This window comes from Jaculus jaculus, chromosome 8 (assembly GCF_020740685.1).
Source record: "Jaculus jaculus isolate mJacJac1 chromosome 8, mJacJac1.mat.Y.cur, whole genome shotgun sequence".
Lineage (NCBI taxonomy): Eukaryota > Metazoa > Chordata > Mammalia > Rodentia > Dipodidae > Jaculus > Jaculus jaculus.
In genome coordinates, this window is record NC_059109.1 from 46,293,001 (window position 1) to 46,437,179 (window position 144,179).

The 144,179-nt window shown below is 41.7% G+C and overlaps 2 protein-coding genes and 1 pseudogene across 4 annotated transcripts; 1 reads left to right on the top strand and 2 right to left on the bottom strand.

Annotated features, from left to right (window-relative positions):
• Window positions 1-632: 632 nt before the first annotated feature.
• On the bottom strand, window positions 633-72,042 carry Qser1 (glutamine and serine rich 1). 3 transcript variants are annotated; one of them, XM_045155988.1, is made up of 13 exons: window positions 72,030-72,042; window positions 54,071-54,183; window positions 53,134-53,295; window positions 47,557-51,225; window positions 33,158-33,480; window positions 31,502-31,618; window positions 30,495-30,628; window positions 28,594-28,811; window positions 17,891-18,028; window positions 14,242-14,339; window positions 6,825-6,977; window positions 3,805-3,900; window positions 633-2,163 (listed from the first exon to the last, which is right to left on the bottom strand). In XM_045155988.1, exons 3-13 carry the CDS (start codon window positions 53,282-53,284, stop codon window positions 2,023-2,025), a joined length of 5,238 nt encoding a protein of 1,745 aa, XP_045011923.1. In that variant the 5' UTR covers window positions 53,285-53,295; window positions 54,071-54,183; window positions 72,030-72,042; the 3' UTR covers window positions 633-2,022. The 3 variants fall into 3 exon arrangements, with proteins under 3 accessions (XP_045011923.1, XP_004660891.2, XP_045011922.1); XM_004660834.2 differs by lacking the exons at window positions 53,134-53,295; window positions 72,030-72,042 and having other exon boundaries at window positions 54,071-54,179; XM_045155987.1 differs by lacking the exons at window positions 6,825-6,977; window positions 53,134-53,295; window positions 54,071-54,183; window positions 72,030-72,042.
• Window positions 33,883-37,625, top strand: LOC105944179 (annotated as a pseudogene).
• A 28,896-nt stretch (window positions 72,043-100,938) lies between the features above and the next one.
• Window positions 100,939-132,601, bottom strand: Prrg4 (proline rich and Gla domain 4). Its single transcript, XM_045157236.1, has 6 exons — window positions 132,525-132,601; window positions 132,116-132,225; window positions 125,717-125,880; window positions 122,204-122,252; window positions 119,591-119,723; window positions 100,939-102,681 (listed from the first exon to the last, which is right to left on the bottom strand). The coding sequence occupies exons 2-6, from the start codon at window positions 132,213-132,215 to the stop codon at window positions 102,450-102,452; spliced, it is 678 nt and encodes a 225-aa protein (XP_045013171.1). The 5' UTR covers window positions 132,216-132,225; window positions 132,525-132,601; the 3' UTR covers window positions 100,939-102,449.
• Window positions 132,602-144,179: the final 11,578 nt, after the last annotated feature.

Sequence of the window (144,179 nt, forward strand, 5' to 3'; positions counted from 1 at the left end):
AACCTTTTGTTTTCCATGGTACTTATTAATGAAAATTTGGCTGAAAGTCCAAACATGTACTTCAATAATTACCTAAATGCAAGATGGCTTTTAAGCCACCCAAGGAATCGGGAAAATGAGCTAGAAAAAAAAGTAAAAAAAAAAAAAAGATGTATATGCATACTTGACTCTGCACTTTCAAAATGTAAGACACCAAGTTCACTCAAGAGTCAAGACTACCAGAAAGAAAAACACTCTGCTTCTGACTCCCTTTAACTGGGAAAATTAATTACATGACTCTCCACTGCTGATGTTCTTCGCATCTCCCACTTGAGTTAGGAAAAATAAACTGATAAGTTAACTTCTGTCTAGAATGAGAATACTTTCAGAAATAAAACAACTGATCCTGGAGAGAAACTTCCATTATTGAGTACTTTTGAGTCTAATGGCAGGTACAAATATTAAGGATTATTGCTTTGATAAGACAGCCATCAGAAATAAATATGTAATTTAACTCAAATACTCATTTTCCCCCAATGTTACAATATTTTATTCTCAAATCAAGTGACATGTTAACTTCAATTCTTTGCCAGTTGGCTGATGTTTTAAGTATGAGCATGGCCTGTTAACCCAAAATCAAGACAGTAGGCATGTCCACATAAGCAAGTCTTATTTGGGTACTGAATATTAACACTGCTTTCTTGATAGGACTTAAGGCACTAAATGGTGGTAAAATAAACAGAGTATGATAATTAACAACTTCTATCACATTCTAAGAAAGGAGTTTAGAATGATACTAGCAAATCTTTCTCACAGACACATAAGGCATCCTGTTGGCAAACACAAATGGAACATAAGGGTCATGTTGAACCTAATACATTCACTGTCTCAGCTGAGCTACTTGAAACGCGAGCTACCAAACTCAGGAAAGCTACAATACTGTGCATAATGGTTGAGAAGGCACCATAAGGAGAACTCCACTTCCAGTTCTAAGAGTTAGGGAGGCTGTGCATAACACTGCATATCGCCTGATCATCAGTAGTTAACAGATTTTTTTTTCTCTGACAAATCAGTGTGATCAAGTGCTAGCTTAGTTAAAAAATTATTTTATGAAACAGAAAATGCAGTGCTCCACACAGCTCCATGTATAAAGCTAAATTAATTCTAGCACCAAATGCATATTCCGAATAACACTGGAGCAAACCTGTATGAACAAAAATGGGTACCTCAAGACAGAATTCAAAATAGGAATCTGACATATGACTACATGGGATTTACTGAAAATAATGAAGTGTAATACATACACAGAGAACATACTTAAAACTACAACATCTTCTTCGTGAAAAATACAACTATTAGTAAAATAAAATGTACAATTGAAAATTTTTCAAAGGAAAGAGCACAGTATAAATGAAGATACTTTTCTTTAAAATAGGGAAAATAGTATGTCACTGTTTCTTCATCACAATATAATTTGACACAAAAAGCAGTAATAGAATTGCACCAACTCCACATCCAGTTTCCTGAACATGTTAAAAAGAGTCCATAAAGCAGAATGCAATTTATGAATTTTATGCTTTAAGTTGATGATATTCTCATACAAGATGTCACATCATACCGGGTCTGTTTACATAATGTACAATATGTTCAGTTCTGTGGCCAGATATGAATGCTTTCTGCCACCTCTCTTTCAAAATCTGACATTTAGCCAGTCAGGGGGAAAAGTCAAGTTATTTAAGTGTTATTTCTCTAACAATAAAAATTATATTTAGTGCATGCTTTATCATGTCAAAAAAACCCCACCCATTTCTGAAAATAAAACTCAGTTACCCCACAGTTTACAAAATAGAAAAATCGTTCATTAGGATGATAAGGACTATCATCCTTGGTAGCACCACTGTCCTTAGCAAAGGTCCTGGCGAAAGTCCCACACTGGAAGTGGGCATGCCTACTAGAGACCACGGCTTCACATCTGGTGGTCTGTGACCACCACACTGCACTATCTCCCCAGTGCTACAGAAAGGTGGGATTTTTATGGAGATGTTAGGAACATTTCTGCTGTACATGACTTAGAAGTTCTCCAAATTTTTCAAATAGGTCCTCCACCCATTTCACATTTTTCATACAGAGTTGAACAATTTCTTCCTGTCCTAAGTCTTCATTTTTTTTTTGCACAGATGAAATCTAAAACAAAGAAAATTGTCACATTAGTTTATAAGTATCATTTCATACTTACAAGGTCTTACTCTTCTTGTATCTTGAATGCCAGAAGGATTTATTAATTCTTTTACATGTACTTGTCTTTTTCCCTTGCCTTATTCCCACCCATAGTAATTGATTATTTCAGATAAATTCAGATAAGTCTACTTCAATCACCACTGGCTCCACAGGGGCAGAATGAAAGAGCAGGAAAACTGCTTTAATGTTTAACAGTCCTTTGAAAAGCTAAGTGACAATTATTGATGCCGATTATGTATCTCAGAGCACCGTAAAACTAGTCAACTTTCTTTGTTTTTATTTGAGTGACAAACAGAGAGAGAAAGAAGCAGAGAGAGAGAGAGAGAGAGAGAGAGAGAGAGAGGGAATTAATATGGGAACACCAGGGCCTCTAGCCACTGCAAATGAACTCCAGATGCATGTGCCACCTTATGTATCTGGCTTATGTGGGTCCTGGAGAATTTAGCCTTGAACTGAGGTCCTTAGGCTTCATAAGCAAGCTCTTAACCACTAAGCCATCTCTCCAGCCCAAGCCAACCTACTTTGTATCACCACCTTTGTTCTCTCTTTGCTACAGAGGTTAGATTTATGAGCACCTTTCCAGTCCAGACTACTGTCTCATGCATCAGGCATAGCTCAGAACTAACTTAACCTCTTTTTTTGTTGTTGTTCTAGGTAGGGTCTCATTCTAGTCCAGGCTGACCTGAAACTCACTCTGTACTCTCAAGATAGCCTTGAACTCACTGCCATCCTTCTACCTCAGCCTGCCAAGTGCTGGGATTAAAGGTGTAAAGGTGTGCTTGACCTAGCCCAATTTAACCTCTCGTAATTACAAAACTGATAGTATTACTCAAGAAGGGTAGATTAGTGTCTGAGAAAATTAATCCTAGTATCCTATCCACGAGGTGATACTGCAGTCATATAAAATCTGTAATTTGTAATTCTAACTTTCTTTTTTATTTATTGTTAAAGAGGGAGAGAGAGAGAGAATGGGCACACCAGGGCATCCAACCACTGTACACAAACTCCAGACGCATGTGCCCCCTTGTGCACCTGGCTTACATGGGTCCTGGAGAATCGAACAGGGATCCTTTGGCTTTGCAGGCAAACACCTTAACTGCTAAGCCATCTCTCCTGCCCTTTAATTCTAACTTTCATTTTTTTAGCCCAAGATTCAAAAAGCACATTTCAATTAAGTGGGATAAGGCCATTTCGAGTGATAAGGATGATAGCAAGTTATGACTAGAAAGAATTAAAGTGGTATTATTCTACATTTGGCCATTTATTATAGCAATGTGAAACAAACAGTAGCTTAAAAATATTATGAGTTCTATCTACCTTAAGAATAAGGCTCTCATGAACCTGAGCACAAAATGAAACATACCAGAGGAACTGAAATTTAGCTACTACTTACAAAAGAACATTAAGTACACACACCAATGTGGTTTCACTCTAGCCCAGGCTGACCTGGAATTCACTCTGTAGTTTCAGAGTGGCCTTGAACTTATGGTGACCCACCTACCTCTGCCTCCCAAGTGCTGGGATTAAAGGCGTGCACCACCATGCCCAACTACATTTCTTTGTTTTAAATAAATGAAAAGAAATTACCTCATCCTTACATATCAGATAAACATGATATTTATAGTGATGGAGTGAATGATACAAAGAATACAACTGTATTTTCTCTGGATCAACAGCAAACTCCTGTAAAAAACAAAACAAAACAAACAGAATACCTTACAGACATTTTTCATCAAATATCAGAGCTAAGAATATGCTTGGGCAAATACTAGGTTCAAATTCTTGGGGTGATCTTGATAATGTCTTACATGGCAAGGCATGAGATTAAGTTAACATGCATAGAAGATTACTCAGGTAGAATTAATAGTAACTTAATAATGAATTAATAAATGCTCAGTCTCCATCCTGAATGAGAATATGCTATTTGAAATACTTTAATATTATAAAAAATTTAAATGAAAAACATGTAAGATGACAGTAAAAGTTTTCTTTCATTCCTTCTTTCCCCAACCCCCACCAAGGTTGGGTCTCACTCTAGCCAAGGCTGACCTGGAATTCACTCTGTAGTCTCAGGGTGGCCTTAAACTCATGGTAATTCTCCTACCTCTGCCTCCCAAATGCTGGGATTAAAGGTGTGGGCCACCATGCCTGGCCTTAAATATTTTTATTTATTTATTTGTAAACAGAGAGAGACAGAGATAGAATGGGCGAGCAAGGGCCTTTAGGCACTGCAAAAAAAACCCAGATGCATGTGCCCCTTTGTGCATCTGGGTACTAGGGAGTCAAACTGAGGTCATTAGATTTTTCAGGCAAGCGCTTTAACTAACCATTGAGCTATCTCTCCAGCCCACTATACTAATTTCTTTTTTTTTTTTAATATTTTTTATTTACTTATTTATTTAACAGAGAAAGAGGGAGAGAGAGAGAGAATGGGTGCACTAGGGTCTCCAGACACTACAAACAAACTCCAGACACATCCACCACCTTGTGCATCTGGCTAATGTGGGTCCTGGAGAATCGAACCTTGGTCCTTTGGCTTTGCAGGCAAACACCTTAACCACTAAGCCATCCCTCCAGCCTCAATATACTAATTTCTAATGAGAAAAAAATCAACTATACATATACAACTTCTTTTCCACTTCCAATTTCAAAAATTATTCGTGTGTGTGTGTACAGATATACTGGGGCCTTTTGCTAGTCACTTATTAACACCAGACACCTAGACTACTTTTTGTGTCCAGCTTATTTTTGGTTTGGGAATTGAACCCAGGCCAGTGGGCTTTGTAACTAAGTGCCTCTAACCACTAAGCAATCTTCCTGATTTTTTTTTTTTTTTTTTTTTGGTTTTTCAAGGTGGGGTCTTGCTCTAGCCCAGGCTGACCTGGAATCCACTATGTGGTCTCAGAGTGGCCTTGAACTCAGGCCATCCTCCTATCTCTGCCTCCTAAATGCTGGGATTAAAGGTGTGCACCATCATGCCTGGCTTGATTTTTTTTTATTAATCAAATACAACTTAGTTACCTCTCCATTTATTGCATATAGCTGTTTGTTAATATCGAAGTAAATTATGAAAACATGGCTTTCTCCTTCCAAGAAATCTTATTTTTATTTATTTATTACAGAGAGAGAGAGAGAGAGAGAGAGAGGGAGGGAGGGGGGAGGGAGAGAGGGAAGGAGGGGGGAGGGAGAATGGGGCCTCAAGCCACTGCAAACAAACTCTAGACGCATGCACCACATTGTGTATCTGGCTTATGTGTGTACTGGGGAATCAAAACTGGTCCTTAGGCTTTGTAGGCAAGTGGCTCAACTGCTAATCCATTTCTCCAGCACTCTTTTTTTTTCCCCCCCTTTTAAAGGTAATGAAACCAGGGCTTTACACATACCAATCACTCAACCAACTATGCTACATTTTCAGCCAGAGAGCATGTACGGAAGTGAAGCTTAACCTGGAAAGCCCAGGAGGACTCTGTTAAAGAGAGTGCTTTTGATACTCCATGTTTAGACTCTTTCCTTTGAGTATTTTCTTTTCTTTCTTTCTTTCTTTCTTTCTTTCTTTTTTTTTTTTTTTTTTTTTGATTTTTTGAGGTAGGGTCTCACTTTAGCACAGGCTGCCCTGGAATTCACTATGTAGTCTCAGGTGGCCTCGAATTCACGGCGATCTTCCTACCTCTGCCTCCTGAGTGCTGCGATTAAGGCGGGTGCTACCATAAGTACAACTAGTCTAGTTCTAGAGGTAGTAAACACTAGTCAGAAGGACATGCTTGAGCCAGGTGTGGTGGCCACCCTGAGATTACATAGTGAGTTCCAGGTCAGCCTGGGCTAGAGTGAGACCCTACCTCAAGAAAACACAAAAACAAAAACAAACAAAAAATACATTTTTTCCCACATGGAACTGTAACACTGCCAACTGTTTTCTGAAAAGGTTATAACAATTCATACTATGTTTAAAGATGAACAAATACCATTTTAACTATTTTTGCAGATATGAAATCAATGTTGAATCTTATGGAATGTGTTCATGCTCACTTATGCCTGCGTATCTAATGAAAAACTATGAAGAATGCCAATTAGCTTGAGTTAGCCATTCAACAATATATTCGTATTTCAAAACATGCTGTGTACACAAATATACATGTAATTTTACTTGTTAATTTAGAAAACTAAAACTATATAACGCATGTATATATGTATGTATATATGCATATGTATGGGCATGGTGGTACCATGGTACATGTCTTTAATGCCAACACTCAGGTGGCACAGGTAGAAAGATCACCATGAGTTCAAGGCTTGCCTGGGACTACAGAGAGGGTTCCAGGTCAGCCTGGGCTAGAATGAAACCCTACCTTGGGGGGGAAAAAAAAACCTACACACAAGCATATAAACATTAGCATGGGATGATTCCTTCCTTGTCTATTTAAAAAGTCTGTGAGCAGACACAGTGTTGTGAACAGGAAAACACACCACTACCGTGCTCCTCAGGTCACAAGGGCTTATTCCACCCACCAAAGACATCCCACTAAAACATCTGCTGGTTTCAGACCTTTAACTAGGAAGTGTACTGACAACTGGAAAAGGTAGACTGTCATGAAGCAACATGTACTTACTTGTGTAGATTTAGCGGTTGTTTTAGAAGTCCTTAGAGTTTTCTTATTATAAGCTTTGCCATTCATTTTGATTTTAGAAATAGCAGATCCTCCACTTTTTGCTTTAGAGTCTCGAGTAATAATTGTTAGTTCAGGAAAACTTTCCAAAGCATTCTTTAAAATAATGAAGCATAACTGACATCAGAAGAAAACTAACCTAAACTTCCAGCTTCAAAAATTCATATATACACATGCACACACAGATGTGAACAGATGTAGTATATTCAGGCATACACATACAAATGGGGGCATAGATACTGTCACAATTCTTTGCACATTCTCTCATAAAATTAATTTCTGAATGTCTAATGTGAGCCACCATATGGCCTCATTGTTTTAGGCAATAGCACCTATTATTCCTAGTAATGCCTCTATGGCTTCAAGACAGGGAAGAACGCCATGCGTTTCCGCAGCACTCTACCACTTAACTACAGTTAGTACATTAAGTCGTCTTGTGTGAATGAGCACTCTGTAGAAAGAAGCACCATATTTCTCTGGCTTCTTTTCACTGTAAATAGCATTTGTGAGAGAAGATCCTACAGAAGAGCATATTAAATAAGTGACCTTTGCCCATAAAGGGAAATGGAGTAACCCCTGTAATTTGGTGGCCACATGGCAGAACAGCTCCTAGTCCATTCTTTTTTTTTTTTTTTTTAATTTTTTATTTGTTTGAGAGCGACAGACACAGAGAGAAAGACAGATAGAGGGAGAGAGAGAGAATGGGCGCGCCAGGGCTTCCAGCCTCTGCAAACGAACTCCAGACGCGTGCGCCCCCTTGTGCATCTGGCTAGCGTGGGACCTGGGGAACCGAGCCTCGAACCGGGGTCCTTAGGCTTCACAGGGAAGCGCTTAACCGCTAAGCCATCTCTCCAGCCCTCTTTTTTTATTTTTTTAAAACAATCCGGGGATGGTGGCACACGCCTTTAATCCCAGCGCTTGGGAGGCAGAGGTAGGAGGATTGCTGTGAGTGCAAGGCCACCCTGGGACCACATAGTGACTTCCAGACCCTACCTCAAAAAACCAAAAAAAAAAAATAAATAATAAAATTTATTTATATACTTAGAGAGAGACAGATAGAGAAGTGAGAATGGACACACCAGGGCCTCCAGCCACTGCAAACAAACTCCAGATGCATGTGCCACTTTGAGCAGCTGACTTACATGGGTACTGGGGACTCGAACTTGAATCCTCAGGCTTTGCAGGCAAGCACCTTAACCACTAAGCCATGTCTTCAGTCCCCTAGTCCATTTTTACTTGAGAAAGAGTGAGAGTGTGAGAGAGAGACAGAGAGAGAGAGAGAGGGAGGGAGGGAGAGAATGGGCACATCAGGGCCTCTAGCCTCTGCAAACAAACTCCAGATGTATGCATTAACTTGTACATCTGGCTTATGTGGGTCCTGGGGAATTGAACCTGGGTCCTTAGGCTTCACAGGCAAGCACCTTAACTGTTAAGCTATCTCTCCCGCCCCCCCCTCCTGCTGTCCATTTCTTAGAAGCCACTGGCATGTTTATGTCCTTACCTACTTGACAAGTCATCTGGTCCTGAAAGGCAACAGACAATATCTAAAAAATATTTGTGGCTAGATTTAACTATTTTGATAGTAATTACATACTATTAGATTTTGTTACTCTGACAGTAGAAGAGTTAAAGTGCTGCTGTTACATTTACAGAGGACATATACCAGCTGCTGTTTTGAATCTTAGGGCATTTACCTGCAAACCCAGCTTTTAAGCACTGGTAACTGTGGCCCTGAAAACAGTTCAGTTTTAAAACATAACTTAAATTTTTCATAGGTGTAAATATATCAGGGAACTGTCATAAGAAACAAACAATAAAACTGTGGGCACATCTACCAGAGTGACCTACTATCAGTTTCTGGCTTCATTCCTACCTCAGACTATTTATGCTTTTATCATATACTCTGGTGACCCTTTGGGATAGAGAGACCACTCAGCAGTTAAAAGTGCTTACTTGCAAAGACCACTTGCCTGGGTTCAATTTCAAAGTACCTACATAAAGCCTGATAAAATATGCCCCTTTGATTATGAGGCTGACAAGCTGCCTACTGTGCTAGGACAACAATATGCCCCTTTTGAATAATTCTAGATTCTAATTCTATTCTAATTGTATATTACAGCAAACTGAATTTAAAGGCTAAAAATCGAATCCATAGGCACTAGCCAATAAAGGAGAAATTGTAAATTTTTCAGTGCACACAAGATGCTAAATGTCTGAAGTACACAGACTACTTTAGACAGCTTCACGAACTTCAGAATGCACCAGGCTGGCCTCAAACTCACAGCCATTTTCCTATCCCAGTCTCCTGAGTACAGGGATTACAAATATAAATAACCATGCTTAGCTAGGACTCACTTTTAAAACCACGGAGATTGCCATGGCACATGGTGCTAATTCTGACTCTAGGCCCCTTCCCTCTCCCCTCCCCTGCAGTATAGGGGAGTGAACTTAGAGCCTCAACACATGTTAGGGAAGTGGTGTGCCACTAAACCTTATCCTTGGACTTTAAAAAATTGTTTTTTAAGCTGGGTGTTGTATCACACGCCTTTAATCCCAGCACTCAGGAGGCAGAAGTAGGAGGATCACTGTGAGTTTAAGGCCATTCTGAGACTACATAGTGAATTCCAGGTCAGCCTGGACTACAGTGAGACCCTGCATCAAAAAACCAAAAAATTGGGCTGGAGAGATGGCTTAGCAGTTAAGTGCTTGCCTGTGAAGCCTAAGGACCCCGGTTTGAGGCTCGATTCTCCAGGTCCCACGTTAGCCAGATGCACAAGGGGGCGCACGAGTCTGGAGTTCGTTTGCAGAGGCTGGAAGCCCTGGCGCGCCCATTCTCTCTCTCTCCCTCTATCTTTCTTTCACTCTGTGTCTGTCACTCTCAAATAAATAAATAAAAAATGGACAAAAAATATTAAAAAAAAACAAAAAATTATTAAAAAAAATTTTTTTTTAAATTTTTTTAGGTAGGGTCTGACTCTAGCCCAAGCTAACCTGAAATTCACTACATAGTCAGGGTGGCCTTAAACTCTCGGTGATCCTCCCAAGAGCTGGGATTAAAGGCGTGTGCTACTATACCCAGCATGTTAATTTTTTTTTTTTACATATATGTATTTTTTTATTTGAGAAAGGTAGAGGGAGAGGGAGAATATAGACATACTGGGGCCTCTAGCCATCACAAATGAACTACAGATGCATATGTCATCTTGTGCATCAGGCTTTACATGGCCACTGGGGAACTGAACATGGGTCATTAGGCTTTGCAGGGAAGCACCGTAACTGTTGAGCCATCTCTCCAGCCCCCAAAATTGTTTTTTATTTATGTGTGTGCATGCATGTATGTATGTATGAGCATGTCAGGGCCTCTTGCAGCTGCAAACATCAGATACGCAACTTTTTGTGCCTGGATTATGTGAGTGGCTTGGGAACTAAACCCAGGCCAACAGACCTTTAGCTGCTAAAGCATCTTCCTAGCACCCCTCTCTGCCATACACATACTTTTTTGGAGGCAATACCTTCCTCTGAAGCACAGGCTGGCCAGGAACTCACTGTGTAGCCTAGGCTGGTCTGGAACTCATGGTGATCCTCCTGCCTCATACCTGTGAGTGCTGGGATTACAGATATGAGCCACTATGTTCAGCTAATGTTAATTACTGTTAAGAAAGAGAACATCTTTCTTAATGTACTATACATATTTCATTCCAAATCATTGTAATTTTTTTTCAATGTACCTTACTCACTATAATATTTTTTAGTTTTTAGACAGAGTGAGAGTGAGAGCACGAGAGAGAGAATTGGTGCACCAGGACCTCAGCCATTGCAATCAAACTTCAGACATTTGTGCCACCTAGTGGGTATGTGAAACCTTGCGTTTGCCTCACCTTTGTAAAGCTTATATGGGATCTGAAGAGTTGAACATGGGTCCTTAGGCTTCGCAGGCAAGAGCCTTAACTGCTAAGCCATCTTTCCAGCCCCCTCACTATAATTTTTAATACTGCAATTTGGATCTAAAATACAAATTTCTATATGAAATATTTTCTTTAGAAATTAATGATCATGTTTTCTTCTGTGAAAAACTTTCAGATTATAAACCAGTGCACAAAATATTAAGTATGTCAACCAGTGTTTTCTTTTATTTTATTTGTTTATTTGAGAGAAAGAGAAAGAGCTAGAGAGAGAGAGAATGGGTGTGCCAGGGCCTCTAGCCACTACAACAAGCTCCAAACACATGCACCACAGTTTGCATCTGGCTTACGTGGGTACTGGGGCATCAAATCTGGGTCCTTTGGCTTTGCAGGCAAGTGCCTTAACCACTATGCCATCTCTCTAGCCCTCAACCAGTGGTTTTAATTCAAGTTATTAGTTAATTGGTTTGATACTTCTCAAATGATTGGGCTGGGCATGGTGGTACACAACTTCAGTCTCAGCACTCGGGAAGGAGAGGTAGGAGGACTGATGTGAGTTCAATGCCAGCCCAAGACCACATAGTGAATTTCAGGTCAGCCTGGGTTAGAGCGAGACCTTACCTTGAAAAACAAAAAACAAAAATAAAAATAAAATAAAGTGCTTCTAGAATGATTGAGCAAACTGGCTTTTGTTATTGTTGTTGGAACTGAGGATCAAACCGAGGACTCTGTACCTACTGGGCAAGTGTCCTACCAAGCTATATTTCAGCCAAGAGTAATCTTTTAAAAAAAAAAAATTTATTTTTTAAAATTTTATTTACTTTATTTATTTGGTTTTTCGAGATAGGGTCTCACTCTGGATCAGGCTGACCTGGAATTCACTATGTAGTCTCAGGGTAACCTCGAACTCTCAGTGATCCTCCTACCTCTGCCTCCCGAGTGCTGGGATTAAAGGTGTGCGCCACCACACCTGGCTAAATATTTTATTTTTATTTATTTATTTGACAGAGAAAAAGAGAGAGAGTGAGAAAGAATGGGTACGCCAGAGTTTCCAGCCACTGCAAATAAACTCGACACTTGTGCCCCCTTGTGCATCTGGCTAATGTGGGTCCTGGGGAATTGAACCAGGGTCCTTTGGCTTTGCAGGCAAATGCCTTAACCACTAAGCCATCCTTCCAGCCCATCTTTTTTTTGGTTTTTCAGGGTAGGGTATTACTGTAGCTCAGGTTGACCTGGAATTCACTATGTAGTCTCAGGTGGCCTTGAACTCATGTTGATCCTACCTCTGCTACCCAAGTGCTGGGATTAAAGGCGTGCACCATTATGCCTGGATTTTTTTTTTTTGAGACAAATTATTGCTAAATAGCCTATGCTGTCCTCAAATTCACTAAGTATGCTAGGCTGGTATGCTAGAGATATGAATTCTCTCACTCTTGCTTCACCCTCCTGAGTGCTGGAACTACAGATATATGTCACCACACCTAGCTGTAATTTTTAATATTTAGTAAATGCTCAGAAAATATGTATCTAGGAAAATTTCCTTCTCTTCAGACAATATGGTATTTCTCAAGAGTATTTCATTTCAAGGCACCAGTTAAACAGGAAACACTGGGCTTCTTACCAGCTTCTACAAACGTGTGACAGTGAAGAAGTCATGACCTCTAGATCAGTGTCACTGAACTCTGAGATGAATCTCAAAGCCTCAATTCTCACATAGTTAAAATAAAAGTCCAGAACTAGAGAGATGGCTCAGCAGTTAAAAAGCACTTACTTGCTTGCAAAGCCAGATGTACTGGGTGGCACATGTGTTTGGAGTTTTTTGCAGTGCCAGGAGGCCCTGGCATACAAATTCATATTCATTCATATCTTCTCTCTCATCCAGTCACCATCTTTTTGAGGTTACAATATAGGGATGTGAAATTATTATACAAATGCCCAGTACCACCATCAATTAAAAAAGGAAAAAGTTTGTCCAAGGTAATTTAATCAAGTGGTTCCAGATGTCATGTGCTTTCAGTAAGAAAATTTTGATTGTTTTTTTTGTCTTTTTGAAATAAGGTCTCATTCTAGACTGGCCTTGAATTCACAGTGATCTTTCGACCTCTGCCTCCAGGGTGCTGAGATTAAATGTGTACACTACATCATCTGGCCTTGGAATTCTGTTTGACTAAGTAGCACTCATGATACAAGTTTTGATTTTAGACTATTTTTGGTTCTGGATTTCTGGTAATATCAAAGCACACTTGTGTTGCTGAATATATTAGCATTAATAGTTAGCTATATATATCATGTAAAAACATATTTCTCCTTGGAAATTGCATTAAATGTCAAAATCTTAAGAGCTGCTAAGAGGAGACTATTGTTATTTATTTGCTCATGTGTGTTTATGCCAAAGCCTCTTGACAATGCAGATGAACACACACCAGGTTTTATGTAGGTGTCTGGGGAATTGAACCCAGATTGGAAGCTTTGCCAGCAAGCACCTTTAGTCACCAAGTTATCTCCCTGCCGCCCCAGACTCTAGGTTTTTTTTTTTGAGGTAGGGTCTCACTCTAGCCCAGGTTGACCTGGAATTCACTATGTAGTCTCAGGGTGGCCTCCAACTCACAGCAATTCTTCTACTTCTGCCTCCCGAGTATTGGAATGAAAGGCATGCCCCACCATGCTCAGCTGGGTTTATTTTTGAGTCTCAAGGTAGCCCAGACTGGCTTTAGAGTTGCCATGTAGCCAAATATGATCTTGAAGTACTGACTCTCTTGCCTCTCCCTCCCACGCTATAATATCAAACCTAATTTTCTTTTATATAATTTATTTGTTTGAGACAGAAAGAGAAAGAATGGGCACACCTGGGACTCTAGCCACTGCAAATAAACTCCAGATGTATGCGCCACTTTGTGCATTTGTGGAATCAATCTGGGTTCGTAGGTAAGTGCTTTAACTGTTAAGTCATCTCTGTAGCCCAGGCTGACCTGGAATTCACTATGTAGTCTCAGGCTGGCCTTGAATTCATAGCAAGTGATCCTCTTACTTCTGCCTTCCTAGTGCTGGGATTAAAGGTATGCAATACCATGCCTGGCCTAATTTTCAACTGTAGACAAAATGAGTAAGTTGGACACAGACATGAAGGAACCAAGATTTAAATGTAGTAGTTTAAAAGAATTCTTTCAGGAATTTTTTGTTAGTAGGATTGTTAGATAAATATAAATGCCTGAAAAATTAGTTGAAATAAAGGCAAATGGTTGACATACACATATGCACGTGCCTGCACACACACACACACACACACACACAAATCAACAAGCCAAACAAACTCATAAAGGATAAACAACCAATCTAGTTACATGGAAAGATCTGTAAAACTTAGAATGACTTTCATAACTTAAATTTCCCATCATATCCAGGACCATGATTATTATTATTATTATTAGTCTTGCTAATAAATCATCTAAAGGAAATACCTTGAATGACTGATCCAACTGAAGGTTCAAAAGGAGTCTTTTCCGGTTATCATTTAGCATTCCATCTATTTTTTTCATATGAGGTAAAAGAAGCTCATCTGAAATAATAAAATTTAACAGGAAAAACTATCAACATATATACTTGTTAGAACTCCAACTCTTATCAAAACATGCATACTAAAAAACATTAAATTCAATGTAAAATGCTGCTTTAATAATAGACATTCAGCTTTCAGAACAAACAATAACGTCGAGTCAGTGAGAAAGCAACAGCTTAGCGTAACAAGCTTATAACAAGACATGCTTAGTAGGTCTTCCACTTCAACTGAGCTAGAACAAATGCATGGGACAGCAATGTGACCAACTTCTCTAGACCTCATTTATCATTTAACAATAGAACTAAAATATTGTGTTTCGAATCAGATGTCCTTATAGATTCATGTGTTTTCAATCTTTGGTTCCCTGATGGTGGCACTTTTGGGAAGCAGAATCTTGCTGGAGGAAGTGTGCTGTTGCGGGTGGGCTAGGGCTGTTATAGCCAGCTCCCTCTTACGAGAGTGCTGCTCATTCTCTTGCTGCCATTGTCCACCTGGTGTTGGAAAGGAGGTGATGTCCAGCCTCTGCTGTACCATGTGTCCCCTGCCATGATGAAGCTTCCCCTCAAGACTATAAACCAAAATAAACTTTCTTCCTGGGCTGGAGGGATGGCTTAGCAGTTAAGGCACTTGCCTGTAAAGCCAAAGGACCCAGGTTCAATTCCCCAGGACCCACGTAAGCCATATGCACAAGGTGACACATGCATCTGGAGTTTGCAGTGGCTGGAGTCCCTGGTATGCCCATTCTCTCTCTCTCTCTGCTTGCAAATGAATAAATAAGTAAAAATATTAAAACAAACAACAACAAAAATCCCACAAACTAATATAACATTATAAAGTATAAAAACCACTAAGAGTATGACTAAGACATTCTTATTTGGCAGCAAGAAGACTGAACCCATGCCTTGCATATACTTGTTAAGTGCACAATATGATCTATCTTCAGAATCTAGGTTATAAACTTCACAAGGGAGTAAAATTGATACACACACACACACACACACACACACACTTGGAATAGAAAGATAAACACAGTAACCTGGGAAAGAACAACTCCTTAAATAATGAAAATATCTTGGTGAAGAATATATTTTAAGGTATTGCAACATACCTGACAGTTTAATTACCTAGTAGAGATTGAATCTATCTAAATATTGTATTTATATTTTACAAAACAACTTTAGACATTTGCAAACTGTTTTTAAGTATAAGCATTTAAATTTTACCTTTCTTTTATTCATTTTTTTTGGTGGGGGGAGGGCTGAGATAGGATCTCACTCTAGCCCAGGCTGGCCTCAGGCATACTGCAACCCTACCTCAGCTGGGACTAAAAGTGTGCATCACCACACCCAGCTTCATTTTTCTCTTTTACATAAGAGTAACAACCAAGGCTAGAGAGATGGTGGTTAAGGCGCTTGTTTGTGAAGCATAAAGACCCATGTTCGACTCTTAAGATCCCAGGTGTAAGTGAACTAGAACTAGCCTTGAACTCACAGCGAACCTCCTACCTTGGCCTCCCCAGTGCTGGGGATTAAAGGCATGTGCCACCACACCCAGCAAAATCTAAATACATTTTATTTGTTTTTTTTTTTTAATTTTTTTATGTTTATTTATTTATTTGAAAGTGACAGACAGAGAAAGAGGCAGAGACACAGAGAGAGACAGAACAGGCATGCCAGGGTCTCTAGCCACTGCAAACGAACTCCAGACGCATGTGCCCCCTTGTGCATCTGGCTAACATGGGTACTGGGGAATCGAGCCTCAAACCAGGGTCCTTAGGCTTCACAGGCAAGCGTTTAACTGCTAAGCCATCTCTCCAGCCCTTGTTTTGTTTTGTTTTCAAGGCAGTGTCTCACACTAGCCCAGGCTGACCTAGAACATACACTGTAGTCTCAGGTTAGCCTTGAACTCACAGTAATCTTTCTACCTCTCTGCCTCCTGAGTGTTGAGATTAAAGGTGTGCACCACCACTCCTGGTACTTTGAATCCTTTTATTTATTTATTTATTTTTTTGCTTTCCGAGGTAGGGTCTCACTCTAGTCCAGGCTGACCTGGAATTCACTATATTATCTCAAGGTGGCCTTGAACTCAGTGATCCTCCTACCTCTTCCTCCTGAGTGCTGGGATCAAAGGCGTGCACCACCAAGCCCACCCGGCACTTGTTTTTTAAATTAGCTTTAATTATTAATATTCAAGGAGGGAGGGAAAGGGGAGAAAGAGAGAAAGAGAAAGAGAGAACAGACACACCATGTATTAGCCATTCTGTGCATCTGGCTTCATACGGGTACTGGGGAACTAAACCCAGGCTGACATGCTTTGCAAGCAAACAAATTTGAGCCATCTTCGCAGCCCCAATCTGAATCTTTATACCAGTAATATCTGATTCATCTTTCCAATTACTAGAAAAATTATTGACATATAGCCTTTCCATATAACACCGATATTTACTAAAATACCAAAGAGAATGGCAGCCTGTAGAAAAAAAGGAACAAATGATTATGTAATTTTCCTTACTTCAAGTAGGATACATTAAAAACACATCCAATATAAAAGTTGTTTTATATGTTTCTATTTTTAAAAATTTATATTTATAGGCTGGGTGGATGCTTAGCAGTTAAGGTGCTTAGCCTGCAAAATCTAAGGACCCAGGTTTGATTCTCCAGTACCCACATAAAGACAGATGCAAAGTGGCACATACATCTGGAGTTCGTTTGTAGTGACTAGAGGTCCTGGTGCACCCATTCTCTCTTTTTCTCTTTGCAAATATATAAAAATATACAGTTTCTTTTTTTGAGGTAGGGTCTTGATCTAGTCTTAGGGTGGCCTTGAACTCATAGTGATCCTCCTACCTCTGCCTCCTGAGTGCTGGGATTAAAGGCATGCGCCACCATGCCTGGCTAAATATAGTTTTTTAAAAACACTTTCATTTGAGCTGGAGAGATGGCTTAGCAGGCGCATGCCTATGAAGCATAAAGACCCAGGTTCGATTCTTCAAGTCTCACATAAGCCAGATGCACATGATGGCACATGCATCTGGTGTTCATTTGCAGTGGCTAGAGGCCCTGGCATGCTTATTCTCTCTCTCTCTCTCTCTCTCTCTCTCTCTCTCTCTCTCCCCCTTCCCCCCCCCCCGTGTCTGTCTCTAATAAATAAATAAATAAAAACTTTTTATTTGCAAGGAAAGAGAGAGAGCATGAATGAATAAGTGGGTTGCCAGGGCCTCGTACCACTACAAACAACCAGATGCATGTACCACATTGTGCACCCAGCTTTATGTGGGTACTGGGAACTCAAACCCAGATACACAGGCTTTGCAGCAGTGCCTTGAACCACTGAACAATCTTCCCAGCCCTAAAGTTGTTTTAGCATTCAGATAATGCATGAAACATTGAAAATTTTCTAGAATTAAGATATTATGAATTTAACTTATAATTTATTATTTCTGACATGTATGCCACAAACTAGTAACATATTAATATAAGAACACGTAAGAGAAAAGGTTTTAAGAAGTAGAGAAAGCACCAAACCAAGACTGTCTCCTTAGCAGACCATACCGTTGCTTTTCTCCAAAGCTTGCATCGTGTCAGGGTCCAAAGCAATGCTAACGAGCAGTTCCATGTAACTCTTAAAGGTCTCCTTCATTGCTCTTGTGTTCAGAAAACGAGCGACAAAGGGAGCTGGAGGATCAAATTCTGTGAGGAAAAAAATCGGATACTATTTTTAAATTCAACATTTTTCTTTGTAATGGAAGTCTATAAACAGGTCAAAGATTGGAGACTGAATTTTAATTTCTTTCCATTCAAAGCACCCAGATGAACCTGGGCAAACCTGGTGGCACACACCTATATAACCAGCACTTGAGAGGCGGGGCAGGGGGAGCAGGAATTCAAGATGTTGTTCTCAACAACACAGCTAGTTCAAGACCACCCTGGGCTACATGAAACTGCCTTAAGAATAAAAAAATAACAACAAAACCCAAAAAAGAGAAAGAGAGACAATAGGCATGCCAGGGCCTCTAGCCACTGAAAACAAACTCCAGTCACAAGTGCATATGGATTATGTGGATACTGGGAAATCAAACCTGGGTCCTTAGGCTTCACAGAAAAGTGTCTAAACCACTAAACCATCTCTTCAGTCCTTTTTCTTTTTTGTTTTTTGTTTTGTTTTCAAGGTAGGGTTTCACTCTAGTTCAGGTTGACCTGGAATTCACTAGTCTCAGGATGGCCTTGAACTCATGGTGATCCTACCTCTGTCTCCCAAGTGCTGGGATTAAAGGCATGCACCACCACTTTTCTGAGACAAGATCTCATACTGTATCCAAGGCTGGCCTTGAATTCGTAGCAATCCCCTGCCTTAGCTTCCCAATGGTTACAGACAGGTGTGTGCCACCACAAATGGCACTAGAGAACTTTCAAAACAGAAGTAAAAGCAGATTGCTAGACTTTTTCAAAAACAGAACCATTGTTGGTGGTAGGCTTAAGAATGGTTTTAGGGCTGGAGACATGGCTTAGCTGTAATATGTGCCTGTCTGCAAAGCCAAAGGACACAAATTCAATTCCTGAGGACCCACATAAGCCAGATACACAAGGTGGCGCATGTGTATGGAGTTCATTTACAGTGCCTTCTGCCCATTCTCTCTCTCTGTCACTTCCTCTCTCTCTCTATCCCTGCCTTCCTCCCCCTTGCTCTCAAATAAATAAATAATAACACATTTTTTTAAAGTGGTTTTGAAGGGCTGGGGAGATGGCTCAGTGGATAAAACACTTCTTGTGCAAGTGTGAGTTGAGGTTGAATCCCCAGATGCCAAATAAAAAGCTGAAAGCTGTGGTAGCCTTCTGTAATCCCAGTGTGGGGAGATGGGAAACAGAGAATTTCCTGGAAGGTTGAGGACCAGCTAGCCTGGCCAGTGGAGTGGGATGGTGGTTTGATTCAGGTGTCATCCATAAACATGTGCTCTGAATGCTAGGTCCCTAGCTGGTGGCAATTTGGGAATTAAAGTCTCCTGGAGGCAGTGTATTGTTGGGGGTGGGTTTAGGAGTGTTATATCCAGCTTCCCCTTGCCAGTGTTTGGTACACTTTCCTGCTGCTATTGACTATCTGATGTTGGCCAGGGGGTGATGTCCACTCTCTGCTCATGACATGTATTCTTTACCCTGCCATCATAGAGTTTTCTCTTGAATTTGTAAGCCAAAATAAACCCTTTACTTTTTGCAAGCTGCTCATGGTTGGGTTTTTTATGCCAGTAATGTGAAGCTAACTGAAACAAGTAGCAACAAGAGACCCTGTCTCAAAAGAAGAGGAAGGTAAGGACTGACACCCAAAGGCTGTCCTTTACCTCTACATGAGGGTGAGGCATGCATATGTCTTCCCACACACTCAATGCTGTTGAAGCCTAGACATGTCCCTTAGAAAGCTTCACAGGTGACCCTGAGTAGAGCACCACTGCAGACATTCAGGCTGTGCAGTCTTACACCTCAGACACCTGCTCCCAGCTCAGGATATTATAGTCTGGATGGCTTCTCTATGTCTAGTTAGTAAAGCACCTACAAGTTAATATATGCATGTTCCTTTTCGCTTAAGAGTTCCAGACTAGAGAGATGCCTTAGTGGTTACGGCACTTGCCTGCAAAGCCAATGGACCCAGGTTCACTTCCCCAGGACCCACATAGACCAGATGCACAAGGTGTTGCATGCATGTGGAGTTCATTTGCAGTAGCAAGAGGCCCTGGTGTGCCCATTTTTTCTGTCTCTCAAATAAGTAAATAAAAATAAAATCTTTAAAAAAAGATTACCTCAGAATTTTACTTATTACATATTTAAACTTTAAAAATTTAAATCTAGTACATCCATACAGGAAATTTTACTTAAATCCAATGGCAAGAAATGCAAGATGAGGAAAAAAAAAAAGAAGAAGAAGGGGCTGGGTGTGGTGGCACACGCCTTTAATCACAGCACTTGGGAGGCAGAGGTAGAAGGATCACTGAGAGTTCGAGGTCATCCTTAGACTACATAGTGAATTCAGGGTCAGCCTGGACTAGAGTGAAACCCTACTTCAAACAAAACAAAACAACAACAACAACAAAAAATTTCAAGATGAGGGCTGGAGAGATGGCTTAGTGGTTAAAGCTCTTGACAGCAAAGCCAAAGAACATAGGTTTGATTCCTTAGTACCCATAAATAGCCAGATGCACAAGGTGGCACATGCATATGGAGTCCATTTACAGTGGCCAGAGGCCTTGGTGTGCCCATTTTCTCTCTCCCTCTACCTCTCTGTCTCTCTCTCCCTCTTTTTCTGTCAAATAAATAAAAATATCTTAGCCAGGCATGGTGGCAAATGCTTTTAATTCCAGCACTGTGGAGGCAGAGGTAGGAGGATCACAGTGAGTTTGAGGCCACCCTGAGACTACATAGTTAATTCCAGGTCAGCCTGGACCAGAGTGAGACCCTACCTTGAAAAACCAAAATGTGTGTGTGTGTGTGTGTGTGTGTGTGTATTTTAAATAAATGCAAGATTAAAAAGATTGCTTCAATGTGGGCTTGCAGCCACTCTCCAGTACCCGGTTCACAGGCCACTTTCATTTTTCTCTGATGTCTCTTATGTTCATGATACTATCATCACAATACCCATTGACGAACATCTACAAAAGTAATACTGGGTAAAACTACTGGCTCCAAACTATGCTTAGTACTTATGTACTTATCATGTCAATGCCATGAATTTACAAGGGGAAAAAACCAAAAACTACTTTTACTTAAAAATAGTCCTTCAGAAACCTGTAACTATTATTAATTTCATTAAATCTCTACTTAAGTAAATGTAGAACTGGGGGAGTTTCTTTTTTATTATTATTATGTTTTTTTCCATGTAGCATCTTACTCTAGCCCAGGCTGATGATGAATTCACTATGTACTCTCAGGGTGGTCTCGAACTCACAGCAATCCTCCTTCCTTTGCATCCTGAGTGCTGGGATTAAAGGCGTGCACCACCACAACCAGTTCTAAATAAATACACTTTAAACATTTTGTGTGGCAAAATAAAAGGTTAACAGAAAACCTCTAATAACATTTGTTTATTCAAAGAATGTCTGATACTTAACTTACTGTGCCTATTCAAATTTAGATAAACATAGGTAAAAATTAAGCAAATATTTCATTAAAAACTAATGAAAAAAAAAAAACTAATGAAATGAACCTGTCAATTCAAAAAACAACCAACAAGGGTCTGAGGACATAGCTCAGAGACTTACACATGTTAAGCAAGTACTGTACTCACTGAGCAACATCCCCAGCCCATTCATTGAAAAAAAAAAAAAAAAAAGATTTAGGGGCTGGAGGGATGGTTTAGCAGTTTAGATGTTTGCCTGCAAAGTCAAAGGACCCAGGTTCAATTCCCCAGGACCCACATTAGCCAGATGCACAAGGGGGCACACGCATCTCAAGTTCATTTGCTGTGGCTGGAGTACTTAGTGCGACCATTCTCTCTCTCTCTCCCTTTTTCTCTGTCAAATCAATAAACAAACAAATAAATAAACGCAAGATTTAGGGCTGGTGAGATGGCTTAGCAGTTAAGGCACTTGCTAGCAAAGCCTATGGATCCAGGTTCGACTCCTTAGTATTCATGTAAAGCCAGATGCACAAGGTGGTGCATACATCTGGACTTCGCCCTGACACAACCATGCTCTTTCTCTCTCTAATAAATAAATACATTAAAAAAGAGAGAGAGAGAGAAACAGACAGACAGACATACTTACTGTGTGTGTATGAGTATGTGGGTCATGGTGGGCATGTGGAAGTCAGAGGACAGCTTTGAGGTGTCTGTACCACTGTCTTTAAGACAGACCCTTGCTGCTGCAAACAAACTGCCAGACTGCAAACTACCATCAAATTAGCTCGACCAGGAGCTTCAGATTCTCCTGGCTCTGCCTCCTATCGCTGTAGGGCATTGGGATCAGATGCTTGTGCTTCTTTGCATCTGGTTTTATAAAGGCGCTGGGATATTGAACTCAGGTTGGTTTTGTAAGCAAGTGCCTATAACCACTGAGCCATCTCTCCAGCTCCCCCATTGGTTCCTTTTTATAAAATAATTTTATTTACTTATGAAAGAGAGAGAGAGGGGCAAAAAGAGAGAATAGTGCATCAGGGACTCTACCCACTAGTAAATGAACTCCAGAGGCATGGGCCATCTTGTGCATCTGGCTTTATTTATTTATTTTATTTATTTATTTACTGTGGAATCAAGCCCAGGTCCTTAGGCTTTGCAGGCAAGCACCTTATTCTCTGAGCCCTATAAAATAATTTTTTAAAAAATATTTTCACTAATTTATTTGAGACAGAGAGAGAGAGAGAAAGGGAGTATGGGTGCATCAGAGCCTCCAGTCACTGCAAACAAACTCCAGACACATGCACCATGTGCATCTGGCTTTACATAGCTATTTGGGAATCAAATACAAGCTGTCAGACCTTGCAAGCAAGCACCTTTAACCATTGAGCCATCTCTCTTGCCCATCACTGGTCCGTTTCTTTTGAAATATTTATTAACAACAAAAAGATTTTTTTAAAAAAGGGGAGAAAAAAATGAAAAAAGAAAACAAACAAGTAAAATATTTATTATTTAAGGGAGCATGAGACGGGCTGGAGAGATGGCTTAGTGGTTAAGGCACTTGCTTGCAAGGCCAAAGGACTCAGGTTCAATTCCTCAGGACCCATGTAAGCCAGATGTACAAGGTGACACATGAATCTGGAGTCCCCAGTGCACCCATTCTCTCTTGCAATCTGCCTCTCTCTCTCTAATAAATATAAATAAATATTTAAAAAATAGAGCATGAGACAAAGAAAGAGGCAGAGAGAGAGAGAGAGAGAGAGAGAGAGAGAGAGAGAGAGAGAGAGAGAGAGAGAGAGAGAGAGAGGGCATGCCAGGGCCTCTAGCCACTGCAAATAGACTCCAGATGCATGTGCCACCTTATGCATCTGGCTTTACATGGGCACTGGAAAACTGAACTCAAGTCCTTAGGCTTTGCAGACAAGTGCCTTAATGGCTGAGCCATCTTTCTAGTCTCACTGGTTAATCTTTTTTCTCTTTGAGAGTGAGAGCGAGAGAGAAATAGAGAGACTTGGCACACCAGGGCCTCAGTCACTGAAATCGAACTCCACACATTTTAAAAAATGATTTATTTTTGTTTATTTTTATTTATTTATTTGAGAGTGACAGACAGAGAGAGAAAGAGGCAGAGAGAGAGAGAGGAGAGAGCGGGCGCGCCAGGGCTTCGAGCCACTGCAAACAAACTCCAGATGTGTGCACCTCCTTGTGCATCTGGCTAACGTGGGTCCTGGGGAATTGAGCCTTGAACCAGGGTCCTTAGGCTTCACAGGCCAGCGCTTAACCACTAAGCAATCTCTGCAGCCCAGAACTCCACACTTTTTTTTTGTTCTTTTTTTTTTTTATTATTTTATTTATTTATTTGAGAGCAACAGACACAGAGAGAAAGACAGATAGAGGGAGAGAGAGAGAATGGGCGTGCCAGGGCTTCCAGCCACTGCATACGAACTCCAGACGCGTGCGCCCCCTTGTGCATCTGGCTAACGTGGGACCTGGGGAACCGAGCCTCGAACCGAGAACTCCACACTTTTGTGCCACCTGGTGCACATGTGAAACCTTGTGCTTGAGTCACCTTTGTGCATCTGGCTTCCATAGGATCCGGAGAGAAACTGAACATGCATCCTTAGGCTTCACAGGCAAGCGCCTTAACTGTTAAGCCATCTCTCCAGCCCTACTGATTCATTTTTTAAAGTACTTTAAAAATTTGGTTTAATTGCTACTAAATAAATATCAGTGGAATTAGCCTACATAACGTGGATCCCCAACAGATTTGAAGATTATATAGATATCCCAAAACAAGTTTAAAAAAACCTCCAGGTCAGGCATGGTGGCGCATGCCTTTAATCCCAGCAGTCAGGAGGCAGAGGTAGGAGGATTATTGTGAGTGCAAGGCCACCCTGAGCCAGAGTGAGACCCTACCTTGAAAAAGCCAAAAAAAAAAAACCAAATCACACACACACACAAAAAAAAACCAGGAGATAAATGATATAAATCTATATTAGTATGTTTGATTTCTTTTTTGTTGGGATTAAAAGGTGTGCACCACCACACCCAGCAGTATGTTTGACTTCTATCAAGACATTAAAATGTGCTTGCGTAACTACTAGTGGCACCTAATGGTCAGTCATGTTACCAGTACAAGAAAATTTTACTTGATTATAAATTCAAAACCCAAGTTAAGAACTGGAAAGATGGCTTAGGGGTTAAGGCAGGTGCCTGCCAAGCATAAGGACCCAGGTTTGATTCCCCAGGACCCACATAAGCCAGATGCATAAGGTGGCACATGCATCTAGAGTTCGTCTGCAATGGCCAGAGGCCCTGGCATGCCCTCTTTCTACCTCTCTTTCTCAGATAAGTAAAATATTTTTTTTTAAAAATTGGGGGTTGGACAGATAGCTTAGCAGATAAGACACTTGCCTACAAAGCCTAATGACCCAGGCCCATTCTGTCTCTTTCTATCTCTATTTGTGAATAAAAAAATTAATATTTTAAAAATACATTTAAGGGCTTAGCAGTTAAGGTGCTTGCTTGCCTACAAAGCCTAATGACCTGGGTTCAGTTCCCCACAGTCCATGTAAAGCCAGATGCACAGAGGTGCATGCATCTAGAGTTCATTTGCAGTGGCCCGTTCTCTGTCTCTCTCCTATCTCTCTCTTTGCTTACAAATGAATAACTTAAAAAATACACTTAAAGCTGTTATTGGCACACACCTTTAATCCCAACACTTGGGAGGCTCAGGTAGGAGGATCATCATGAGTTCTAAGCCACCCTGAGACTCCATAGTGAATTCCAGGTCAGCCGAGGCAAAGTAAGGCCCTACCTCAAAAATCCAAAAAATAAAATAAAATAAAAATACACCTAAACTTCCATTCTGAAGAAGGCCCTGGTACTTGCAAAGTCCCATTCTCTGTATCAAATAAATAATTTTTTTAAAAAAGATTATATCCTGAATTTCTCCAATCTGTCCCTCCTCTATTCCTATTGCCATTGCTTGAGATACAGTTTATGCCTGACGTTGTATCTTATAATTAAAATTTTGTGGGCTAGAGAGATGGGTTAGAGGTTAAAGGGACTTGCTTATAAAGCCTGATGTCCTGAGTTTGATTCCTCAGCATTCACGTAAAGCCACATGCACAAGTGGCATATATGTCTGGAGTTTCTTTGCAGTTTCAAGAGACCTTGGTGGAGCCAGGGAGGCAGAGGTAGAAGGATTGCCATGAGTTTGAGGCCATCTTGAGACTACATAGTGAATGAATGCCAGATCAGCCTGAGCTAGAGTGAGACCCTAGCTCCAAAAACAAAAACAAAACAAAAGAGACCTTGGAGTGCCCATACTCTCTCTCTCTCTCTCACATAAATAAATAAAAATATTAATTTTTTTCTCATGTTGCTCCCTATTTATTTGCATGTATATGAATGTGTATGTATATGGGTATACCATAGTTTGTTGCTACTGCAACTAAATGCCTGTCTGGCTTTATGAGTGGCTGGGGAATTGAACCTGGGCCAGTAGACTTTGCAAATAAACACACCTTTAACTTCTGAGTAATTGCCCCAAGCCCTTGCTCCCCTATTTAAATCCCTCAAGAGTCCCCTTTGTTTATAAGATTCCAGGCTTTTTTGCTGATAATCAGATATGGTCTGCAGGATATGGTCAACCTCTGCCTGCTGCTGAACTGTTTGAAATTTCTTCCATATACCACTTACCAGTTCTTTTTAAAAACATTTATTTATTTATTTACTTATAAAAGACAGAGAGAAAGAGAATGGGCAGACCAGGGCCTCTAGCCACTGCAAAAGAACTCAACACATAGACCATTTTGTGCATCTGGCTTAAGTGCTTACTGGGGAATCAAACCTGGGTCCTTAGGCTTTGCAGGCAAGCTTAACCACTAATCCATCTCTCTAGCCCCCAAGTTTGATGGCTAATGTAATGTGTAGTATACATCCTAATATTTTGCAATTATCAGTTTTATTTCCAATATGGTAAATCTTAACAGAGATACCTTACATAGTTACTCTTTAGGATCCATAACATTTTTTCTTTTTTTAAATTGTTATTTATTTGAGAGAGATACAGAAATAGGCAGGTAGAGAAAGAGAGAGAGAGAGAATGGGTACGCCAGGGCCTCCAGCCATTGCAAATGAACTCCAGAAGCATGCATCCCCTTATGCATCTGGCTTACATGGGTACTGGAAAATTAAACCTGGGTCCTTAGGCTTTGCAGGCAACTGCCTTACCCACTAAGCCATCCCTTCAACCCGCCATGTTTTTTTTGGGAGGGAACAGTGTCTCATGTAGCTCCGGCTGACCTTAAACTCCTGACTGATCTTCTTGCCTCCCTTATACTAGGATTACTGATTACTAACAATTTTTGAGAGTGGAAAAAAAGGGGTTCTGTGATCAGAAAGCATGACAACTGCTGATCTATTTCAATCTCATTTTACCAAAAAGAAAATGAAAACACAAAAGAAGGTGTGTAGCTTAACGAGGGACAGAATTTCTAGTTCAATGATGGGCACAACTGGCTAGTGGCAAATGCAGAGTAGTGTGTATCATTCATATATATATATGTATATGTATGTATATATATAGTATAGATATACATATATGCATATTAATATATTAATAGAATATGTTAATGATGTATATATCATATATGTAATTATATTGTATTAATTTCATACTTTGAGTTGCTACTTTCAAGGTTTATTTCCTTTTAAAAAAAAAAAATATATATATATATATATATTTATTTATTTATTTGAAAGTGACAGACAGAGAAAGAGGCAGAGACAGACAGAGAGAATGGGCATGCCAGGGCCTCCAGCCACTGCGAACGAACTCCAGACGCGTGTGCCCCCTTGTGCATCTGGCTAACATGGGTCCAGGGGAACTGAGCCTCGAACCAGGATCCTTTGGCTTCACAGGCAAGCACTTAACAGCTAAACCATCTCTCCAGCCCTAAAAAATATTTTTATTTATTTTCTTAATTTTTTTTTCTTGATTTATTTTTTAATTTATTTATTATTTCTGGTTTTTCAAGGCAGGATCTTACTCTAGTTCAGGTTGACCTGGAATTCACTATGTAGTCTCAGGATGGCCTCAAACTCACGACGATCCTCCTACCTCTGCCTTAAAGGCATGCACCACCACACCCAACAATATATATTTATTTTTATTAGAGACAGAGAGGACAGAGAGAGAGTAAGAATGGGTATTCCAGGGCCTCTAGCCACTACAAACGAACTCCAGATGCATGTGCCACTATGTGCATCTGGCTTATGTGGGACCTGGAGAATGGAACCTGGGTCCTTAGGCTTCACAGGCAAGTGCCTTAACTGCTAAGCCATCTCTCCAGCACTATTATTTATTTTCAGAGGGATAGAGGAGAGAGAGGGAGAGAATGCAAACACCAGGGCTTCTACTGCTACATACAAACTCTAGATGCATGGGCTACTTTGTGTATCTGGTTTACATGGGTACTATGGAATCAAACTTTGTTCATTAGCCTTTGCAGGTAAGTGCCTTAACCACTGAGCCATGTCTCCAAACCTTCTTTTCTTTTTTTTTCCTAGCATAAACACAGACTCATAAATTTATGACAAGATGACCTGACTTTATCCCTATCTTATTTATATAAGAAAGACTACATTAAAAGAAGGGATGTGAACCAAGCCTGGTGATGCATGCCTTTAATCCCAACACTCAGGAGGCTGAGGTAGGAGGATCACTAAGAGTTCAAGGCCAGCCTGAGATTATATAGCAAATTCCTCTAGGTTAGAGCAAGACCCATCTCAAAAACAAAAAAAAAAAAAAAAAGGAAGGCTGCATTACTAAGGCTAGATGATCAAGAGTTCAATGTCATTCTTAGAGTGTTTGAAGCCCACTGGGCTACAGGAGATCCTGTCTCCATTAAAAAAAAAAAAAAAAAAAAAAAAAAAAAAAGGCTTGGAAGGCTAGAACTCAAAGTACGTCCTGCCTGTTCCAAGTCACATGTGTGGGCTGACAGCATGCTTCAGTTGATGGGCTATTTTCACAAAAGCATAAGGAGCTTAGAAGGTAGATATCATCAATCCTGACAGACAAATCCCTGCTGACCTCCATCCGGCACAGTAGCCAAAGGTATCTCATTCGGTGTTCATTTCGTGGCACACTCACCCTCATTATCACTACTGCTACAATGGACCTCAGGAGAGGATTCTGACTGTGATGATGAAAACTCTTCTTTCCACTTCTTCCGTTTCTTTGGTGGCGGCTCAGCCTTCACTTTGAGCTGCTTAACTTTGGGTTTTGTAGAAGGGGCTTTTGTAGGTGTAGCTTTTGATGCTGGAGGATCAGCAATTTTACTGCTACTACTTGGCTTTGCCTGAACAGTTCTGCAATATTAGAACAAACTTATTAGCATAATTCAATATTGTAAGACTAAATTATTTAAGAAAAAAGTCGTAATTACAGAAGAAATGATTACCCCTCTAAAATAAAGCCCATGTTCCATAGCATGTCAACAGTAATGCCCATAAAACTTTCTTTAATTTTTTTAAAACTACTTAATTTGTGCTTTCCATTTCCCCCATTTAATGTGTGTGTGTATATGTGTGTGTGTGTGTGTGTGTGTGTGTGTGTGTGTGTGTGTGTGCATGCATTCCACACACATACGTGCCAGGGTCTCTTGCCACTGCAAACTCACCACCAAACCATCAGAGGCTTGCATCACTTTTTGTGGCAAGCTTTATTTGGATGACTGGGGAATTGAACTTCACAAGGCTAACAGGCTTTGCAAACCAATGCCTGAATTGCTGAACCATCCATCTCTCTAACCTCAAAGTTTTCTTAAAATACATTATCTTGACATTTAATATTCAGTTAATAAGTGACTATTTATTCAACCTCCACTTATGGATTCATTTCCCAGAGACTATGAGGCTGAATGTCAAATTTCACTCTGACCATCAGTAACTCACAGGCTGTGTTGGTACTAAGCTTTAATGTAGAAATCCAAAATGCATCTGTCTGAAAGCCCTGAAGATTTATTGTGTGATGAGGTAGAAATCTGTGGATAAATTCCCTCATCTGGGTGAGTAGTTTCCAAAAGGTAGCAATCCTAACTGAATGAGGCCTGCCCGGCAGTAGATTAAGATCTGCAGGATTGCACCCACATTCCCATATACATCACAGGGTCAGGAAAGTTATTTTCCAGATCCACGCAGCAAACACCTCAGGCAATTTGTTTGTGACAATAATTCTACTGTGTACTTGCCTAAGACTGTACAGTCTCATAGTTATCACTGTAAACTTGACATTCCCTTATTATGTTGACTTTATGGATAGAAAAGATGACTCCAGAAAGGTTCTTTATGTCAAAGAGCAGGCTCAAACAATTTCACTATACTAGAGTGACATCAAAGTGTCTGGTGTCTGCAACTCTAAGAGGCCCTGGCATACACAGAAATAGATGAATTAACCCCCCCTTTTTTTTTTAAAAAAAAAGGACCCCCAAGCCAGGCATGGTAGCATATGCTTTTAATCCCAGTACTTGGGAGGCAGAGATAGGAGCACTGCTGTGAATTCAAGGTCATCCTGAGACTGTAGACTGAATTCCAGGTCAACCTGAGCTGAAGCAAGACACTACTTGGAAATGTCCAAAATACAAAAGAAAGAGAGAGAGAGAGAGAAAGAGAGAGAGAGAGAGAGAGAGAGAGAGAGAGAGAGAGAGAGAGAGAGAGAGAGAAATCAAGAAAAGAAGAAAGAAAGAAAGAAAGAAAGAAAGAAAGAAAGAAAGAAAGAAAGAAAGAAAGAAAGAAAAAGAAGAGGGAGGGAGGGAGGAAAGAAGGAAGGAAGGAAGGAAGAAAGAAAGAAAGGAAGGACCCAAGCAAAAAAGGTTACCTACCCCAACAGAGAGCCAGGAGCTTTAACATGCCCATCACATTCTCTGAAAATGGATCACTTATTGCAATGGCACTGACTTTCTAGTCTCTTCAACTGATGTAACCCTTTGTACAATGACAACACCCAAAATAAGCCTATAAGTACATAAACACAGTACATGTGAAAGTAAATACCTGATGGCGTGTGGAGGCTTACTCCTTGGCTTTTTGGAACAGACTCTGACATACTCTTTTTTGTTTGCAGTTTCAATGAACTTCACATATATCCTTTTGTATTTAGCCTTCGTATTTCCAAAATACCCAAGGTACTAAGGAGAGAAGCACCCTGCGTTACATAATTATGGAACATATACACAAACACTACTCTGTTGGGTTCATCATCACCCACGCTTTGTACTCCCCAAGTGCTGCTCTACTGATGCTAGTCGCACTCACTCTGAAGAAAAGTGATTCTCGCTCAAGCACACACATTGGGGAGGGACACTTGGGATTAAACCAGGGCCCTGGACATGCTAAGCTAACTACAGGCACTGCCATGGAGGAATAAACCTCTAGTTCCATAGGCTTATTCTTTCTGTTTGTAATTTTCTGTTCATTTACTTATGTATGTATGCATGTATGTCTGTATGTGCATGTATACACAGGCACACTAGGGTCTCGTGCCATGCAAACAAACATCCATGTGACTTTATGTGGGTAGCTGGGGAATTGAACCCAGGCTGGCAAGCTTTGCAAGAAAGCGCCTTTACTGGCTGAGCCACCTCTCCAGCCCCCAGTACATTCTTGACTGTAAGCTAGTCCACACTGGTTACAGATATAACCTCATTTGGCAGATGCTTCCTCAAATCCATTGATCAACTATAATTATAAGAGAATAATGCCTCTGGTCTTCTGGTAACTCAGAATATTTTACTGAAGTATAATCAATAAGAGCCTCTAAGTACATCTGAAATCTTCCCTAACACACACACACACACACACACACACACACACACACACACACACACACAACATAAATGTCAAACAACACTATAGTTATTTCATTTTAAAACACATGAGCAGAGTATCAAATACTATGTAGTTAAAATTTATGCTGTTCTCTACTAGAAATTCATTCTGTATTTTTCTGGAGTATCACTGTCAAACTGTACAAAGACAATGTAATCATGCATTCTACTTACACTATTTGTAGCTGCAAATTCTCTTTGCCCATCTCGGATTTCAGGAATAAATTTCTGTAACAAAGCTTTCTGTACTTTCCAAATGGCTGGGGGTTCTTTTCCTATTTTTATGGCCTCCTATAATAAGCAGAATTGATTATACTTATGCTAGAAAAGTACTCTGTTGTTGAGCTAAACCTACTCCAAGAAATAATCCTATTCTATCATGGCTAAATTCTTCTAGAAATAATTAGCTCACTAACTGCCCTTTTAAAAGTGAAAACGATTAGATGTTCCTAAAGGTTTCACCATAAATCACTTATGCAATCTTATAAGAACCAAAACAACTATACTCAAATTTAAATGGCAGTTCGCTGTGAGTGGTAGGATTATAGATGACTCATTGTTCCTTAGAAGAACACTCTTCTCCACCCTAATATAAAAAATAAAAAAATAAAATCAGGTAAAAGTAACAATTTCCCCCCTCCTGAGATAGGGTCTTGCTCTAGCCCAGGCTGACCTGGAATTCACTATGTAGTTTCAGGGTGATCCTCCTATCTTTTCCTACCAAATGCTGGATTAAAAGTGTGTGTATCACCACACTCAGCACAAGTGAACAATTTTAAGTGAAGCTAGTTGGGTGTAGGGGCTCAGCATTTAGAAGGCTGAGTCAAGAGAACTGCAGATAGTTCAAGGACAATCTGGGCTTATGTAGCAAGATCCTGTGTCAAAACACAAAAAAGAATGGCTATTTTTTATGAAATTATAATTCTACACCTGGAACTAAAATTTAAAATGTATGAAACTAAGTTTAATTACACTTTTAATAGACTTTTAATTTTCATTATGCTTTTAAATTATACAAATATGAAAAAAATTATATAAATATGTCCACTTGGGAATAATGATAATAATGTGTTCACTTGGGAAGCTTAAAAAAACTAACATTTCAAAATGCTGTAATTTGGGCTGGGGTCCATACTTGTCTCGCATACACTAAGCCCCGAGTTCAATCCTCAGCACTGTCAAAAACTGGGCAAAGGAGTGCACACCTGTAATCCCAGAACTCAGGGGGCAGAGTAAGGAGGATGAGAAGCTCAAGGTCACGGTCAGCTTGTGAGGTCAAGGTCAGCCTGAACTACAAGACATCCTGTCTCAAACAAAATGAAGCCAAAACCCTGCTATAATTGAAAGTGTTAAACACAACTGAGTAGTCAAAAGTATCTAGTCAGATAAAGTTTAAATTATTTTCCATGATTTCCTTTGTTCAAATATCTGACACATTGTGTGATGGCACCTGCCATTATGGGAGGCTAAATCAAGAGGATCATGACTTGTCAGTCTGAGCTACATAGTGAGTCCTATGCAGCCTGTGTGTTTTTCTATTTTTTTGAGGTAGTGCCTTGCTCTAGTCCAGGCTGACCTGGAATTTACAATGTCTCAGGGTGACCCTGAACTCATGGCACCTCCTACCTCTTCCTCCTCCCTCTTCCTCCTGGGTGTTGGGATTAAAGCCATGTGCCATCACACCCCGCCTGAAACTATATTTTTTAAAAAAGTAAAATCCAAATTGAAAAATCTGACATCTAATCTCATAAACACCTAGGATCATTTATAATTATAAAAGTATGACTTCCTGCAATGCTCCACCTTTGCACCTGTGAACATTCACCTCACCTTTAGCGTCTCTATGTCTTCTATCTTTACCACAAATTCATCACGCTCTCTGTATTGGCCTTCTCCTCCACTTTCTATATTTTCCTCATCTGTAAAACCTTCTATGGCGACAGTATCCTGTCTTTTTGCAAGCTGGTCTGAAGGAGGTCCATCACGTTCGATGGGTGTGGAAGGCTCTGTGGAGTTTGTATTTTCCAGGATGTTCACTGCAGATGTAGAGTGAAGAGATTCTGGGCTAACTGCACCCACAGTGGAGGAGGAAGCAGCAGCACCAGTGGTATTGGAAGATGAGACAGGAATTGCCACCGGTGCGGGTTCTGAAACTAAATCATGCAAATATAAATCAGTAATAAACATATTTAAGTATTTATATGTTTTGAGTAAAACTTATTTTTGCAAGCAACTGATTGAAATAACAGCACAGGAAGAAATTAAAGAATAGTTGTGCAGCTGGGCGTGGTGGCACACGCCTTTAATCCCAGCACTCGGGAGGCAGAGGTAGGAGGATCGCCGAGAGTTCGAGGCTACCCTGAGACTAGAGAGAATTCCAGGTCAGCCTGAGCTAGAGTGAGACCCTATCTCGAAAAACCAAAAAAAAAAAAGAAAAAGAAAAAGAAAAAGAATAGTTCTGCAAATTAAACCTGGATTAAGAATGCAGTGGTAACCTGCATCAAGGGACCTATCCTTTCTACAAATTCAACATTAAATATAATAATTTTAAAAGAATGGGGGCATATAAAAGTGACAGAAGTAAGGGTCAGATAACCAATGCTGTGAAGAATTGTAAAAGGCCAGCCGGATGTGGGAAAAAGCAAGCAAGTTGCAAATACTTTGAAATAGCACTATAAACTATTGAAATTAAAAGAATTATAAAGCAATAGTATGAAAAACTATATGCCAACAAGTTAAACAACAGACAAAATGAACCAATTCTGAAAAGGAGCAACTACTAAAAAGGAAGAAATAGGAAATCTGCAGACCCCATTATAAGGAAGGCTGGGAGATGCAAAATGTGGCACATGCATCTGGAGTCCATTTGCAGCCACGTGAAGCCCTGGTGTGGACCTATTCTCTCTGTTTTTCTTCTCACTCTGCTTACAAGTAAATAATTTTTTAAAAAATGATATTAAAAATGGGGCTGGAGAGATGGCTTAGTCGTTCAGGCACTGGCCTGCAAAGCCAAAAGACCAAGGTTCGATTCTCTAGGACCCATATAAGCCAGATGCACAAAGAGGTACATGCATTTGGAGTTCATTTGCAATGGCTAGAAGCCCTGGCATGCCCATTTTTTCTCTCTACCTGCCTATTTCTTTCCTTTTTTTTTTTTTTAAATACTTTTTCCGAGGTAGGGTTTTATTCTAGTCCAGGCTGACCTGGAATTCACTATGTAGTCTTGGGGTGGCCTCAAATTCATGGCGATCCTCCCGAGTGACTGCACCACCATACCAGGCTCTACCTGCCTATTTCTCTCTCTCTCTCTCTCTCTCTCTCTCAAACAAATAAACTAAATAAATAAAATATTTTTAAAATATATTAAAAATAGGGCTGGAGGGATGGCTTAGCAGTTAAGGCATTTGCCTGCAAAGCCAAAGGACCCAGGTTCAATTCTCCAGGACCCACGTTAACTGGATGCAAAGGGGTACATGCGTCTGGAGTTTGTTTGCAGTGGCTGGAGGACCTGGGATGCCCATTGTCTCTCTCTCTCTCCCTCTTTCTCTGTCAAAAAAATAAATAAAAATTTTTTAAAGATATTAAAAATGACCTATAAGCATACAAAAGTTCATTCAACAGTTATGAGAAAAATTCAAATCAAAATAAGACATATAGGCGGGGAATATAGCTCAGTTTTTAGCTATGTAGGCCTAACATTTGACTCCCAGCATCACATAACTGAGGGTGGGATATACATCTGTAATCCAAACACTTAGGAGTTGGAAACAGGAGGATCAGAAGTGTGAATTCAAGGACAGGTTAAATGAGAGTCTTCAAAAAAAAAAAAAAAAAAAAAAAAGAAGGACTGATATACACACAAACTAGGATGGCTTTAATAATATAGGGACAAACAACTGGCAAAAAAAAAATGTAGAATAACTATAACCCTTGTACACTGTTGATGGGAATATAAAATTGGATCAACACTTTATTAAAGAACTTTGACTATTTCTCCATTAAACACAGAGGTATGACTTTTGGATAGAGGCTGGGGTACAGGGCTGGCTTAGTGCTACAGTGCTTCCTAACAATAGTCATGTCCTAGATTCAATCTCCAATAACTACCAAGAGCTAGGAAGAGGGCTCAGTGGTGAAAGTCACTTGCCTGCAAAGCCTAATAACCCAGGCTTGAATCCCAGTACCAGGTAAAGTCAGATGCACAGAGTGGTGCATGTGCCTGGAGTTCCTTTGCAAGGGCATGCTCATGCTCTCTTTTTCTCTCTGCCTGCAAATAATTTTTTTGTTTTTGTTTTTGTTTCTTGGGGTAGGGTCTCACTCTAGTCCAGGCTGACCTGGAATTCACTATGTAGTCTCAGGGTGGCCTTGAACTCACAGCAATCATCCTCTCTCTGCCTCCTGAGTGCTGGGATTAAAGACATGCACCACCATGCCCAGCTCTCTTTTTCTTTGAAAAGAAAAAAAATTCAAAGGCATGAACCACCACACCTAGCCAATTTTGTTTTTTCTTTCTTTATCTGAGAGAGAGAGAGAGAGAGACCCTACCTTGAACCTCCTCCAAAAGAGCAAAATTAGTAAAGGAATATTTTCCTTAAACAGAAGTTGTTTAATGAAAAAGAAAAGGTTTGGGGCTGGAGAGATTGCTCAGTGGTTAAAGACACTTGCTTGCAAAGCCTATTGACTCAGGTTTTAATCCCCAGTACCCAACAAAAAGCCAGATAAATAAGGTGGCATATATGTTGGGAGTTGTTCTGCAGTGACAGGAGGCCCTGGCTCATATTCACTTTCTCTCTGTATTGCTTTTTCTCTGTCTCAAATAAATAAATAAAAATTTGTTTTTATTGTTTGTTTGTTTGTTTTTTTGAGATAGGGTCTTGCTCAGCCTTGCTCCAGACTGACCTGGAATTCACTATGTAATCTTAGGCTGGCTGGAGATCACAGTGGTGCTCCTACCTGGGCCTCCCAAGTACTGGGATTAAAGGTGTGCACCACCACATCCATCAGCTAGAGATTTAAAAAAAATAAAATAAAATTTATGGGCAGCAGCATTTGAATGGCTCTGAGTGGGGTCCTGCCGGGACTGGAGGGATGCTCTAGGCTGCAGGGCACGGCTGGTCAGTGCTGTGGTTGGGCTGAGGAGCTGGTACCATGAGGTGCTGGTATTTAAGAGATTATTGCATCTAAAACCAACAACATTAAAAAATGGAACTCCTGTAATAACACTGAGGATCATTCCATTGATCTTCCTAGAAAGAGGATCACTAATAAGAACATGAAGGCGGTTAAGAAATCTCCAAAACAGTTGGCTGCTTACATAAGTAAAGCAGTTGGACAAGTCATGAAAAAGCCCAGATAAAGAACACAAAGTGATCTGTGCAGAAAGAAAGGTTATCACCTACTTCTAAGTCCCTGTTACAGAAACAAAGTCGCCTAAAAGTAGGGACTGTGGGCTGGAGAGGTGGCTTAGCGGTTAAGCGCTTGCCTGTGAAGCCTAAGGACCCCGGTTCGAGGCTCGGTTCCCCAGGTCCCACGTTAGCCAGATGCACAAGGGGGCGCACGCGTCTGGAGTTCGTTTGCAGAGGCTGGAAGCCCTGGCGCGCCCATTCTCTCTCTCTCCCTCTATCTGTCTTTCTCTCTGTGTGTGTCTGTCTCTCTCAAATAAATAAAAAATTTAAAAAAAAAAAAGTAGGGACTGTGACATGGCAAAAAGAAAATGAATGGGCGTGTGCAGGTCACCTGTCTGAAAAATTACTCCATTTTTGACATTTTTGGTCAACTGCAGTGATTCTGGTTCTTCACAAACAGAATGCCCATCATCAAAATACAGTGGCTTTTTTTCTGAGGTTTCTCAGGATCATGAAAACAATGGCCCAAGTTTCATTCAGCGGGAGTTTGAGATGAAATATAGCTTTAGCTTTCTGGAGAAGTAAGTGAACTTGTTGCCTGTTTGGTGAGGATGAAAAGATCTTGGGGTTGTGATAGATTGCCTTCCTGTTTAAACTAATAGTTTACAGGAAGAAAAGCAATATGTCTCACTTGGCTGCTGTGTAGCCTTGTAGCCTCTAGTAAAGTCATTACTAAAAAGCAAATTTGCAGAATATGTAATAGTTGGTTTAAACTGGCTTCAAGCAATAATAAAAAGGTGGTGGTCAGAACTATTGTCCAAAACAGAAATGATAAATGATGGAAGCAACAACTAAGTAGGTTATGGGGACAGGAAAACCATCTTACTTTGGTTCCAGAAGACACTGGTAATTTAGCCAAGGATGTACATGCTTATTTATTACAGTTGCATTGAGAAATTTCATCTAATACAGAGCTTTTGGTTATTGAAAGCATAACCAGATTAAATGATTTCCAAAAGTAGGTGTCTTCTGAGCACTCTCGACTATGGAAGAAATCAAATCTTTTTTTTCTTTTAAAAGCCACATGATGAAACTACTAATGAAACCCTAACAATCTACCTCACATTGAAGTGGAAAGATAGCCAAAAAGGGCAGCTTCGGCGTCACCCAGCTGACCGCGCACAGGAGGCCATTCGCTGTTGCTGCACCAGTTTCTATGGCTGTGTGCAGCATGGAGTGAGAACTGCTGCGGCTTCATGCGGTCCTGCGTGAGACTACAATCTATACTATGTGAGAAGATAAGACAGGACTTACTACTAGGAACTACAAAAACCAATCATTAATCTTATTGTATTTCATATTTTTTAAAAAAGTACTTCAATGTCTGCAGCTTCTTCTGTTGAAAAGACATTGAACGTTTAAAGCATCATAGCAAATAATCAGTATGAAATTATTTTAGTCCATACTGATACTGTATATACAAAATGCCTTAATTATTAATAAGCCAACATATTACTGTACCAGAATCTCTTTAAAAAGATAAGACGACCCAATGCTCCCGGCACAATAAAATCATGGAATTAAATCAAGGGTTTAACATTCATAAAGGATATTGTTATTGAAATATATCCCACACCATTTTTTAAACTTTTTTAGTGGTCCTTTTTTTGGTCACAATCTTCATATTATATTTATATGTTTGTTTTATCCTTATATAAAGATAAAAGGGGCTGGAGAGATAGCTTAGCAGTTAAGGCATGTGTCTGTAAAGCCTTAAGACACAGGTTCAATTCTCCAGTACCCACATAAGCCAGATGCACATGTGTCTGTAAAACCTTAGGACACAGGTTCAATTCCCCAGTACCCACATAAGCTAGATGCACATGGTGGCACATTCATCTGGAATTTGTTTGCAGGGGCTGAAGGCCCTGGTGTGCCCATTTTCTCTTATAAATAAAATAAAATATTTTTTAAAAAAAGATAAAAGGTTATATATTCGTATGAATGTTTAACTAGAAATATCCATGGATTTGGCTAATTTATATTCATTTTATTATATATTTTTTTCTAATATTTTTTATTTCTGTAACGTTTAAGCTTCTTTCATTTGAGTAAATGTACTAATTAGTTCTTTTGTTTTTTAAAATTGATTTTATATAAATTCCAAATGCTTTTTCACTACATGGGTTTTTAAAGGTTACCTACAATGTTTTAGAATTGTTTACAGTATGCTGATGTATTTTAAGTTCTGACACATTAAATCACTACCTCCTCTACTGATTAGTATAAAATTCCAGCAAACTGTATGTATTTTTTGTTTTGTTTTTAATACCACTTGCAATGTCAGTGAAATCAGTTTGAGAATGCTTTAACAGTTCTAGATTGTCCCTGTCTTGAACATGATTGGGGTTGAATACCACTGTTGGTTCATCCATCCTCTTTTTTGAATAACCTTAGTAGACATCTGAGCAAAGATAATCAAATTACTTTCATACCACAGTGAACACTAACATTTACCTAGTTAGTGACTAATGAGAAAAATCTTTCCTGTTTTAAAATATTGGAAAATGTTTACAATGTTCTCCTTCACTGAGCTCTATTTTTGTATAGCTGTGTACTCATGTGAACATCATTAGTTCTAACTGCTTATAAATCTTGAGAATAAATCCAGATTAGTACACTTCTGTGATTTGAGAAGTGAGTATTTAAGAAGTCACCAAGATGTGATGATTTGAATCCTAAACCTGTGATATATTTGTGAAACCTTAAGGTTATAAAAATTATCAATACAAACTTTTAGCCATACAAAAAGCAGAATACAAATCTACCTAAAGTATATAATTCAACTTTAATAACATTTTGACATACTTTTTTTTAGCTGTTACTTTCACATTTACTAGGGCAATTAAATGCCAGACTCATCATTTGCCTCCAAAATATTCATGACACATGTATATTTTCTTACATAAATTCATGTAATTCACTACATTTAACAAAAAAATTAATAGATAAAATTTACAAGTATTTTGTACTCAGGGATTATTTATACACAGAACACTTACCAAACCACCAACAGAATTTTCATAAAGTTCTAAATGTAGACATATTCTTTGATTGAAATAAGGTTATAAATTAATTTTTGTTCTTTCTTTTTTTTTTTGAGGTAGAGTCTTACTCTAGTCCATGCTGACCTGGAATTCACTATGTAGTCTCAGGTTGACCTCGAACTCACAGTGATCCTCCTACTTCTGCCTCCTGAGTGCTAGGATTAAAGGCATATGCTACCATGCCCAGCTAATTTTCTTTATTTATTTGAGAGAGAAAGAAAGAGGTAGAGAGAGAGAATGAATGGGAGCACCAGGGCCTCTAGCCACTGCAAACCAACTCCAGACACATGTGCCACCTTGTACATCTGGCTTAGGTGAGTACTAGGGAATCAAACCTGGGTCCTTAGGCTTCAGAGGCAAGTGCCTTAACCAGTAAACCACCTCTCTAGCCCCAAGGTTATAAGTTAAAATTTCAAAATAATAAACTATTATTTGCTAGCTAAAGAACCCCTAGCTATTCTTCACACTCTTAGGTTTAAAAGGAAATTAAAACTAAAATGTCAAACCAGTTTGAATGCACAGATCTAAAAATTGGTGATGGGCCTGTGGAGATGGCTAAGTGGATTAAAGTTATTTTTTGTAAAGCCAGCTAGCCTGGATTCAATTTCCCAGTCACTCACATAAAGTCAGACAGGCACTCATTTGCAGCAGCAAGATACCCTGATATGCCCCTACACACACACACACACACACACACACACCTCTGAAATTAGTGGGATGTGGTCAGAATATGCTATAAAGGAAATGAAGAGAGGCAAGAGGACCTGATTTGTTTGTTTGTTTTTGAGGTAGGGTCTTACTCTAGTGCTGACCTGGAATTCACTATGTAATCTCAAACTCAGAGCAATCTTCCTACCTCTGCCTCCCAAGTGCTGGGATTAAAGATGTGTGTCACCATACCCAACAGGACCTGATTTTTATCCCTAGCAACCACATAAAAAGCTGAGCATGACCACTTATGTAGGTAACTCCACACTGGTGGGGGCAGGCTCATTTTAAATGAAAAGCAACTACCCCAGGTTCAGTGAGAGGCTCTGTATCAAGGAAACAAGGCAATGAAGGGTGACAGAGGAGGCACCAATATCTTCTTCTGGCCTCTGTACACATGTGCAAGGGACATTCATATCTGTACACACTGCAGACACATCACACAAACACAGAATACAACACTGGAGTACAGAGAAAATACAATAAAGTTCTAAGGTCAAGAACTCAGAAGGATAATACTAAACCAAAGGAAGATAAGGTAAAGAATTAAGACAAAAATATAAATTAAGAAAAAGTAGGTTAGGGCTAGAAAGATGGCTTAGACGTTAAGGAGCTTGTGGGCAAAGCCAAAGACCAAAGTTCAATTACTCAGTACCCATGTTAAGCCAGATGCACAAGGTGGCGCATGCATCTAGAGAATGTTTGTCCTGGCATGCCCATTCTTTCTCTCTCAAATAAAATCTTTTTAAAAAGTTTATTTATTTATTTATTAGCAGTTAAGGCACTTGCCTGTGAAGCCTGACACAGGTTTGATTCTCTAGAACCCAAATAAAGCCAGATGCACAAAGTGGCACATGCATCTGGAGTTTATTTGCAGTAGCAAGATCCCTGTGTACCCATTCTCTCTCTGTCTCTCAAATAAAATATTTTTTAAAAAATGGCCAAAATGCTAAGAATGCTTGCCCTGACACTTTGATTTTTTTTTTCTCAATAAAACTACTTTGCCTTATTTAAAAAAAATAAAATAAAATAAAAAGAACAAAATTTCAGTGACAGCCCTGGGAATGTAACTCATTTTGGTAGAGCACTTGCTTAACAAGCATGAAGGTTTGGAATCAACCAACAGCACTGCATAAACTCAGTACAGTGGCACACACAAATCTGTCATGCCAACACTTGGGAAGTGATGGAAGGAGAATCAGAAATTCAAGGTCATCTTAGGTTACACAGAGAGTTAGACTTCAACATAGCAAATTTGAGCCCAGCTTGGGCTACACGAGACCTTGTCACCCCGCCAAAAAAATTCAATGACATTCTTTTTTTTTTTTTTAATTTATTTGAGAGCGACAGACACAGAGAGAAAGACAGATAGAGGAAGAGAGAGAATGGGCGCGCCAGGGCTTCCAGCCTCTGCAAACGAACTCCAGATGCGTGTGCCCCCTTGTGCATCTGGCTAACGTGGGACCTGGGGAACCGAGCCTTGAACTGGGGTCCTTAGGCTTCACAGGCAAGCGCTTAACCGCTAAGCCATCTCTCCAGCCCTCAATGACATTCTTTATAGAATTTCTTAATCTTGGAATTCACAGAAAAAGCATAAAAGACCCTAACAGAATGGGCGTGCCAGGGCCTCCAGCGACTGCAAATGAACTCCAGACCTTGTGCCCCCTTGTGCATCTGACTAATGTGGGTCCAGGGGAAAACACCTTAATCACCAAACTATCCCTCCAGCCCTTCCTCTATTAATTTAAAGAGTCAAGAGAAATGTATGTACAAAGACTTCCATATAGTTTCAAGCCAGTACAAAAATAATAAACTTGGGCTGGAGGGATGGCTTAGCAGTTAAGCGCTTGCCTGTGAAGCCTAAGGACCCCAGTTCGAGGCTTGGTTCCCCAGGTCCCACGTTAGCCAGATGCACAAGGGGGCGCACGCGTCTGGAGTTCGTTTGCAGAGGCTGGAAGCCCTGGCGTGCCCATTCTCTCCCTCTTCCTCTATCTGTCTTTCTCTGTGTGTCTGTCGCTCTCAAATAAACAAATAAATAAAAATTAAACAAAAAAGATGAACAGTCATGCTACACATAACCACAACTAATAGTAAAATGCTAATATTCAGATAAAATTAGCATATAAGAAAATATACCAGAACTAGAGAGATAGGTCAGCAGTTAAGGAACATGCCTGTAAAACGTAACAACCGGGCTGGAGAGATGGCTTAGCGGTTAAGAGCTTGTCTGTGAAGCCTAAGAACCCCGGTTCGAGGCTCGGTTCCCCAGGTCCCACATTAGCCAGATGCACAAGGGGGCGCATGCATCTGGAGTTCGTTTGGAGAGGCTGGAAGCCCTGGCGCACCCATTCTCTCTCTCTCCCTCTATCTGCCTTTCTCTCTGTGTCTGTCGCTCTCAAATAAATAAATAAATAATTTAAAAAAAAAAAACATAACAACCCAGGTTCAGTTCCCTAGATTCCACATAAAGCTAGCTGCATGAAGTGGCACATGTATCTGGAGCACAACTGCAGTGGCTGGAGGCCCTGGAATGCCCATTCTGTCTCTTGTCTATCACTCTCTGCTTGAATATATATAGTTGTTGTTTATTTGTTTTTTGAGGTAGGGTCTCACACTAGCCCAGGCTGACCGGAATTCACTCTGTAGTCTCAGGGTGGCCTTGAACTCATTCACAGCAATTATCCTACTGCTGCCTCCCAAGTGCTATGATTAAAGGTGTGTGCCACCACACCTGGTCAATAAAAATATTTTTAAAAAAGAAAATATAAAAGCCAGGCATAGTGGTGCATGCATTTAATCTCAGCACTCGGGAGGCAGAGGTAGGAGGAAAGCCATGATTTCAAGGTCACCTTGACACTACATAGTGAATTCCAGGTCAGCGTAAGCTAGAGTGAGACCCTACCTTAAAAAGAGAGAGAGAGAGAGAGAGAGAGAGAGAGAGAGAGAGAGAGAGAGGGAGAGAAAATATACTAAAATATACTAAGGTTATACAACAGGGCCTCCAATGCAATGCATCATATTCAAAAATTATCTAGGCGGGGCTGGAGAGATGGCATAGCAGTTAAGGCGCTTGCCTGCGAACCCAGGTTTGACCTTCCAGATCCCAAGTAAGCCAGATGCACAAAGGAGAGGCAAGCACAAGGTCACACATGCCCATCATGTGGCTCAAGTGTCTGGAGCTCAATTTCAGTGACTGAGGCCCAATTCTCTATCTATCTCCCACCCTCTAAAATAAAAAGAAGCCTGGCAGCTTTAAAAAAAAAAATTATCTAGGCAGGGTGTAGTGGTGTACACTTTTAATCCTAGTACTTGGGAGGCAGAGGTAAGAAGATTGCCATGAGTTGGAAGCCACAGTGAGACTACACAGTGAATTATAGGTCAGCCTGGGCTAGAGTGAAACCCTACCTAGAAAAGACAACAAAAAAGACTATCAAAATGTTTCAGACCAGGGAAGTCTAGATAGCATGCTATGTAAATTATGTTGCCTATGGTAAAAAGCCAGTAAAAATTGAAGGCAAAGAGAAAATGGCAAAAATAAATACACAGCTTTCAGTAGTAACTCTTAATATCAATGGCCTCAATGCCCCAACAAAATGACGTAGGTTTGCAGACTGGGTTAAAAAGTTAAAATCCTTCAATTTCTTGCCTCCAAGAAACTCACCTTTCTACAAAGGATGTACACTATCTTAGGGTGAATGGTTGGAAAATGGTGTTTCAAGCAAATCGACAGAAAACAAGCAGGGGTCACTAAACTAAATATCTGTCATGGTAGACTTCAGACCATTAGTTAGGAAAGATAAGGAAGGCCACTTTATTTTTTTTTATATTTTTTTGTTCATTTTTTATTTATTTATTTGAGAGTGACAGACACAGGGAGAAAGACAGATAGAGGGAGAGAGAGAGAATGGGCGCGCCAGGGCTTCCAGCCACTGCAAACGAACTCCAGACGCGTGCGCCCCCTTGTGCATCTGGCTAACTTGGGACCTGGGGAACCGAGCCTCGAACCGGGGTCCTTAGGCTTCACAGGCAAGCGCTTAACTGCTAAGCCATCTCTCCAGCCCAGGAAGGCCACTTTATATTGATTAAAGGAACACTCCAAGAGGAGGACATTACAATACTAAGCATATATGCACCTGATATAGGGGCTCCCAATTTCATTAAACAAACACTATTAGAACTAAGGTCACAGATAACACCAAACAGTTGTAGTGGATGACTTCAACACCACACTTATCAATTGACAGGTCATCTGAGCAAAATAAACAGAGATGCATCTGGATTAAATGAGGTCATAGAACAAATAGACCTGACAGATAATATATAGGACATTTCATCCAAATGCTACAGAATACACATTCTTTTCAGCAGCACATGGAACGTTCTCTAAAATGGACCATATATTATGACACAAAGCAAATCTTAACAAATACAGGAAAATTGAAATAATTCCTTTCACTCTATCTGATCACAATGGGATCAAACTACAAATCAATAGCAAGAAAAGCAAAATCATGGAAACTAAACAATACACTACTAAATGATGAATGGGTCAGTGAAAAAAATCAAGAAGGAAATCAAAAAATTCATAGAGTCAAATGATAATGAGAATACAACATACCAAAACCTTTGGGACACAATGAAGGCAGTCCTAAGAGAGAAATTTATAGCTTTAAGAGCCTATATTAAGAAATTAGAAAGTTCACAAGTAAACATCTTAATGCTTCACCTTAAAGACTTGGAAAAAGAAAAACAAGGCAAACCAAAAATCAGTAGATGGGAAGAAATAATAAAGATTAGGGAATAAATTAATGAAATAAAAAACAAAACAAACAAAAAGATCCAAACAATCAATGAAACAAAGAGTTGGTTCTTTGAAAAGATAAACAAGATTGATAAACCCTTAGCAAATCTGATTAAAAGAAAGAGAGAAGAGACACAAATTAATAAAATTAGAGATGAAAAAGGCAACATCATAAAAGATACCAGAGAAACTCAAAAAGTCATAGGGATATACTATAAAAACATATACTGCACTAAACATGAAAATCTGAAATAGATGACTGCCTTGATTTATATGACCTACCTAAATTAAATCAAGATAAGATTAAATACGTAAATAGACCTATAACAAGTATGGAGATGCAAGTAGTTATCAAAACTCTCCCATCTAAAAAAAGTCCAGGCCCAGATGGCGAATTATCAGACCTTCAGTGAAGAACTAACACAATTGCTTCTCAAAGTTTTCCATAAAATAGAAAAAGAAGGAATCCTACCAAACTCCTTCTACGAAACCAGCATCACCCTGATACCAAAACTATGCAAAGATAGAACAAAAAGAGAAAATTACACACCAATCTCCCTACCATACATAGATGCAAAAATTCTCAAAAAGATATTGGCAAACAGAATACAGGAATATATCAAAAAGATCATTCACCCTGCCCAGGTAGGCTTTATCCCAAAGATGGAGGGATGGTTCAACATATGCAAATTGATAAATGTAATATAGTACATAACTGGATTAAAGGACAAACATCACATGATCATCTCATTAGACACAGAAAAAGCATTTAACAAAATCCAACATCCCTTCATGATAAAAGTCCTACAGAGACTGGGAATAGAAGGAACATATCTCAATATAATAAAGGCTATTTATGACAAGCCTACAGCCAACATGTCACTAAATGGGGAAAAACTGGAAGCTTTTCCACTAAAATCAGGAACAAGACAAGGGTGTCCACTGTCCCCACTTTTATTTAATATAGTGCTAGAATTCCTAGCCATAGCAATAAGGCAAGAGACAAACATACAGGGATAAAAATTGGAAAGGAAGAGATCAAGTTAACATTGTTTGTAGATATGATTCTATAGATAAAGGAGCCTAAAGACTCTACCAGCAAACTGTTAGAGCTGATAAATAGGTTTCTCCTATTTTTCCTCTAGCAGTTTCAGAGTTTCAGGTCTGATATTAAGGTCTTTGATCCATCTGGACTTAATTCTTGTGCATGGAGAGAGGTAAGGATCTATTTTCATCCCTCTACAGATACATATCCAGTCTATTATGGGGAAAACCTACAATAGGGGTGGTCATGAGCCCTAAGAGTGTAATGTCTGCTGCTGTCTGGCTAAATGCATATACTATGTTCACCAAACTGCCCAGTAAGCACTTCTCTTGATGTTCATACCCATATATTAATGCTACTCCACTTTTGGTTACAGAACCTTCTCTTTTCAAATGACAGTGACCTTGGGATGACTCAGAAGGTACCACAGTGCTGAGAATAAGTGAGAGAGGAGTGCTCATCTCTGAAGTATCTCTATCACACCTTCCAAGGCTCAGATGTCCATTGCAGAAGAGGTGGCAGAAGAATTTAAGAGCCAAAGGAAAGGTAGGACTCTTACAATGAGCTCCTTCTGACACAAAATAGTCTATTGATATCCATGACCTCACAGTGCCTGACACTACACAAGACCATCATAATAGGAGGAAAAGATGTTGACATCAAAATAAAAGAGAGACTGATTGAGAGGGGAAGGGGAAATGATGTAGAGTAGAGTTGCAAAGGGGAAAGTCAGGGGGAAGTAGGGAATTACCATGGGTTATTGTCTATAATTATGGAAGTTGTCAATAAAAATAATAAATTTTTAACCTCCCCCCAAAAAGGAAGATAGCCAGGTATGGTGGTGCATGCCTTTAATCCCAGCACTCGGGAGGCTGAGGTAAGAGGATCACTGTGAGTTCAAGGCCACCCTGAGTCTACATAGTGAATTCCAGGTCAGCCTGGGCTAGAGTGAAACCCTATCTAAAAAAAAATATAAAAGGAAAGCTCCACCTAAAATCCTACATGCAAGGGAAATGGGGAAAAGCAACCCCTATTACTTCCTGACCTTTGGGCTAAGATCAAGTGTAGCATCTGTTGTTACAAGTTCAAAAGTAAATTTCTAAGATATCTCCTTATCTATTTTGTCCAAAAAAACCCTCATCTTCAGACCTATATTAAACTGCTTAAAATGTGGCCTGTAGATAGAAAACAGTAGTCTTACTTGTGAGTGTTTAGTACTTTACCTGCTGCTTTTGTTTTATCTGATGCAGCATCCAGTGCTGTGACAGGAGCAGAAGTGCCTTTATACATGTCATGCCTGCACACTCCAGGATCTTCCTCATCAGAAGAAAATGCAGATAAATGTTCTGAATTTTTAAGTTCATTATCAACTTTTTCTGATGAACTGATAACTCCAGTTTCAGACAGCAATGGTGTAGGTGCTGTGGACGAAGTCTTTGCAAGTGGTGGGGGACAAGAAGTACGGGCAATCTGGGTGCCTGGTCGCCTCGTCCTGTTAGGCACTCGAACAGCAAGAGTAGAAAACTGTTGCTTGGGCCCAGATTTCAGAAAATCTAAAAAAGAAGCAATAAATCCTGTCTTAACTTCTGGCTGTTTTTCCTCGACTTCTTTGATCTTCTGCCTCATCTTTTCCTGGTGTTGATAGCCTTCATGGCAGCTTTCTGGAGGAGGAGTATATGGTACATATATGTCTGTTCCCCTTGGAGGCTGGCGTTTGCTTTGGGTAGGCCGTTTCAGCTGTTTCTGATTAGGCTCTTCCTCTTTCAGTTGCCCTTTTCCTTTAGCATTTTTCTTTGGAAGGTTAAAATGTATTAAATCTTGACTCTCTTCTTCAGCCATGACACTGGTGGCATCTCCAGGCTGGGCCATGGCCAGCAGGGCAAGTGTGCTCCTTGTGTGGTTCACTGCCATACTACTGTCATCACCCATTAAGGCAAACTCATTCTCTGATGTAGCGCTCTCTCCACTTATGCTCCTACTACTAGAAACAAACTCTTGGCTTCTGTTATTAGTTAATGTATTATCAATAGGAACTTCACTGTCTTCTTCAGATTCCTGACTGATGGCAGACTGTTTCCTGAAGGGGCCAGAACTTTGCTCCTGGACTTCATGATTTGGTCCACTTGCTGCTGAAGTTACTTTAGTTGGCTGTATGTTTTGACTAGGTGTCTCTATATGCTGCTGAGTCATTTGTGACTGAAGGGTAGGAACTGGTGAAAGGTTTACAGAAACCTGATTTCCATTTAAAGAAATATTTATATTCTGTGGCTTTTCTACTGTTGCTGTTATAGCATTAAAATCTGAATTCACATGTCTGGCATCTAATGACTGTTGAAAATGAGATTTAGAATCACTACCTTCTACAGCCTGCATGGCTTCGTTTGAAGCTGACTTAGAAAAATCAGAGGGTGTAACCCCACAAGCTGCTGCAGTAGCTGCTAAGATGTCATCTACATTTGATAAAATATTTCTTTCATCACTGAGAAGCATTGCTTCTGGAAAACACATTGATCCAAGAGAAACAAACTGACTCTTTGAATCAGCTTCACCGAAAGGGCTCTTTGTTGCCAGGTGCTGCTGTGCTGGCTTTGAAGACTCAGGAAGGTCTATTTTCATAATATCAGAACTCGGAGGATGGAGCTGCTGCTGCTGCTGCTGCTGAGAATGGTCACTGTTGTTCTGAATATGACTATCCATCTGAAGGAACGGATGCACTATTTGTTGAGGACTCTGAACACGCTGTACTTGTAAGGAGGCCTTTCCTTGTCCTAAGCCTGCCTGCAGCATTGACTGCTGCAAAATGTGCAAATCGCAGGCAGGGTCTAGAAGAATCTGTGTACTAGGTAGAGATGCCTGACGGCCATGCCCTAAAGCATGATTTGGAATTTGTATGAGAGAGGAGACATTCATTATTTGCTCATGCTGTTCCTGAACCTTATGTGTTAGAGAGTGTTGCTGGTTTAGGTCTTTAGTATTCAACCTTACTTGTGGAGTTTGCATTAAATTAGTTGCCTTCTTAAGATCAGGGGTTACAGCATTATTGGGCTGGCCAATTTGTTGGTTAAGTTGTGTCACTGAACCAACTATGTTTTCTTTTTTTGACCCTTGTAAAGCAACTCCAACAACCTGATCTTCAAGATGGGAATTATTTCTGATTACACTCTGAGAATATCTGTCCTCTGCCTTTGATGCCTTATAAATTGATTCTTGAGTATTCATTTCCCCATCAGATACCCTTTGGCTTGATGATTCAAGAGAAGCCTGTGGTTGTAGTGCCTGTAATTCCTGCATTGGAAAATCACCTTCTTGCTTTGAAGATGTGTACACATTTGAGTCATGCTTTCTTTCAGCATAAGGCTTTGAATCAGGGGAAGGTATATTACTCTGTAATGTTTGACAGTGAGTAGAGGATGCAAACGATGGTGACTGCACAGTAGGCAAAAACTTTTGGGATTGGGGAGGTGATGACCCTTGAGTCTGAGTATTTTGGGAAGAATGCATAGCAACATAATTTTGGTTTGGGCTAGAATCTGCTAAGTTCTGAGCCCGAGAGGCAGAAGAATAAGAAAGAGAAGGGGCTGTTAAGGTCAGAGACTGTCCAGATGCGTAGCTTTCTGAAGGGCTAACAACTGGCAAAACTTGTGACTGAGATGAGTAACTGACTTGTGTTTGGCTAACCGGTGCTAAACCCTGAGAATGACCAGATGAGTAACTTTGAGACTGACTAACTGATGATAGGTCTCTTGTTTGAGCAGGGTAATTCTCATTTGTAAGTGAAGACAATACTTCATGCTGGTTGGATGGATAACTAAGTGTTTGATTTTCAGAAGTTACAGGCTGAGATGACCCAGAAAAAGTCAATGTTTTATATAATGATGGCAATTTCTCAACCCTGCTGGACCTATAAACCTGTGAATGAACAATAGATGGAACATTATGTGGCTGTACTAACCCATAATTTTGGGACTGACTAACTGATAAAAGGCTTGGTAACTGTGCTGTGGAATAAATTTGTGCTTGACCTGATATTACGGAACTCTGGTTATGTAAAGGTTTAGAATAGCTTAGTGTTTGCACGGGAGGAATTATGCTTTGAGGTTTCAAGATGGTAGTTGATGTTAGTGGTTGCTTTGTAGAACAGCCGTCTACTTTTACAGTAGAAGGAGGATACCCTGATGATGGAATTCCAGATGAGTATGTCTGAGAAAGCTCCACTGAGACCTGAGGGGTCTTCTGTTGTAATCCTCCATTGCTCACCTGAGTAGAATCTCCAATTGTACTACAGGATAAAGATGACTGCTTGGATGTTTCCTGAAAATTACCTAAACTTGCATTTGACAGATAACTATGTAAGGAATGCTGTGAACCAGTCAATTGCGCCTGAATAGACTGGGTACCTGAAGGCCGCTGGTGGTGTTTAATAACACTACATTCTCGAAGAAGAGCTCTCTCAATGGAAGCAGTAGAACTAGTAAAAAGAGTTGAACCGTAGGCTTGAGGAGTCTGCTGTGCTCCCCCAAGTGCTGAAGGCAACAAACTAAATTGAGGTTGTAAGAGATGGGGTGCTGACTCTTGAGCTGAGCGATATGTTGAAGACTGAGGTGGTATGCTGTTACTTACTGCAGAACTGCCCAGGCGCTCAAATGCCAAAGCAGTTGGAACAGTTCCCTGGGAAGTCTTAATTTGTAGCAAAGGGTCGTGATGATTTAAAATTCCATTTGCTGTAGTGTTAAAAGTTGAATCCTGAAGCACCAAAGGCGAGGTGGTAGCAAAATTCCTATTGCTAAAGGTGGCAGGATGTTGATAAGCAGAGAGGGCAGGTGGTGGAAGTGTTCCAGTAGTTGGCAAAGGTCCAGTAACAAACAGTTCAGTTGCTCCTGAGGAATGCATGCCTATGAAAAGAGGTACAAAGATCTTTATGCAAATATACCAAAAGTATTTAAATAAATGTTTTCAAAGTAGTGATATGTGATTCTAAACCCATTAAAACGTCTATAGGCAGAAAAGCTTCAAAAAATTGGTCTTATATATAAATTTTTTAAAAAATATTTTTGAGGTATGGTTTCACTCTAGCCCAGGCTGACCTGGAATTCACTATGTAGTCTCAGGTTGTCTTTGAACTCATGGCAATCCTCCTACCTCTGCCTCTAGAGTGCTGGGATTAAAGGTGTGCACTACCACACCCAGCTAAATTTTTAATATTGCATTTCAAATTAGCTTACTTTTCTAAGGAAAAATCAAAGTTATGAAAGTATTAATAATTTATAATCACAGCAAGTGTACATATAATTAGACAAGGTCATATGAGAATTAAGAAATCAATAACAATGTACATAATCTCCAGCCATTAACCAAAATATTTAATGTAAAATATCAAAGCAAAATGAGAAACCAGTACTAAATTGCCTATATCAAACATGATAAATAAACCTAAAAATAACAACCAACACTGATTGCAAAGCTCTTTTCAACTAAAATACATTTGTTAAAAAAAAAAAATCAAGTTGGGTATGGTAGCACACACCTTTAATTCCAGCACTCAGGGGGCAGAGGTAGGAGGATAATAACTGTGAGTTCAAAGCCAGTCTGGGATTATAGAGTGAGATCTAGGTCAGTCTAGGCTAGTGTGAAAACTTACCTCAAAAAAAAAAAAAAAAAGACCTAAATAAATAAATAAAATTAAAACTTCAAGTACTGACTTCATATGAACTTTCCAATAACAAAAAATGGTTGAACAGAAATTAATATGGCAATATCAAGGAGAGACAACTGATATTTCAGGTTAGCATTCAAGGCATATATAGCGAAAGTAAAAATGTATATAACTTTGTGATCCAAAAGTTACATACCTACAAAGTATTCCATAGAAATAAGCAGAAACCAAAATATTTGTACAAAAGGTTCATTATTATTTATAAAGATAACAAATAACAAAAATGACCATCAACACTGCAGCAATCAAGTAATTATGCCCTGCCTACAGTTAGCAAGCGGCCTGAAGTTCTGTGACAGGCAAACTGCTAACACCTCTCTAAAAGAGTGGGATTCACCATTATAAACACTTTAAAATTTTTTTAAACATTTTTTTTTAAGGTGAGGTTTCACTCTAGTCCAGGCTGACCCGGAATCCACTATGTAGTCTCAGGGTGGCCTCAAACTAATGGCGATCCTCCTACCTCTGCCTCCCAAGTGCTGGGATTAAAGGTGTGTGCCACCACACATGACAAAAACATTTTTCATTTGTATGTGTATGTGTTTATATGGGCATGCCAAGGCATCTTACCACTGCAAATGAATCCATATTGGCAGGCTTTGACAGCAAGCACTTTTAACTGCGGAGCCATTTCTCCATGTCTAAATTTTTTCTAATTAGGATATTTTTAAAGTTTTTAAAATTTATGTTGCAAGTAGAGAAAGAGTGAGACACACACAGAATGGGTACACCCTGGTCTCTAGCCACTGCAAATGGACTCTAGATGCATGCACCACCTTGTCTATCTGACTTCATGTGGGTACTGGGGGAATCGAACCTGGGCATAAAGACTTTGCAAGCAGTGCTTTTAACTGTTGAGCCATTTCCCCAGCCCTCCTCTAATCAGTGGGTTATTTTTTGGGGGGGGGGGTGGATGGTCTCAAGGTAGTGTTTCACTCTAGACCAGGCTGATCTAGAATTCACTATGGGGTCTCAGAATGGTCTCAAACTCATGGTGACCCTCCTCCCAAGTGCTGGGATTGAAGGTGTATGCCACCATGCCCAACTTCTTTAATCAGTGCTAAAATTTCTGGGAACACAGAATCACCTGTCTGCCAGGATGGAGCCCTGAACTGTGCTGCAAGAATAGTTCCTGAAGAGGCAGTCTGAGCAGCTCGGGACTCCACAGAGGACAGGAAGTTCACCACGGAAGTGTCTTTAGTGTTGGTGCTAGCACTGATCACACCATTGTCAAACATTCCCGAAACACCTACAGTGGAAGAGAACATATGTCTCAAAGTAAAAATAGTCATATAAAATTTAATTTCTGATCCTGTTAAGAAAAGAAATTTCTGAAAATTAGGCCAAAAGTTCAATAACCCTCAACTGCTTCATTTTGAAATAGCAGATAAATACTAAGTTCACCAATTATATTTAAATCTCCAAAGAAACAAACAAGATGATTTCAAGTAATTAATTACATAGATACTCCGTTAGTAAAAAACAAAGCTTTTAAAATATTATTTATTTGCCTGCATGCATTGTGTGTATGAGTGCACCAGGGCCTCTTGCTGCTACAAACAAATGGTAGGTGCTTGTGCCACTTTTTGTCTGACTTTACATGGGTGGTTTGGGAACTGAACCTGGGCTAGCAGGCTTTGTAAGCAATCACTTCCAACCACTGAGCCATCTTCCCAGTCCCCAAAACCAAAGTTTTTAATATCATTTTCAGTGGTATAGACATGTTCTACATATTACATTTACAAAAAATGTAAAAGTATACTTTTATGGGGTAGAGGGATGGCTCAGAGGTTAAAGGTGCTTGTTTGCAAAGCCTGATGGTCTGGGTTTGATTCCCCAGTACCAACATAAAGCCAGATGCTCAAAACAGCACATGCATCTGGAATTTACACTGGCAGGAGACCCTGGCATGCCCAAATTCACTGTCTGCCTCTTTCTCCATGTCTCAAATAATATATATATTTTTTCATGCTGCTAATTCAATGTACCAAGAATCACAGTATACTTAAGAAAGCAACCATTACCAGTTGGTTGAGCAGTGGTAGCATATGCAGGAAGCTGATGAGAGGCTACAAACGCCTGTCTCTGAAGGATGTCTGGTTCAGACTGTGAAGGATGTTCTTCTTCATAGCCTAAACTAGAGGATCCAAAATAAAATAAAATCAGTAACCAAAACCACACAGCTGAAACTACACAATCAAAAAATCTAGAGGAGCTGAGCATAGTGGTACACATCTATAATCCCAGCTCTTGGGAAGCAGAGGTAGGAGGATTGCCATGAGTTCAAGGCCACCCTGAGACTACACAGTGAATTCCATGTCAGCCTGAGTTAGAGTGAGATCCTATCTCAGAAAACCAAAACAAACACCTAGAATGATTAGTAAGGCCCTGAGTTTGTTCCCCGCACACACACAAAAGAAAGTTTACTGAAGTATGATTTGCATATAGTAGAGTACACCCATTTTAAGAACCAGCTCACTGAGTTTCAATAAACTAATATACTAGTCTGAAAAAAAGTCAGTGTACATTAACCACTATATACATAATGTCATCAAAACAAAAGATGTTTTTAAATTTTTTTAAAATATTGATTGAATGATTTATATGAGGAGGGCAGGAGGGGAGAGAATGAATGAGAGAATGGGTGTGCCAGGGCTTCTAGCCACTGTAAATAAACTCCAGAAGCATGTGCCACCTTGTACATCTGGATTTACATGCATGTTAACTGCTGAGACATCTCTTCAGCCCCCAAAAGGTGATTTAATTTGCACATACTCATTGTACCAAATGATATTTGCACTACCACATTTACAAACACGTTTATCATGTACTTTGATCATAGCCTCCCATCTTTGTCCTCCTTACCATCCCCTAGTAGTCACCTTCCTCTTTGAAAACAGTCTCACACTTGATTTCATGTCTTCTGCTGTTCTGCAGTTATATTTCTTAATCTGGTGTGTGTTCATTATACAGTGGGTTTTGCAATATTTTCATACATATAAACCACATACTTAAACCATGTTCTCTTTATCAATTCATCCACTGATAAATATTTAGACTGAGTCCATCATTTGACTAGTGTGGCTACTGCCAAGCTTAACATGGATGTAAAATCTTTCACTGTCTGCTGACACTGGTTCCTTTGGTTATATGCCCAGGGAGTTATATAGGTGGATCATATATGTAGCCTTATGAAGAGTAATATGATGATTTTTATGAAGAATCATGATGCTGATTTCCATAGTATCTGGACAATTTACATTATCATTCACAGTAACTAAGAATCCCTTATCCTCCTCAACAGCATCTTTTGTTTTCATGAGAACAGCTAAGAAAGCCAATCTGCCTGAGGTAGGAAGTAATTCTCAGTGGAGTTTTGTTTGTGAGTTTTTCTTTCTTTCAAGGCAGGGTTTTTACTGTAGTCTAGGCTGATAACTCACTCTGTAGCTCCAGGCTGGTCTTAAACTCCTACCTCAGCCTCCCCAGTGCTGAGATTCAAAGTGTGCTACCATGCACAGCTCAATGTAGTTTTGTTTTGTTTTTCAGGTAGGGCCTCACTCTGGCCCAGACTAACCTGGAGTTCACTATGTCTTCTCAAGGTGGCCTTGAACTCAAGGTGATTCTCCTACCTCTGCCTCCCATGCGCCACCATGCCAGCTATAGTTTTGATTTGCATTTCCCTGGTGCCTAAGGAGATTGAATTTTTTTTATTATTATTTTTGGTCATTTGTATTTTTCTGAACTGTCCAGTTCACAGGCCATTTATTTGTTGGGTTACTTTTTAATAAGTGATATTAATTTTTTTGGCTTTTTACATATTCTGGATACTTATCCACTACCAGATAAATAGCTTAGCAAAGCTTTCTCCCTTTCTTCAGATGTCACTATCATAATTGTTTTCTTTGCTTTGCAGAAGCACGTTACTTACTTGTATACACTCTCACTGGTCAAACCTTCCTATTATTTCCAGAGATACAGAGATCTATTCAGAAAGTCTTTACCCAAGCCTATACCTTAAAAAGTGTTTTCCCCTAGTGATTTCAAAGTTTCTGATCTTACATTAATGCTTTTGTTTTTTTCTTTGAGACAGAGAGGGGGAAGAGATAGAGAATGGGCATGCCAGGGTCTCTCTATCTGCTGCAAACATACTCCAGACATGTGCACTACCTTGTGCATCTGGCTTATACAGAACCTAGAGAATTGAACCCCAGTCCACAGACAAGTACCTTAACTACTAAGCCATCTCTCTAGCCCAAGGTCTCTAAAATTTTTATATTTATTAAACTCCAGACGCATGTACCACCTTGTTAATCTGGCTTACAAATGGGTACTGTGGAATTGAATCTGGGTTGATAGGTGTGGTGGTTTGATCCATAAACTTAGGTGTTCTGAATGCTAGGTTCCCAGCTGATGGATATTTGGGAATTAATGCCTCCTGGAGGGAGTGTATTGTTGGGGGCAGGCTTAAGGGCTTTATAGCCAGTTTCCCCATGCCAGTGTTTGGCACACCCTCCTGTTGCTGTGGTCCATCTTATGTTGGCCAGAGGGTGATGTCCACCCTCTGCTCATACCATCGTTTTCCCCTGCCATCGTGAAGCTTCCCCTCGAGCCTGTAAGCCAAAATAAACCTCTTTTTCCCCAGAAGCTACTCTTGGTTGGGTGATTTCTACCAGCAATGCGAACCGGACTGCAACAGTAAAGTGGTACCGAGGAGTGGGATTGCTGCTAGACACCTGACTGTGTGGCTTTGGCCTTTTGGAGCTGATTTTCAAGAGGACTGTGGGAGGATTTGAAACCTTGGCCTAAGAGATGCTTTGCAGTGCTGTAAGTAAAGCTTGATGGTCAATCCTGGTCAGAGCTGAAAGACCTGAAGGCAGTAAGAACTATGGATTGTGAGGTTTGGCTTATGAGGGTGAGAAAAGGCTTTGCCTGGACTGGGCTAGCAGTTTGTGTGAGAAGCTTGCTCTTGTGCCCATGTCCTGAGAAGTTGTGCAGGGTTGCTTTGTGTAGAAATGAACTGGTGTGAGCACAGGGATGTGGCACAGAAAGAAAAATCTTTGGGTGAACTATTGCCCGTTCAGCTGCAACTGAGAGATTACAACCTTTGAGACTGGGCTAGCTGACCTGTGCTGGGGCAACAAAAAGAATGTCGACTCTTTTGAAAGGGCCTGAGTGCTCAAGGAGTGTCCTGTTCTTCAAAGTCTTCTTTATTCCCCCCTGGATTAACAAATTGGCACCCTACCTGGTATCGTGGAGTATAAGAAATGCTGGAAAGAGGGTCATTGAGTTTGCAACACGGTCTTGTGTTTTGGAAATGGCCATGGGCAGTGTGAAGCAGGTTTGCTTTTTGCCTGCATAGAGACCCCATGGGGCCATGAGGATGAACCGTGGCTTGCAGCGGAGACCCAGTGGAGATGCCGGGACCATGAGATGGCTGCCAAGGAGCTGCCGGCCCCGATGAAGTTTCCCAGGACTGTGAGTAGCCTAGCTGGAGGGGCAGAATTGGAATGCCAGAGACTTGTTGCTGGTTAGAATTATCGGACTTGGAGATTTGTCACTGGCTAGAGTTGCTGGACTTGAAGCTACAGAGTTTGATGTTTGCCCTGGTTGTTTTAAATCTTGCATTGGTTGAATGTTTCTTTGCTATGCCCAATGCCATCTTTTGCAGTGTGAATATTAATCTGTGCCAGTATGGGTTTTTTGAGGTTATATTTTGGTATTATGGCTCAGTTAAAAGATCTTGAACTAGGGGGATGTATGATCATCATTGAGATTGATAAAAACTATGGGGACTTTTAAAATGAGATGAATGCATTGTATTTTACATCATGTATGGATATCAGTTTATGGGGGCCAGGGGCGGAATGTGGTGGTTTGATTCAGGTGCCCCCATAAACTTAGGTGTTCTGAATGCTAGGTTCCCAGCTGATGGATATTTGGGAATTAATGCCTCCTGGAGGGAGTGTATTGTTGGGGGCAGGCTTAAGGGCTTTATAGCCAGTTTCCCCATGCCAGTGTTTGGCACACCCTCCTGTTGCTGTGGTCCATCTTATGTTGGCCAGAGGGTGATGTCCACCCTCTGCTCATGCCATCGTTTTCCCCTGCCATCGTGAAGCTTCCCCTCGAGCCTGTAAGCCAAAATAAACCTCTTTTTCCCAGAAGCTACTCTTGGTTGGGTGATTTCTACTAGCAATGCGAACCGGACTGTAACAATAGGCTTCACAGGCAAGTGCTTTACCCACTAAACCATTTCTCCACCCTCATATTGAGGTCTTTTGAATTGACTTTTGTATAAGGTAAGAGGTAGGGACCTACTTTCATTCGTTTACATGTAGTTACCAAGTTTTCCTGGCACCATTTGTTGAAAAGAATGTCTTTTCTCCAATGAAGGTTTTGGCATCTTTATCAAAACAGCAGACAGGGGAGGCAGAGATGGGTGGATCACCATGAGCTCAAGGATATCCTGTGACTACAAAGTGAATTCCAGGTCAGCCTGGACTACAGTGAAACCCTGCCTTGAAAAACAAACAAACAAACAAACAAACAAACAAACAACAAAGACAGTTCAGATGTTAGAGAAAAGGATAAATTCTGGTTTGTCTATTTTCTTCCACTGGTCTGTGTGCCTGTTTTGGTTATTATGGCTCTAATAGCATACTTTTTAAAATCACCTATGGTGATACCATCAGCATTGATCTGGCTATTTGGGATCTTTTGTGCTTCCATGTAAATTTTAGGATTTCTGTGTAGAATGTCATTAGAATTTTTCATTTTGTTTTGTTTTTAAGGTAGGGTCTTGCTCTAGACCAGGGTGACCTGAAATTCACACTGTAGTCCCAGGCTATCCTCAAACTCATAGCAATGCTCATACCTCAAGTGCTGGGATTTAAGGCATGCACCACCACCCCCAGCTAAGAGTTTAGATGGTTTACTAAGTTAGTAATATTTGCTTCTTGCCTCATTCAAGAGTGCTTGGAAGTGTAGCTCAGGGGTAGAGCACATGCTTACCATGTGTAAGGCACTGGGTTCAATCACAGCATAACTTTTTGTAAGACCTAAGCCCAGAGATAGAAGTTTTTTTAAAGAATTTTTAACTTAATTTTTTTTTTTAGGGTAGAGTCTCACTCTGGCCCAAACTGACCTGGAATTCACTATGTAGTCTCAGGGTGGCCTCAAATTCATGGTAATCCTCCTACCTCTGCCTCCTGTGTACTTGGATTAAAGGAGTGTACCACCATGCCCGGCTAAAGTGTTTTTGTTTGAGAGAGAGAGAGAGGCAGATAGAGAGAATGGGTATACCAGGGCTTTCAGCCACTTGCAAACAAACTCCAGATGCATGTGCCACCTTGTGCATCTGGCTTACGTAGGTACTGGGAAATTGAACCTGGGTCCTTCGGCATTGCAGGCAAACACTTTTGCTGCTAAGCCATCTCTCCATTCTCTTCCCATACATACATAAGTGAGTATGAATGCTGAACACCATTCCATTCTCTTCCCATACATACATAAGTGAGTATGAATGCTGAGCACAAAAAGGGACAGAATTTTGCAATGGAAGTTATCAGTTGCTATCACAAGTAAAAAAATAAAAACCAGTGCCAGGTGTGGTGGCACACACCTTTAATCCCAGCACTCAGGAGGCAGAGGTAGGAGGATCGCTGTGAGTTCGAGGCCACCCTGAGACTACAGAGTGAATTCCAGGTCAGCCAGGGCCAAAGTGAGACCCTACCTCGAAAAACCAATAATAATGATGAAAACTAAAAACCAAACATGCAGCCCTGTGGGAGGCAGAAATCATCAACAGTGGGATAAAAGCAGTGGACATTACAAGCCTTAAGATTGATCAATCAGGCCAAATGTGCCAACTGGTACCACAGTGGCATGTTTGTTAATTAGAGAACTAACTGCTCTCTAATTGGACTTAAGGCTTGTACCATGGGAGGGAATACATGCCTAGTACTGAAAACCTAGTCAAAAGTCTATGGTGAGGGAAGGTCACGAGTCCATGAGTCCTAGGGAGTAAGAACTGCTATTGTCTGGCTAAATGCACATATTATGCCCACCAAACTGCCTTGTAAGCACTTTTGATTTTTTTGGTTTTCAAGGTAGGGTCTCACTCTAGTTCAGGCTGACCTGGAATTCACTATGTAGTCTCAGGGTGGCCTTGAACTCATGGTGATTTTCCTACCTCAGCCTCCCAAGTGCTGGAACTAAAGGCATGCACCACCATGCCGGGCCAATTTTCTTAATGTGTATACCCATATATTAATGCTAATCTTGCCTCTGGTTAGAGAACCTTCTCTTTTCAGAGGGCAGTGACCACTGGGATGACTCACAAGGCACCATGGTGCTAAGAAGTGACAGTGGAGTATTCAGCGCTGAAATATCTCTATCACACCTTCCAAAGCTCAGGGTCCATTGTGCAAGAGGTGATGGAAAGAATGTAAGAGCCAAAGGAAGGTCTGGATTGCATCCAATGCAACCTTTCAGACACAAAATGCCTAATATCCATGGCCTCACAGTGCCTGGTACTACCTACACAAGATCTTCATAATAGGAGGAAAAGAGGATGACATCAAAATATAAGAGAATAGCCAGGTGTGGTGGTGCACGCCTTTAATCCCAGCACTTGGGAGGCAGAGGTAGGAGTCATTGAGAGTTTGAGGGCACTCTGAGACTATACAGCAAATTCCAGGTCAGCCAGGGCCAGAGTGAGACCCTACCTAAAAATAAATAAATAAATAAATAAATATAAAATAAATAAGAAAGAGAGGCTGAAGAGATGGGTTAGTGGTTTAAGTGCTTGCCTGCAATGCCAGAGGACCCAGGTTTGATTCCCCAGGACCCACGTAAGTCAGATGCACAAGGCGGTGCATGCGTCTGGAGTTTGGGTGCAGCAGTTGAAGACTCTGGAACACCCATTCTCTCTATAATATCTGCCTCTTTCTCTCTCAAATAATAAAGTAAGTATTTTTTAAAAAAGGAAAAAATAGGGCTGGAGGGATGGCTTAGCAGTTAAGGCACTTGCCTGCAAAGCCAAATGATCCATGTTCAATTCCCCAGTACCCACATAAGCCGGTGGCACATACTACTACTGGAGGTCTCTCTCTCTCTCTCTCTCTCTCTCTCTCTCTCTGTATGCCTCTTTCTCTCAAATAAAATAAATAAAAGTGAGAGTAGCATTAAAAAAAGAAAGATAAAAGAGATTGAGAGGGGCAGGGGATATGATGCGGGGAATTTGTGAAGGGGAAAGTGGGAGTAGGAAGGGAGTATATCATGGTTTATTTCCTATAATTACGGAAGCTGTCAATAAAAAGTTAAAAATAAATAAAACCAACTGAAAAGATTATTACTCAATTACCACTCTTTCAGTATGAACAGTCTTTTCCCAAAGATTTAATCTATTTTAACAAAGAAAAATAGATTTTAAAGCAAATGAGAATGCTGAGATAAAAATGTCATCTCAAATGGTAACACACTGTTTAAATATGCTATCTTTTGGTTTGTATACAGATATTAAAAACATATAAACATACTCCTTGGGTAGCTACCCATGTTGTCTATAATGTTTCAGATATAAAACACATTCCTAGTTTAAAAATCTATTACTAAAGTCCCATGAAATATGTTAAATCCCAGATAAACAAGTAAGAACTTGTACATAAGCTGTAATGGATGAATGATTTTAGCCTAAGAAGTTGTATTACTTTTCTTTCTTTGTGTTAAGGAATCTAGGCACTGGACACTAGAATGCAATAAAAACAGAATCCTCTCTAAGCTTGGAATGTATCAACTTTCCATAATTGAACAAAACAAAAATCCTGTATTGCAATTTAGGAGACCCAAGCCTCAGTCCTGATTCTACAAGACCCTGAGTAAAGCATATGATCTCACACTCACTTTCCTATTTACAAACCCACTAAGGTGCTATATAGCTCTAGTATGCTGAATTCAGATCAACACTTTACCTCATTTACAAGTCTTCAGAATAAAATATGTACAGAAATTAACACTGAGTTAATTTTTTATTTGGAAATCTAGCATGCCTCTCATACTTTTATATTTCTAGGCCAAGTATTTTATAAAACTTTATTTATCTAATCATAATTTGAGACTTAAAAGTCCCATAACACAAAGAATTAGTTATTGGGCTGGAGAGATGGCTTGGCGGTTAAGCGCTTGCCTGTGAAGCCTAAGGACCCCGGTTCGAGGCTCGGTTCCCCAGGACCCACGTTAGCCAGATGCACAAGGGGGCGCACGCGTCTGGAGTTAGTTTGCAGAGGCTGGAAGCCCTGGCGTGCCCATTCTCTCTCTCTCTCTCTATCTGTCTTTCTCTCTGTGTCTGTCGCTCTCAAATAAATAAATAAAAAATTTAAAAAAAAAGAATTAGTTATTGTGAATTTGAAAACCTAAATTCTTTGAAACAAATGTGTAACTGCTACTACAAGCTCAGGCTCTAAATAGACTGAAGACTTCACCCCAATTCTGTACAGATTCTGTGACTCAAGGCTCACCACTTGAGGCCTCGGTTTCCTCAAATGCAAAATGTGGGCAACAATATCTACCTTCATCACCAGGTTGAGAGGAGACTGATGACAACACAGACAGCACTTCACACAGCACTACATTTGGCACACACTCAATGCTCAAGTCATGTTATCATGATTGCACTTATAAAAAAAACCCAGATGGCATACAACTACAATTCCAGCCCTTGGGAGGCTAAAGCAGGAAGATCCCCCTGAGTTCCAAGTCAGCCTAGGCTAAAGCAAGATATCCTGCTACAAAAAAATAAATAAATAACAAACAGCAGCAACAACAAAAAACCCTAATCTGACAATCTGAGAGAGCAATGACAAGCACAAATACATTTCAAGAAAGTATTATGGCCAGACTTTATGGCATAGGCCTGTAATCCCAGATACTATCCAGGCTTATGCAGAATTTGCAAATTCATTCAAGACCAGACTAGACAATTTACTAAAACCCTATCTCAAAAAGTTTTTTTTTTTTTTTTTTTTAAGGGGAGACTAATCCCAGCACTCAAGAGGCAGAGGTAGGAGGATCACTGTGAGTTCGAGGCCACCATAAGACTACATAGTTAATTCCAGGTCAGCCTGGGCCAGAGTGAGATCCTACCTCAAAAAAACAAAAAAAAGGAGGGAGGTCCCCGATGTCACCAAAACATTACAGGCCATTGCCAAGGCCCTTGGTTTTCCCCCAGGAATAGATGGTAAGACCCTATTGCTGAAGACTGCACATACTTGGGCTGTAAACCCACTGAGAAATCCTGCTGGAACTGAGCTGATTAACTTCCTCCATTTAGACCAGCTGACAGAAAGCTGGAAAAAGCCATTCTGCATGCAGTTCAATGGGAGAGAGAGAAATCATCAATGAAGATACTCAACAGTGGACAATGCAAGCCTTCTATTTGGCCAGCCAGGCCAATTGAGCCAATGGGTGCAGTAGTGGCACATCTGTCATGGTGGAAACCAACTGCCCTCTAATTGGACTGGAGGCCCGCTCCATGGGAGGGAATACATCCCTGATACTGAAAGCCTGCAACACAGAGAAGCCATGAGCCATAGGGGTGTAACATCTGCTGTTGTCTGGCTAAATGTATATATTATGCTCACCAAACTGCTCAGTAAGCACTTCTCTTAATGTTCATCCCCATATATTAATGCTACTCTCACTTTTGGCAGATAACCTTCTCTTTTCAGGTGGCAGTGACCTTGGATCAGAAGGCATGGTATGGTGCTGAGAAGAAATGACAGAGGAGTGCTCAGCACTGCAATCTCTCTATCACACCTTCCAAGGCTCAGGGTCCATTGTGGAAGAGGTGGCGGAAAGAATGTAAGAGCCAAAGAAAGGGTAGAACTCCTTACAATGTGCTCCTCCAGACACAAAATGGCCTGGATATCCATGACCTCACAGCACCTGACACTACCTACACAAGACCATCATAAGAGGAGGAAAAGATCATGACATCAAAATAAAAGAGAGACTGATTGAGATGGGGAGGGGATATGATGGAGTGGAGTTTCAATGGGGAAAGTGGGGGGAGGAAGCACCTTACCATGGGATATTGTTTACAATCATGGAAGTTGTTAATAAAAAATTAATTAATTAAAAAAAAAAAACCCAGAGAGGCCACGAATGGTGGCCCACACTTTTAATCCTAGCACTCAGGAGACAGAGGTAGGAGGACTGCCATGATTCAGCCTGGGGTAGAGTGGCAACCTTACCTCAAAACAACAAGAACAACAATAAAAGAAAAGCAGGTAGGGCTGGAGAGATGACATAGAGATTAAGGCATGTTTGCCTGCAAAGCCTAAGAACCCCAGTCTGATTCTCCATGTCCCACAAAAGCAAGATGTACAAGGTGGCACATGTGTCTGGAGGTCGGGTGCAGTGGCTAGAGGCTCTGGTGTGCCCATTCTCTCTTTTTCTGACTCAAATTTTAAAAATAATCTTTTTTCTTTTTATTTTGTTTTTTCGAGGTAGGGTCTCACTCTCGCCCAGGCTGACTATGTAGTCTCCAGGTGGCCTCAAACTCATGGTGATCCTCCTACCTCTGCCTCTGAGTTCTGGGATTAAAGGCATGTGCCACCATGCTCATTTGTTTTCACTTTTTAAAAATTTATTTGACAGAAAGAGAATTGGGGAGAGGGAGAGAAAGGGAGACAGAATGGGCACACAAAGGAACTCCAGACACCAGCACCTCCTTGTGCATCTGGCTAACCGTGGTTCCTAGAGAATCGAACTTGGGTCCTTTGACTTTGCAGGCAAGCGCCTTAACCACTAAGCAATCCCTCCAGCCCCCCCCCCCCTTTTAATTTATTTATTTACTTGAGAGAAAGAGGCAGAGAGACAGAGAGGGAGAGAGAATGGGCACACTAGGTGCATGTGGCCCCCTTGTACACCTGGCTTACTGGGTCCTGGGGAATCAAACTGGGGTTCTTTGGCTTTGCAGGCAAACACCTTAACCTCTAAGCCCTCTCTCCAGCCCTAAAATATATATATATATATTTAAAACCAGGTAAAGAAACACTTTAACTGCCACATTTGTGTCCCATTCAGCAGAAAGTAGTTCAAGATCCGACTTCATGATCCTTTTCCTCTAACAGCAGTTATTTTCTCAGGAGAGGGGGAATGTTGGGGAGCTCCACAATAGGCAATTAGTTTCCTGAACTAGACAGGATCAGGATGACCTAAAGGGAGGTATCTTAGGACATCACACCCTTTTCACACCTATCCCACTGGGCCATGCTTATCTCAGCTTGCCCCACCTGTCAGTCTGTTTTCCCATCTCACCCAATTAGATCTGTCTCAAATGCACACATTTCTCCTTTAAGGTGGAATGGCACAAATTCTATATCCCCCTGATCCACAGAGAAAGGGGGCCATTTTTCCTCTCTCTCTCTCTTGAGTTGACAGCAATGATTTTTGGGTCATGGAATAAGTAAGAGCACTCTGCTGGGGTAAGAAGAGACATTGGTTTGTTTTTTTTTTTTCTCTTAATATTCCTAACTTTTTTTGTATTTCTTTTTATTATTATCTTGGGAAAGAAAGAGGCAGAGGGAGACAATGGGTGTACCACGCCTCTAGCCACAGCAAACTCCAGACACTTGCAACACCTAGTACACCTGGCTAATGTGTCCTGGGGAATTGAACCTGGGTCCTTGGCTTTGCAGAAAAGCAAGCACATTAACCACTAAGCCATCTCCCTGCTTTCACTTTTAATCTTTATGGAAGTGCACTTTATTTTCTTTCAGATTTTCCATTTCTTTTTTTAAAAATATATTCTGTTCACTTTTATTTATTTATTTGAGAGTGACGGGGAGGGGGGCAGAAAAAGAGAGAGAATGAGCGTGCCAGGGTCTCCAGCCACTGCAAACGAACTCCAGACACATGTGCCCCCTGGTGCATCTGGCTAACGTGGGTCTTGGGGAATCAAGCCTCGAACTGGGGTCCTTAGGCTTCACAGGCACTTAACCGCTAAGCCATCTCTCCAGCCCTCCATTACTTTTTAAATTATTTTTTGTTCACAACTTCCATAATTGTAAACAATATCCCATTGTAATTCCCTCCTTCCCCCCCCCTTCTCCTTTGACACTCCACTTTCCATCATATCCCCTCTTCCTCTTAGTCTCTTTTATTTTGTTCCCATCTTCTTTTCCTATTATGATGGTCTTGTGTAGGTAGTGTCAGGCAGTGAGGACATCCAGACCATTTTGTGTCTGGAGGAGCACACTGTAAGGAGTCCTACCCTTCCTTTGGCTCTTACATTCTTTCCACCACCTCTTCCGCAATGGACCCTGAGCCTTGGAAGGTGTGATAGAGATATTTCAGCACTGAGCACTACTCTCACTTATTTTAAGCACCTTGATGCCTTCTGAGTCATCCCAAGGTCACTGCCATCTGAAAAGAGAAGCTTCTCTAGCCAAAAGAGACAGTAGCATTAATATACGGGTATGAACATTAAGAAAACTGTTTCTGGGCAGTTTGTTGAGCATAGTATATACATTTAGCCAGACACCAGCAGACGTTACACCCCTAGGGCTCATGACTACCCCTGTTGTAGGTTTTTACTATTAGGGATATATTATCTCCCAAGGAACAGTCCTCCAGTCCAATTACAGGATGGTTGGTTCCCGCACAACACACATGCCACTATTGCACCCACTGGCTCATTTGGCCTGGCTGGCCAAATAGAAGGCTTGCAGTGTCCACTGTTGAGTATCTCCATGTGTGATTTCTCTCTCCTCCATTGAACTGCAAGCAGCATAGCCTTTTCCAGCTTTCTGTCAGATGGTATACATGGAGATTTTCAGCTAACTCCACCAGGATTTCTCAGTGACCTTACAGCCCAAGTATGTGGAGCCATCAGCAGTAGGGTTTTGCCATCTATTCTTGGTGGGAAACTAAGGACCTAGGCAATGGCCTATAATGTTTGGGGGGCATCAGGGCCCTCCCTGGCCAACAGCTCATTGGAAGGTTTCCCATCCCTGGCACGGAAAATTTTCTAGCAACAATCTATGGCTTCTGAGTGTCCCACAGTCCAAAAAAGTAGGTTTTCATGTGACTTATACCCTCTTAGATTTTGATTAGCCCTCCCTCCTTTCCTTTAGTCAATCTCTTCCCCTGACCTCACTTAGGCTTTTCCCACCCCCATTATCTGTTCTTCTATTTACATATATACAATACCATCCTATTAAGTCCTTCTCCCTCCCTTTCTGTTCCCTTTATATCCCCTTTCTAGCTTGTTGTACTCACATACTGATTTTTCTTCCTACTCACACAGAAGTCCAATCATTTGTAGCTAGGATCCACATATGAGAGAGAACATGTGATGTTTGGCTTTCTGGGCCTGGGTTACCTCACTAAGTGTAATTCTTTCCAGATCCATCCATTTTCCTGCAAATTTCATAACTTCATTTTTCCTCATCGCTGAGTAGAACTCTTTCATGTAAATGTGTCACATCTTCATTATCCACTCATCAGCTGAGGGCCATCTAGGCTGGTTCCATCTCCTAGCTAGAGCGGCAGTAAACATGGTTGAGCAAGTATCTCTAAGGTAGTGAGATGAGTCCTTAGGATATATGCCTAGGAGTGCTATAGCTGGGTCATATGGTAGACCAATTTTTAGCTGTCTTAGAAACCTCCACACTGATTTCCACAATGGCTGGACCAGATTGCATTCCCACCAACAGTGTAGGAGGGTTCCTCTTTTTCCACATCCTCGTCAGCATTTATGGTCATTTGTTTTCATGATGGTAGTCAATCTGACAGTAGTGAGATGGAATTTCAATGTACTTTTAATCTTCATTTCCCTGATGGCTAAGGATGTAGAACATATTTTTAGATGTTTATATGACACCTACATTTCTTCTTTTGAGAACCCTCTACTTAGTTCGATGGCCCATTTCTTAATTGGGTAAGCTCTTTGTATAACCTAGATATTAATCCTCTGTCAGATATATAGCTGGCAAAGATTTTCTCCACTCTGTAGGTTACCTCTTTGCTCTATTCACAGTATCCTTTGCTGTACAAAAACTATGTAAGTTCATGAGGTCCCAGTGGTTTATCTGTGGTTTTATTTCCTGAGCAACTGGGGTTATATTCACAAGGTCTTTGCCAATACCAATATGTTGAAGGGTTTCCCCTGTTTTTTCTTCTAGCAGTTTCAGAGTTTCACATCTGATATTAAGTTCTTTGATCCATTTGGACTTAATTCTTGTGCAGAGAGAGATAAGGATCTACTTTCATCCTTTTACAGGTACATATCCAGTTTTCCCAGCACCATTTGCTGAAGAGGCTGTCTTTTCTCTAATGAGTATTTTTGTTGAAGATCATGTGGCTATAGCTACCAAGACCACTAAGCCATCTCCCTGCTTTCACTTTTAATCTTTATGGAAGAACTCGTTTTTAAAATCCCTTTTCATATTTTCCCCCCAAAGAGCAATGTTCATTTATGTGGGTTCCTGGGCTCCATGTGACCTATGTGGGCTTTTGGGCTCCGTGTGTGTACTTCTCCCCACTTAATCTTCCCTTACCTCCCAGTTTTTCCCCTTCTCCATTCCTTTGTGAGTTCTGAATAAAATGTGCTATTTTAAAAGGTTTTTTTTTTTTTTTTAAAAAAAAAAGTAAAACTGTCACAGGGCATGGTATGAAATTATACTCTGGTCTGTGCACAAGCAATACACATGCTACTCTTGGGAACTGTTGGCCAAAAATGACTGGGGGAGGGGTGTGGTGATGATTCAGAGGATAAAGTGTGTGCCCTGCATGCTCAAGTACCTGAGTTTGTATCCCAAGACCCCAAATAACATGCTGGAAGGCCTAGAGAGATGGCTTAACAACTTAACACTTACCTGCACAGCCAAAGGACCCAGGGTTGATTCCCCAGTACCCACATAAGCCAGATGGTCAAGGTGGCACATGCATCTGGAGTTCATTTGCAGGGACTGGAGGCTCAGGTGTGCCCATCCTCTTTCAAATAAATTAAAAACAACTTTTTAAAATAAAGCTAGAAGCCATGGCCTTCTGTAATCCCAGCATGCCAAGGTTAGATGGGAGGCAGAAATACAGTATTTTAAAAAATTTGCCAGGCATGGTGGTGCACACCTTTAAATCCAGCACTCAGGAGGCAGAGGTAGAATTGTTGTGAATTTGAGGCCACCCTGAGGCTACATAATAAATTCCAGATCAGCCTGGGCTAGAGTGAAACCCTACCTCAGGGGGGGAAAAAAAAATTATTTGCACTCCTTTCACATCCCTCCTGGTGGGATCTCTCCATACTGGTTTTTTGTTTTTTTTTCTAATGAGGTCTCTCTAAGTCTTTAAAAAAGTTATTTTCAAGGGGAGAGAGTATCAGAGCGCTGGGGCTAGAGTATGGGTGGGACAGTACTATCATAAACTCCAGCCACAAGCATCTCGCTGTACGTGGGTACTGGGGAATTGAACAGTGGCATGACAGACATTGCAAGCAAGTGACTTTAACTGTCAATTCTATCTCCCCAGCCTCAAACAGGAGAACGTTTTGGAAGTTCATGGACCAGTGTATTCATGAGCAGTAAGCGATGAGAGACCCTGACTCAAATGAAGTGGAAGGCAAGGACTGTCCCTGGAAAGTTATCTTCTGACCTCCACATGTATGCTGCATCTACACAATACTATTCAAATGTAATTTTAAGTACTGATAGGCTACAACATTGATGAATCTCAAAAAGAAACATAACGCTCCAAGAAACCAGACAGAAACATACTATTTTTAAATTTATTTTTATTTTTATTTATTTATTTGAGAGTGACAGAGAGAGAAAGGAGAGAGAGACAGAGAGAGAGAGAATGGGCACACTAGGGCCTCAAGCCACTGCAAATGAACCCCAGACGCATGTGCCCACTTGTGCATCTGGCTTATGTGGGTCCTGGGAAATTGAGCCTCAAACTAGGGTCCTTAGGCTTCACAGGCAAGCTAAGCCATCTTTCCAGCACCAGAAACACATATTTTTTGATTTCCACATACATGAGCTATCTAGACAAGGCAAGTACATTTTTTTAATATTTCTATCAATAACACATGCCTTTAATCCCAGCACTCGAGAGGTATGAGGACCACCATGAGTTCAAGGAGTTTTGATGTGTGATATATGTACATGATCGCAGATGCATGTGCATGAAGGCCTGAGGATATCAGATGTCCTCCACTACTGCCCTTCTGCCTTATTTTCTCAGAGTCCCTCACTGAAGCTGGAACTCCCCATGTTTCAGTCAGACTAGATGAACAGCAAGCACAAACCAATTCTCCTGTTTCTGCTCCCTCAGGACTGGGGTTACATACCACTGTAGCGATGTTCGCTTTGAGCACGGGTGCTAAGGTCTTAACTCAGGTCCTCATGCTTGCACAGCAAACATTCTTAACCATTGAGCCATCTCCCTGGCCCCAGATTAGCTTTTTTATTTTTATGTTTTGTTTTTTCGAGGTAGGGTCTCACTCTAGCCCAGGCTGGCCTGGAATTCATTATGTAGTCACAGGGTGGCCTCGAACTAGTGGTGATCCTCCTACCTCTGCCTCACGAGTGTTGGGATTAAAGGTGTGCACCACCATGCCCAGCATTATATTTCTTTTTTATATTTCATTTATTTATTTGGGGAGGGAGGGAGAGAATGAATACATGAATATGGGCACACCAAGGCATCTAGCCAGTGCAAACAAACTTTGAATGCATGCACCACCTTGTGCAGCGGGCTTATGTGAGTACTGGGAAATTGAACCTGAGTCCTTAGGCTTCTCAACTGCTAAACCATCTCTCCAGCCCCAGATTAACCTTTTTTTTAAAAAATTTATTTATTTATTTATTTGAGAGTGACAGATAGAGGGAGAGAGAGAGAATGGGCGTGCTAGGGCTTCCAGCCTCTGCAAACGAACTCCATCCAGATGCGTGCACCCCCTTGTGCATCTGGCTAACGTGGGACCTGGGGAACCGAGCCTCGAACTGGGGTCCTTAGGCTTCACAGGCAAGTGCTTAACCGCTAAGCCATCTCTCCAGCCCCTTTTTTGTTTTTTTGAGGTAGGGTCTCACTCTAGCCTAGGCTGACCTGGAATTCATTATGCAGTCTCAGTGTGGCCTCAAACTCATGGCAATCCTCCTACCTCTGCTTCCTAATTGCTGAGATTAAAATTATGTATCACCACATCCAGACTTTGGATTTTCTTTCCTTTTTTCATTTTCTTTGGCCAAAATAGTTTTAATAAACATATCTTAATTATTTATTTGCAAGCAAAGAGACAGAGAATGTGCACACCAGGGCCTGTAGCCATTGAGAACAAACTCCAGATACATGTGCCACTTTGTGCATCTGGCTTTACATGGTCACTGGTAAAATCAAACCAGGGTCATTGGGCTTCGTAAGAAAGTGCTTTAATTGCTGAGCCATATTTCCAGCCCCAGATTAGCTTTTAATAATATCAAATTTGGAAACTTCTATTTCTGGCTATATTAAAATATAATTTATGGTTGTGTCTTATAAGAAATTCTAGCAGTTTATTAGGTTAGTTAGTGGTATAGCAAACCTTGTAGCCTGAGAGTCCCATGCATCTGCATGGAGCTGAGGATAACTATGAACGCAACCCAACACAAAATTATAAACTGCTAGGCATGGTAGCATATGCTTTTAATCCCAGGATTTGAGAAGCAGAAGAAGAAGAGTCATTGTGACTTTGAGGCCAGTCTAGAACTCAGAGTGAGTTCCAGGTCAGCCTGAGCAAGAGTAAACCCCATACCTTGAAAAAAAACAACCAAAAAAAAATATATGTACATATACAAATACACACACACACACATGTATACATACATATATATAATTACTTAAAAGATTATTTTGTGTGCTAAGTAGTGCTTTGGTGGCTATCTATTATAGGAGAAACTAACTGCTCTAATTGGATTTGGGGCCTAATGTACTGAACTGAATTCATACCTGGTACTGAAAACCTAGTCAAAAGCCTATGGCTAGGAAGGCCATGGTGGTTTGAATCATCTGTCATCCATACTCATGTGTTTTGAATGCTTGGTCCCCAGCTGATGGCAGCTTGGGAGGTGGAGCCTTGCTGGAGATGGAGGATTGCTGGTATTGGACCTGGAGTTTATTTATCCCAGTTTGGCATGTTAATTCAGCTCATTTTCTTGCTGCTGTTTCCACCTGCTGGGGCAGAAATGATACTCAGCCTCTATTCGTGACATGCTTTTCCCTGCCATCATGAAGCTTCCCCTGAAGACAGTAAGCCCTACCCAAGTGTTCATTCAAGTTTTCTTCTGCCTAGACTTTTCCCTCAGATCTTCTACATGGCTTTCTTCTTCATGTCATTCAGTGGCTTCTCCTGAATAGCTTCAGTAGAATGGACCCCTCACCATGGTCAAGTCCTACAATCCCACCACATAGTAGCCTTCATAGTTTATTTGTGACACTTATGAATTCCTAACATTAAGTATTCCTTTGTTACTATTTATTGTCAGTCTTGATAAAAGCAATTGACCTAGGTGTGTTTTTTCCACTTACCTGGTATGTATTCAGTACATATTCCCTGTTTTTGTTTTTTTTTTGCACGCAGTGTCTCGCATTAGCCCAGGGTGACCTGGAATTCACTATGTATGTAGTCTTAGGCTGGCATTGAACAAGAAACCAACTGGTAAGATCCAGACTAGGGTTCTCAATGAGGTCCTGCACAAGAAGCAATACCATCACCTAGGGACTTGTTAGAGGTGCAAATTACGCCCTCATGTCCCCAAAACATTACAGGCCATTGCCGAAGCCCTTAGTTTCCCACCAGGAATAGATGGAAGACCCTATTGCTGAAGATTCCACATACTTGGGCTGCAAGGTCACTGAGAAATCCTGCTGGAGCTGAGCTAAAAACCTCCTCCATACATGCCATGCCACATGCAGTTCAATGAGAGAGAGAAAAATCACCAGTGAAGATACCCAACAGTGGACACTGCAAGCCTTCTATTTGGCCAGCCAGGCCAAATGAGCCAACGGGTACAATAGTGGCATGTCTGTTATGGGGGAAACCAACCACCCTCTAATTTGACTGGAGGCCTATTCCATGGGAAAGAGTACAACCCTGATACTGAGAACCTACAACAGGGGTAGTCATGAGCCCTAGAGGTGTAATGTCTGTTGGTGTCTGGCTAAATGTGTATACTATGCTCACCAAGCTACCCAATAAGCACTTCTCTTAATGTTCACACCCATATATTAATGCTACTCTCACTTTTGGCTAGAGAACCTTCTCTTTTCAGATGGCAGTGACTTTGGGATGACTTAGAAGGCACCATGGTGCTGAGAAGTGACAGAGGAGAGTGCTCACCACTGAAATATCTCTACCACACCTTCCAAGGCTCAGGGTACATTGCAGAAGAAGTGGCAGAAAGAATGTAAGAGCCAAAGTTAGGTAGGACTCCTTACAACAGTGCTCCTCCAGACACAAAATGGCCTGGACATCCATGACCTCACAGTGCCTGATACTACCTACACAAGACCATGATAATAAGAGGAAAAGATGATGGCATCAAAACAAAAGACACTGATTGAGAAGGGGAGTGGGTATGATGGAGAGTGGAGTTTCAAAGGGCAAAGTGGGGAAAGGGAGGGAATTACCATAGGATACTGTTTACAATTATAGAAGTTGTCAATTAAAAACAATACCAAAAAAAGAAAAGAAAGAAAAAGAAGTACAAATTACAGGGCTGTATCTCAAATCATCTGACTGAGAAACTCTGGAATTGGGCCCAGCAGCCTGAGCTTCAACAGATCCTTTGAGTGATTCTGCAGGACCACTGATCTAAGATCTTACCAGGGAAGGGAGCTGTCAGACTTCTTGCCTTAGAGCATCTGCACACCCTTGGCTACCAGGAAAATGCTCTTTCCTCTCAGTAAACTTTCTTGTTTATATATTTGTCTGACTTCTCAGCCCAAGAATGTAAGTTTCACAAGTAGAAAGATTTTACCAGGCATGGTAATCCCAGCACTCAAGAGGTAGAGGCAGGAGGATCAGGAGGAGTTCAAAGTCATCCTCGGCTATAAATCCAAGGTTTTTTTGTGTGTCTGTGCACAACTGCACATGTCTGCAAGTATATGTGTGTGTGCTCACATCTAGAAACTGGATGACAACTTTAGATGTCCTCATTGGTACCATCTGCCTTTTTTGAACAAGGTCTATCACTAGCCTGGAGCTCACCAAGTAGGCTAGTTTGGCTGGCCAGTGAATCCCAGAGATCCATCAGCTGTCTTAGCTTCCCCAATACTTAGTTTACAAGCAAGCACCACTATCCTGGCTTGCTATTTATTTACTTATTTTTACATGAGTTCTAGAGATAGGACTTCTGGTTTTGTTTGTATGGCAAGTACTTTTCCAACTGAGCTATCTCCCCAGCTATACAAAGCAAATGAGGCCAACCTTAACTACAAGACAGCTTGTATCAAAAAGCAAACAGAGCTGGGAGTGGTGGTTCACACCTTTAATCCCAGCTCTTGGGAGGCAGAAGTAGGAGGATCACTGTGAGCTCCAGGCAACACTGAGACTACATAGTGAATTCCAGGTCAAGCCTGAGCTAGAGTGAGACCCTGCCTCAAAAAAACAAACAAACAAACAAAAAAAAGGCAAACAAAACAAACATTTTGTTTTGTTTTGGTCTGTTCTGAGGCAGGTAGGTGCCTCTATGTAGCCAGGCTGGCATGAATATTAGGATCCTCCTGACTCAGCATCCAAAGTGTTAAGATTACAGACATCTATGAGCCACCATATCTGGCTAAGAAAAAATAATTTTTTGCCTGTTTTAGCTGCACTGAACCCCTAATGTATATAACAGTTATATGGCATGTGTGTTAACTAAAACAAACCAACATATCCTTATGCAACATATACACAGTTTAAAACACTGCATATTAAATTTATGCACAATTTTTCTCACATAGAAAATACAGTATGCAGCTAGGTGTAGTGGCACACACTTTAATCCCAGAGGTAGGAGGATCGTAGTGAGCTCAAGGCCAGCATGGACTAGAGTGAGACCCTACCTTGAAAAAACAAAATGAAACAAAAAAAAGATGTGAAGTGTTCTTTGTTCACTACATATTTTTTCCCTCTAATTACCTAGCTCACAATGTGTCTTTTTCCTACCCTTCTAACAGCCCCTGGCAAGTTTGCTTTACATCTTTATCTCCATTCCATCCTTTCAATCCCAGCATGGTCCTCCTGTCTGATCTGGTACGCTGACTATCATATGGCAACCTATGGTCTACCTCTGCCAATGTTTAATCCAGTCTGTGCTTAACTGCCAAATTTATCTTATTGAAATATTCATTTATAACATCCTTTAAAAAAAAAAAACAACAACTTTCAAGGCCCTTAACCTCTATAGAGACTAAACTCAAAGCCCCTAAAGTCTAGTACTTACTCTGTGGTAGTACCACTCTGTTGAGCTCCCCAATAAAACACACCTGGCCTACCTTCCTCCCATAACGATTTTGTATTTGACTAAAGCCTATACTAACACATGAAGTGATACTATGGCAGTTCAAGCCCTTAACCAGCAGAACAGATTCCACTTCCTCGTGGAATACTTTTTTAGGAGCATCCTTCTTTGTGTTAATCCCATTTTACATTACGTGACATTAACTCAGTGTCAGTGTGTATTCTAACTGGCAAATGCTTTATGATCCCTTTAAACTAGATGGATTTTTCCTCTAACGTCCCCAAGTCACATTTGTTCCTGTCTGAAGAATGAGTATATCTAACAGTACAGTTGCTCCATTCATTCACGAATGTTCAATGGCACTGACAATGCAAATATTCTGTATGCTGCTGCACGTACTGTTTCATAAGCTGACATAATTCTAAATACTTTGCCAAGTTACTTCACTTAATCCTTAAAAATTCCAAAAATACTCATATAAAATAAACCTGAGCCAAACACGGTTTAGAATCCTATCTAAAATCACACTGTGTTAGTAGTGGAGGTCAAAATACAAAAGTAAACATCCTTACTCCAGAGTTTATGCATCAATTACCAAAGAGCCTTCTACAGATGTGAAGACAGACAGGAGTCCTATTCTCATGGAAGTGTTTATTTCTATTAGCACTGGCTAGTGAGATGGAAGAACAATACTAAATATTACATTAAATAAAGCAAAATAGGAGCTGGAGAGATCCTATGAAGCTAAGGACCCAGATTCGATTCCTCAGTGCCATGTAAGCCAGATACACAAAGGGGCACATCCATCTGGAATTCATTTGCAGTAGCTAGAGGCCCTGGTGCAACCATATTCTCTCTCTCTCTCAAATAAATAACTTAAAAAAGCAAAATTAAGCCCAGCATGGTGACGCACACCTTTAATTCCACCACTTGGGTGGCAGAGGTAGGAGGAATGCTGTATGTAGAAGGCCATGATGGGATTACACAGTGAATTCCAGGTAGCCTGGGATAGAGAGACCCTACCTTGAAAAAACAAAAAGAAAAAAGAAAATTAATTCAAAGAGTAGTAATTCTACAAAAGAGGAAAATGTGCTAGGATAGTGATGAGACCTACTCTGCATTCTATGCCCTTTAGACAGGGCAGTCAGAGAGGAAACAGCTGGAAAAATACTTAATGTTCACAGGCAGCAATGCAAACATCTGGAAAGACCACTCCAGGTAAAGAAAGTTGACAGCACAAAAGTCACTAACAATTTTAGCACATTTTTGTAGAGACATAAAACCAGCATGACTGAAGGATGGTGGGAGTAAAACAAGATGGAGTTTCAGAATCAGCTGAGGCTCAGAGCAGGTAAAGACAGGTAAGCCGAGCTAAGGCCTTGAATTGGGCCCTGAGTAACACTGAAGGTTTTAGGCAGAGTAATGTCATTACCTGATTTGTATTTCTTTTTCCTCTTCCCTGTATTTGTGGGAGTACAGATGCACATGCCTGTTGTGCATGTGTGCAGAGGCCAGGAGAACACTGGGTGTCCTCCTGTACTTTATCCTTGTAGTTCTCTGTTGTTTCCTTGAGGCAGTCTCTCCCTGCATGTGCAGCTGCCATTTTTGGTCAGACCAGCGAGCCCCGGGGATTGTCTGATCCCTGCTCCCCACAGGACTTGTGTTAAAGGAATGCGTGGTCATGCCCAGCTGTTTACATGGGTGCTAGGGAATCAAACTCGGGCAAATCAAGCCCTCTTTAGGCCCTAGTGCTTCTACGCCAAGCACTCTCACCTGTTGAGCAGATCTCTCTCAGCCCTGATATGTACTCTGAAAAGCTAACTACCTATGCTATACATAATATGTTTGAGAAGGCAGAAAGTAGAGGCAATAACAAACAACCGAACAGCTTGAAATTATGGATAAAGGGAGCAAAAAGTGGTTATTCAGAGACTGGAAATGTAAAGAATCTACGGATGGTTCCAAACAGTTGGAATCAGGCATCAGAGTAAAATAGGAAAGATTAAGGAAGGACCAGGCTACAGGTCACAGTGATAATCATGTTCGGGATATATTTTGTTTGAAATGCCTATTCCGTGTCCAAGTGGAGATATTAGGTGCTAGATATGAAACTGAAGATACAAATTTGTTTTAGTTTGTTCGTTTGTTTGTTTGAGGTATGGTCTCACTCTAGCTCAGACTAACCTGGAATTCAGTATGTAGTCTCAGGATGGTCTTGAACTCACAGGAATCCTACCTCAGTGCTGGAATTAAAAGTGTACACCACCATGCCCAACCTTTAGTTTTGTTGTTGCTGCTGCTGTTGTTGTTTTGGGGTTAAAGATATAAATTTGAATGTCACCTTAAAAGGATAGCAACTTCACCCAGGGTGAATGGAGAGAGAAGAGTATATTACTCTGTCACCCTTGTGGACCACAAGTTCTGTAAGAGGCAGGACAGTGTCTTTCCCATTTCTGAGGTACTCCATGGAGAACTTAGCCAAGTGTCAGGAATTCAGAGATGCTCAGGACATGATAATGAGTAAATGAATGCATGCCATTTGATTTCTTCAGCTTTTGCTGAAGTAATACAATACTTGAGGATAAAGGCAAGATCACTGCACAACTATTAGGTACTCAAATACTGCTTACCTGATGAAAGAAAAATATGCTGGGTTTTGGCAAATAACAAAGAAAAAGGGGAAGTGGTAGTCTACAATCCCATTCTAACCAGTGATACCCACGTCATCTTGAAGCTCTCATCTTGGTACCTACTACAGGGCAGATGAAAAAAGGCACAAGAGGCACAAAAGGAAGAAAGAGGGCTGGAGAGATGGCTTAGCAGTTAAGGCACTTGCCTGCAAAACCTAAGAATCCCAGGTTTGATTCCCCAGTACCTACATAAGCCAGACACACAAGGTGGCGCATGCATCTGGACTTTGGTTGCAGTGGCTAGAGGCCTTAGCACACTCATTCTCTACCTGCCCCAGCTCTCTCAAATAATTAATTTTTGTTCTCTTAAAAAAGGGCAAGGTCTCCAATCACCACAGTGAAGCAGAATTTTGGCTTTCACAAACATACATCAAACATCAAAAATATTCCAGGAGAGCTACAGAGATGGCATAGTGATTACGGTGCTTGCCTGTGAAGCCTAAGGACCCAGGTTCAATTCCCCAGTACCCATGTAAACCAGATGCACAAGGTGCTATATGCACCTGGAGTTCATTTGCAATGGCTGGAAGCCCTGGCATACCCATTTTCTCTGCCTCTCTCTCTCCCTCTCCCTCCTTCTCTCTCTATCTCTCAAATAAATAAATAAATAATTTAAAAATATTTTATAATAATAAAAATATATTTTAAAATAATATACTAGGTTAAGTACCAGAAATAACAGCAAAACAAGTGAGAATCCTTAAGAGATTTCCAAAAAGATAGCTATGGGCTGGGGAGATAGCTCAGTGGCTAACGATGCTTGCTTACAAAGCCAAGCCTACCATTCTGATTCCCCAGTATCAGACAAAGCCAGATACACAAAGTAACCCATATGTATGGAATTCCTCTGCAGCAACAAGAGGCCCTGGCATGCCCAACTGTTCTCTCTTTTTCTCTGTCTATTGCAAATAAGTAAATTTTTTTTTAAAGACAGCTGTTACATAAAGAGCATATAAGTATATGACTACATTCTAAGAATGACATGAAAGTAAGTGCACTGTGAAAACATGCTATTGCATGAAGCAACTGGAGTGGGGTTCTTCAAAAGGCAGCAGGTTTCTAACAAATACATCAGATCAGATTGGAAGGTGGAAATAGCGTGAGAATTATCTAAGTTGGAGGTAGGCGCATGTATGAAGGCATTAGGTTGGAAGGAAATTTTCATGATCCAAATACTAAAATTTTAAATGAGCCAGTAAATGCAGAGACAGGGCACATTACAGATTTTCTGAAGTTTGACCTTATGGTGAAGGTATAGCCATGGAAGGCTTTAGGCAAAGGAACAAGATCAAACTGTTAGATCTGTAGTTTTTAATAAATATTTTATTTATTTGAGAGAGAGGGAGGGAATGAGTGTGCCAGGACCTCTAGCTACTGCAAACAAACTCCCAATGCAGGTGCCACCATGTGCATTTGGCTTTTGGATACTGGGGAATCGAACCTGACTCTTTTGGTTTTGCCAGCAAGTATCATAACTGCTAAGCCATCTCTCCAGCCCTAAATATTTGTTTTTAAAAACACTATGGATATGTAGAATACACTAAAAGGAGGAAAGAAAATGTTTAAGATGCTCCCAAAGTAGGAAGGCACTGAAGTCACTCAAGTGAAAAATAATGGTAGCATGGCTCATTATAAAGCAGTGGAACACCAAGTAGAGAATTTTAAGAGGTTTAGAAAAGCTTTTCCCACCCCACCTCCAGACAGTGTCTCTCTCTAGCCCAGGCTAACCTGGAATTCACTCTGTAGTTCCAGCCTGGTCTTGAACTCACAGTGATCCTCCCAACTGCTAGGAGTAAAGGCATGCACCACCATGCCTGCCTTCAAATCTTTTTTAAAAAGTAATAAGGAGCCGGATGTGGTGGAACACACCTTTACTCCCAGCACTTGGGAGGCAGAGGTAGAAGGATCACTGTGAGTTTGAAGCCACCTTGAGACTACATAGTGTTCTAGGTCTGCCTAGGCAAAAAAGTTATGAAATTTGCAGGAAAATGGATGGATCTGGAAAGGACTATACTAAGTGAGGTAACCCAGGACAAGAAAACCAAATGTTGCATGTTCTTTCTCATATGTGGATCCTAGCTACAAATAACTAGATATCTGTGTGAGTAGGAAGAAAACTCAACAGCAGAGGCCAGTAAGCTAGAAAGAGAGGGAGGGGGGACTTAATAGGATGGCATTGTATATATGTAAGTAGAAAAACAGATTAATGGGGGTAAAAAGGCCTAAGCGAGGTCAGGGGAAGAGACTGAGTAAAGGAAAGGTGGAGGGAGGGCTAATCAAAATGTAAGAGGATATAAGTAAGTCAAATGGAAACCTGCTTTTTTTGGACAATGGAACACACAGGAGCCATAGATTATTATTAGAAAATTTTCAGTGCCAGGGATGGGGTACCTTCCAGTGAGATGTTGCCAGGGAGTTGCCTGGTGCCCCCAAAAGATTACAGGCCATTGCCAAGGCCCTTGGTTTCCCACCAGGAATAGATGGTAAGACCCTACTGCTGAAGATTCCACATACTTGGGCTGCAAGGCCTCTGAGAAATCCTGCTGGAGCTGAGCTGAAACTCTCCTCCATGTAGACCAGCTGACAAAAAGCTAGGAAAAGCTATGCTGCATGCAGTTCAATGGCAGAGAAAGAAATCACCAGTGAAGATACCCAACAGTGGACACTGCAAGCCTTCTATTTGGCCAGCCAGGCCAAATGAGCCAATGGGTGCAATAGTGGCATGTCCATTATGGGGGAAACCAACCACCCTGTAATTTGACTGGAGGCTCGCTCTATGGGAAGGAGTACAACCCTGATACTGAGAACCTACAACAGGGGTAGTCATGAGCCCTAGGGGTGTAATGTCTGCTGATATCTGGCTAAATGTATATACTATGCTCACCAAACTGCCCAGTAAGCACTTCTCTTAAATGTTCATACCCAGATATTAATGCTACTCTCACTTTTGGCTAGAGAAGCTTCTCTGTTCAGATGGCAGTGACCTTGGGATGACTCAGAAGGCACCATGGAGCTGAGAAGAAGTGATAGAGGAGTGCTCACCACTGAAATATCTCTACCACACCTTCCAAGGTTCAGGGTCCATTGCAGAAGAGATGGAGGAAAGAATGTAAGAGCCAAAGAAAGGGTAGGGCTACTTACAACATGCTCCTTCAGGCACAGAATGGCCTGGATATCCATGACCTCACAGTGCCTGACACTACCTATACAAGACCATCATAATAGGAGGAAAAGATGATGACATCAAAGTAAAAGAGAGACTGAGGGGGGAGGGGATACAGTGGAGAGTGGAGTTTCAAAGGGGAAAGTGGGGGTAGGGAGGGAATTACCATGGGATATTGTTTACAATTATGGAAGTTGTCAATCAAAAAGAAAATAAAGAAAGAAGAAAAAAAGAAAGAGGAAAGGAGGGAGAGAAGAAGGAATGGCAGAAGGAAGGAGTCTGGCTAGGGATTGTGAGGAGATGGCTTAATAGGTAAGAAAGAAGGAAGTCCTGAGTTCAATCCTTAGCACCCATGTAAATGGTTGGGTGTGGCCACTAATGCCTGTGACCACCCTCCGAAGGGGAAGGACTGGGGTCTCCATCAGTCTGGTGGAAAACAGCAGCTCCAGATTCAGTGAGATCCCATGTCAAGGAACAGGGAAGTCACCCAACATTCTCCTCTAGATTTCATGTGCAAGTGCATAGGGGACGTGCACATCCACATACATACGTTACACATACACCACACATACCAAAAGAAAGGATATGGCTAGCCAGATGTTGTGGCTCATACCTACTGCCCTAGAATTTGGGATGCTGAAGCTGGAGGACTGCCATAGTTTGGGGCCAGCCTGAGTTAGTACCTCAAAAGAACAAAAAGCAAAAAGGCTTGGTGACCAGGTTTCTGGAATGGACAATTAGGTGATTAGAAGGTTTAACTAAGATAGGCTTCTCTAGAGAAACAAGGTGAGACGGCTGTGAAAACATGAACTCATACCTAAATGCCTATCATATACTCAAGTAAAAGGTTACAGAGATAATGGGATATGGGACTAGGTGTTCAAAGGAGGGTTGAGCTGAAAATATACATAAGGTCATCTCCACTAAGATGGTATTTAAAAATATCAATCCCAAGCTGAGTAAACATGTAGAAGAGTGAAAGCTAGCCAACAAGGAAACACACAGATAAAGAAAGAAACCAGGGCAGTGCGGGGCCATGGAAGTTAAGGAAGTATGTTCAGTGAACAGCAACAAAGGACACAGAATGAGGACACTGATGATACTCCTATCCAGCCCACAAAAGCGCATTTAACTGAAAGATAACACCATTCAGCAGTGCAAACATGTAGGTTCGAAACCCACAATGCCCAGGTTTAAACCTCAGTTCTACCACCTAGTAGCTTAATGGCTATAGTTATATTACTTAATGTTTTTGTGTCTCAGTTTCCTCATTCACAAAAGAAAAGGTGGACTGGGAAGATGGCTCAGCAGTTAAAGGCACTTGTTTGCAAAGCCTACCAGCCCAGGCTTGGTTCCCCAATATCCATATAAAGCCAGATGCACAAAGTGGCTCAGTCATCTGACTTCAGTTGCAGGGGCAAAAAGCCCTAATGTGCCCATATGCTTGCTTGTTCGTTCTCTCTCTCTCTCTCTCTCTCTCCCCCCACCTGTCTCTAACAAATACATATTTATAATAATAATAAATAATTAAGGGCATGGTGGCACATGCCTTTAATCCCAATACTTGTGAGGCTGATGTAGGAGGATCACTATGAGTTCAAGGCCAGTCTGAGACTACACAAGAGAATTCCAGGTCAGCCTGGGCTAGAGTAAGACCCTACCTGGGGGGGGGGGGGACAAAAAACAAAAAATCTATGGTTCCTCATTACTTTTCATCTGTTAAGACATTAGCACTATCTACCTATCTACTATCTGACTACTTTAAGGAGAGATGGTTCAGTGGTTAAAGGAGCTTGCTTGCAAAGTCTGCTGGCCCAGGTTCAATACCCCAGTGGCCCATGTAAAGCTGGACTGGCATTCACGTGCAGCAACAAGAGACATAGACACATATATACACAAATAAAATTTAAGTAGTACTGTTTCAAATTGATAAAAATTATTTACTGTGCACTTTTCGACAACGTATCTCGGGACCAAGCAAAGACAAGTAGGACGTTAGATCCCATGTCTGAAACAAGTGAATGCCATTACCATCTGTCAGTTTCTGAATAGGTTACAGGAAACAAGGTGACAGACAGGTTAATTCTTTATGGGTAAGAAGCCATATTACACCATCACAGCCAGTGCTCATTTGCACCTTCAGAAGAAACTGCCACAAAGGGAAACAAAAACATTCAACGGATACGTGAATTGTGAAAGCGCTTCTAAAATGTTACAAAACTTTTGGATGCAGGATACTTAAGGACTTAGAAGACACATTCTAGGTAGGCTATTTTCGATATAACTGAAATCAAAGAGGATATTCACATAGTTTGAAGAATGAAGTAAGGTACAATTAGGAGGGTGTGCAGCCCTGTACAGATGGCCTGATCTTAACACATGTTAACAAAGCAGGTTTGTAGGGGAGTGAGGGAAGCCTGCATTTTCTATGCCATTATTTAGCTGACCACACCCCTCCAAAAATGTTTTCAAAGTGGTGGAGTGGGTATTACTACTTAAGAATCAGTAACTTCCAATAAATTGAAAATACATCTCTTACATTTCATGTTACCCCATGAATCTTTGTACAGCTTTTAAATATGTTTGGAAGTCATGCTGTGTTGCTTTGATACATAACATTTTGAAAATGTGACTAGGGGGTTTTAGTTGCTTGCCTTAAAAAGTATTCTGCTAAAAGAATCGAAATCAGCTAGGTAGTATTTCAGTTTTATCTGCCTAAGAAGGTTTCTTTTCATTTAAAATATAAAATTGCTGCGTAATACCTATCATTCTGTGCAGCGAAGTCACTTTAAATATAAAAATTACTGTCATCAATGCAAATGCTATTTGAAAAACGGTAGTTACTACCAAAAAGCAGTGCCACCCAGTTCTCAATAAATTTTTATTAAGCTGAAAAAGAGTGCTAAATATCCTTCCTAAAACTCAAAATACGCAAAAATACGGCTATTTCTGAACGATTTCAGCATTTCGTCATTTAGAAGAAAAATGGAAAGTCACATTAAAAAAGACCTTAAAACTCATAGCTTTCGCACACAAAAGGCCTACATTTTTGTAAGGAGACTTAAAGGAAATACCCTTAAGCAAATTTTGTTTTTCCTTTTCACAATCATCCCAGGATACAATTAAGACAAAGAGCCAGTTACAGTTCACACGTGGAATTTGTTTAAAAAACAAAGAAGGTAACCTAAAATACTAAGAAAGAAAGAAAAAAAAAGTTCTCTCTAAAATACAGAAGAGACCTGGTGAGATCACAATGCCACGAAGCTTCCCGTTGGTAGCTGAGGATGAAGTCATTAGCAAACCCCAGGATTCCCGGTCCCTGCCATCCTGCCATCGGAACCTGCACCTACCAGATTCAGCATTGTTCCCGGAGAGGTAGCTTTAAAATACCCAGACTCCAACCCAGGCCACGCCTTCCAGTTATCATTCAAACGGGACAGTTTCAAAGCATGGCACTTACTACACACCTTCCCCGCGAGTTTAAATATCAAACAAGAGTCAACATTTTCTACTCCCTTCGTCATGCTGAGGGGTGGGGGGCGGGGGCAGAGAGAGAAAAGATGAACTCTGGAACCGCGCGCCCCAGAGTGAATGCGGGCTTCGGAAGAAGGGATGGAACCGCATGCTTAGGGTCTACACTGACCACAGCCCCAAATTCTCCAGTCCCCCCCCCCCACCCCAGACACAGGTCGCACTAGGGGGATCCCCTACTTCCTGCTGTGGTTACAAGGGGAGGAAACCCAAGAGCAATTCTGAACGTGTGGAGGACAGACCGCTTCACGGTGGCCACCCCTGCAAACATGTCACCCAGCAGCGCCAGCACGGGGCCCCGCGACCCCAGGGAGGGGGGGGGGTCTCCACCCCACCCCACGGCGAAGGACGCGGCTCAGGGCTTTCTCCCCCCACCCCAAGACCACAGGTCCGATACAATGGAATGTCACTGTCCCCAACTCCCCGGCGAGCCCCCCCCCCAAACCCCCAAGGAGCCAAACACGGGTCTCCCCAGGCACCGACTTCAGCCCGGAGCCCAAACTTCTCCAGCACGTGAGAGCCCGGGAGCGGGAGGGGAGCGAGCACCTCCCCTCGAGCAGCCCCGGGGCGCCAGGCGGACACGCAGCGGGGACCCCCGCCCGCGTGCGTCAGCCCGCTTCCCCGGCGCGGGGCGCGGGCGAGGGCGAGGGCGGGCCCGGGTCCCCGCCACCGAGGCCCCGCTCACATCCCCGGCCTGGGCCGGCCCGGCCCGGCCCGCCGCCCTCCCTACCTGGCCTTGAGGCTGGGGCTGCTGCCGCTGCTGCAGCCGGGGCTGGACGAGGCGGCGGCGGCCGCGGCTCGGGGCTCGTAGGCCCAGGCCGGGGGTGCGGGGGGCGGCGCGGCGGCGCTGGAGACGGCCGGGGGCGCGGGCGGCGGGTCGGGGAAGCCCGAGGGCGCGTAGTTCCTGTCCATGGCGGGGGCAGGGCGGCCGGCGGCGGGGGGCTCCGGCGCGGGCCGAGGGCGGGGAGGAGGGGGGGGGCGGGCCCCGGAGGAAGAGCGGCGGCGGCGGCGGGAGCTGCCCACCGTCACATAGCCCTGCCGGGAAGCGAGCGGAGCGGCGTGTGCGCCGGCGCGAGTGGGCCCGCGGGGGCGGGGGCGGGGGCTGGCGGTGGGGAGGGGGGGGGGCGCGGCCCGGCCTCGGCTTGGGGCGTCAGGGAAGCGCTGGCGCCCGCGGCCGGGAATCGCGGCGGCAACGGCGACCGCGACCGCTGCGCCCCATGTCGGCGGATTTCCCAGGATGCACCTCCGCCCCCGCGGCCTCGCCCCGCCCCCTCCGGGCGCCCGCGACGCGCGGGACCGCAGGCCTGTGGGCGCGGGGGCGGGGGCGCGCGCGTGCCGGCCCGGGGGCGTGCGTGGCCGTGCGTGTCGCCGCGTCCAGGGGGACACCCCCCCCCCCCCGGGGCGGAGCGCGGCGGAGCGGAAGCCCGGCGTGCGGGGCTGCGGGGCTGCGGGGCGGAGGCTCGTGCGCGCTCTGCCGGAGGTCCTGCCCGGACCCTGCCCCCCCTCCCCGGTTTATGTGGAGGGATTCAAATCGTCAGCCCTTCCCACGGCGCGATTTCTTTCTCTGCGCCCCCAAACCACAAACAACCGAACGGGGGTGCTGCGTCTGCTCCCGGCCCGCCCGGAGTGAGCTGGGCTCCAGGACCCAGTCCCTGCTGCTAAGGGAGATTGATATTCAAATTCAGGCGTATTATTTCCCAATCCTCGCTGAAAGGGCCTTTCCCAGGGGCTCTTATTAACTGGTCCCCACCCCCACCTCAGGGTTGTTGTTTTTTTTTTTTTTTTTTCCTCTGGATTTCTGAATCTTCTGTCCCAAGATAAAATACTGCCTCTTCATTGATGAACCCAACGACCATCTGGATGGCTATAATTACAATAAATTCAAACGCACTAGGCACTTTTGGGAGTTTTCGGCTCGAGATTTTATAATCTCAGCAGGACCTCTATACCCAGAACATTTCCTTATCTGACTTCCAAGCTCTTTGGTGTGGGCAACTAAATGAATACACTCAGGATGTTCTGCTGCCCATCTGACTTGTTTCTTACGAGTGGTGAAATTCAGGGATCATAGGAATCGTTTGGCCCGTAAGCCATAAATTTAAAGTTAAAACAACAGCGAGGTTTATAATGAATAGCCACCACTTTTAAAAATCAGTATTGGTTCTATTACGTTCTTAGCACAAAAACGTGGCACTCAAGGACTAACATAAAGATCTAAGCAAATCAGACAGGCGTAGTGGAAGACCTAATAAACTTGATGCACTATCTCTGGTAAGCATTTTAAAGCAGCTTTAAACTTAGGTAGTACCTGGTATCAGATCTTCTATTCCAAGGTTGACGTGTTCAGGGAGAATTTTGTTTTCCTTCAGGCGCCTACATCCTTTTGTTCCTATTCATTCATTCATTCTTTTTATCTTTTTTGGTAAGCCTTCTGCACCTGTGAAGCTTGGAGCCTACTCGATGAGAGGGAAAGCAAAGAAAGTATTTGTTATTTACAAATGAATTCAAACTAGTGGGCACAAGTGACCTTGCCAATTTTATGGTAATTGCAGTATGCACTTACTAAGGTTATCTGTAGAAGGTGAGAAGTGAGTTTTCCTCAGGGAAAGAATTTGCCAAATCTCAGATCCTGCTGAGAAGTAGCATTATTATTATTATTTTTTACAACATTTACTTTTCCTCTTGCAGACGAGAGAGCTGGAATCTAAATGAAACAGGTTTTCACCACTAGCTATTACATTTATAAGTACTTGTGTGAGCACTAAAGTTTTGTCTGTATGGAAAGTGTTAGAAATGGAGCGGCAGGCTGTAAATGTTTTATGGTACTTCGTTTGAGATACCCACAACTGGTACTCAGAGTGAGTATTCAGGCAATACCAAACAAGGGGTAGGGCAATAAAACCTTTATGGTCTCCCACACAATCATTATGTAGTTTGTTTATACCACATAAATCAGAGACAACATGTTAAAGGTAATTTTTAGCATTTTTAGATAATATTAGTCTATCACTATATTTATTGTTTTTGTTTGAATAAGATATCCAGGTGAAGGATGTAACTGAGTGCTAGAGCTCTCATGTAACACGTGCAAGGCCCAGAGTTCAAATCCCCAGCTCTGCAAAAGTAATTCATTCATTAATTACAAATTTTATATATATATAATCATGGCAAAGTTAAAAAAAATTAAGCCGGACATGGTGGTGCACACCTTTAATCTCAGCACTCAGGAGGTAGATAGAAGGATGATCACCATAAGTTCAAGGCCACCTTGAGACTACCTACTGAATTCCAGGTCAGCCTGAGCTAGAGTGAGACCCTACTTCAAAAAAACAACACCAGGTCGGGCGTGGTGGCACACGCCTTTAATCAGCGCTTGGGAGGCAGAGGTAAGAGGATCACCATGAGTTCAAGGCCATCCTGAGACTACATAGTGAATTCCAGGTTAGCCTGGGCCAAAATGAGACCCTACCTTAAAAAACCAAAATAAAGAAAAAAAAAAAAACGGGCCAGCATGGTGGCACATGCCTTTATTCCCAGCACTAGAGAGGCAGAGGTAGGAAAGTGTGAGTTTCAGGCCACTCTGAGAGCATGAGAACCTACCTCCAAAGATGAAACAAACAAAAAACAGGCTGGAGAGGTGGTCTAGCAGTTAAGGTACTTGCCTGCAAAGCCATGTAACACCAGATGCACAGGTGGTGCATGTGTCTGAAGTTTCCTTGCAGTGGCTAGAGGCCCAGCCAGTCCCCTCCCCACTCTCCCTGCTTCAAAATAAAAAAAAATATTTTTAAAAATCAAAGGAAAGGCCGGGCATGGTGGTGCATGCCTTTGATTCCAGCACTCGGGAGGCAGAGGTAGGAGGATTGCCATGAGTTTGAGACCATCCTGAGACTACATAATTCCAGGTCAGCCTGGTCTAGGAGTAAAACCTTACCTCAAAAAACAAAGCAAAAAAAAAAAAAAAAAAATTAAGGGAAAGATAACATAGTTGTGTAAAATAAATGTATATTTTAGGCTATTGCTATCATCAAGCATAAAATTAACTGTACTGCTACAAGCATCCCATTCTGTTAAGGTGGTCTCTCCCGGTTCTCACCTATTTTTCACTATATACAACATACAAAATATGTGCTAATCAACTGTTTATGTTATCAGTAAGACTTCCAGTCAACTACAGGTAAGGTATTAATAGTTATATTCTTGGAGTCAAAAGTTTTTCATAGGGCTGGAGAGATGGCTTGGTGTTTAAGGCACTTGCCTGCAAAGCCTAACAATTCAGGTTTGATTCCCCAGTACCCATGTAAAGTCAGATGAGCAAAGTGGCACATCCATCTATTTACAGTTTGTGTGCAGTGGCTAGAGGCCCTGGCATTCTCTCGCATGTGCACTCTCTCTATCTCTCTGCTTGCAATTAAATAAATAAATAAAACTTTTAAAGGACCAGGCATGGTGGTATATGCCTTTAATTCCAGCACTTGGGAGGCAGGGGTAGGATGATCACCATGAATTTAAGGCCACCCTGAGACTACATAATGAATTTCAGGTCAGTCTAGGTTAGAGTGAGACCTTACCTCAAAACAAACAAAAGTTCTTTATAGCCAGGCCTGGTGGTGCATGCCTTTAATCCTAGCACTTAGAGGACTAGACTGAGAGCCAGCTTCAAAAACCACCACCAACAACAAAAATGTTGCTGTCATGGAAGTGGAGACAACACAGTGAATAAAAAAGCTTACTGTGCAAGCATGCTGACCTGAGTTCAGATCCTAGAACTCATATCAAGCAGGATGTGGTAGTGCAGGCCTCTGTGATCCCAGAATGCCTATGGCGAGATGTGAAGAGACATAATCCTTGGAAGCTAACATTGCAAATGCAGCAGTGAACAAGAGACCCTGTCTAAAGGCTGGAGAAATGGCTTAGCAGTTAAGGTGCTTGCCTGTGAATCCTAAGGACCTAGTTCAATTCCCCAGGACCTACATAAGCCAGATGCACAAGGTGGCACATGCATCTGGAATTTGTTTGCAGTGGCTGGAGGCCCTGGTGCGCCTATTCTCACTCTCTATCTGCCTCTTTGCCCCCTCTCCCTCTCATTTTTTTAAAGTACAGTGTAGATCTTGGCTGCTTTGATTTCAATATTGCTACTAGGAGTTGGGCATGGTGGCACACAACTTTAATCCCAACACTTGGGAGGCAGAGGTAGGAGGGTCACTGTGAGTTCAAGGCCACCCTGCGACTACTGAGTAAATTCCAGGTCAGCCTGGGCTACAGCAAGACCTTACCTTGAAAAATATATATATACATACATACTTACACACATACACACACACACACACACACACATTGCTACTGGGGCTGGAGAAATAGCTTAGTTAAGGCACTTGCCTGTGAAGCCCAAGGATCCAAGTTCAATTACCCTAGTACCCACATAAGCTAGATGCACAAAGTGGTTTATGCGTCTGTAGTTCATTTATAGTGGCTGGAGGCCCTGTCTTCCTCTTTCTCTCCAATAAATAAGTAAATAAAATATTTTATTTATTTATTTAAATCTTATCTTTATTTTTTTTTAATTTTTTTTTTTTATTTATTTGAGAGCGATAGACACAGAGAGAAAGACAGAGAGAGAGAGTGGGCGTGCCAGGGCTTCCAGCCTCTGCAAACGAACTCCAGATGCGTGCACCCCCTTGTGCATCTGGCTAACGTGGGACCTGGGGAACTGAGCCTCGAACCGGGGTCCTTAGGCTTCACAGGCGAGCGCTTAACCGCTAAGCCATCTCTCCAGCCCCAAATCTTATCTTTATTTATTTAAGCAAGAGAGAGGGAGAATGGGCACACCAGGGCATCCAGCCACTGCAAAGGAACTCCACATGCATGCACTGTTATGCTCAGTTCTCGGCACCCCTACTGACCACCGAGGAGAACCAAACATATATGCAAGGGTAAGGAGCTTTATTTCGGGCTTAAGCTCCATCTCTTGACTTCACCAATGCAAGGGATCTGTACAAGAGCCCCGATGAGTGGGTGGGTAGGGTTTTTATAGGGATTTGAACATAGAAGAAGGGGATGGGTACATGATTGGTTGATTTAAACAGTAACTGCACTTGTACTCTTCTGATTAGTTTAGGATTTTGGCAGGCAAAGTTGGTGGGCTGGAGCCAGGGGAATTGAACTTATCTATGACTACAGGAATGAATGGCGTAAGCAGTTTCCAGTAACTGTTAAACCCACCCTTACCAGAAAGTAAAAACTTAGATCTTGCCGGGAAACAGAAACTTAGGCCTACTGAGGACTCTGAAGCCTGTCATGGCGTCCATCTGGTTCCTGAGTCCTTCAGCACCACCTTGTACATCTGGCTTATGTCGGTCCTAGGGAATCAAACCTGGGTCCTTTGGCTTTGTAGGCAAGCACCTTAACTGCTAAGGCCTCTCCCCAGCCCTAAAATGCTTAAAAAAATAAATACATATTACTCCTAGACTCCTGGTTAAGATGGCAGTGCAGTGGCCAAGCAAAAGCAGCCTGGGGGGTGGTGGAAATAATCAGGAAAACACAATACACTCTTCTACTGAAAAGTGAGGGTGTACAAGGACTTGTCAATCACCACAGAGAAGCAGGAGAGACCCAGAGCTTCTAGGAACCACAAAACCGCCAGAATTGTCTCCAGCTGCTATGCCAGCAGTCCCTATCCACTGGGAAGAGCTACACGCAGGCCTGGCCCTGCGTGAGCTGCAGGAGCAGAACACAGGTAAAGGGACTTTACACTTACGCCAGCCTCATCACAAAGTCAAAAACCTGAAGGAGAAAACAGGAATCAGCTGAGCAGCTCTGCAACAACTCCAGGTACTCTCTACAGCCTTGCCTTCCTTCCCCCAGTTGCCAATAGCCCTCAACTGCATCGTATGCAGCACAGTTAATCAGAACTGCAGATCCACTGACCCAACCAGCCTACCTGGGCTTACAGTGCAACAAAGAGGGACCCAGGTGGGCATACAGCACAGGTGAGACCAGAAGCCATTCCAAAAGGTAACAGGGCCTACTTAACACTGGATCCAATATATGCTCCAAATCCAGGTATATAGGCCTGCACTGGAAGTACTAACTATACCTTCCATGTCAGGGCAAAGTATGTGTTAGATATGATTGATGCACTTCTGGTCAGCTTTGCCATTCTTTTTTTTGGTTTTCCAAGGTAGGGTTTTTCTCTAGTCCAGGCTAAGCTGGAATTTACTTTGTAGTCTCAGGGTGGCTTCAAACTCATAATAATTCTTTTTTTTTTTTTTAAATTTAATTTATTAGTTTTCTTTTCAGTAAATACAGGCAGTTTGGTACCATTATTTAGGCTCATCTGTGATCTACCCCCTCCCAATAGACCCTCCTTATTATTGAAAATGGGTCGTGCATTGTGGAGATAGCCCCCAGTTATTAGTATGATAAATGTCTCTGAAAATCATGACCCAACATGTAACTCTGACATTCTTTCCGCCCCCTCTTCCGCAAGATTTCCCTGAGCCATGTTGGGTTCATTTTTGGTCTGCTTCAGTGCTGAGGTGTTGGGGGCCTCTGAGGCTCTGGCTCTCTGATTTGGTAGGAGTTGATTTTTCTCTGAATTGATCTCCTTCCCCTTTGTGCTGGTATCCAGTTCACAGGAAAACATCACCCTTGCTTATTTCGCCAGTTGTCCTTAGTTTCAGTTGGGCCCCTTCTGAGGTATGTTGGGGCAGCTCTCTTCTTAGGATCTGCATCTATCTTTTTTTCCCTCGTTGTTTGTAGTGCAGCTAGGCGGTCGCCATCTTGACCAGAACTCTCTCATAATAATTCTTCTACCTCTGCCTCCCAAGTGTTGGGATTATAGGTGTGCACCACCACAGCCAATGGCTTTGCCATTCTTTTTTGTTGTTTTGTTTTTTGAGGTAGGGTCTTGCTCTAGTCCAGGCTGACCTGGAATTCACTATGTAGTCTCAGGGTGGCCTCAAACTCACAGCGATCCTCCTACCTCTGCCTCCCAAGTGTTGGGATTAAAGGTGTGCACCACCACAGCCAGCTTAATCCCACTCTTGCATAAATACTCCATTCTGGTTTTGACTGAGTGTGTATATTGCTCAGTTAAATTTTAGAATTTCCCTGTATTTTGCTCCATCCAGCCTACTAGAATACTTGGATAGCAGGCAAACCCAACACTTAGGGTCACTTCTCCTATTACTCTGGAAGTAATATGAGTCACACCTGGCACCTTAAGCTCCTACCCTGAAGATATATAACACTGGATTCACATGTCTAAGAATACTGCGGATAACTAGAAAATCAAATTAACTCATGATGCAAAAAGCTATACATTATAATACAAGAAACACAGAAAATAAAAACAATATATTTCATCCAATAATTATAAATCCATCAGAAATGACCTCAAGTGAGATTAATTTAGATGAAATGCCTGATAATTCAATGTTATATCTATGTTCAAGGAAATCAAAGAGGAAACCAAAGGAATCAAATAAAACAAACTCCTGAAGGAATCCCAAGAGAACACAGGAAACCAACTTAATAAAATAAGGAGATCAAAGATGAGCATGGCAGCACATGCCTTTAATCTCAGCACTTGAGGTGGGGGGCCAAGGCAGGAGGATCAACATGAGTTCAAGGCTACCCTAAGATAATGAATTTCAGGTCAGCCTGGACTACAGTGAGACCATACCTCGGAAAACCAAAAAAATTAAATAAATAAGTAAATAAGGAGATCAATACAAAACATGGTTAAGAAAATATAATGAAATACTAATCCTAAATACTAGAAATGCAAAATAGAGTATGTCCAATAGAAAACTCTATAGATAGTCTAACCAGTTGAATGGATCAAGTAGAAGACTAAATATCTAAGCTAGAAGACCAGGTGAAAGATCTAGTATAGTCCAACAAAGAGAAAGACAAAATAATAGGAAGGTATGAATGGGAATTTGGAGACACTGTGAAGAGATCAAACATAGGAATTCAGGGTAATGGGATGGAGAGATGGCTTAGCAGTTAAGGCACTTGCTTGTGAATTCTAAGGACCCAGACTTGACTCCCCAGAACCCACACAAGCCAGACACACAACGTGACACATGTGCACAAGGTCACACATGCACACAAGGTGGCACATGCATCTAGAGTTTGATTGCAATGGCTAGGGGCCCTGGTGCACCAATTCTCTGTCTCTCATAAGAAGAAAAAAAAAAAAATTCAGGGTATAGTAAAACAGAAGAATTCCACTCCAAAGGAATCATAGGTATTTTCAACAAAATCCAAGAAGAAAATTTCCCCTAAATAGGGAAAGAGATGGCAATACAGATACAGGAAGCCTTTAGAACACCCAACAGTCAAAACCAGGAAATAACCTCTCCTCTCCATATTATAGTTAAAATATTAAACATACAAACTAAAGAAAATACGTTGAAAGCAGTTAGAGAGAAACATCAAGCCACATATAAAGGCAAGCCCATCAGGGTAACAGTAGACTACTCAATACAAACTTTAAAAGCCAGATGGGCTTGGAATGATGTACTCCAAATTTTGAAAGATAATAACTGTCAACGAAGACTACCATGTCCAGCAAGGCTATCCATCCAAATGGATAGAGAAATAAAGACATTCCACAACAAAACAGGCTAAAGGAATAAATGAATACTCAACAAGCTCTACAAAAAATACTTGAAGGGATCTTTCATGCTGAAGAGAAAGCAAAGCACACACATGAGGAAACAGGGAAAAACAAATCATACTCAAATGATTAACACAAGAGAGTAAAGAAAGAAGAGAAAGCACTACAAAACAAGAAGAGTGGGAAGAATAAATACACACCTTTCAATAATAACTCTTAATATCAATGGTCTCAATGCCCGAAACAAAAGACACAGACTTGCAGACTGGATCAAAAGGCAGGATCCTTCTATTCATTGCCTTCAAGAAACTCATCTCTTGGGCTGGAGAGATGCCTGTGAAGCCTAAGGACCCTGATTTGAGGCTCGATTCCCCAGGACCCACGTTAGCCAGATGCACAAGGGGGCGCACGCATCTGGAGTTCATCTGCAGTGGCTGGAAGCCCTGGCATGCCCATTCTCTCTCTATCCCCTCTTTCTATCTCTGTCGCTCTCAAATAAATAAACAAAAAAAAATATTAAAAAAAGAAACTCATCTCTCCATAAAACATGGTCACTATCTTGGGTAAAATGATGGGAAATGGTATTTCAAGCAAATGGGCCTAGGAAACAAGTAGGTGTCGCTATTCTAATATCTGACAGGATAGACTTCAAACCACCATTAGTTAGGAAAGATAAAGAAGGTCACTTTATATTGGTTAAAGGAAAAATTCAATGGGAAGACATTATAATTCCTGCTATGAAGCCAGCATCACGTTGACAACCAAAACCAGACAAAGACAGAACAAAAAAAAGAAAAAGAAAATTACAGACCAATCTCCCTCATGAACATAGATGCAAAAATTCTCAACAAAATACTGGCAAACAGAATACAAGAATATATCAGAAAGATCATTCCTCCTGCCCAAGAAGGTTTTATCCCAAAGATGGAGGGATGGTTCAATATAGGAAAATCAATAAATGTAATACATTATATAAATGGACTGAAAGACAAAAATCATATGATCATCTCATTAAATGCAGAAAAAGTATTTGACAAAATCCAACATCCCTTCATGATAAAAGTCCTTACAGAGACTGGGAATACAAGGAACCTATCTCAATGTAATAAAGGCTATTTATAACAAACCTACTGCAACACAGTACTAAATGGAGAAAAACTTGAAGCTTTTTCACTAAAATCAGGAACAAGACAAGGGTGTCTACTGTCCCCACTTTTATTTAACATAGACCTAGAAGTCTTAGCTATAGCATTAAGGCAAGAGACACACATAAAAGGAATACAATTGGCAAGGAAGAGATTAAGTCATTGTTTGCAGATGATATGATTCTATACACAAAGGACCCTAAAGACTGCCAGCAAACTCTTAGAGCTGATAAACACTTTTAGCAACATAGCAGGATACAAAATAAACACACATAAATCAGTAGCCTTCCTATATACTAACATGCTGAAGATGAAATCAGGGAAACACTCCCATTCACAATTACCTCAAAAAATAAATAAATAAATAAATAAATAAATAAATAAATAAATAAATAAATAAAGTACCTTGGAATAAATCTAACCAAGAAAGTGAAGGATCTCTGTGATGAAAACTTTAATACATTTAAGAGAGAAATTGCAGAAGACACTAGGAAATGGAAAGATATCCTATGTTCTTGGATTGGAAGAATCAACATTGTGAAAATGTCAATCTTACCAAAAGCAATCTACACATTTAATGCAATCCCTATTAAAATTCCAATGGCATTCTTCACAGAAATGGGAAAAAAAACCTTAAAATTCATTTGGAAGCACACAAGACGTTGAATAGCCAAGACAATTTTGAGCAGCAAAAATAAGGCTGGATGGGGCTGGAGAGATGGCTTAGCGGTTAAGTGCTTGCCTGTGAAGCCTAAGGACCCTGGTTTGAGGCTCGGTTCCCCAGGTCCCACGTTAGCCAGATGCACAAGGGGGCGCATGCGTCTGGAGTTCGTTCACAGAGGCTGGAAGCCCTGGCGCGCCCATTCTCTCTCTCTCCCTCTATCTGTCTTTCTCTCTGTGTCTGTTGCTCTCAAATAAAATAAAATAAAATAAGGCTGGATGTATCACCATACCCAATTTTAAGCTATATTACAAAGCCATAGTAACAAAAAAATAGCATGGTACTGTCACAAAGACAGACAGGTAGATCAATGGAGCAGAGGACCCAGATATGAATCCAGGGAGCTACAGCCATCTGATTTTTGACAAAAATATTCATTGGAGAATAATGAATATGTGGTACATTTATACAAGGGGGTTCTATTCTGCAGTAAAGAAAAATGCAATTATGAAATCTGCAGGGAAGTGGATGGATCTGGAAAGGATTATACTAAGTGAGATAACCCAGGCCCAGAAAGCCAAATTGCTGAATAGAACTCCCTTATATAAATGTACCACATCTTTATTATCCACTCATCAGTTGAGGGATATCTAGGCTGGTTCCATTTCCTAGCTATTAGTGCCCTAGCTGGAGACCAGGGACCAAGTGTTCAAACTCATCAGCCTATGGGTGGGAGAAGCTAGATTTCATGTTCAAACCACAACAACTGGGTAATGTACAATAAATAAAAACTTGGCTCATAAACCTGGCTGTCAGGAAGTCCAGGTTTGAGGGACTAGTATCTGGGGTATAAAACTTTCTTCTTGCTTCATCCTATATAAGGACAGGTTAAAGATAGCTATTTTTAGGCAATTTCAGTTAGGGATCGAGGCTCAAAGAGAACCAGAAGGTGCCACCTCATCCTGGCACAAGAATGGAACTCTTGGCAGAAATGGAAATTGTGTCTGATTGAGAGTGATCTTCAGGACCCCTGCTGCCCACGGTCTACTGCGATGGGCTGACCCAAATTTACTAGCCAATCAGGTCTTCCCCTTACATACCTGCATCTGATGCTATGAAGGCTGCAGCCTTCCAGCCCCTCCTTTCTTCTCTTCTTGCAAGACCCTAGGGAGGGCATGTGTGGGTCTCTCCAGCTCTTCCCCTGTGCTGCGCAGGAAGCATCTAAGTTCTACTTTCCACGTGCTCGTAACTCAGTTGCAGTCTTTTTCTAAAGACCTCCATTTCTCTTAGATGAACCTCATAAACTATAAAATGTTTCCACATGAGAGCGTGCTTCTTACTGCCCATGTGTTTAGCCTTCTTTCCTAGACCCTAATCTCCCTTATATAACCCACAATTTGTGATTTCTCCCTAAATAAACATCATAATCCATAATTTATCCTTTTTGAGTCCATCTTTATTAATTCTTTTTGTTTTTATTTATTTATTTAAATGGAGAGAGAGAGAGAGAGAGAGCAAAACAGAGAATGGGTGTACCAGTGCAAACTAACTCCAGATACATGTGTCTGTGTATCTGGCTTCTGTGGGTCCTGGGGAGTCAAGCCTGGGTCCTTTGGCCGTGCTGGCCAAGTGTCTTACCTGCTAAGCCATCTCTCCAGCCTGATATTTATTAGTTCTTTATTAAAGGTAGGACAGGGCAGAACACAAAATTTGGAGTTCATAAATTCTGGAGGACTCCAACTCCAAAGTCTTGCATTACTATGGCAGAAAGTAAAAGGCAAGAGAGAGAAAGGGGGTCAAAATTCCTCTTTTACAATAACCCACTCTTGTAATGATAGCCTTAATTCCCCACCCAGAGATAGAACAGAGTAGAAAGCTCCACATACATGCTTGATAGATTTTCCACATAGGAAAGATGGGTGTGGTGGTGCACACCTTTAATCCCAACACTTAGGAGGCAGAGGTAGGAGGATCTCCATGAGTTCGAGGCCACCTGAGACTACATAGTAATTGCAGATCAGCCTGGACTAGAGGACTAGAGTGAAACCCTACCTCGAAAAACCAAAAAAAAAAAAAAAAAAAGATTTTCAACATAGGTACCAAGATAATTCAGTGGGTGGGTGGGTAGGACAGTCTTGTAAACAATTGTTACTAAATTAATATCATATATACATGGAAAGAAATAAACTTCAAACCTTATTTCACATACACAAAATTATAATTTTTGTTTTTTGGTTTTTTTAGTTTTTCAAGGTAGGGTCTTGCTCTAGCCCAGGCTGACCCAGGAATTCACTATGTAGTCTCAGGGTGGCCTCGAACTCAAGGCGATCCTCCTACCTCTGCCTTCCGAGTGCTGGGATTAAAGGCGTGTGCCACCAGGCCCAGCTTCAACATTGTTTAGAAAACATACAATGAATTCCAGGTCAGCCTGAGCCAGAGCCAAACCCTACTTTGAAAAAACAAAAAATAAAAAAATGATGAAAACATGCAATGGCATATGTATGTGCCATTATATGAAAAAAGAATGTTTAATAAAATAAGCAATATTTACTTAGCATAAATTATATATCTATATGACATGTAGAAGGAAGATATTATTAAATGAAAAAACACAGTTATATTTTAGGAAAAATATTGCCAGGCATTGTGGCACACACCTTTAATCCCAGCATTTGGTAGGCTGAAGTAGGAAGATCACTGTGAGTTCGAGGCCAGCCTGAGACTAATTCCAGGTCAGCCTGGACTAGAGTAAGACCCTACCTCAAAAAAACAAAACAGGGCTGGAGAGATGGCTTAGTGGTTAAGCGCTTGCCTGTGAAGCCTAAGGACCCTGGTTCGAGGCTTGGTTCCCCAGGACCCACGTTAGCCAGATGCACAAGGGGGCGCACACGTCTGGAGTTCGTTTGCAGAGGCTGGAAGCCCTGGCGCGCCCATTCTCTCTCTCTTCCTCTGTCTTTCTCTCTGTGTCTGTCACTCTCAAATAAATAAATAAAAAATTTAAAAAAAAAACCAAAATAGTAAGATTGCTCTTTCCAGATCATAAAAATACTGATAATATTATAATTGCCTTAAGTTATTATGGAAACTTTTTTTTAAATGATGAAAGGAACACAATTCAGAAGATTGAAGGCCACAATATAGATCATACATTTCAAAAATATCAGATAGACAGTATCTACAAGAAGTTCTAAAATTTCTCTCATTTTGGGGGGACTGGTGCTAGGGTAGATTTCAGAAGCTTCTTTAAGGTAAGTGTACTCTCTGTCATTGAACTGTTCCTCTAACCCCATGTAATCAATGTAATCTGTTTTTGTTTTTGTTTTTTTTTTGAGACAGGATCTCATTCTGTAGTCCATAGTGTATTTGATCTGTAGCAAATCCTCCTAGCTCAGCCTCCCAAATGCTAGAGTCACAAGCATATGCCTAGTTTCTTTCTAATCTTTTTTTTTCTTTTTTAAAGGTTGAGTCTCATTCTAGCTCTGGAACTCACTTCTGTAACCCAGGCTGGCCTGGAATTCATAGCAATCCTTATTATCTTAGCCTTCCTAAGTTTTGAGACTAAAGGCATGAGCCATCATGGTTGGTTTACCAATCTAAACTTAAAAAAAATTACAGAAATTCTTCTAATAGTATAAGTATCATATATAACATTGCCAATCAAATTAATAATTAATGAAATTTAATTGACATTCAATTAGACTAAAAACATTATTAACAATTAAGCACCAGCAAGCCATTCAACATTAAAAATTCTCTTAGCTGGGCATAGTGGCACATGCCTTTAATTATAGCACTTGGTAGGCAGAGGTAGGAGGATCACCATGAGTTTGAGGCCACACTGAGACTACACTGTGAATTCCAGGTCAGCCTGGACTAGAGCAAGTACTGTGGAAAAAAAAAATTCTCTTGTGGGCTGGAGAGATGGCTTAGCAGTTAAGGCACTTGCCTGCAAAGCCTGAGGACCCAGATTCAATTCTCTAGCACCCACATAAGCCAGATGCACAGGGTGGGACATGCATTTGGAGTTTGTTTTCAGTGGCTACAGGTCCTGGCACACCCATTCTCTCACTCTCAAGTAAATAAAATAAAATAAAAATTTTCTTGTACATCTATTAATATACACACAAGTAAATTGAAGAATAGAAAAACACTGATTAGAATTTTAGAGACAAATGCAAAACCAAAGACAGGACACATTACAGTTTTTAAAAAATATTTTTATTTATTTGCACGTGTGTGTGTGTATGTATGTATGAGTGTACCAGGGTCTCTTGCCACTATAAATGAATACCAGAAACTTGCATCACTTTTGTTTTGTTTCGTTTTTTGTTTTTTGAGGTAGGGTTTCACTCTAGTCCAGGCTGACCTGGAATTCACTAGGTAGTCCCAGGCTGGCCTTGAACTCAGGGCAATCCTCCTACCTCTGTCTCCTGTGTGGGATTAAAGGTGTGTGCCACCACGCCCGGCTTTGCATCACTTTTTTTTGTTTTGTTTTGTTTTTTTTTGTTTTTTGAGGTAGGGTCTCACTCTGGTCCAGGCTGACCTAGAATTAACTCTGTAGTCTCAGGGTGGCCTTGAACTCACGGCGATCCTCCTACCTCTGCCTCCCAAGTGCTAGGATTAAAGGCGTACGCCACCACGCCCGGCCTGCATCACTTTTTATATCTGGCTTTACATGGGTTCTAGAGAACTGAACTCTGAAGTGGCAAATTATAATTAAGTCTAAAAAAATTCAGATAATTAATTATATATACACACAGAGATGTATAAAGAATTTCATAATTATAAATTACAACTAGATACTAGGATACTAGATACTCATTAGTAACATGGGCAACTTTTGGAGTTCTAGTCGCTAGTACAGGCCTGTTTATTAATGTGACAAGTCTTGCAAACCCTTGCATTGTAACTCTGTGCTATCTCAAAAGTCACTTCACAGTGAATATTAATTTTTAGAAAAAGAAAATTATTGACTTTTCTCACCATACTAAAATACAACTGATAGCAAGTTAAAAACTAGAGCCTGTAAAATATGGTGAATGCTATGCAACAATTTGAAATAGAACCAGGCAGGAAAACTAAGTGATTCTATTAAGGCTACAGATTTATACTGAAATATCAAATTCTGTACAACATTTCCAAACCAAGGGAAATTCTAATAATGAAAGAATCTGGGCTGGGGCAGTGGCTCAGTGGGTAAGAATGCTTGTATGAGGACCTTAGTTTGACCCCTGACATTCAAATAAAAAGCTGGGCATGTCCTTGCACACCTTCTAACCCATGTGCTAAGCAGGTTGGAGACAGGAAGATCATTGGGTTCACTGGTCAGCCAGTCTAACTGAAAGATGGGGCACTCCAGGTTCAGTAAATGAGACTCTCAGGCAATAGAAATTACCTTTGGTTTTGCTCAGGCTTCTGCATGTTTGTGCATGGGTCACGTGCATATACACACACATGCATGTACCATACACACCATGTACTACAAACCCCCGTATATATGTATATGTATTACACACACACACATATGTATTTATATAAGACAGGTCTAATATTGTGACTTAGGGATAAGATAATAATTACACATTGTAACTTTTTAAATATTCAACATAAGAAACATACAAACATTTATCTATGCAAATTTATCTGTACCAACAGTTCATGTTTTCAGTTATACTATCAATAAAAAAGTTGTTTTTTTTATTTTTTGAGACAGGGCTCATCATGTATTTCCAGGCTACCTTTCAAGTCTCATCCCTCTTGTCTCAGCATCCTGAGTGCTGAGATTAGCCATGTGCCTGTAATGCTACATCTTGCTATAACAAAGATGATTTATGTATTTTAAACAAAGATTTTTTTTTTTTAACCAAAAGAACATACATTGTAATAAAGTGCTTTCTTCTTAGCTGCAAGGATATGGAGTAAAGTCTCTTAACAAGCTGCTGACAATCCAGTTCAGGTCCAAGATGCACACAGTGCCATGGCGTGATCCCGCTGGGCTTCCTGCTCCTCTGTTCTGTGCAGTTTGTCATAGAAAGCTGAAGAGGCACATCTTTTTGTTGTTTGTTTGTTTTAGCTCAAACAATAGAAATTTCTTATAGGAAGGTACACTCAGTGAGATGGGAATGACATAGATTTCTTAAATACCCTGAATCCTTTTGCTGGCCCAGGATATGGTGGTGGTGGTGACACATTGTGCTTTCTGGTCAGAGCCACTGCCTGTTCATACGAAGGTAGTGCTATGTCCTCTGAAGACGGTGATGGGGACAAGGCAGCCTCCTCAGGCCTTCTGAAGATGATGGAGGGAGTATGTCTGCCTCTTCTTACATAGATGTCTGAAGAACTAAACAGAGACACAATTTTTAGGTCTAGGGAAGGTGCATTTCTGAATTAAGATGGTGATATTAAAAAAAATCCTAAACTGGGCGGGGTGGCACATGTGTGTGATCCTAGCATTTAAGAGATGGAAGCAGGAAGGTCAAGAGTCCAAGGTCATCCTCAGCTGCATACCAAGCTTGAGGCTAGCCTGGAATACACAACACCCTGTCTCTCTCTCTCACACACACACACACAAAAGTTTGTAAGTGTTGAACCTTATTTATTAATCACTGTAGCTTTATTTTACTCAGACACTGACAGAGTCTAGGTACAGTACTTGGTACAGTGGAAAAAGCAAGAGCTTTGAAGTCAGACATGGTTTGTCATTCCATAGCAAAGTGATTAAAGTAAAATTTCATGACTCAGTTTCCTCCTCTCCAAAATGAGGATAATTATAGTAATAATAGCTAGCTAAACAAACTTCTTCTTTTTTTTTTTTTCAAGGTAAGGTCTCACTCTCTAGCTCAGGCTGACCTGGAATTCACTTTGTAAGTCTCAGGGTGGCCTCGAACTCACAGTGATCCTCCTATCTCTGCCTCCCAAGTGCTGGGACTAAAGGCGTGTGCCTCCACACCTGGCTCAACAAACTTATTAATACTTCAGGCAGGGCTGGAGAGATGGCTTAGTGGTTAAGTGCTTGCCTGTGAAGCCTAAGGACCCCAGTTTGAGGCTCAATTCCCCAGGACCCACGTTAGCCAGATGCACAAATGGACACACACATCTGGAGTTCGTTTGCAGTGGCTGGAAGCCCTAGTGTGCCCATTCTCTCCCCCTCCTCCCTCCCTCTTACTCTCTCTGTCACTCTCAAATAAATAAAAATAAACAAAAATTAAAAAAAAACTTCAAGCAGTGTCTAGCATATTACAAAAAGGATGCAATGTGTGAATCCCCTTTTCTCTTGATCTTACATTAGGACTTCCTCAAAGCATGATGTTAAGTCAAATGCAAGCGTCCCTGTGCAATAATTGTACACGCCTGGCCAAGGAAGCAGATACCCGAGAGATAGTCATGATGGCTGGCATGGCCTCTGCAGTGCTACTGTGGGGTGACCTTCCCAAGCACCCTTGCTTCCTCTTCTTCCCTTCCCTTTCTTTTTCCTTCCTTCCTTCCTTTTTGAGTTAAGGTCTCACTCCAACCCAGGCTGACCTGGAATTCGCTATGTGGTCTCAGGGTGGCTTCAAAGACATGGTGATCCTCCCAGCTCTGCCTCCGAGTGTTGGGATTACCAGTATACACCACCATGCCCAATTTATGTGGTGCTGGGGACTGAACCCAGGGCTCATGCATTCTAGGCAAGGACCTACTGAGTTACATTCCCAGTCTATTCTCTGTGCTTTGATTGGTCCTGTTTCATTCTTGGAATATACTATTTTCCCCCACCCCCAATACTGACCTCAGCCCAACTTTTCTTGAGCCAGGTATATAGCCCAGTGGTAAAGCACTTGCCTGGTGTGCACAAAGCCCTGGATTCCATTCTTGGCACTGGGGAGGTGTGGTGGCAGAATCCTTCAATCAATCATCCCTTCCTCCTTTCTTGCCTCCCTTTTCCTTTTGTAAGACTAAGATTGAGCCCAGGGTCTCAGGCATGCTAGGCAACTGGTCTACCAAGATCTATCTCCAACCACTTTTAATAGTTCAAGTCAGGGTCTTGCCCAGGCTGACCATGAACTCACTACTGTAGCCCAGGCTGGTCTTGAACTTGTCATGCTCTTGCCTTAGTCTGCCAAGTGCTGGATATACAGGAGCCATGCTCAGCTAAGTACTACCACCTTTACAAAGCCTGTCAGCCAGTGAAAGTCAAAATGCAACATGGATCTCATGCTTTAAACCTGGTTATTTGTCTCATCTGTGAATTACTTTTCTGACTATGATCTTATTTTCAGTCTTCTCTTTCTTCTCAAGTATTTCTTCCCCTCCCTCTGCTTTCAGGCTTGTAAAATACAAAGAACAAACAACTGTACAGAGAGAACTTCCTGGTACAATGGATGATACAAAGCACTTTGGTAAGTATTTAAAAGTCAGTTTCAGAGCCTGGTGTGGCGCATGCCTTTAATCCCAGTACTGGGAGGCAGAGGTAGGAGGATCACTGTGAGTTCAAGGCCACTCTGAGACCACATAGTGAATTCCAGGTCAGCCTGGACTAGAGTGATACTCTACCTCAAAAAACAAAAACAAAACAAAACAAAAAAATGTCAGCTTCAGGCTGGAGAAATGGCCCAGCAGTTAAGGTGCTTGCCTGTAAAGCCTAATGACGGGGGTGGCACATATATCCGGAGTTCTTTTGCAAAGGCAAGAGGCCCTGGAATGCCCATTCTCCCTGTTTCTCTCCTTGCAAATCAATCAATAAAATATTTAAAAGTCAATCTCAACCTAACAGCATGTCTAATAACCTACCTTGAAATGTCCCCTAAAATTCAAGACATGCTGTAAAGATCAGAGTGAGACAATGATTTAAGAATGGTCTCTGAGCCGGGGATGGTGGCACATGCCTTTAATCCCAGAACTCAGGAGGCAGAAGTAGGAGGATCACTACCTTGAGACTACATAGTGAATTCTGGGTCATTCTGGGCTAGAGGGAGACCCTACCTCAAAAAAACAAAAAAAAAAAGTCTGTGAAGTATACAAGTCTCACTGGACTAACAGTAAATATAACTAACCTTTTAAAACAAAAGTATGCAAGTTTTAAAGTTTACAGTAGCATACAACACAGAAGACATGCCATATTCAAGTACCATTTAGCTTACTGTGTCTTTCTTCCATTCTTCTTTCTTTTTTAATTTTATTTATTTATTAAAGTCAGAGAGAGAGAGAGAGAGAGGGAGGGAGGGCAAGAGTGTGAAAATGGGCGCATCTGGGCTTCCATCCACTGCAAATGAACTCTAGACGTGTGCGCCCCCTTGTGCATCTGGTTAACATGGGTCCTAGAGGATTGAACCTGGGTCCTTTGGCTTTGCAGGCAAGCACCGCAACCATTAAGCGATCCCTCCAGCCTCCCCCCTCCCTCCCCCCTCCCTCCCTCTCTTCCTCCCTCCCTCCCTCCCTTCCTTCCTTCCTTCCTTCCTTCCTCCCTCTCTCCCTCTCTCTCTTTTTCTTCCTTCCCTTCCCTTCTTTTTTACTTTTATTTTTTAAGTATTTTATTTTTATTTATTTGAGAGAGAAAGAGAGAGAGAGAGAGAGAGAAAGAGAGAGAGAGAGAGAGAGAGAGGGAGAGAGAGAAAGAGAGAGAATGGGCATACCAGGGCCTCCAGCCACTGCAAATGAACTCCAGATGCATGTGCCACCTTGTGCAACTGGCTTATGTGGGTCCTGGGGAATCGAACCTGGGTGCTTTGGCTTCGCAGGCAAATGCCTTAACCACTAAGCAATCTCTTCAACCCTTCCCTTCTCTTCTTGTCCCCCTTCCCCTTCCTTCTTTCCCTCCTTCCTTCCTTCTCTCCTCTCACCCCTTTTCTCTTTGGACAAGGTTGTCCAGGCTGACCTTGAATGCATGATCCTCCTACCTCAGCCTCCTGAATCTTGGGATAGGTATAGTACCATGCTTGCTTGCCTTTTTGTCTTAAAATTTGCTAGATTAATTAATTGAAACAGGTCCTACATTGTAGCTCAGGCTGGCCTAGACCTCACTATTAGCCCAGACTGGCCTCAAATTCATGGAAATTCTCTTGCCTCAGCCTTTCTAGTGCTGGGATGACAGGTGTGTGCCATCATACCCTGTTCTGTCCGTTCTATTCTTTTTTTTTTTTCAGATGGGGTCTTGCTATGTTGCTTATGCTGGACTTTAATCCCTTGGATTGGTCTATGGAAATGGCTCAGCAATTAAAGGCACATGGCTGCAATGGCCACTGGCTCAGGTTCAATTCCCCAGTGCCCATATAAAGCCAGACACAAAAAGTAGTGCATGCATCTGGAGTTCATTTGCAGAAGTAGGAGCACATGTGTGTACATGTGCAAATAAATAAATAAAAAGTATGCAAAAAAAAAAACAAACTCTGCAGGGCTGGAGAGATGGCTCAGGGGTTACCTATAGAGCCTAAGGACTCAAGTTCAATTCCCCAGTGCCCATGTAAAGCCAGATGCACAAAGTGGCACATGCATCTGGAGTTCGTTTGCTGGAGGCCTTGGCACACTCGTTCTCTCTCTGCATGCAAATAAGTAAAAAGACAAAAATATTAAATAACCCCGGGGATCAAGCCATCCTATTGAGTAGCAGGTGTGTCACTGTGCCCAGCCTCCTTGTGCCATTGATTTCTGCTATTTTCATTTAGGGAAGATGCTCAGGCAAAGTACTACATGAGCTAAGAAGACACAGTGGTGCAGAGAAAAAAACAAAAAGCAAGTAAATGAAGAAAAGCAGGGAGAGGGCTGCAGAGATGGCTCAGCAGTTAAAGACGCTTGTTGCAAAGCCTAATGGCCTGAGTTCAAATCCCTAGTACCCATGTAAAGTCAGATGCACAAAGTGGTGCATGCATTTGGAGTTTGTTTGCAGCGGCAAGAGGCACCCATTCTCTTTCTCTTCTCCCTCAGCAAATAAATAAATAGATGTATAGAAAAGCAAGGAGAAGAGAAAACATTCAGCAAAAGTATGTGGGATATGGACTGGAATATGGAGTGTGCTATCACAAATCTTGAGTAAGGTGGTGTGTGTGTGTGTGTGTATGAGAGAGTGAGTGAGAGAGAGAGAGAAAAAATGTGTGTGTTGCTACAGATAAACCCAGGACCTGCAGAATAGTAGCTTTGTACTCAGCTAAAGTGAAATTGTTTTGCTGTTGCTTTGGTTTTTGAGGCAGAGTCTCACAGAACAGCCCAGGCTGGCCTCTGCCTGTACTGCCTCCCACCTTAACGGGGCTGGGTGGGGGCACCACCACACCTGGCTCTGAAATGAACGTGTTAAACATGAGTACATATATACATACACACACAAGTTCACACACACAACTACATACATGCATACATGTATACATGCATAATGTATGCACAAGTACATAAGGTACTTCTTTCAGAAAAAAAAAAACATGGGAAGATTAAAGTCAAGAAAAATCTCCAAAGACAAGTCTTGCCTATTGCTTCATTAACCATGTGGGTTCTCCAGCTTGTGCAGAAAGCCACAGTGAATAAAATCTCGGTCAAAGGATCTTGCTCATTTCCTGTTTGTTAAACAAGGGAAATTAATAGAGATCTATCAGTTTAATAAAAATTAAGCCGGGTGTGGTGGCGCACGCCTTTAATCCCAGCACTCAGGAGGCAGAGGTAGGAGGATCGCCATGAGTTCAAGGCCATCCTGAGATGACAGAGTTAATTCCAGGTTGGCCTGGACCAGAGTGAGACCCTACCTCAAAAAACAAAACAAAACAAAACAAAACAAAAAATTAAAAGCCTTACTTTCTCATTTCTCAAAGGGTTTGGGTTTTATAGATACAAACTCTTCAGTCTAAGCCCATAAGTCACATATAATGCCTTGGGGAGCTTTTTAAGAATTCCAGCGTGGGGTAGAATTACAATTTATATTTTCCTTTTCTTCGCCCTGTTGGCTTTCTTTTTTCTGTCAGCTTACTGTGGACCACACTTTAAAACTGTCCTTTCCCTTCTGCGCTTTTAGTATACTCAGCAAATCTGCTTACTTACACAACCTCAGCTTTTGTCCTTCCAACAAGGGAATTCTAATTCCACATTTATGGATTTAAGCCCCCCCCCCCCCAGTTTAAGAAGAATTTGGTAAATATGTGGCTAGATATGTAATACTTGCACCTTTCTAAAATATTTTATTTATGAGCGGACGGGGGAGGGTAGGAGAGAAAGAAAGAGAATGTGTGTGTATGGGTGTACCAGGGCCTCTTGGAAACAAACTCCAGATGCATGTGCATCTTTGTGTCTCTGGCTTTACATGGGTGCTAGGGAGTTGAACTTGGGCCAGTAGGCTTTGTAAGCGAGCACCTTTAACTGCGGAACCATCTTCCCAGCACAATATTTGCAAATTTAATATACACGTGTTCTTTAAAAAAAAAAAATTTGAAGCCGGGAGTGGAGGTGCACGCCTTTAATCCCAGCACTCAGGAGGCAGAGGTAGGTGGATCGTCGTGAGTTCAAGGCCACCCTGAGACTCCATAGTGAATTCCAGGTCAGTCTGGGCCAGAGTGAGACCCTACCTCGAAAAACCAAAAAAAAAAAAAAAAAAAAAAAATTGAAACAGAGAGAGTTGAGAGAGAGAGAGAGAATGGACATGACAGGGTATGTAGCCACTGCAAAGAACTCCAGACACATGTACCACCTTGTGTATCTGGCTTGCGTGGGTCTTGGGGAAATCAAACCTGGGTCTTTTGGCTTGTTTTTTGAGACAGGGTCTTATGTAGCTCAGGATGGCCCTATGTAGCTAAGAATTACTCAGAACTTCTGGTCCTCCTGCCTCCCCCTCCCAAGTGCTAGTATGATAGGTGTGTGCCTCTATGCCAGCTTATATGGTGCTGAGAACTGAATCCAAGGCCTTATGAATGCTAGGCAAGCACTCTACCCATTAAATCACATTCTCAGCTAAGTGTGTGATTTTTTTGTTTGTTTCTTTATTTGAGAACAACAGAGAGAGAGAGAGAAAGAGACAGAGAGAGAGAGGGAGAGAGAGAGAATGGGCGCACCAGGGCCTTCAGCCACTGCAAACAAACTCCAGATGCGTGCACCCCCTTGTGCATCTGGCTAACGTGGGTCCTGGTGAATCGAGCCTTGACCAGGGTCCTTAGGCTTCATAGGCAAGCACTTAACTGTTAAGCCATCTCTCCAGCCCAAGTGTGTGATTTTTAACTAATTTTTTTTTTTTTCCCCAAGGTAGGGTCTTGCTCTAGTCCAGGCTGATCTGGAGTTCACAATGTAGTTTCAGGGTGGCCTCAAACTTATGGTGATTCTTCTACTTCTGCCTCCAGAGTGCTGGGATTAAAGGCATGCGCCACCATGGCTGGCTAAGCGTGTAACTATTTTTTGTTTTTGTTTTTTGAGATCAGGTCTCATTCTGGTCCAGGCTGACCTGGAATTCACTCTGTAGTCTCAGGGTGGCCTCGAACTCACAGCGATCCTCCTACCTCTGCTTCCCGAGTGCTGGGATTAAAGGCGTGTGCTGCCATACCCACTTTATGCACCAAACTGTGCTTCTGGTTTCACATGGGTACTGCAGAATCAAATACAAGCTGCCAGGCTTTGCAAGTAAGCACCTTTAACCACTGAACCATCTAACCAGGCCCCCTTTATTATTTTTTTTTAAATTTATTTATTGTGCCGGGCGTGGTGGAACACGCCTTTAATCTCAGCACTAAGGAGGCAGAGGTAGGAGTACTGCCGAGAGTTCGAGGCCACCCTGAGACTACAGAGTGAATTCCAGGTCAGCCTGAGCCAGAGTGAGACCCTACCTCAAAAAACCAAAAAAAAAAAAAAAAAAAAAAAAAATTAATTTGTTTTTATTTATTTATTAAAGACAGAGAGAGGGAGAGAAAGAGAGAGAGAGAATGTGTGTGCCAGAGCCTCTAGCCACTGCAGACAAACTCCAGACTTATGCGCCACCTTATGCATCTGGCTTATGTGGGTCCTGGAAAAATTGAAACTGGGTCTTTATGATTTGCAGGCAAGTACCTTAACCTCTAATCCATCTCTCCAGCCCCCTTTATCATGTTTTACTATCTTAAGCTCTGTTAAAAATGCATGCCCGGGCTGGAGAGATGGCTTAGTGGTTAAGTGCTTGCCTGTGAGGCCTAAGGAACTTGGTTTGAGGCTCAACTCCCCAGGACCCACATTAGCCAGATGCACAAGGGGGCGCATGCACCTGGAGTTTGTTTGCAGTGGCTGGAGGTCCTGGTGCACCCGTTCTCTCTCTCTCTCTGCCTCTTTTGCTCTTTCTCTCTGTCACTCTCAAATAAATAAAATAAACCAAAAAAAAAAAATGTATGCCCTTTTGTCCTCCCAATTTCAAATTTCATTTTCTTCCTCACAATTTTCACATGCATTCCTTAGCACAGAAGCTTAGGTTTGCCCCACCTTTTTCCAACATCCTCTCGTTCTTTCCATCACACATCAAGTCCTGCAGCTACTTTTCCTCAAAGACCAGTCCAGACTCATGGCCTCAGGTATGCATTACCATACTGTCATCGTGACTGGTTATCCTCGGCCTCCCAATTTCTCCTGCTACAGTGCATACTGTTTAAGGAAAACCCACTACCAGCTCCACAGGGACAGGCATTAGATCTGCTTCAGCTACCAGGGTTCCCATTACAGCTTTCTCAAGAGTTTTTCCCAGAGGTAAGCAAGCTGCTACTTAAGGCTCCCTGTCACCTTGTCTGGCGACTCGAATGAAAACTGTGCTGGCATTCCAATCATCCAACATTCCCTAGCCACTCTCCTCTTCATCAGAGCTGTCAGGTCTTTGGTCCAGATTCTTTTTTATTTTTTAAATTATTTAATTTAGGGAGAGAGAGACAGAGACAGAGACCGAGACAGATATATACAGAAACACAGACGGACAGACAGACAAATAGATAGAGAATGGGCATGCTAGGGCCTCTAGTCACTGCAAATGAACTACAGATGCATGTGCCACCTTGTGCATCTGGCTTACATGGGTCCTGGGGAACGAAACCTGAGTCCTTAGGTTTCACAAGCACCTGAATCACTAAATCATCTCTCCAACCCTGCTCCAGATTATTTTGCTTCTCATTCTCTGTATCATCTTGGTAGTATAGGTTAAGCACTCTTAATAAAAAAAAAAAAATCCCAAATCCAAAATGTTCTAAAATCTAAAACTTCTTTGGCACTGAGATGATACCATGAGTATAAAGTTTCACACCTGACCCCATGTAATGGGACACAGAACACAGGCACACTAAAAGTGCTATATAAAATTACTTTCAGAGGCTAGAGAAATGGCTTAGTGGTTAAGGCACTTGTCTACAAAGCCAATGGATCCAGGTTTGATTCCCCAGGACCCACATAAGCCAGATGAACAAGGGGTGCATGCATCTGGATTTTGTTTACAGAGGATGGAGGCCCTGGCACACTCATTCTCTCTCTCTCTCTCTCCCTCCCACCCTCTTCGCCTATTTTTCTCTCTCTCAAATAAAGAAAATTAAAAAAAAAATACTTCCAGGCTATGTGTTTAAGGTGTGTATACAAAACATAACTTAGTTTCGTGTTTCAACTTGTTTCTTATCCCTAAAGCATTGCATTATGAATATGCAAACATTGCGCTGGGTAGAGTGGTTCATGCCTTTAAGCCCAGCAGAAGGGTAGCTGTGAATTCGAGGCCAGCCTGAGAGAAGAGAGAGAGAGAGATTGAGAATATGGGTGTGCCAGGGCCTCTTGCCACACAGTGAATTCCAAGTCAGCCTCGGCTAGAGTTATATCCTACCTTGAAAAACCAAAACAACAACAACAACAAACCCTGAGTTTGTCCTCAGTCCTCTACATGTGTGCCATGACGACACACACACACCACACACATTATACACATCCAGCCATACATACAGATATATACTTATAACAAAGAATTAAACTGGGCATGGTGGTACATGCCTTTAATCCCACCACTGGGAGGCTGAGGTAGGAGAATTGCTGTGAGTTTAAGGCCAGCGTGAGACTACGTAGTGAATTCCAAGACCCTACTTTGAAAACACCAAAAAGAAAAAAAATTAAATCCTAAGTCCAAAACACTTTTGGTTCAGCATTTCAGAGAAGGGATACTCAACATTTTTGCCTCTGTGGTTCTTCTTTCTTTGAACATTCTCCCCAGGTCTTTCTTGTAATGCATCCTTGCACTAAGGAGATGGCTCAGTGGGTAAAGTACTTGCCACACAAGCCTGAGGACCCAAGTTCAGATTCCCAGCACCTGAAAAGCCAGGAATAGTGGCATGTGCCTATAATCCTAGCGCTGAGGAGGTGGATACAGGAGATCCCTAGGGCTCAATGGCTAGCTAGTGCAGCAAAATCCGTGTGCTCTAGGTTCAGTGAGAGACCCTGTTTCCAATGTGAGGTGAAGGAGACAGCCACGTAACCATTCTTATGCAAGATTTTAGAATAACTTTGGTTTGTAAATGAATAGCCATAGTTAACATTAATTGGGTAATTTCTGTACATCCAACATTCTTGTAAGCATTTTATGTCTATGATCTGAGATACTAATATTGCACATACCAGAAGGCATCATTCACATTGGAATCTGTGTAAATGCCAGTCCTGGGAAGCTATATGGTATGATGGCTTTGGTTATTATGTTCAATTTACCAATGGGAAAACTGAGGCAAGTAAACAGGTAAGTAACGTGTATGTCAAAGGTCAAATGGCTACTGAGTTGTACATGCCAAGGATTCAAACCCTAGAAGACTGACTCCCAAGCTTTCACAGTCAACCACTATATTACATTCACGTCTAAATTGGAAATAATACACCTTAGTCTCTTTCAAAAATAGATATTAGGGTCTGGGCATGGTGGCACATGCCTTTAATCCCAGCACTTGGAGACAGAGCCAGGAGGAATGCCCTGAGTTCAAGGCCAGCCTGAGACTACACAGTCCAGGTCAGCCTGGGCTAGAGTGAGACCCTATCTCAAAAAAACAAACAAATAAAATTAAGCAACAACAACAACAACAACAAACACATATTGGAGCCAGTGAGATGGCTCAGAAGTTAAGGCACTTGCCTTCAAAGCCTAACAACCTGGGTTTGATTCCCCAGTATCCATGTAAAATGAGATGCACAAAGTGGTGGTGCATGCATCTGTAGTTTGTTTGTAATAGCTGGAGGCCCTGGCTGTCATACACACACACACACACACACACACACACACACACACACACACACACACACTTTTTCTCTCTCTGTTTGCAAACAAATAAAAACCAGATATTGGTCCAAGACAGCTGTATTCTACCAAAGAAGTCACATCTTACATTTTACGGTAAGAAAGATATCAGCAAATATAAACCAAATGGAGAATAAAATTTATGAAGAGACATTCACTGACTTAAAAGTACTGCACTGGATTAACCAGTTAGACTAATGTTGTGTAATTCCACATAGATGAGGTCAGTGCAGCAAAAGTCACAGAGACAAGAAATAAGATGGAGGTTAGCGCGGGGTGGGGAGGAAGAGGGGGACCAGGAGTAGTTTGTTAAATGGGTGTGGAGCTTTACTTTACAAAACTGAAAAGCAGAAAAAGAAGCCAGGCTTCATGACACACACCTTTAATCCCAGCACTTGACAGAGAGAGGTAGGTGGATTGCCATGAGTTCAAGGCCACCCTGAGACTACATAGTGAATTCTAGGTTGGCCTGGGCCAGAGTAAGACCCCACCTTAAAAAACTGAAAAGTAAAGGTAGAAAAATGTCGGAGGCTGGGTGTGGTAACACATGCCTTTAATACCAACACTCGGGAGGCAGAAGTATAAGGACTGCGTGAGTTCAAGGCCACCCTAAGACTACATAGTGAATTCTAGGTCAGCCTGGGCTACAGCAAGACCCTACCTTGAAAAACCAGAAAATATGGGCTGGAGAGATGGTCTAATAGTTAAGTGCTTGCTTGTGAAGCCTAAGGACCCTAAAACTTGATTCCCCAGTACCCACGTAAGACAGATGCACGAGGTGGCGCATGCATCTGGAGTTCATTTGCAGTGGCTGGAGGCCCTGGTATGCCCATTCACACACACTCTCTCTGCCTGTCATTCTCAAATAAATAAAAATAAAATAAAATAAAATGTTAGGCATGGTACTGAAGGCCTTTAATTCTAGCATTTGAGGCAGAGATAGGAGGATTACCGTTGAGGTCCTTGAGTTTGAGGCCATCCTGGAACTAGAGTGAGTTCCAAGTCAGCCTGGGATAGAGTGAGATCCTACCTCAAAAAACCAAATCAGTGGCTGGAGAGATGGCTCAGTGGTTAAGGCACTTGCCTGCAAAGCCCAAGCTTAACAATCCAGGTTTAATTCCCCAAGACCCATGTAAAGCCACATGTACTTGAAGTTCATTTGCAGTGGTTGGAGGCCCTGGCATGTCCATTCTCTCTGTCTGTCATCTCTCTTTCTCTTTCTGCTTGCAAATAAATAAATAAAATATTTAAAAACCCAAATAAACAAAAAAGTAAAGAATTTTGAGACTATTCTACAATAATGTGAATGTACTGAACACTGTAATACTGAACTACACACTTAATAGTGGCTGACAGTAAATTTTATATTATGTATATTCATCATTCTTTTAAAAAGTACTCTTAACAACAACAAAAAAGACAGACAGACTGACTGATGGACAGAAAGAAAAAGAGATTAGCCAAATGTGGTGGCACATTTCAGCACTAGGGAGGCTGAGGTAGGAGAATCACTGTGAGTTTGAAGCTAGCCTGGAGCTAGCTACAGAATGAGTTCCAGGAATTTCAAGCATTTCTGTAAATTTTTGTTTTTGTTTTTTGAGGTAGGGTCTCACTGTAGCCCAGGCTGACCTGGAACTGGTCTTGAACTCACACAACTCACAGGGATCCTCATGAATGTTGGGACTAAAGGCATGAACCATCACACCTGGTGAATTTTTTTTTTTTTTTTTAACCCTAGTGCCTGGTAGACTGGTGCATGTTTTATTTATTTATTTATTTGAGAGGGAGAGAGAGGCAGATAGAGAGAAAGAAAGAATGGGCACGTCAGGGTCTCTAGCCACTGCAAACAAAGTACAGATGCATGTGCTCCCCTTGGGCATCTGGCTTACGTAGGTCCTGAGGAATTGAACTGTGGTCCTTAGGCTTCACAGGCAAACACCTTAACCACTAAGCCATTTCCCCAGCCCCAAAACATAATTTTTATATTTACTAATCTCACTTAATTCAATGCATATAAGAGGCTCTTTCTATTTTTTGGTATTTTGAGGTAGGGTCTGGCTGTAGTGCAGGCTGACCTGGAATTCACTATGTAGTCTCAGGGTGGCCTTGAACTCATGGTGATCCTCCTACCTCTGCCTCCCAGGTGCTGGGATTAAAGACGTGTGCCACCATGCCCAGCTTCAAAAGGCTCTTTTTAAATAAGTAATTAAAAAAAATCTAATTCTGAAAAACCAACAACTAAGGTCATGAAATTCATTCTTGTCAGGCTAGAAAGATGGCTTAGCATTTAAGGTGCTTGCCTTCAAGGCCTAATGACCAGGATTCAATTCCCCGGTACCCAGGCAAAGTGACACATGCATCTACAGTCTGTTTGCGGTGGCTTCTGATGTAGCCCAGGCTGACCTTGAACTTCAGATCCTATTACCTCTACCTCCTGAGTTCTGAGATTATAGGATGAGTCACCACACCCAGATTCTTCTTCTTTTCCTTCCTTCCTTTCTTTTTTTTAGAGAGAATGAGAGAGAGAGAGAGAGAGAAAGAGAGAATTGGTGCTCCAGGGCCTCAGCCACTGTGATTGAACTCCAGACGCTTGTGCTACCTAGAGGGCATGTGTGACCTTGCGCTTGCCTCATCTTTGTGCATCTGGCTTACACAGGATCTAGAGAGTCAAACATGGGTACCTAGGCTTCACAGGCAAGCACCTTAATTGCTAAGCCATCTCTCCAGCCCCCAGATTCTTTTGATGGACCTTAGAAATAGAATTATTAGAGTGTGAATATGGATGTTAAACTAAACAACCATCAGACTAGAGGAATCTGGAAAGACAGGACAACTAAGTGCAATATAGTGCCAAAGGGTCCCTGAATGGACGCTACAGCAGAAAGAGGACACTAACGGAGAAACTGGTGGTGATGGTTTATGTTGATTGCCAACTCAAAATGACCTAGAATTACCAAGGAGACAACTCTGGGCATGCATGTGAGGGAGTTTCTAGATTGTATTAATTCAGGTGGGAAGACACCATTCCAGACTAAATATAAAGGAGAAAGTGGGGCTGGAGAGATGGCTTTGCTGTTAAGATGTTTGTCTACAAAGCCAAAGGATCCCGGTTCGATTCTCCAGTACCCACATAAGCCAGATGCGCAAGGGGGCACATGCATCTGGAATTCATTTGCAGTGGCTGGAGGCCCTGGTGCATCCATTCTCTCTCTCCCTTCCTCTTCTCTCTCTTAAATAAATAAAATATATTAGAAAAAAAAAAGAGAAAGTGAGTGGAGCATTGGCAATCATCAATCTCTGCTTCCTGACTATAGACTGAACGTGGCCAGCTGCTTCATACTCCCACAGTTATGCTTTCTCTGCCATGGTGGACAGAACCTATAAACTATAAGCCAGTAATAAATCCTTCCTACCTTAAGTGGCCTTGTGTCAGGTGTTTTGAGGAAAGTAATACACTGGTGAAATATTTTTTTTCCCCAAGGTAGGGTTTTACTCTAGCCCAGACCTGGAATTCACTATTTGAGGGTGGCCTCAAACTCATGGTGATCCTCCGACCTCTGCCACCCGAGTGCTAGGATTAAAGATGTGTGTCACCATGCCCGGTATGAAATCTTTTTTTCTGTGGGTATGGTTTTTTGAGATAAGAGTCTTGCTCTAGCCCAGGCTGACCTGGAATTCACTGTGTAGTCTCAGGCTGGCCTTGAACACATGGCCATCCTCCTATCTCAGCCTTCTAAGTGCTGGGATTAAAGATGTGTGCCACCATGCCCGGCTATACTGGTGAAATCTAAATAAATTTTGGAGGTGAGTTAATGGTAATTTTTCAGTGTTGTTTTGACAGACATACTAAGCTAATGTAATTGATATGGGAAAAATGGAATGCCTCTGTACCACCTTTGCAACCTATTTATTTATTTTGTGTTTTTGAGATAGGGTCTCACTCTAGGCCAGGCTGACCTGGAATCTACTAAATAGTCTCAGGCTGGCCTCAAACTCATAGTGATCCTCCTATCTCTGCCTACCAAGTGAGTGCTGGGATTAAAGGCATGTGCCACCATGCCTGGCATTTGCAACTTTTTGATTATCTAAGATTATTTTAAAATAAAATGTTTACTTAAACGTAGCTTTTTGGCAAACAGGTAACCTACAGAATGGGAAAAAAAAGCCTTTGCCAGCTATACATCTGATAAGAGGATTAATATCTAGGATATACAAAGAACTCAAAAATTAAAGAATAAGAAATCAAACAAACCAATTAAAAACTGGGCTATGGAACTAAATAGAAAGTTCTCAAAAGAAGAAATATGGGTGGCATGTAACATCTAAAAAATATTCTACATCCCTAGTCATCAGGGAAATGCACATTAAAACTATGTTGAGATTCTCTCACTCCTGTCAGATTGGCTACCATCATAAAAACAAATGACCATAAATGCTGGCGAGGATGTAGAAAAAGGGGAACCCTTCTACATTGTTGGTGGGAATGCAATCTGGTCCAGCCATTGTGGAAATCAGTGTGGAGGTTCCTGAGACAGCTAAAAATAGATCTACCATATGACCCAGCTATAGCACTCCTAGGCATATATCCTAAGGACTCATCCCATTTCCTTAGAAGTATGTGCTCAACCATGTTTATTGCCACTCAATTCACAATAGCTGGGAAATAGAACCAGTCTAGATGTCTTCAACTGATGAGTGGATAATGAAGATATGGCACATTTACACAATGGAGTTTTATCAGCAGTAAAGAAAAATGAAGTTATGAAATTTGCAGGAAAATGGATGGATCTGGAAAGGATTATACTAAGTGAGGTAACCCAGGCCCAGAAACCCAAATGTTGCATGTTCTCTCTCATATGTGGATACTAGCCATAGATGTCTGGACTTCTGTGTGAGTAGAAAGAAAACTCAGTAGCAAAGGCCAGTAAGCTAGAAAAGAGATATAAAGGGAAGAGAAAGGAAGGGAGTGGGTACTTAGTAGGATGGTATTGTATATATGTAAGTAGAAGAATAGATTAATGGGGGTGGAAAGGCACAAGTGAGGCCAGGGGAAGAGAATGAGTTAAGGAAATTTGGAGGGAGGGCTAATCAAATTCTAAGAGGATATAAATAAATCATATGGAAACCTACTTTTTTGGACAATGGGACACTCAGGAGCTATAGATTGTTGATAGAAAATTTTCAGTGCCAGGGGTGGGATATCTTCCAGTGAGTTGTTGGCCAGGGAGGTCACTGATATCCCTAAAACATTATAGGCCATTGCCGATGCCCTTGGTTTCCCACCAGGAATAGATGGTAAGACCCTATTGCTGAAGACTCCACATACTTGGGCTGCAAGGTCGAAATCCTGCTGGAACTGAGCTGATAACAACCTCCATGTACACCAGCTGACAGAAAGCTGGAAGAAACTATTATGCATGCAGTTCAATGGGAGAGAAAGAAATTACCAGTGAAGATACTCAACAGTGGACACTACAAGCCTCATATTTGGCCAGCCAGGCCAAATGAGCCAATGGGTGCAATAGTGACATGTCTATCATGGTGGAAACCAACTACCCTCTAATTGGGCTGGAGGCCCGCTCCATGGGAGGGAATATATCACTGATACTGAAAACCTAAAACAGGGGTAGTCATGAGCCCTAGGGGTATAATGTCTGTTGCTATCTGGCTAAATGTATGTATTATGCTTATCAAACTGTCCATTTAGCACTTCTTTTAATGTTCATGCCCATATATTAATGCTATTCTCAGTTTTGGCAGAGAATCTTTTCAGATGGCAGTGACCTTGGGATGACTCAGAAGGCATTATGTGCTAGAAAGAAGTGACAGGAGTGCTCAACACTGCAATGTCTCTATCATACCTTCCAAGCTCAGGGTTTAATGCAAAGAGGTGGCGGAAAGAATGTATGAGCCAAATGAAGGGTAGGATTCTTTACAGCATGCTTCCCCAGACACAAAAAATTTGAAAAGAAAAAAAAAAGGAGCTTTTTGTTTGATCCATTCAAGAATGATAATCTACAATAACATGAATTAAATATTTTTCACTTACCCTGGATAGGGTTGCCTATTACACTTGGTGATACAAAGATAGTATCCAAGCAACCCAAAAATAACCAAAAGCACTCCAGCAGCAATTAATCCAGTCAGAAGGCCCATAACATCAATGTCTTCTCTCTTAACATCTTAAAAGAAATCATCAAAATAACAGATATAATAACTGGAAAAACATCAACTATAATTTCAATATTAATAATGACTTGTTTGAAATGTGTTCTAGAGACTCTTCCTGAAGAAATTTAAGTGACACTTGGAAAAGACCCCTAATGTTTGTTTTAAACAGGTTATATTAAATAGGTGATAACTAACAGTAAATTGGTTAAACATATTCTTTGCTCAACTAAACATATTTTGCTATTAACTACGAAGGTACATTTAGTAAGCAAGTTGGTGTAGCTCTACAATACTGTCTCCTCTGGGGGAGCCTATTTACAAGGAAGAACAACTAGCAAAAAACACTTAAGTAAGTAAAGCTGGGCGTGGTAGCGCACACCTTTAATCCCAGCGCTCGAGGGAGGCAGAGGTAAGAGGATCACTGAGAGTTCAAGACCATCCTGAGACTACATAGTGAATTGCAGGTCAGCCTGGGCTAGAGTGAGACCCTACCTTGAAAAAACAACAACAAAAAACTAACTAATAATTAAAGAAATATATGACTTCAAAGCAACTATAAAAGTAAAGGGATAGGAAAGATCAAAAAGTTTAGCATTAGGAACAAATTCTAGTATTCTGCAGCATACCAGAGTAATTATCTGGCACACATATACTCTTTCTCTCCGTCTACTCACAAATAAATAAATAAAGCAATAAAATAAAATAAAATAAAAAATCAGGTTGAGATCACAATGCAGATAAGAGAAAGGATGTCTCCTCTCAATATGTACTTAATTTTAGCCAGGCGTGGTGACTGGCATACACCTTTAAACCCAGCACTGGGGAGGCAAAGGTAGGAGGATGGCCATGAGTTCAAGGTCAGCCTGAGACTACATAATGAATTCCAGGTCAGTCTGAGCTAGAGCGAGATCTTACTTCGAAAACCAAAAAAAAAAAGTTACTTAATTTTATCCAATCTCCTCTTCTGATTCCTTATTTGTGTGTGTGTGTGTGTGTGTGTGTGTGTGTAAGACAAAGTCCCTTTGGCTTTATATGGGTGGCTGGGGAACTGAACCCAGGGCAGGCTTTGCAAGCAAGAGCCTTTAGCTACTGAACCATCTCTCCAATCCCTCTCTTATTCTGTTTTCTTTTTTAAGTTTTAAATTTTTTTGTTTATTTTTATTTATTTGAGAGTGACAGAGAGAGAGAGAGAGAGAGAATGGGCTTGCCAGGGCCTCCAGCCATTGCAAATGAACTCCAGACGCGTGCGCCCCCTTGTGCATCTGGCTAACGTGGGTCCTGGGGAATCGAGCCTCGAACTGGGGTCCTTAGGCTTTACAGGCAAGCGCTGAACCACTAAGCCACTTCTCCAGCCCCTCTTATTGTTTTTTTGCATATGTGTGTATGTGTGTGTGTGTGTGTGTGTGTGTGTGTGGTATGTGTATGTATGTTTGTGTACAGATGCACATGTTCGTGTGTGTGCACATATGCAGAGGCCAAAGGTTGACATCAGATGTCTCTCTTGATCACTTTTTGTGTTACTGACTGAGGCAGGGCTCATAGGGCTCAACATAGGGCTCCCAATTCAGCCAGTCTAGCTAGCCAGTTCGCCCTGGGGATCCCATCTAAGAGCTGGGGTTACAGATAGGCTGCCAAGGCCAGCCAGTATTTACGCTTGTGTGACAAGTGTTTTCATGATTGAGCATTCTATTCAGCCCTTATTTTATTTATATTCTCCATACTGCAAATTGGAAACAGACTTTTGTGCATTTAAAAATACACCTTACCACTGAGGTATGTCCTCAATTTGTTTTTGTTTTTTTTTTCCTCCTTTTGAGATAGGGTCTTATATAGCCCAGGCTGACCTCAGATTTGCTAGAAAGACATGATATTCCTGCCTCTTGCTCCTGAGTGCTTGGATTACATGTGTGTGCCACCATCCCATTTTATATAGTACTGAGAATTGAACCCAGGGCTTCGTGCATGTGAGGCAAATATTCTACCTACTGAGCTACATCTGCAGCCCCATGCTCAGCGTTTTTTTCCATTGCTGGGGATCAACCTTGGGACATGTACATGCATGTTCAGACAGTCTTCTATGACAAGCTACATCCCAAACCTTACCTTCAGCCTCATCTAACAATATTAATTTACCTATCATGAGCATTCTGCTCACTTATAATAAAAACAAGAGAAAAAGGTCAATGTGGTTTATTGCTTAAAACTGAGTCCTACTTTTATTCTGTGCAAGTCTAAACTTAGCTGAGCTGTTTAAGACATCTTTAAGCCTACTATCTCATTTCCTTACTATCTCACCAAACTTGATTTTCAGTGTGCAAATAGATGAAGAAAGCATTCTGTGTGTCAGGTGGCCTGGTGTGTAACTGAGAAATCGTCATTGGATTTACAGAATATGTTGAGCATCAGCCAAACTCAAAAACAACAAAAAACTAAAATATATTACAATAGAGAAGGTGAGGAAGAGTGTCAGTTTTATCATTTCTTGCCTTACCTGATTTTGTGGTTGGTCCTTTGAAGGAATATTCTTGCCAAAATGTCACCTAAGAAAAAGGTAAAATTTAGAAGTTTGTATAATGTATTATCATTTCATTTGTTCCCAGTGCCTCAGACTAGGGGTGGTAAAGTCCTGGCATGTGCCTGGGCATTCAAACAGAAGGGTATGACTCACGCTGATGTAAGCATATTTCTTACCACTGTCTTTGCTGCCTAATTGGTGAAGGGATTACTGTTAGTCCACACACCTCATGACTATGTGCCAATGGTCTCCCTTTACCCATCTGGGCCCTCACCTAGACATCAGGAAAATTATCACATTTGCAAGTCATTGCAAATACCAGAGGTAGAAGTTGACAATTTTCATGTCTGAAAAGGGGTCTGAATTTTTCTGTTTGCAGAGGTGGGAACTGGAGGCACGGTTTGGCAGGAGTTTTATTGAAAGTTCTTGACTGATTTGGAAAGATATCCCTGAGAGTTTCAATCCCCTGTTATTCAGAAGAGTAGGAGCAGATTTTTTGGGTACCATGATAAAATTAGGAAGCGGGTTTGTGCCAGGTGTGGTGGCACGCTCTGGAGGCCGGGGTAGGAGGATTGATGTGAGTTTGAGGCCACCCTAAGGACACATAGTGAATTCCACATCAGCCTGGGCTAGAGCGAGCTCCTACCTCAAAAACAAACACACAACAAAGATAAAAAAGAAAGTGGGTTTATCATGAAAAATGTGATAAAAGCCACAAAGGGCAGGCACAACTATAAAGTCTTATACTGATTCTCCTTGACGCAAATGCTTGCAGGAAATGGGAATCAAGAACTAGTCTATTATTACCTGCAGTTGAAAGACACCTAGGGAGGTTTTTATCGAGCAAAGAGTAAAACAGGATGCTTGAGAAAGGAGAAAAGAGACTTATTTATTTAGCACATGAACATAAAAAAAATTTGGGTCACAACCATCCTGAAGAATATATCAGATTACAACTAGCACAATGTTATCTGCTTGTTTAGTATAGTACCAAGATTAACAGACATGATTTAACTTTTATTTTTTTTTTTTAAGTAGGGTCTCACTTTAGCCCAGGCTGACCTGGAATTCACTCTGTTGTTCCAGGGAGGCCTCAAACTCCCAGCAAGCCTCCTACCTCTGCCTCCACAGTGCTAGAATTAAAGGAGCATGCTACCACCCTGGCTTAACTATGTGTTAAGAGAGAACTTTAGCGCTTCAGAAATGGCTTAGCCACCACGCCAGCCTTTCTTCTTCTTTTTTTATTTCAAAGAATATTTTTTGGGGGCTGGAGAAATGGCTCAGCAGGCACTTGCCTGTGAAGCCTAAGGACCCAGGTCTGATTCTTCAGTACCCACAAAAGCCAGAGGCACATGGATCTGGAGTTTGTTTGCAGTGGCTACAGGCTTTGGTGTACCTGTTCTCTCTTTCTTGTTATCTGCCTCTCTGTCTCCCTTTCTCTCACGCAAATAAATAAAAATAAATAAAATATAGTTAAGAGAGAATTTTAAAGCAATGTTTCCCTTTAAACCACACAGATAGACAAATTAATAAGCTCCTGCATGTGTTTTATATGTTTTTTTATATCTTCAGTGCTAGAGCACCTAGGCCATAGGAGATGGTCAATAATGTACCATAGGACTAGAGAAATGGCTCAGCAGTTAAGGCACTTGCCTGCGGAGCCCAAGGACCTGGGTTCAATTCCCCAGTGATCATGTAGAGGTAGATGCATAGAGTGGAGCATGCATCTGAGGTTTGTTTACAGTGGCTGGAGGCCCTGGCATGTTCACTTTTTCTCTTTCTCTATCAGCCTGTCTCTCTCTCTCTCTTAAATAAATAACACATATGTAAATAAACATAAATGTGGGTAATCCAAAAAAGGCAAGATCACTGACAGAAAAAATTGTTCTGAGTCTTAAATGATTGATATTCAAGTCAGAGTACTCAATTTCTTTGTTGGGGGGAGCGGAGAAGAGTTGTTCTATTTAAAAGACACAGCATTAATAAGAATGAAAAAAACATATATTATAGGAACATCACTCGACAGTTGTTCAATTTTGCTTTTTTCATTCTAAGAATATTGTCTTTTTCAGAGAACAGCAGCTAGCTGATCACAATTAAATCATATGTCCACATGTGACCAGAGACCTCACTCATGTTAAATTTGAGTATCTTCCCAGTTCTACTTGTAAGTCATCTCATTTATTTTGGTGCTTAAGAACTGTGTAGGCTTGTTTTAAACTTTTCTTTTTCTTTTTTTCTTTTTTAGTTTATCGAGATAGGGTCTCATTCTAGCCCAGGATGACTTGAAAATCACTCTGTGGCTCCAGATTCATGAGGGGAGTAAGAACAAGAGGGAGAGAATTGGCACACCAGGACCTCCGGCCACTGTAATCGAACTCCAGACGCCTTGTGCACAGGTGCAACCTTGTTCACACGTGTCACCTTGTGCATCTGGCTTAGGTAGGACCTGGAGAGTCGAACATGGGTCCTCAGGCTTCACAGGCAAGTGCCTTAACCGCTAAGCCATCTCTCCAGCCCCTTGTGCATCTGGCTAACGTGGGACCTGGGGAACCGAGCCTCGAACCGGGGTCCTTAGGCTTCACAGGCAAGCGCGTAACCGCTAAGCCATCTCTCCAGCCCTCTCCAGCCCCATTTGTCTGCTATTTTCAATTTTCAGAGTCTGCTGACGGTAATTTTACTGCTTATTATGTACATGTGCTCATATCCAATTCTTGACACCCAGCCTTCTGGACAGAAGTAAAACTGTGTTGTTGGGGATATTTTGGAAGTATGCCAGAATTGTTCCCTCTCATAAAAGGTGGGGGGCTGTTGGGCTTGTCTCAAAAACATAAAAATTACAAAAAAAGAAAACAGCAGCGAGGCTAGCATTGCGCCAGCCACATCACCCTTCCCAGCCAGCAGCGGAAGCCAGTGGCGCTGCTAATGTCTTCTTTTTTAATGAGGGGAAGTGTTAGGGATAGAATCCAGGGTCCTGTGCTTGCTAGACAAGGGCTCCGCCTCTGAGCTTAACCCTCAGTCTGCAAATAACATCTGAAAGTTTCATTCACTTTGCCCTGAGATTGTTCTTGAAAACACTAAACACATAAAATCACAGGATAGCTGGGCATGGTGGCGCACGCCTTTAATCCCAGCACTTGTGAAGCAGAGGTAGGAGGATCGCTGTGAGTTCAAGGCCAGCCTGAGACTACATAGTGAATTCGAGGTCAGCCTGAGCTACAGTGAGACCCTACCTGAAAAAACAAAAACAAAACAAAACAAAACAAACAAACAAAAAATCACACACAGTATAGCCCACATTTTGCTAATTACTATAAACTCAACTAATTTAGTATGAAGGCAAATTTAAGTAGGCTAAATTAACATTTCTAAGACGTAGTAAGAGATAACAGGTATTCAATTTTGATTTTGTTTAAAGCACAAAATTTATACTGACTTAAAGTGCCACTTCCTGAAGTACAATTTAAGGCATCCAGCTGATGGACTTACCGTTTTATCTTCATCCACGAAAATCTCTCTGGCTTCCTCATAATTGCAAAGCTCCTCATAGCATTCTCTCTCCAGATCACCGGGAGTGAAGAGCTCCAGGTCAAATCTATTGTAGAGGAGGCGACGGTGTATGAAAAGGTTTGCTTCCTCTTGTGATGTAAAGACTAATAAAGAAATTTTAAAAATTCAAACACAGACAAAGATAAGGCAGAAACTTCCTGTTTTAACACTAGAAAAAGTGAATCATTCTCTCCGTATGGGTAAGTTACACCAAACTTTATTGGATGGCTTCACAATTAATCCCCAGAATAACGTCAGTAAAAATGGTTTCTGATAAATATTAGCAATTCCAGAAAATTCTTTTGTTTGTATAAAAAATTATTAGCATAAATGCAAATCATTCAAGTATCATTTATCCTTCCAGACATTTGTTTTTCCAATAAATGACAGATTAGACTATTCTTTTTTGTTGTTGGTTTTGTTTTTTGAGGTAGGGTCTTACTCTCTAGCCCAGGCTGACCTGGAGTTCACTATGGGTAGCCTTGAACTCACAGCTCACAGAGATCCACTACCTCTGCCTCCTGAGAGAATTCTTTTTTATTTAATTTTAATTTATTTATTTGAGAGGGAGAAAGAAGCAGAGGGAGAGGCAGAGAGAGAGAATGGGCATGCCAGGACCTTTAGCCACTGTAAATGAACTTCAGATGCATGTACCCCCTTGTGCATCTGGCTTACGTGGGTCCTGGAAAGTCAAACCAGGATCCTCTGGCTTTGTAGGCAAATGCCTTAACCATTAAGCCATCTCTCCAGCCCCCTGAGAGAATTCTTTTACTTGGTTTTCTCGAGGCAGAGTTTTATTCTATCCCAGGCTGACTTGGAACTCACAGTATAGCTCCAGACTGACCACAAACTCATGGTGACCCTCTTACCTGTCTCCTGAGTGCTAGGATTAAAGATCGTGCCACCACATCTGACCTATTCTCTCTCTCTCTTTAATATTTATTTATTTATTTGAAAAAGAGACAGAGAAACAGAGAAGGAAGGTGAGACAGAGAAAGAATGGGCATGCCAGGGCAACCTGCCCCTGCAAAGGAACTCTATCTTCATGCCACTTTGTGCATCTGGTTTTACATGGCCATCAGGCTTTGCAAGCAAGTGCCCTTAACTGCTAAGCCATCTGTCCAGCCCCAGATGAAACTATTCTATTCCAAAAGCTTGATTTTCCTATTGTGATGGTTAACATTGGCTGTCAATCTGACAGGTAGAATCACATAGGAGACAAATCTCTAAGCACTATGAGTCTCAGGGTGGCCTCGAACTCATAGTAATCCTCCTACCTCTGCCTCCCAAATGCTGGGATTAAAGGCGTGCGCCACTACGCCTGGGCCCAGCACTCGGGAGGCAGAGGTAGGAGGATCACCGGGAGTTCAAGGCCACCCTGAGACTCCATAGTGAATTCCAGGTCAGCTTGGGCTAGAGTGAGACCCTACCTTGAAAAAAACCAAACAACAACAACAAAAATTTTACATTAAAGTTTATACTAAAACATAAATATCCAAGATTATAAAATTATAGGTTGATTAGAAGATGAGTTAAAAGATATTCAGCTCCTCCCAAGGGAGTTACTCTCTTTACCCCACCTCCAAATATGTGTCTACAATGCTTCATGGGACTTTATATTTGATGGGAAAGACAATAGGAAACATAACAAGGTTTAACATTCACGAAGTAGAGGCAGGAGGATCTTAAATTCTAGACCTGCCTGGGGGGTGGGGAGGGAGAGAAGGAGAGGAGAGAGGGGAAAGAGGAAGGAGAGAGAAGAAGAAGAAGGGGGAGAGAGAGGGTGGAAGGGAGAGAAACAGAGAATATGAGAATTAAATGCATTCTCTGTTATACATACTGATTTATCAGTGACTATAGCCTGGCCATTTATTCTTAGCCTCTTGAGATAGTCATATCTTATTAAAGGTATTTTTAATTTTTTTTAACTTTATTTATTTATTTGAGAAAGAGAGAAAAAGGCAAATAGATAGATAGATACATATATAGAGAGAATGGGCATGCTAGGGTCTAGTCACTGCAAATGAACTCCAAACTCATGTGCCACCTTGTGCATCTGGCTTACATGGGCACTAGGGAATTGAACCTGGGTCCTTAGGCTTCACAGGCAAGTGCCTTAACTGCTAAGCTATCTTTCCAGCCCTCAAGATATTTTTTTTTTCCCTAAAAATAACTACCTTTTTAAGTAGGTCTGTCTTCTAGATTTGTCTTGCTCAATACAGTAGCCATATATGGATACTGAGCATTTGAAAAGTGGCTAGTCTTGGGGCTGGAGAGATGGCTCAGAGATTAAAGGCACTTGTTTGCAAAGCCTGACGGCCTGGGATTGATTCCCCAATACCCAGATAAAGCCTAGCGCACAAAGTAGTGCATGTGTTTGGAGTTTGTTTGTGGTGGAGAAAGGCTCTTGGCATGTCCATATTCTCTCAGTCTGTTTCTCTCTCAAATCAATAATAAAAAAATAGCTGGGTATGGTGGTGCACACCTTTAATCCCAGCACGTGGGAGGCCGAGGTAGGACTGTTACCAGTTCAAGACCACTCTGAGACGACATAGTGAATTTCAGGTTAGCCTGGGCTAGAGAGCCAATTTCTCCTGGCCAGTCTTCTGTTGAAGAACATTATCTGACTTATAAATATCCCTTCCATCTCATCTGGAGACTCAATAAACTTTTTTTTTTTTTTTTTAACACGGGGGTCTTGCTAGGTATCTTGTGCTGGCCTCGAATTTACAGCGATCCTCTTGCCTCAGCCTCCTTAGTGTTAGGATTACATGAATATGCCACTACTCTATTTAAAGCCATTAATTTTTTTTTTTTTTTTCAAGGTAGGGTGTCTTTCTAAGCCCAGGCTGACCTGGAACTAACTAGTCTCAGGCTGGTCTGGAATTCACTGCTATCCTCCTACTTCAGCCTCTCCACTGCTGGGGATAAAAGGTAGGTATCACCATGTCTGGCTTAAAGCCACTTTTAATTAAGGGAGGGAGGGAGAGAGAGAGAATTTTTTACTTTTCCAGAAGTGATATTTAAGACAGTATCATAAATATGATATTAATGATTATGATACTGTGCCTGACGCTATCAAACATTCCTCCAGGCTCTTCTGTTTACTTCTCTGAGTGCACTGCTTCTGTCAGTGGTTAACCTTAGACTTAACCCTCAGTGCCAGAGCAGATTTTTCTTTGCTTTCCTTATGATCTCCGGGGGTGGGGGTGGGGGAGGGGGGAAGAAGGGAGGAGATCTGTCCATTTAAAGGTAAGTTACCATGAACTTGTTTCTATTTGGAAAACAGCAAACTTTCCTGGCATGCTGTTGGGCTCCTAGTGAGAGCTTCTGTGTCGGTGAGCATTGCTGGCGGATGCACTGGTCCTTGCTTCTGCTTCCTTAGGATTCTCTACCCTCCTGTTCTTGTCTTAGTGCAAGAGGCTGTGTGTTCCACTGCTGCAAAGCTACAAATGCAAATGTTCCATTCTCTTCCATTTCCCCATGCTTTGTAAGTAAGATCCTTTTATTTCAACTGTGCCCAAGATTTGGTCAGGATCTAGCTGAAGCCCCCTTTTTCTTTTCCTTCCTCCCTCCCTCCCTTCCTTCCTTCCTTCCTTTCTTTTTAAAAATTTATTTGAGAGTGACGGGTGGGGGGGGAGTGGGGAGGGTGGGAGAATGGGCATACCAAGGCCTCCAGCCACTGCAAACGAACTCCAGATGCATGTGCTCCCTTGTGTATCTGGCTTACATGGGTCTTGGAGAATCAACCCTTGAACTGGGGTCCTTAGGTTTCACAGGTAAATGCTTAACTGCTAAGCCATCTCTCCAGCACTTGTTTTTTTATTTTGAGGTAGAGTCTCATTCTAGCCCAGGCTGACCTGGAATTCACTATGGAGTCTCAGGGTGGCCTTGAACTCATGGCGATCCTTCTACCTCTGCCTCCCGAGTGCTGGGATTAAAGGTGTGCACACCCATGCCCAGCTCCACCTTTTCTTCTTTAGTTATACTCCCTTATCCATAATTTCACTTGTCAGCATTTCAGTTACTTGAGGTCAACTGTAATTGGAAAATATTAAATGGAAAAATTTGAAAACAATGTGAATTTTTTTTTCAAGGTTGGGTCTTGCTCTAGCCCAGGCTGACCTGGAATTTGCTATGTAGTCTCAGGCTAGCCTCAAACCCACAGCAATCTTCCTACCTCTGCCTCCCAAGTGCTGGGATTAAGGGTATGTGCCACCAAGCCCTGTTCAATTCATATATATTTAAAAATTTTTATTTATTTATTTGAGACAGAGAGAGAGAGAGAGAGGGAGAGAGGGAGAGAGAATGGGTGTGCCAGGGCCTCTAACCACTGCAAACGAACTCCAGACGCATGTGCCACCATGTGCATCTGGCTTATATGGGTCCTGGAGAATCAAACCAGGGTCCTTAGGCTTTTCAGGCCTGCATCTTAACCGCTAAGCCATCTCTCCAGCCCTCACTTCATAAATTTTAAGATGCATGCCATTCTGAGTAGCACAATGAATCTCCCACCTTTCTCTCAGATCCTGTCCCAGATGTGAATCATCCTTTTGTCCAGAGTACCCACATGGTGTCCACTACACTACTACACTGAGTGGCCATCTGAATGATCATGTCAACTTGCATGGTCATGCAATATATGGTTTAGTACTACTTGAGGTTATAGGTATCACTGGAGGTTTTGGCATGTATCCCCTGCCAATGGGGCTGGGGAGGACAAGTGTGCTTTCTCTCTCCATTATTTATAGCTTTGGTTATCACTCAGTTCTCCTGGGGCAGGGGTTACGGCTCCTCTTCACTCTCTCCGGGTTCTCTGCTCCTACCTCTATTACAGAGCTCATGCAGAGTACGCTTGTTTACCCCTCACCCCCAACTCCTCCAACAGATGAAGAAGTCCCCTGGGGCAGGGATACCCATCCTTCATTTCTACAACTCCAGCACCCAGCCTCCTGTACCATTTACATGGGTTCATAATACAGTTACTGACTGAATCAGGTGGCCTTTCCAATGTGTAGAATGACTTCTTTAATTTCCCACAGACCTGTGTAGCACTCAGGTATGACTTCTAAATCCCTTCCATAATTTATGATGTCCACCCCCCCCCCCAGCTCTTTCTCTCTCTCTGTGTATTTGAGGTAGGGTCTCATTCTAGTCTAGCTGACCTGGAATTCACTATGTAGTCTCAGGCTGACCTTGAACTCACATGGATCCTCCTACCTCTGCCTCCTGAGTGCTGGGATTAAACGCATTTGCCACCACGCTATAATGTCCTTTAAAGTGAGTGACTACTCACAGTCACGTTGGGGAACAGAACCTGGTCATACTGAGTATGAACGATCACCATGGGTACACTTACATACTCACACATATTAAGTGACTTGGGCGGTGCCAAGAAACATCTCCTTCCTTACAAAACTGCTCCTCCCGCTGGTGGCCTATCCAATTGTCTGGAATTCTGCCATTGGAGTTCAATACCTTTAGGCTAAAGTACTGCCACTTTAAACCATGTGTGTGTTATACGCATGCATGTGCACACAGAGATATATTAGTCACTGAATCATTAAGAAGTCAGGAGTACTAGCGTAACATAGCCTGCTCCAGTGAACACATGATCTGATCATAAGGGATCAAGGAGAAGAAGGTGTGGAGTAAATTCAAAGCCACTGGCCCTGGATTGAAGCAGACCAACAAGACAGTCAGAAAGGCCAAAAGCCTAGAGCATTTTTAAATTCTGGTTTTATTGATTAGGCTTTTAAAATGGACAGATGTTCGTGATCTGTCAGGAAAAGGCATGGATTTCTTGGTTTAGCAAGCCAGCAAACCTCATCTCTTGACCATCTGCTTTTATCTTGACAATTGGCCATTTGAAAAGCACCCCTATCATTTTACAGAGGAAGGCATTAATTAAAGTCCAAGGGGATTAAATACTTTGCTGGAGGTCTCATAACAAAACCCGACTAGAGAGTCAAGATGCCCCGGGTGGTAGCACCCTTGCCTATCCCATCAGCCTCAAAACAAGTCCACACTAGTTCGTGGGTTCCTCTGTCCATTTTTCCAAAGAAATACTGCGCTCATTATAGCAACCACATAGCTTCATGTAGGAAACCATCACTCCCTGATTTGTAGACTTTACAATGGCCTTTCAGTTCAGTTAACCACAAACATCTATTTATCAAAGGAAACTAGGGATAAATTTGTACACACTGTAGTTACAGAATATAAAAACCCACATTAACAAGTAAGCCACAAATTAAACCAAGGGGCACGTTAGTACTCTATGGTTGTGGGGGCCTGTAATTCCCCATCCGCTTGAGATCTATCCAGGAGCTGGCTTACCTTGTCCCGCAGGCCGGGACTCCTCCAGACTTCTGATGTCACGAGGAAAGGCCAAGGTAACCATGGGCAGTTGGCTCAGTACAATCATAAGTGTAAACATACTTTGGCAACTGTCAAACAAATTAACATAAAACAATTAAAAAAAAAAAAAAAACCCTCAAACCGGGAGTGGCGGCGCAAGCCTTTACTCCAAGCACTCGAGAAGCAGAGCTATGAGGATGGCCGCGAGTTCGAAGCCAGCCTTGGGACTACAGAGTGAATGCCAAGGCAGCCTGGGCTAGATGGGAGACTCTAAAAACAAACACACAGAGAAAAAAACAATTTAAAATAATAATAATAATAAAAATAAAAATAAAACCCAGCTCCTGTGTCAGCACTTTTGAGTTTCGGTGGGAACTGAGTCACCAACCTGTTGTCCTCAGAGCCGCCGCGTGACTGCGCCCCACGCGCGGTTTCGGTCTGCTGGACCCGGGGGCGCCGGCGACGAACGCTGCGGCCCGCAGTCCTCCGCCGAGGCCGCCGGGCTCTGCGCTTCCCAGGGCTGGGGGGCACGGCGGGGTCACGGCGGCGTCCCTGCGGCCCCGAGCCCCGCGCTGCTGCGGCTCGCGAGCGAGGAGGCGGCTCCGGGCGGCGCTCCTCCCCGGGGCCGGCTCGCTGCGGCCCGCCTCCGGTGGCGCGGCGTCCCCGCCCCTGGGGCCCCGCCCGCGTGCCTGCCCCGGGACTAGTTTCTGGACCCCGGCCTCTCGGAGCATCCTCCCCACTTGTCGCCGCTGAGCTGAGTGCTCTTGGCGCCTTGGGGTCCCCCAGCGCCCCGCTTGTGCTAAGCCACCCCAAGCCATCTGTTCTCTGACGGTGGTCCAGGGCTGTTACTGAGATACGACTTTTTTTTTTTTTTTTTTTAAAGCAATTACATTAGTTCTCAAATGGGGTTCTCCAGGTCTGGGATACCTCCAGGATTCTTTCCAGAAGTTTCGAGGTCAAAACTTATTTCCAGCAGGGCGCGGATGGCTCATGCCTTTAATCCCAGCACTTGGGAGGCAGAGGAAGGAGGGTCGCTGTGAGTTGGAGGCCACTTTGAGACTACAGAGTGAATTAGGTCAGCCTGGCTAGACAGAGACTCTACTTCAAAAAAACAAAAACCGAACTTATTTTCTTTTTTCCTATTTTATTTATTAATTTGAGAGAGAGAGAGAGAGAGAGAGAGAATGGACACGCCAGGGCCTTCAGCCACTGTAAACGAACTCCACACTCATGTGCCACTTTGTGCATCTGGCTTACATGGGTTCTGAGGAATTGAACCTGGATCTTTTGGCTTCACATGCAAATGCCTTAACCACTAAGCCATTTAACCAGCCCAAAAGACCTGATTTCCAAGATAACAAAACACGATGTTTCCTCTTTTCCTTTCATCCTCTCAAGGATGTGGTGAAATTTTCAAAAAGTTATTTGAGGGATGATGACATCACTCTACCAAGTAATAAATATAGGAGTGTGTGTGAATGCTGATGCGTTTTCAGTATCTTCTAGGGTGTTAGGCTTTTTGTGTCAAAATATGACTTTAGAGATTATTAAATTTGCTTGTTCTCAACCTTTCTCTACTTTTTATTAGTAATCTGGCCATATCTACCATGATAACAAATAACTTCATTATGCTTAATCTTGAAATCTTGAATTTTCCACTAAGGTTTTTGTGTGTGTATGTGTAAACACAACAAAATGAACACACTTTGTTGTTTTGATTTGAAAATTTTATGTGAAGGGTTGAGAAGATGACCTATTGGTTAAAGGCAAAGACGGCCTGCCCAGGTTCAATTCCCAAGCTGCCCACGTATGCCAGGTGCAAAAGATGGCACAAACATCTGGTGTTGAGTTGCAACAGCAAGGGGCCCTGGCACTTCCCCCACACATGCAAACACATACACACATACATACATAAAATGTTATGTGAGGGCTGGAGAGATGGCTTAGCGGTTAAGCGCTTGCCTGTGAAGCCTAAGGACCCCGGTTCGAGGCTTAATTCTCCAGGTACCACGTTAGCCAAGTGCACAAGGGGCGCACACATCTGGATTTTGTTTGCAGTGGCTGGAGGCCCTGGCGTGTCCATTCTCTCTCTCTTTCTCTCTATCTGCCTCTTTCTCTCTCTATCACTCTCAAATAAATAAATAAAAATGAACAAAAAAATTTAAAAAAAATGTTATGTGAAAAATATCATTAGATGGGCTGGAAAGATTGCTCAGTAGTTAAAGGTGCTTGCTTGCAAAGCCTGATAGACTGGGTTTGATCCCCCAGTACCCATGGAAAGCCAGATGCACAAAGTGGCACATGCAACTGGAGTTCTTTTGCAGTGGTTGAGGCCCTAGTACTCGCTCGCTCTCTCTCTCCTTGCAAACAAATAAAGTATTTAAGGAATATGTTGTTAGATATAATTCACGTAAGTATAGGGATTAGAGAGCATGAAACTGCCCTAAGATCTTATTTGACAACAGCTGCCTCAAGCCAGCTGGTAGGCAGAATACCTAAGCTAGGTGATCTCTACATCCTTCCTTGTCCAAATGACATGCTTAGCAATTCTTTGAAACAATTTTTAAAACATATTATTTATTTGTTTATTTGTAAGCAGAGAGGGGGGGGGAGGGGGAGGGGGAGGGAGGGAGAGAGAGAGAGAGAGAAGAGAGACAGAGCCTCTAGTCGTTGTAAATGAATTCCAGATGCATGCACTACTGTGCATCTGGCTTTTTGTGGGTACTTGAGGAATCAAATTCTGGTCATTAGGCTTTGCAGGCAAATGCCTTAGCTATTCTACCTGCTCTGAAACAATTTTTTTTTTCAAGGTAGGGTCTCACTCTGGCCCAGGCTGAGCTGGAATTCACTATGGAGTCTCAGGGTGGCCTCAAACTCACAGCGATCTTCCTACCTCTGCCTCCCGAGTGCTGGGATTAAAGGTGTCCACCACCACGCCCGGCTTTGAAACAATTTTTAAAAATATTTTATTTTTATTTACTTGAGAAAGAGGGGCTAGAGAGATGGATTAGTGGTTAAGGTGTTTGCCTGCAAAGCCAAAGGTCCTGGGTTTAATTCCCCAGGACCCATATAAGTCAGATGCACAAGGGGGAGCATGTGTCTGGAGTTCATTTGCAATGGCTGGATACCCTGGCATGCCCATTCTTTCTCTCCCTCTCTGCCTCTTTCTCTCTCTCAAATAAATAAATAAAAATAAAGTTTATTTGAGAAAGAGAGAGAGGGAAAGGTAGATAGAGAAAGAGAGAATGGACATGCCAGAGCCTCCAGCTGCTGTAAAAGAACTCCAGATGTATACATCACCTTCTGTGTCTGGCTTATGTGGGTCCTGGGGACTAGAATCTTGGTCCTCCTTTGGCTTTGCAGACAAGCACCTTAACTGCTAAGCCATCTCTCCAGGCCCAGCCCTGAAATAATTTTTAAGTTCTATTCTTTGGCCAAAGTGGCCTAGCACTTGGTAAAGGCTAAACAGAATTTAAAAGAACAACAACAACAGCAACAACAAAAACAAAACAAAATAACAACCCCCCCTACCATTTCCTCCACTTACTAGTCATTAATTCAATTTTCACAATTTTTTTCTTCTTCACAAGGCAATTGTCTTTTTTTCATATTCTGAGAGTCAAATGAATTTTTCCTAATTTTTCTGCAAACATTTTGTCTTTATTGCTTCCTTATAAACACTTTTCCTTTGCCTTTCTTCTTTTTTTCTCAATTTTTTTTTAAACATTTTATTTATTTATTTGAGAGCGACAGACACAGGGAGAAAGACAGATAGAGGGAGAGAGAGAGAATGGGCGCGCCAGGGCTTCCAGCCTCTGCAAACGAACTCCAGACGCGCGCGCCCCCTTGTGCATCTGGCTAACGTGGGACCTGGGGAACCGAGCCTCGAACCGGGGTCCTTAGGCTTCACAGGCAAGCGCTTAACCGCTACGCCATCTCTCCAGCCCTTTTTCTCAATTTTTATTAACATTTTCCATGATTATAAAAAATACTCCATGGTAATACCCTCTCTCCCCCCACTTTCCCCTTTGAAATTCCATTCTCCATCAAATCCCCTACCCATCTCAATCAGTCTCTCTTTTCTTTCTTTTTTTTTTTAATTTTTATTTATTTATTTGAGAGCGACAGACACAGAGAGAAAGACAGATAGAGGGAGAGAGAGAGAGAATGGGCGCACCAGGGCCTCCAGCCTCTGCAAACGAACTCCAGACGCGTGCGCCCCCTTGTGCATCTGGCTAACGTGGAACCTGGGGAACCGAGCCTCGAACCGGGGTCCTTAGGCTTCACAGGCAAGCGCTTAACCGCTACGCCATCTCTCCAGCCCTCTCTTTTCTTTTGATGTCATGATCTTTTCCTCCTCTTATGATAGTCTTGTGTAGGTAATGTCAGGCACTGTGAGGTCATGGGTATCCAGGCCATTTTGTGTCTGGGGGGAGCATGTTATAACAAGTCCTAACCTTCCTTTGGCTCTTATGTTCTTTCCGCCGCCTTTTCTGCATTAGACTCTGAGCCTTGGAAGGTGTGATCGAGATGTTAGTACTCCAGTCACTTCTTTCCAGCACTATGATGCCTTCTGAGTCGTCCCAAGGTCACTGCCCTATGAAAAGAGAAGATTCTCTACCCAAAGTGAGAGTAGCGTTAATATAAGTGTATGAATATTAAGACAAGTGCTTACTGGGCAGTTTGATAAGTATAGTATATACATTTAGCCAGACAGCAGCAGATGTTACACCCCTAGGGCTCATGACTACCCCTGTTTTAAGTTTTCAGTATCAGCAATGTGTTTCCCCCCATGGAGCAGGCCTCCAGTCCAATTGGAGGGCAGTTGGTTTCCACCATGACAGACGTGCCACTATTGCACCTGTTGGCTCATTTGACCTGGCTAACCAATTATAAGGCTTGCAGTGTCCACTGTTGAATATCTTCACTGGTGGTATCTCTTTCTCCCACTGAACTACATGTAGAATGGCTTCTTCTAGCTTTCTGTCAGCTGGTCTACATGGAGGAGGTTATTAGCTCAGTTCCAGCAGGATTTCTCAGTGGCTTTGCAGCCCAAGTATGTGGAGTCTTAAGCATTAGGGTCTTATTATCTATTCCTGGTGGGAAATCAAGGGCCTCTCCTTTGCCTTTCTTCTGATCTCACTCTCTTCACTTTCTACTTGACCACCTTGTGATTTAACTTGTTTCCATGACAGGTCCTCCCTTCCTTAATTTAATAAAAAAAATTTTTTTTTTTCCAATGTAGGGTCTTGCTTTAGCCCAGGCTCACCCAGAATTAAACACAGGCTGGGACTGGAGAGATGGCCTAGTGGTTAAGGTGCTTTCTTGCATAACAAAAAGACCCTAGTTCAATTCCCTAGGACCCACATAAGCCAGATGCATAAGGTAGCGCATGTGTCTGGAATTTGTTTGCAATGGCTAGATGCCCTGGGGCGTCCATTCTCTCTCCCTCTCTCTCGAGAAAATAAATAAAAATGAAATAAAAATAAATTCAGGGTGGCCTTGAACTCACAGTGGTCCTCCTACCTTAGCCTCCCAAGGGGTGGGATTTAAAGGCAGAGCTTTTCTTATTTTTTAAGCAATTTGGATCAGACTGTTGAAGAGACTACAAATGATATGGCACTGCTGAACACAAGAGCAGGATACATCCTTCCGAGAACACCTCTTCTGTTTATTCATTTGGTCAACTTTAGTCCTGAGAGATAAACACATCCTTCTGTTGTGGAGAACTGTGTCTGAGATCTGCATCTAAGAACGTGTGCCTGTGACGTTCTCCTCGGGGCAAAAGCACACTTACTTCTTCCCCAGTACCCAGAAGAGGGCCTTCTGTGTTATTCATACTCAGTACACTTTTGATAGGGAAGCAATTTATTTTCAGGTAGAAGTGCTTCACACTCATTCGGGGAGAAGCACATGGTCAGCTGTGTGGAATCAGCAGATGTGAGCCAGGATGACATTCCTTGGGAGAATGAGTCTACCCACGTAACTGGATAATTGGAGCAAAACAGTGAGGCTTTGTGCTCACGCCAAATATCAGAGTTTATAAACTGAGAGTCAGATGGAGAAGTGAAAGGCTGTTTCCCTGTGGTCAGCTGCATTCTGTATCTTTCCTGTGCTATGGGAATTTGGCACATGGACTTCAATCACTATGAGATTGTTAGATAGCCTGAGGTTTGTTGGGCGAGACTGATGACATTTTCTGTTGTTTACTTTTTGCATCCAACTTCTTATTTTTCAATTTTTTTTTTTTTTGTTGTTGTTCTGTTTTGATTTGGTTTTTCAAGGTAGGGTCTCACTCTAGCCCAGGCTACCTGGAATTCACTAGGTAGTCCCAGGCTGGACTCAAACTAATGACAATCATCCCACCTCTGTGTTCTAATGCTGGGATTAAAAGTGTGCACCACCACGCCCAGGTGTATTTGCTTTTAAAGTTTCAGTTTTCTTTTGCTTTTCTTCTAAAACATTTTGAATGCTCTTATCTGTGGGAAATGGGCCAGATATCATGATTGGTATTTCACGCAGAGGAATACTGAAGCATGTAGAAGTGATTGAACAGTCATTGGCCGAGTAGTTGCCAGGTTCTTGACTCTTTCCAGAGCTTTCTTTTGCGTGATTAAGCAATGAAGAGCAGTAGGTAAGGAATTATCTAGTTTCAAAAGAAATGAAAGTAATGATGTGAATGTACTTGAATGAATGAGAAAAAGCAGCTCTGGGTATGAGCACACACCCACCCATCCACTTACCTATGTGAACTCAAGAATGAAATCGAAACTGGCTGTATTGTGTGGGCATGCAGATGGACTCAAAGACTGTGACAGGAAATGTTAAGGTTTCGGCCATGAAACTGCAACGTATACACTTAAAGACATGCTACTGGGAGCAGGAGAGCAAGTTGGCTGAACTTGTTTCTGTGACAGTTTAGCCTTGACATTTCAGTATCATGGATTGCTGTTTTAATTTATTCTAAGGTCTGTAAGTGGAAAATGAAAGACTCCTTCTCTTCAAGATTAATTATATGTAGGTATTTTCAGAACCATCATATAAGTAAAAGGGTTAAGGACTTTATTGTAATCAATTGTCAGAATTTTCTTAGGAAATGACACAGCTTATGTTATCATTGAAGAACAGTGATTTCTAAAAATAATATTTCATAAACAAAACCAAGAATCCTGTGAGACATTATCTTTTCTCTTACTATGAGTAGCGATAACAACTCCATGTCATGCTCAGAAAACAATAATCCTAGCTGGGTGTGGTGGTGCACACTTTTATTCCCAGCACTGAGAGGCAGAGGTAGGTGGATCACTGTGAGTTTGAGGTTACTCTGAGACTACATGGTGAATTCTAGGTCAGCCTGGGCTAGAGCAAGATCCTACCTCAAAAAAAAAAACAAAAACAAACAAACAAACAAAAAAAAACCTCATAGTCCTTACAGCAAATGGGAATCTGAATCAGGGCGGTCCTAATGTCCTGAGGTGCTATGTATGACAGGGACTGTGTCACAGCTTTGTCATAGAACTGTCATTGTCTATTTAGAACTTGACATTTTTAAACTATAGTTAATCCATCAGTAATAATTCATTTATTATCATAATCTTACTGACCAGAGTACAATTTTATTGCTTTTCCTTTTCCTTTTATTTATTTTATTTTATTTTTTGAGGAAAGCCCAACAGACTGCCCCCCTTTTTGTTAATGTGGGAGAGGGAGAGAGAAAAAGGGAGTGAGAGGGAGAAGATTGGCACACCAGGGACTTCAGCTACTGTAATGACCTCCAGACGCATGTGACATCTTGTACACATGTGCCACCTTGCATGCTTGTGTCACTATGTACATCTGGCTTACGTAGGTTCTGAAGAATTGAACCTGAGTCCTTTGGCTTCTCAGGCAAGCGACTTTATTGCTAAGCCATTTCTCCAGCCCTCTTTTCCTTTTTTTGAGACAGAGTCTCACTATGTACCCTAGCCTGGTCTTGATATTTTGTTTCCCTTGCTTTAGCCTCCCCAAATCCAGCATTATAGGTATGTGTCACCACACCCAGTGCCACACAATTTTTATGTTATCTTCTTGTAAACTCATATTCAAGTAATCATAGTGTTATGATTTTTTATACAAAAGTTTATGTAGCATTAGGTGCAAAACCATACTTTCTCTTTTCAAATTTTTTTTTTTATTGACAACTTCCATAATTGTAGACAATAACCCATGGTAATTCCCTCCCTTCCACCACTTTCCCCTTTGCTCCTCTCTCCATCATTCCTCTCCTCCCTCTCAATCAGTCTCTCTTTTACTTTGATGTTATCATCTTTTCCTCCTGTAATGATGGTCTGGTGTAGGTAGTGTCAGGCGCTGTGAGGTCATGGATATCCTGGCCATTTTGTGTCTGGAGGAACACGTTGTAAGGAGTCCTACCCTTCCTTTGGCTCTTACATTCTTTATGTCACCTGTGGTATGTGATAGAGATATTTCAGTGATAAGCACTCCTTGGTCACTTCTTCTCAGTACCATGGTACCTTCTGAGGCATCCCAAGGTCACTGCCATCTGAAAAGAGAAGCTTCTCTAAGCAAAAGTGAGAGTAGCATTAATATATGGGTATGAACATTAAAAAAAGTGCTTACTGGGCAGTTTGGTGAGCATAGTATATGCATTTAGCCAGACACCAGCAGAAGTTGTACCCCTAGAGCTCATGACTACCCCTTGTTGTAGGTTTTCAGTATCAGGGATGTATTCCCTCCCATGGAACAGACCTCCAGTCTAATTAGAGAGTGGTTGGTTTCCCCATAACAGACGTGCCACTCTTGTACTCATTGGCTCATTTGGCCTGGTTGGCCAAATTTAAGACTTGCAGTGTCCACTGTTGAGTATCTCCACAGGTGATTTCTTTCTCTCCCATTTAACTGCATGGAGTATAGCTTTTTCCAGCTTTCTGTCAGCTGTTGCACATAGGGGAGGTTTACAGCTCAGTTCTAGCAGGATTTCTCAGTGACCTTGCAGCCCAAGTATGTGGAATCTTCAGCAATAGGGTTTTACCATCTATTTCTGGTGGGAAACTAAAAGCCTTGGCAATAGCCTGTAATGTTTTTGGGGTATCAGTGACCTCCCTGGCCAACAACTCACTGAAAGGTATCCCATCCCTGGCACTGAAAATTTTCTAGTAATAATCTATGGCTTCTGGGTGCACCATTGTCTCAAAAGGTACATTTCCATATGACTTATTTATATCTTAGATTTTGATTAGCTTTCCCTCCAACTTTTCTTTACCCAGTCTCTTCCCCTGACCTCACTTATGCCTTTTCACCCCCATTAATCTGTTCTTCTACTTAAATATATACAATACCATGGTATTACATCTGCCCTCCCTCCCTTCCTATTCCCTGTATATACCCTTTCTAGTCTACTGGCCTCTGCTATTAAGTTTTATTCCTACTTATATAGAAGTCCAATTATTTGTAGCTAGGATCCACATATGAGAGAGAACATGTAGGTTACCTCACTAAGTATAATCCTTTCCAGATCCATCCATTTTCCTGCAAATTTTTCTTTCTTTCTTTCTTTTTTTTTTTTTGGTTTTTTTTTTTTTTGTTTGTTTGTTTTTGTTTTTGTTTTACAAGGTAGGGTCTCACTTTAGCTCAGGCTGACCTGGAATTCTCTGTGCAGTCTCAGGGTGGCCTCGAACTCACAGTGATCCTCCTACCACTGCCTCCTGAGTGCTGGGATTATTCCTGCAAATTTCACCACTGTATTCACCAGGCTAGCTGGCCCATGAGCTTCTGGGAAGCCCACTATGGCTTCCAGCACTTTTTATTTCTATCTTTTGGTTTTTCGAGGTAGGGTCTTGCTCTAATCCAGGCTGACCTGGAATTCACTATGTAGTTCCAGGCTGGCCTTGAACTCACAGCAATCTGGGATTAAAGGCATATGCCACCCTGCTAGAACTGAGCTGTAAACCTCCCCTATGTGCAATAGCTGACAGAAAGCTGGAAAAAGCTATACTCCATGCAGATTTTATAAGGGTTTTGGAAAGAAACTCAAGTCCTCATGCTTGTACAACAGGAATACACAGCCCTGTGTATTTGCTTTTTTCCCATTTCCCAATTTTATCTTCTTTTCCCTACTTTCATTTCCTCTTATTTCTTTAAAGCTGTCCTTTTGTGTATGTGTATATATGATATAAAATATGTATATATATTTATACATATTTTGTATATATATAAGATATATGGTGGGGCTGAGGTAGGGTTTTGCTCTAGCCTAGGCTGATCTTGAATTCACTAAGTAGTGTCAGGTTGGCCTCAAACTCACAGTGAGCCTCCTATCTTGGTCTCCTGAGTGCCAGGATTAAAGGTGTGTGCTACCGCTCCTGGGAAAGAGGGGAGGGGAGAGAGAGAATGAATTCGCCAGGGCCTCTAGCTGCTGAAAACAAACTCAGATGCTACCTTGTACATCTGCCTTTATGTGGGTGCTGGGGTATTGAACCTAGGTCATCAGACTTTGTAGGCAAATGCCTTAACTGCTGAGCCATTGCTAGCCTCATCTCTTAGTCCCTGAAATTGAAAAAAGAAGTTTATTTATTTACTTGCGAGAGAAAGAGAGAGAGAGAGAAAATGGTCATGTCTAGGTATATAGCCACTGCAAATGAACTCCAGACACAATGCAACCTTATGCATCTGGTTTACATGGGTACTGGGGAATCGAACCTGAGTCCTTAGGTTTCGTGTGCAAGTGTATTAACTGCTAAGCCATCTCTCCAGCCCTGAAAATTTTTTATTATGATTGTAAACTCCTTTCTCTCTCTCTCTGTCTCTCTCTCCATCCTCTTACTATTTCCTCTTTTCTGTCTTTCCTTATTTATTTTTTGGTGCTGGGAATTGTACCGAGGGCCACACACATGTTAAGTATATGCTCTACAACAGAGCTGCACCCCAGTTCCCCAATTTTTTTCTTATGTTTTTCCTTTTTATTTGAGGTAGGATCTCACTCTAGCCCAGGCTGACCTGGAATTCACTATGTAGTCTCAGGCTGGCCTCGAACTCACAGTGATCCTCCTACCTCAGCCTCCCAAGTGCTGGGATTAAAGGTGTGCGCCACCATGCCCAGCTTCCCGTTTTTCTTTTGTTTGTGTGTATACGGTATGTGGTATGTGGTGTATATGCCTACACTGTGGTGCCATATGTTCTTGCCTAGGATTTGTGTAATTTTAAGTGAAACTCTATGAAACTGACATTTTTTTTGCAAATCACAAATAATCAAATACTTGCAGTTTCATATATTTCAACCTAATAGTTTTCTTCAATGCTAGCCTTTGGACTACCAGGTCTCAATGAATTACTATTTATTGAATCAGTAAATACATTTTTTTTTTTTTTTGTCAACCTGTTCTAGGAAATTCTATTTTAAAGCTTGAAGACCTGGATTCCACTAGTCAGAGAGATTTGTACCAATTGAGAGTGTCGATTGTGTATGCAGAGTGGCCGCTTCTGTTGTTTTCTGATGGGTCCTTGCCATGTAGCCCAGGCTGGCCTCAAACTTGTGATTCTTCTGCTTCCACCCTGAGGGTTTTGGGATTATAATCACGTGCCACCACACACAGCTGGACTATAATCATGTACAGTTTTCCCAAATCTGCTGATTCCTTTATTGTGTTCTCCATGTTATGAATATGCTATAGATAAGCCCCCTTGGGATATTCCTGTTACCTTCATCAGTGTTATTCTACATATATTTGAATGAATGTAAGCAAATAAATTTATGGCACATACATCTTTTCCTATTTATTTGTGTGTGTGTGTGTGTGTGTGTGTGTGTGTGTGTGTGTCAGGGTCATTTGCAGCTGCAAATACTAGCTGCTTGTGCCACTTTTTGTGTTTGGCTTTATATGGGAGCTGGGTGATTGAACCCAGGCTAGCAGGCTTTGCAAATAAGTGTCTTTACCATTGAGCCATCTTCTCAGACCCACATACATCTTTTTTTGTGAGTACTTGTATATGTGCATATATATATATAGTTAACATCTCTAAAAGTTGAAATATGTTTAGAGACATA

What these genes read in the sequence shown, in the direction of transcription:
- Prrg4 (XM_045157236.1), bottom strand. Translation starts at nt 132,215, where the DNA reads ATGTTTACACTTATGATTGTACTGAGCCAACTGCCCATGGTTACCTTG. An exon ending in TCGTGGATGAAGATAAAACG is followed by an intron (nt 122,253 to 125,716) that starts GTAAGTCCATCA and finishes CCTTTTTCTTAG; the next exon opens with GTGACATTTTGGCAAGAATA. An exon ending in AATAGGCAACCCTATCCAGG is followed by an intron (nt 102,682 to 119,590) that starts GTAAGTGAAAAA and finishes GTCTCTGTTTAG; the next exon opens with TTCTTCAGACATCTATGTAA.
- Qser1 (XM_045155988.1), bottom strand. Translation starts at nt 53,284, where the DNA reads ATGTTTGACAATGGTGTGATCAGTGCTAGCACCAACACTAAAGACACT. An exon ending in AGATAAAACAAAAGCAGCAG is followed by an intron (nt 33,481 to 47,556) that starts GTAAAGTACTAA and finishes TGCATGATTTAG; the next exon opens with TTTCAGAACCCGCACCGGTG. An exon ending in AGTTGGATCAGTCATTCAAG is followed by an intron (nt 6,978 to 14,241) that starts GTATTTCCTTTA and finishes ATTATTTTAAAG; the next exon opens with AATGCTTTGGAAAGTTTTCC.